The 144,179-nt window shown below is 40.7% G+C and overlaps 3 protein-coding genes across 4 annotated transcripts in view; 1 reads left to right on the plus strand and 2 right to left on the minus strand.

Moving 5' to 3' along the window:
- The window catches only part of USP53 (ubiquitin specific peptidase 53), a gene marked incomplete at both ends in the record, with an annotated part of 26,057 nt that extends 23,364 nt beyond the window's left edge, over positions 1–2,693 (plus strand). Inside the window, 2 exons of the mRNA XM_084263606.1 lie at positions 1,002–1,101; positions 1,709–2,693. Coding sequence (XP_084119732.1) covers positions 1,002–1,101; positions 1,709–2,693 — 1,085 coding nt within the window. The remainder of the gene's footprint in view (positions 1–1,001; positions 1,102–1,708) is intronic.
- Positions 2,694–11,988: 9,295 nt separating this feature from the next.
- Positions 11,989–14,585, minus strand: FABP2 (fatty acid binding protein 2; the record flags this gene model as incomplete). The annotated part of the gene is made up of 4 exons (XM_084263837.1): positions 11,989–12,039; positions 13,009–13,116; positions 13,706–13,878; positions 14,519–14,585. The coding sequence occupies 4 exons, from the start codon at positions 14,583–14,585 to the stop codon at positions 11,989–11,991; spliced, it is 399 nt and encodes a 132-aa protein (XP_084119963.1).
- A 12,031-nt stretch (positions 14,586–26,616) lies between these two features.
- PDE5A (phosphodiesterase 5A) lies at positions 26,617–89,743 on the minus strand (the record flags this gene model as incomplete). Of its 2 annotated transcripts, none has more annotated exons than XM_084263971.1 (21): positions 26,617–26,768; positions 30,131–30,214; positions 30,727–30,801; positions 31,376–31,439; positions 32,742–32,819; positions 32,914–33,014; positions 34,130–34,217; positions 37,718–37,812; positions 40,179–40,304; positions 42,132–42,278; positions 46,602–46,652; positions 48,095–48,270; positions 52,531–52,615; positions 55,770–55,878; positions 58,030–58,097; positions 60,063–60,200; positions 61,434–61,523; positions 62,770–62,841; positions 72,625–72,714; positions 74,127–74,709; positions 89,640–89,743. In XM_084263971.1, the coding sequence occupies 21 exons, from the start codon at positions 89,741–89,743 to the stop codon at positions 26,631–26,633; spliced, it is 2,562 nt and encodes an 853-aa protein (XP_084120097.1). In that variant the 3' UTR covers positions 26,617–26,630. The 2 variants fall into 2 exon arrangements, with proteins under 2 accessions (XP_084120097.1, XP_084120096.1); XM_084263970.1 differs by having other exon boundaries at positions 46,593–46,652.
- Between the last annotated feature and the right edge of the window lie 54,436 nt (positions 89,744–144,179).

Raw genomic sequence — 144,179 nt, forward strand, 5'->3', positions numbered from 1 at the left:
AATACTGTCTGCTGAGCATGAGATTATTCTAGTAGGAATCCGGCAATGTATGATCCCTTTTTTTAATTTACTTCCTCTTTTCCTTAAATGGACATAGTACTTACATGAATCTCGTCTTTACATCCCCAAAATAAGACTTTTTTTAAATGGCTTCAGAGCAGGTGACTGATTATAATCATGGCATTAGGAAGATCTATCTGTCTCTAAACAAATAGCCCAGTCTTTTCACTTGCCAAGAGAGTGCTTTATGTGGTGTTGATGTGGACACTTCAATGTGTCCTTTATTTACTGTTAACTAGGAGCTGTATTGTTCAGAAATTGTGTATTTTTAGAGAATGATTCTTTGCCTGTGAATGAAAGGAACTTCTGGAGTGTGATGGCCCAGGCACACTCTTGTGAGTTCGGGGCACATGACTGAGAGTGTTCTGTCTGCTCAACTTCTCTACAAACTGTATACTTTGCTCTTAAGTTTATCTGTTTCAAAGAAAGCATAATGCCTTTTTTTAATAAAAACCCCCACACCCCTCCCCAAAAAACCCTCTAACAAACCAAACACCCCATCCCTACAGTAATTTAATTATTCTTACATTATGTGAAATTTCAGAACTCAGTCCGTAATGTAAATCGCTCTGCATGTTTGAATAAACACTTTTGTAAAAAGCGGGCCTTTGAAAATGCTTTTAATTAGATGAAACATTAAGATGATCTTCAATATGTGCCTGTAGGGCTTGAAATTGTGGCAGTTACCTATTTACTGGTAACATTTAAAAAACCCAAAACCTAAAGAACGTATCCCTGAGATTATTTTGGATTAATATAAAATGCATCCTGTGACAAATTTCCTTCAAAATGGTTATTTTGATCAATGTTGAATCTTGAAAAGAATTAATTGTCCTGCTGTGTTGTTGTGTTTTGTGTGGTTTTTTAACCTCTGAGGAATTACAAAGAAGGAACTGCACTATATTTCTGCTAATTTCAAAACAATTTTTTTCTTCCTCCAGACCTGAGGAAAGACCAGATCAATTCAGAAGTTAACTACAGACCTCATATTAATTTCCCAACAGAATTACATCTGCAGGTACCCAGTCCTCCAGTAAAGAGGTAAATAACGCTACCATTAATCTACTATGTAATAGGTTGAGAAATACTGAATTCTGTTTGTGATGGTAATTGATACATGCAAAAGTTAAAGTATCGAATCTTTTTAACAGACGATTAACCAGTTAGTGGTTAGTGCACTGAGCCTGTAAAGTTTTGAAAAGTTTGGCTGGAAGGGGAGGAAGAAGTACCATCTGTTTAGAAGCTCCTGCTATTATATACCTGTTGTTTCTAATTTGAACTAGAAGTTCTCAGTGCCTCCTAATAATGAAGAATCTAAATACAAATTTAGTACCAGAAAAAGTGGATTTAGCAGGCGGAGTTACATTGAGAGCAGAGATCATGTTTGAACTAAACTCCTTCAACATTCGGGACTATCTTACCTTATAGGTACTAAATCTTTGCAGAGACTTTTGGGGCACTTAACATTTCAAATGAAACATTGGAGTAATGTAATATAACTTTTAACTGAATGGCTGTATGTTAAGCAAATCCCAATTCTCTAGTCGGTGTGAATACTTCAGCAGTGTTATTGAAGCTGTGTTTGAAAAAATCCTTGGGTGATTCTTGTTTTACGGATACTTATATCCTGTGTGGTTTTGCATCGTAGAGTTGAAATGCCTGAGACCAATAGGAAACTTACCCCATCATCGGCTCTGCAGCCAGTTCTTAAAGACATTGTTAAGTCAGAAAGCAGGACCAAGGCCAACGAACAGAATCCTTCAGAGTGGTTTAATCCAGACAAGCTTGAGAAGATGAATGCGTCAGTCTATTGTGCTGATGGCATATCTCACCCCCATCCAGAAAACGTCTGTGGAAGAAAGCTGATCAACAGCAACTTCCACTCCTCTTGCCAGCCACAGTTCCAGCACACAAGAACGGTTGGTCCCAAGGTAGGGCTGTCTCCTTGCGTGCCGCAGAACCTATCAGAAAGGCCCATGGTCCTTCCCCCTCCGGTTGAGCATGCTGGGCACCCACTCCGAAGGGTGGATGCTCTGTGGGTGCCTGAAGCAGTGTACCAGAATCTTCCCCCCCCTTTACCACCGAAGAAATATACTCTGAATACTTTGCCAGGATCAGAAAATAACTCAGCAGCTGATGTAAAATCAACAGAAGTATTGCAAAATAACCCATTAAGGCAGATGGGTACACCTTTAAAGCCTGCATCAGAAGCAAGCACATTCCCAAATGAACAACGGCTTAAAGAACCATTTCAAGGGAATGAACTGTTTGTGCATAAACCGGATTCGCCACCTCACTTACCAGTTAATGACTTTTGGACTGTGTCTGAAAACTTTTTAAAGAAAGGACCTCGTCATACAGGACCAGATGCTGGCTACGTGGATGGAAATGACAGCGTATCCCTAACGACTTACTTTTCAGTAGATGGTTGTATGACAGACACGTACAGGATGAAATACCATCAGAGACCCAAGCTGTATTTTACGGATAGCGGGAGCTTTCACAAAGAAAAGCACCCTCCATCAGGTGGAGTAGAACTGAATGCTACCTACCATGCTACTCTTGAGCCCAGGCATCTCACAGCTGAGCAAAGGTACAAGGCAAATGTAGAAAGCATACACTGCAGTAGGTAGATCCTTAAAAGAATACCTGGATCCGGCTCTTGCATTTCACATAGTCTGTAAATGGGAACAGCCCTTGAATCCGTGAGCGTGTGATAACTGGGTAACCAGTTGGTTGCACTTTCCTTTGTTACAACTGTCTAAATGAATATGCAAACAGATGAGAGGAGAAGAGGTGCTAAACTTCTGGTTCTTTGATTTGTTACTCCAGTTGCCTTAATGCTTACCTCTGTTACTCAGCTTGTCTTCTACAGTTTCTATTAAAAATGGTCCCGTTGGGTGTATGTGTCTTCAGCGGTGGAATCAATTAGATGTTACTAATTTTTTAAGTAGATTTCATTAGTTGCAGTTTAAAAAAGTGTTCCTTCAGACTGTGGTCACTACATACTAACAAAAGGGGTAAACAAATACATATATAATGCCATAAATGTAATTACTATAGAGCAGTATTTCTCTTGATAAGTAGCAGGAGGTGACATGTTTTTTTTTCAACTGACTTCTCTGAGAGTCTGTGCTTTCACAAACCTTCAAGTGTCTTTAATACAAGTTTACCCAGAGAATTTCTAACTTATTTGAAGAGCCTTAATAATAATAATTCTTTAAATCTGTTCTGGTTTTCAACTATTAAATAAGATTTTTCAAAGGGAATTCAAGTGAAGTGCAGTAACAGACTGTCCTATCCATATACCTGTTCTATCTTAGTGTACATTTTCATACACATTTATCAGATTTTTCACCCTATAAGCTATATACTATAAACTATTACACACATAAGCTACAAACCAATAGAGCAGAATAGGATGCTACTTTTAAAACACGGTTATCATGCAACTATGACAGAATAATTTTGTAAGGTTTTAGATATATTTACCACTTCTGTTCTGTTCTGGTTTATTCTACAATTGCATGCAGTCAGTGCTGCTATTTATTGAGCTTCCTATCTTTTCTCAGCTTGGTATTTTGAGCAATGTTTAATGGGGATCAGACATCTGATTTTTTACTGATGACTTTTTCCTTACTCAGTGCACCCCATGGATGCTAACGGTCTGCGTCAGCAGGCCAGGCTGACTCAGTCTGTAGCCATTCCGATTGCGGTGGCTGAAGGGGCGCAAAAAGCAGCGTTTCCTCTCTCTGTGCTCTACCACTCTGCCCTGCAGTTTGGGCAGCTCTGCCATTTGCTATGTCTTTTTTTTAACCTGACTTAATTATTTCAGTAACAAAGTGGAGGATTGATTTGGCTTTTATTTGGTTAGTTCTCTGCAGTGATTTATCTAGTGAGTCCCACAACACAGCGAGTGCTGGGGAGGAAAGCAGGATGAGCAGTATTCTGCCCTCCTGGCCGCCGAGTGTTTGAAAAGACGCACATCTTTGCAGTGTCAGAGGGGGGGGCTTAGAGTTCTGTTTTGGTCTTACCACAACATTGAGCAACGGATAATTAAGAATTAACATCACCAAAGCCTGACTCAATCAGAAAAGTTTAAATTTTGCCATTATCCATAGTAGTGTTAACTTGGGGCGCCGCTGAATGCATCTAGACAGCAGTACCTTTCAGTTATAAAAACAATACAAGAGAGTTAAATATGCATAATGAGCACTCCTGCTTTATACTTGCACTTAGAAGCTTTTCTATGTTTATAAAACTTAGGTGAGTTTTAGTGCTCCAACCAAATGTCGGTGATGGTTTAGCACAATTATTATTTAAACAGTAGCTTTGGTTATTCTGTGTCAAGGTCAGGATTTTTTTTTAAACTACATATAACTTATGGTAGAACTGAAACATGATATATGCAACAAACCCTGTATGTCAGATTAATCTTGTTTCTACCTTCTTGATTGAAATTTGTTGTAGCATTTGGGGGGAAAAAAAAAGAATTCTAGAATTTGTAGTGCAAATAATTATGCATGCTTAGGTAAGGTTGCTGGTAAACAGCAACTTTAAAAAAATCATCCTTTTGTAAGAAAATCAGTTGAACATAAAGAACCCAGAAAGTGTAAGAATTTGGGAATTGTAATATTTTTGAGAGGTTTCAAAAGCTGTAAATGAAACTTTTCTAGTTTGTCTAGCAATGTTACGTAATATACATAGCCATTTACCTAAAACTGTCTTCTAATACTTATGTAAAAAAAAACAGAATTTGTAAATATGTATAATTTGTAAAATGTTTTGCAAAAATCTTGTATTTGAAATGACAGTATTTTTATGTATGAATAGCACAGCAACAACTGTGAATTACGATAGAACACTTATTTTCAAATGTGCATAGCGATGTTCATACTCCTGTACAATGAGCAATACGAATGCCTGTTACTGATACCAATGAATTTGGATTCCAGTAAGCACAACTGGTAAACTTAAAGTAGCTACAGCAATTTAGATGTACTTCCGTCTCCTTGCTTTGCTTGAAACAATCTTACCAGACAACTTTCTATGTGACCCATGTTTACCAGGTATTTAATTAAATAGCTAATCGAGGCACCTTTTATATTTGACTCTGCACTCCATGTATGTATGTATGTACGTAATATTTGCTAACTAATATGTGATAACTTGTTTGAACTTACCTAGGGTGCCTATTTATTTTTTTATAAATGTTCCCTTCTGCCTATAGATTTGTATAAGAGCCTAGATAATTTTTGTAACAGTAAAGACATTAACAAGTCTTGTAATTATTCTATTTTTCAGTCCTTAGAATTATTTTCTTGCAAAGTTCTGCTTGTTCAAACTATCAGATAAAAATTTAAAATCCCTTTTGTCTTCTGTTCTTCTTGTGTTCCATATTCTTAAAATTCTCCCCCTTCCTCCTTACCACAATAGAAATGGAGCAAGGTTAGGGTGGTTCCCTGATAGGTTGTTCCCTTGAGATTTTCCTATTGCAGTTTGGGCTGGGGGGATGCAAACTGAAACAGCTGACCTAGTTCATAGATACCCGCAGTCAAGATCACAAACGCTAGTGGGTAAAAGCATCCTAGTTCTTAAAGCACAGTTCTGAACATGAAGAAAGAGCTGTCTAACAATGAAAGAAAAATAAAGGAAAAGAGCCTATGCCCACTTTTCCATCCCAAATCCTGTTTATCCTGATAATCAGCCTGTTTTCATGTAACGTGTTAGGAGACACTGAAGCACTCAACTTCAGTCTCTGAAGTCGCCATTTCATATTTATTCATAAAAAACCCCCAACCACTCTGACGTGGACCTCTCAGAATGAGACTAGTATTCACAAGGAAAAAAGTACTGACGAAAAGTGAACCCCCTTCACCCATAGTTGAAGACTGTCCTCTTCAAAACCTGATCAGTTAAAGAGCCTGCTCTCTGTGCTTTGCCTCCTTTTCTTTCTCCTGAGAACACAAGAGACTCTTTGATTTACCACTGTTTTGAAAGGCTCACAAGAGTGAGACAAATTTTGATGTGGCACATCAATGTTGAAACCTATTACTTGTTATTATCATCTACTTACAGTTCTCCAGGGGAGGTATATGGAAAAGAGTACTTTGTACGTAACCTGCCAGCTGCTCAAGAAGGCTCTTCTCCTAAGCTCACTCCTTGACTGTTTACAGCAAGGCAATGCAAACCTGTTTTATCAAGATGGGTTTTAAACACCAGCATGTTTCAGAAGGCGTAGTAACTGGTGAAGCTTGAATCTCAAGTACACTGTGGTATAAAGAAAGGTACAACAGAAAACCAAGCAACGTCAAACCCCTACTATTAACTTTTTAAAGTAAAAGTGTTAGCCAAGTTTCATCTACTGAGGAAAAAGATCAGTTACACAGACTGAAGTTGTAAAAGCTGGAATTTATTCTCAGCCACCTCCCAGTCCGTCCTTTCAGCTGATTTTATCCAGTCATTTCTGCTTAAGAAACCTTAATGATTACAAAACCACAGTCGAGCTGTCTTACATGACCTTTAAGGCACAGTGTAGAACACAGAGTATACAGGTAAAAACCTGAACAGTAATACCTGTGATACAGCCAGAGACAAGTTATGATCACAGGTATCTATTTGCCTCTTGCAGTCAGAAGCAAGTGGCTTCCAAATGTTTACACTGCATGGCTGGCCTTCTTCTTCAGCACTTGTTTTCATAAGGTGCATCCTGTGATCCGGCAGAGGCTCTGGAGAGAACACAGAGTCTGGTTACCTTTGCAGGGCTAGAGAGGCCTTCAGAAGACACAGCAAATGGCAAAGCCACCTCAAGCCTGTCTTCTGAGCCCGGAACTGCCACCGTGTTTGTGTTTTTTGTTAGACACACCCACACCCCCGGCTGCTGGCTGCCCGACGTCAGCTTTACGCGTTCCCCGAGGTATCTGTGCGTTCCAGGCCCCCCCCAGGCCGGGATGCCGAAGGGATGAGCGCGGGAAGCCAGAGCTGCTCCCGGGTGCCCGCACCCCTTCCGCCAGCACCGCCTCCCCTCAAGCCTGTCCCCGTGGGCGCCGCTGGACGCCCAGGCAGGGCCCAGGCCGCCCGGCTCCCGACAGTAGGCGTCCCCCTCCCGTCACCCCCAGGAACCCCGCCGCTCAACGGGTGGGTGGAAGCCCGGGCCCGCCCGCCCCCGGCCGCCAGCCCCGCCTCGGGCAGGTCCCCGGCCCCGCGCACCTGCTTCCCAGCGGCGGCAGCTGGCCTCGGCCCGGCGCTCTCAGGGTAGCAGGTAGATGACCACGAAGAGCGCCACGTCGAAGAGGATGAAGAGCCATAAGTCCAGCCAGTACGACTGCCCCGACAGCGCCAGCGCCCGGTCGCCATCCGCTGCCGCGCCCCGCGGCCGCTGCTCCCGCCCTGTCGCCGCCTCCATGTCCTCGGCCGTCGCGGCACGGCGGCAGCAGCCGCGCAGGCACCCTCTGCTCTTCCGGGTGGGGAGCCAATGAGAGCGGAGCGCACGTACCGCCGCCACGCCCTGCGGCCCGCGCGGGACTGCTCCGCCCGCGTCACCTCACGGCGTGCGGCGGAGGCGGCGGGAGGTTGGAGCGTGGCGCAGGGACCGTGCGAGTGGGGAGAGCTTCCTTCCCCCGCGGCGAGGGGAAGCGGTGCGTGTGGAGGCCCGCCCTGAGCTGGGGACTGACGTTTCCGCGGCGGTGCCGGTCGCTGCTCCCTGCCCGCTAGCCCTCAGGGCGCTGGGCCAGGTGAGAGAGGGAGTATCAGTCCCGTGAGCCGCGCTGGGGCTTGAGTGGCGATAAACGCTCGAAGCTCTCCCCGGTCGCGGTGCCTCGGAGAGCAGGTGGTGCCCTGGAAGAGAAAGTAAAAGACTTTCTGGGAAATTCTCTGGGGAGAAGCTCAGGAATACTGAGGTTGCTCTCAGATACACACTCCTGTGCTTGAGGGTGAGGTGGAACTTGCAGAGCCTAAACACACGCAGAGAAGCTCACGTAGGTAGCACATGTTGTCTGAGTGATGAAACGGCGCTGCACAGCCTGATGCCATGCTCCTAGCTGGGATGTGCCACCTACCCTGAGTCCAGCCCCTGCCCTCAGTTTTGAAAGGAGTGTGGTTGTTTCCATTGTGTCTAGAAGGGGGTGACAGAAAGCACCCTGTATTAAACAAAACCATTTCCGTATTGTAGCAATTAACCCATTTTAGCTTCATATGAACAGGTAATGCTTGCTGCAGACTGTGGAGCAGATATATCTGACCAGAGTTTAACTTCTCACCTGCACACACTTTGGAGTAGCTGTTTTCCATAATAATGTCTAAACAAGGATGAGCTTGAATTTTATGGCAAGTATTGGTTAACTGTATGTGTGTTGGGTGAGGTGTGTTAGAGATCCTGAAGGGGAACAATGACTGTTTCCTCTTAAAGCCTCATGGCCATCTGTATTGCCTCATTTGAGCAAAAGGAGGCGTGGATTGTAGGTTTCCTCAAAGCAAATTATTTCCTATTAGGTTACAAAGTAATATAATTCTGAAATTGCTGTCTAGGAAACGGGAATCTCCTAGTCAGATTTACTAGGATAAATCATTGTTGTAGTTCTGCGTGGCTGGGTTCTGGTGGAGAAGGGAGGCTGCAGAGGTGGCTTCTGCAAGAAGCAGCCAGAAGCTCTCTGCAGGCCCCACAGAGCAAACACCAGCCAGCTCAAGGCTGGAGTCATTGCTGACCAAGGCCGAGCCCATCAGCGACGAGCACAGCACCTCTGGGAATCACAGTTAGGAGAAAAAAACTGCAAGCAGCCACTTTTTGCCTCCAGAGAAGAGAGTGAGAAACTGCAGACACCAAGGCCAGGAATAAGGGGATGAGGCACTCCAGATGCCAGAGAGAGATTTTACCCTGCAGCCTGTGGAGAAGACCATGGTGGAGCAGGCTGTCCCCCTGCAGCCCATGGATGATGACAGGGAGCAGAGTCCACAACCTGTGAAGGACCCCACGCCAGAGCAGGTAGAGACACCTGAAGGATGCTGTGACCTGTGGGAAGCCAGTGTTGGAGCAATCTCCTGGCAGTGAAACCCACAGTCTGTGGAGAGACCAACCCACACTGGAGCAGGTTTGCTGGGGGACTTGTGACTCTGGGGGGACCAGGCTGGAGCAGTCTAGGCCTGAAGGTTGGCACCCCATAGCAGTGACCTACGCCAAGGCAGTTGGTGAGGAGCTGAAGCCCCAACAGAAAGGACTCACGTTGGAGAAGTTCATGGAGACTGTCTCCTGTAGGTGGCACCCTACGGTGCAGCAGGTGAAGGGTGTGAGGAATGCCCCCCCACTCTGGCCAAGAAGGAAAACAGCTTGTGAGGAACTGACCAAAACCCTCAGTCCCCGCCCCTCCCTGTACCGCAGTGCGGGGGAAGAAGGGAGTGAAATCACGGCTAAAGTGAAGTCTGTTGAGAAGGGAGGGGTGGGGGGAGGTGCTTTAAGATCTGGCTGCACTTCTCATTACCCGACTCTGGTGTCACTGGCTGTGCAGGGCAGGGTCATCACTTAGAGAGTTTCTTTCCTTTAGTCCATGCTGAGTCTGTTCTGCCCATGAGGCTGATTGCAGAATGATCTCTCCCTGGCCTTATCTCACTCCTCAGCCTCTCAATATCTATTTTCTCCCCTGCCCAGCTGAAAAGGGGAGTGACAGAGCGGCTTTGGTGGGCGTCTGGCCTCCAGCCAGGGTCAAACCACCACATTCATTCATTCACATGCTAGCATAATGATCTTGTTTGTTAGTTTATGAAGCTGTACCACTCTCTTCCATCCCTTTAATTGATGATCTTAGCTCAAGTATGGGAGACTGAGTTTTTTAAATTTCCTTATTTTTTAAATAGAGCAGCTGACCTCATCTCTCTGCAGTATTTGCAGTCATTTAATAATTTGGAGGTCGGGGGGGGGGGTTAATAAATAATTATTAGATTATTTTTCAGTTTGTGTGTAATCCAGAAGTAACTAAAATAATTTCACAAATACTTGATGAAAAAAAAAAAAAAAACCCACCCCACTGGTTATTGTAGCCAACTGGTCTAACAAATCTGGTAACCTAGATCAAAATAACCACAGATCAGGGTGTTCCTGGGCTGGCTGTGGTAGGGAGAAGTGCATTGATACCAGGCATGGGCTGGAGTTTGAACTAGAAATGTGCCAGGCTTAAAGAGTTGGCATACACTTGAGAGAACACGTCCAGAAATACAGCTTCCATTCCAGGCATTAAAGTTGCTAAAAGAACAACAACTGTATTCTCAATTTGCTGAAACCTTCGACATATAGTAGTTAAGATACTTTTATGCAGTTTAGAAGCAATAATGACATGCAGCTGATAATGAAGTAGCAATTTGGCTTCTGTCTCAGGGTTTGGTTGGCTTTTTTGGTTCACATTGCTTAATTGAAAGAATCTCTCCCATAGCTTATTGCGAGTCATTGTTCTCTCTCTTTTAAAGACTTTAGTATCTAAATAAAATAGCCTAGAGATAGACAGAATTTTGTAATAGTGTTGTTTCCACGTTTTAGGGTTAGTTTGGGTTTTGTTCCTCATGCTTTTGCTTGTCAGTTTTAAGTCTGAGAATCCATCGAGTCTTTAGATTAGTTTTCTTTTCACTGCAATGATGTGTGTCTATCTGCTGAATATATAAAGAACACCTAGGGTGGAAGTTGCGTGCAATCGATACCTGGGGAAGGAAATCCCAAGCTATTCATGAAGAAGAATGATCCGTCCCACTAAGACCAGCGCTCATTGCACCACCGGAGCATTTTGGCAGTAGAGGGAGCTATGAGACACTGAAGACCACAAAAATACAGGCTAAGAGAGGATTCAGTTGTAAAAATACCTGAAGGAAAGACGGTTTTCAGTTTTCTTCATTTATGGTGAGAGAAAGACAGGGAGAGACAAAAAACCAGGGGAGTAAATTTTGTGGGGTATTTTAAAAAACCTGTTAATATCAGAATGTAAATGTACCTGTTCAGAAATGACATTTGAAATTGGATCTGTAACAATATGAATAAGCACAGGGCAGAAGATGATTAGCTGTTAACCATCATCAGGGAATCCTGCGATGCAGTGCTGTGAGACTTGGCAGATATGCTGCCTTGAGGGGCAGTTTCACCGCAACCCTGAAGAAACCTGAAGAGTAGCTCGGGGGGTGGGGGGGGTGTGTGAAAGTAGCGTTTACAGTCTGGACAGCTTCAGCAGAATGTGGTGTATCTTTGTCACCCATCAGAAACAGTAGTGTTTGAAGTCAAAGTATTCTGCAATCTTTAGCTTATTAAAATTCCTTCTATATTTTTAACATGTCCTGAAAGAAACTCACTCAGACCCTGCTGTAATACTCCTTCTGGCACAGAATGATTTGAGCTCCTGATAATTTGGCATGACTCAGAATCTTCATGTTTTAGAAACAAATACTACAAGATTATTTTATGTGAGATATCTGTGCAGTATCAGTATGTACCATATATTATTCCTTGTGATAGCAAGGGATCAACGTAATATCATTGAAGTCCTCCCAGTGATCTGTGTTATCATGCCATACTTTATTCCATATTTATATTTACACAGAGCAGTCTCGGAGACTTGGGTGCTGTCAGGGTGTAAGGGGACTAAGTTGCCATTAGAGAACCAGTGCAAAAAACCTAAGTTCATCTTCTAGAAAATAGTTTCTGCAGCGCCTTTTTACAGTATGGCTGCACTCAGGTAGGACTTGGTACAAATGACAGTGTAGCCTTTATATCAAATTGTAACTGGAGTTTATTCAAGGCAAAACAGTAAACATCAGGAACTAGCCTTTGTTTTCACCAGACCTAAGTAATTGCACCTTAGGAGGGTCTGTAAGGGGACAGAAGGAGAGTAAAACCCCGGGATATGTAGAAGAATGGCCTTTTTTTCATTGGTGCTTGATTCTGGCAGTGTTCTGGGTGACTTAAGCCCTCTTGAAGAATCTCTTGGCTTCAACTCCTTCATATACATAGGTCTGTTAAGGAAGGGAGAAGAAAAATGAGTGGCTATTACAGAGTTTCATTTCAGAGATGTCACTGAGATACTGTCGATAGTGATTTAGCCGATGGTGGCTGGTGGTCGTGTGCAGGCTCTGAGGGCAGGAATGTCAGGAAGGCAGCCTGTGGTCAACAGGCATCCCCTGTTGACGTTTAAACCAACGTGGGGCGGTTCTTGTGGGCTTCAGGAAACCCCGGAGTGTTGAAGTGCCCGTATTGCCAGCAGCACCACGCAGCAGGTTTCATCTACATGAACGCTCTTGTTACAAGCCCCCTAAGTGTTTGTCACATCTCAGATCTCACCCCCCTCCATAAGGTGGCTGGTTTTAGCATTTCACAGAATTGTAGGGGTTGGGAGGGACCTCAAGAGATCATCGAGGCCAACCCCCAAATTCACTCTTTTAAAAAGCTTGTGACCCAGTACCAGAGAGGATCTTAAAGCATTACAGTTCAGTCTCTGGCTTTGCTGCAGACTGGTGAAACGTTTCCCTGTTGTTTCAGGCTTCACCCTCTGTGCCAGCATCATCTGCCTCTAACTCAAGCGTCGTTCTGAAAGGGCATTTATCAGCCACTGGCAGCATTGCCCTGTAGTAAGCCCCCGTGTTAAGGCTTTTACAGGGCAGACCCGTGGAAAAGGGCCTTCGTTTAGAATACATCAATATACTGTGTATACATCTAACTCTCTCTATAAATCTTCCCTATACAGCTTGTATTCACAGGCTCCAGAATGTATTGATAGGATACAGTTCACAGGGGTAGGAGAACGTAAAACAGATTGTGGGATTCATTTTAAATTTTTAAGTGTTGATAGATTACTCAGCTGGAGAATTTTAACTAAAGATGAATGAGGTTATCTGCCTTGAAAAAATATCTCCTACTTTCAGATCAGCTTTTAAAATTCTATCAGTTCATTATATTTTAAGGCTTTATGTGACTCCTTAACTCACCTGAACAAGTTCGTCACCTACGATTTCTCTGTACGCTGTGAGTACTTTTCCATTATCTTTTCTAGTAAATGTTCCTACAAGTTTATTTCCTTCAGTGTTCCAAGCACCCTGTAATAGGAAAAGAACAGATATTTTGCAATAGATATAGTACTAGTTGGATTTAAAGACTGCGGGAATGCTTGAAAGTGAGAAGAGATTAAAAAAAAGTGTATTAAAGGTTTTTTGGACATCGATGGAAAGACTGTAAAAATGAAATTTTAATGACTGCCAGTTTATTTTAATTATGTAATGGTCCAACTAGATTTTTATTACTTTTTTTTAGTGCCCAGTACACCTTATTTTAGTTTATTATATCAAGAGAAAAGTTTCTTACAAATACCCATTCTACACTCTAGGTGGTGCATTTGAGCATTTTAAGAAGTAAAATTGGAATCCCCTGGATTTCATCATGTGAAGACTGCTGCATAGTCTGGGGTTTGAGCACTCTGTGGAACCCTGAGCTTCACAGTACAGTGCTGAACCCTTAGCAGTTAAGACTAACTTGTGTTTTTGTATAGGAGCTGTATGTGTTCCTCAACAGTGCACTTTAAAAGTAAGGTTTAAGTTAAAAGCTGGGAAGACAAATCATTCCTCTTGAAACTGCTTCATACAGTTATAACCATTTAATCAGTATATAATTATATAAAAAGTCTCTTACAGTAAGTTCAGTCCCATCAGCCAGACTGTATTCAAAATTGGTTCCCAGGGTGAATTCAATATCGATGGTACGGAAGTTGCTTGATTCTTTGACAGTAAATTTGTTTCCATCCTGCTGAATGGTGATCTTCAGATTATCATGGGCTCCTAACTTCCTTTTCATCACATTAACACCTATAAAAATCAATTAACAGTGATCAGAGATAAAACAGTTGTAGAGCATTATAGTTGTCTCTCTTTAGTGACTTCTACATCAAGTGAGTTTATTTCAGCATTATAACCTATTTTTCTTTTATTCCCGAGTTTTTATTGAGGCCATATTTACCAGTGCAGGTATAATACAAACCACTATCCATGTAATACCTAGTAAGTATGAACTTAACATATCAGGATGCTGAAATTACTTGAATTGTGTTTCTATACAATGGAAGAACATGGATTTCCTCCCTATGCAATTTTCAAACTAGTTTCATGTTATCAAAATAATACTTCTGCTGTGGAATTCTGCTTCAAGTTCATAATTCAAACTCTCTGAGCCTTTACCACAAACATAGACCCGGAGATTCTTGAGGTGAAATAAATCTGCAGGAATTAGTGAAATTGCTTGAGATTAACACAATAAAATTAAAATCGGAGCATTTCTCAGTATCTTCCCCCTCCGCTCCCCGAATCTTTGAAAACAAATGCAGTACACTGTGCAAGGGCAGAGCAGCAAAGAGCACAAGGACCTGCTAACCAGAAGCTGTTAGCTCAAGTCTGTATTCATCCACAGAAGTAGTATTCTTGAAGAAGGCATTGGAAGAGTAGGACTTACCCATCGCCTCCATGAACTTTTCATAGTTTTCATTTCTTTCTACTTTCCAGGTACCGTTAAATGCCATGTTTCCGTCTGGAGAAGGACTGTTCTGAAGGAACAGTTCTTTGCAAAGGGAATTTATGTACTGGTTTATCTTGAAAGCAATTTACAGGATGATGTGGCTGACTAAAGCTCAACTGATTGTTTCAAGGAGAAGTTTACTGTAGTTTGATCAAATTCCCAACCATGACCACACTGCTTGCTGAATCTCTCCCTTATTGCCCCCAAATCTTGACAGTATCTTTATTGCTTGTTTTAATAAAGAATTGCTAATCCAATCCCCATATTTGAGTTGTAGTAAAATCAGCTGTCAAGTGAAAGCAATAATTAGAAAAGCAAATTTCTTGACATTTCCTATCTCAGTTTTATCTTCATGCTCGTGGGACAGCCTTATGCAACTGAAATCCCTACTTTGTCTATTAGAGTTTGGTAGAGATCTGTTCTGCTCAATGTAGTAAGCATGGGACAGAGGATTTACTGCATGTCTGCAGACTGTTGCAGAAACTATCCACTTGCTACTTCTCTAATACTGGGCAATGAAAGTTGGGATGATACTCTGTACTCATTGCTTACTCCATAGTTTAAATTCTGAACATTTCTGCAAATTTTGTTTCTTGTAACACCTTCTGTGAATGCCATGTGCATCTAACCCATTCCTACAACAGAAAAAAAGATGTGAAACTAAGTGAATTTACCTGATGTGGTGGATTTGCACAGGTCCCGGGTTTTGTCAGTTCAGGGGTAATGCAGAACAGGAGTCTTCCCTGACTTAGCTGTTTCTTCCCCCACTCCCCTTCCCCTCTAATTGGTGCTACTTGAAGCTCAGCAGAACTATCGACCCAGCTTTTGTCTTTATCAGGTTTAGAGTTATTCTGTTCACATGGTTGGCATCAGCTTTGCTCTGTTTAGCTTTGAAATATAACTGTAAATCAACGCCAAATTGCATTTTGTTTAGCACACAGGTGAGCAGTTGTGCTCTACTTACCAAATTTTAACAGGGTCTCATGTTATCATAGTCTTGTACATCCATGGATTGCAGCCTGGAACTAAAAATTTTACCGTGTGTAACTATAAATGTAGAACTTTGCTAGAGATACCAGAACAGTGTGGCTTTTCTCTCCAGTCAGCTTCCTTTTGAAGCCGGTAGTAATCTAACTAACAGACTGGAGAGGAAAAATAGATCAACAAGTACTTCTCACTTGGTGGAAAGAAAATAAGAAAGGATGTAGGTTCATATTATTGGAGGTGATGTAGGGAAAAATGCCATACCTGCAGCCAAACCAGGGTGCTAGAAGGTGACCATCACAGAATCACTGCGTTGTAGGGGTTGGAAGGGACCTTGAGAGATCATCAAGTCCAACCCCCAACCATGTATATGTTTCTTTCCCTTTGGTATTTTGAAAAATGGAAATTGATGCAAACTAGTCTGCTGTAGCTGTGAACACCTCATGTTCCAACTACAACTATTCCAATTCAAGAAGACTCTCCCAGCAGTAACTTGCAGAGGTTCTCTCAGATCTGCCAACAGAGCTCCTTCTAGGAGCGTTTCCTAATTAATTTCATTTGAAGTGAGCCACCTCCTCTTGCGTAGCAGATGTTTCAAACCTGTTCACCTTCCTCTAAACCACGGTGTTCCACCTTAGAAAGGCCTTTTTTTCGCTGTGGCTTGGAAGAAGCAGAGCCTGCCACTCTTCCTGCACTAGCTACCCATTCTTTCCTCTTCCTAACTCTTGTTTTCCTGTCTTGCAGGGTAAAGAAGGAAGGTGTTCAGTTTGTTATTCTTAATGTCAGTGTGGGAAGTACCTCACAATATCTATTTAACACCACCATTTCTATCTTATTATGTAGCTTTTATGTGCAGGTTTTTATCACTTTGATTACATAAAAGTTCTAAAATAAAATTTTCAAAGAAGTAGGCATAATTTTGTTAGGAAAAAATCCTGCCTCTATATAAATATTAGAATTCCAGAATCACGGTCTTTTGTGAAGGACAAAATGCATCTCACTGTGAACTGGAGCATTGTTAGGTACAGGAAGACATTTGACATAGGGAAATATGGCATTTGACATAGGGAAGTGTGTACCTGCTAGCTCCTGTAATTGGAACTGGGTAAAAATCAGCTGGCTGTAAAATCAGAGATGAGTAGTTGGGTTAGCATGGGGTCAAATCCAAACTCAGTGTGTCAAAGTGTCATAGCCCATGCCCAGTGCTGCGCTAATCATGGACGCCCATCTTCCTCTTCAGCCAGCTCAGAACATGGGCAAAATAAGTTTGTATTTGAGTCAGTTTATCTCTTTTTATTGCACTGGAGTGTATCTTGACCTTTGTAGTTATCGCTGTCAATCTTATTTATTTAGTATGTATGCATAAACAAAAATACCTCATGTCTGGTTATAGTACATCCAATTTACTGTTACTTAATATTAACTGTCTTTACAGTCTTGTCAGAAGGGTTCTTTCTGATGGTGCTGTAGTGCAACTTTTGAACCATTTCTGTTGTATCCAGTAGAAAATTGAGGCCTGAAATGATGGGAATCATTCACATGATTTCAAGTGTGTATGAAATCTAACAAATAGGAAGGGACCTTTTATTTTGAGCATTTCAACAGAGCTTTTCTACTTTTTTAGCTGAGTTCTGCATTCTCTCCAAAAACTCGCACATTTATTTAATTTAAGAAATGTTAAGGTATCTGAAGTAGCATTTATATATTTAAACAAAATTACAGATTATTCTCTTAATTTGAATCCAGTCCATCTTCTCAACCTCTGAAAAAATAACCAAGAGTCATGACATTCTGCACGTTAAGTATGAATTTCTACATCAAACTTACTTCAGCAGTTTTTCTGAACCTCACAAAGTGGGGAGGGTCTTCTGGAGCGAGTCCTCTGCCAACAGAAAGATCTCTCAGATGCGCTTTTCCAGTCAGTTGCCTCAGAACTTGCCTTTCCCCTCCTTGTGATCCTTTGGTCTCCCTCAGAAATCAGGCTACACAGGCCAGCTCCAAAACTTTTCACCACGGTAGCAGCAAGTAGCTGGGTCACGAATTTCAGATTGTTGGTCCATTTCTGTTGCCATTTTCCTTTCTTTAACATTTCTTTTCACTGGGCATGAATCCTTCAGATCAGCCCCGCAGATCTGTCTGTTAAGTAAGAATCTTCAGTGGTGGTCAATACATTGAATTTCATCATGTCTCTGCGTTGGTGTACCACTGACAGCATAAAGAACTGTTCTCTGAGGTCTGATGGGATGTCGGTGCTAACACAAGTAGCTGTCTTTACTTAGGACCGTTAACACACTAAAATCTGACTTCAGTTTTCTTACATGTACTAGAATTGTAGGATACACACTTTATTCAGAGTTCTTTTGTGTTCCTATAAACGCTGAGTTTCATTCTAAAACCATAGTTGGATTTTTTTTAAATGTTAGACTATTCCACCACCATTTTCCCCTCTTCTGTCTACCCCTTCCTTGTGTACTTTTCAAAATGACAATTTTTGCTTAGATAGTGCATTGAAAAAGACTTGCATGGTTGCTTGAAAGTCATGAAAGCTAAGGGTGTATATTCTTGGCTTCATGGCTTCCTTCAACGTGCCAGCTTCAGAACACTAAAAATAGACAAACTTTGAAGTTTGATCTTTACCCGAGGCGTATGGAAATAAATTATTAACTTATATGGTCATGCCAATCTCATCATGCCACTCTGTGATAGTCGCACCAAGCTGTATTATGATGGTTCCAAAGATCAGGGTGACAAAAATGCTTTTGCACTGGGTTATATTTGTCTTCTATTTATTTTTTGGTGTCTTCTCTTCAAGTTGCTTTGCCTAAAACTTAGCTTTCCCAGGTAGTATTAATGGCTTGGTGCCAGCATAAACATCATAAACATATCAATAACGTTATATATAACGTTGTATATACATATAGAGATTAATCCCTGTTAAAATCTGTACAGGTTAGCTGGTTTCTGTCACGTGGTTGTGAACTGATTTGTCAACGTTTATGCACATTTTCTACTGCATCAGTCTCCTATATGTCTCAGGACTTGAATCATTTAAGTGCCCTGGATCCCATATTGTGAGGTTTTAGTAAGCATTTAAACTACAATACTCAAAGGTACATTCATATGGTAAATAGGTAATTCTATGCCTGTAGAGCAAACAGATCTTGGATAAATAATTTCAAAGTAAGTATATCAATGGGATGTCACACCGCAGCAGGATTAGATCGTAGGTGAGCTAGATTTTGTCATGCCCCAGCTGCCTGTTTGCTAAGTTTCTGGTTTTATTCTCATTCAAGGAGAATCTTCTGGATGCTGCTATTATGCAATCTGTTCAACACGAAGATTCAGCATTCAGCATTCAGCATTTGGAGATGACTAAGAAATTTCCAGTGAGTATAGATCCATTTGTCCGATAACATAACCGTGGGTGATGGATTTTAAGTGTATATGCTCCTTTTTTATTTCTGTGCAATGGGTGTGATCCATAAAGTGCTGCGTGTTTTTGGGAACAGTTTATTGGAGGGAACCGAAGTGCATGAGCTAGTAAGTTCCATGTTAAAAAAATCTAGAAGCAAAATTCAGGATTCTCTCAAGGCAGTAACAACTGGTATTTTTTTCATCTGTTACTGAATGCTAAAAGCAATCTAGGATTACCTAGAATAGTAGAATGTAGCCTAGTGTCAAGAAAAGAGGGTGACCATGAACAATTGCATTAAAAATAAGTGTGCTTTTTCAGTAAAGGTTCTATGAATCTCTGAGTATTAGTGCTATTTTCTTTCTTCACAAAGAGACTGCTAAGTCAGTTATTTATAGGGCTTTGTGTCAGGCTTATCTAAAGTATTGAAATATTTATCTTAATACTCTTTTCCTATATTTTCCACGCACATGCTTAGTAGCAGGCAAGTTTAGGGAAGTAATTTCTTTTTGCACAGAGTGCAGATGTGATCAGATGGTGGGACTGAGTTTAGTCCAGTGAACTAACAATGTCCGTTGGAAGTCTGCATCAGTCTTTTCCATTTCTCCAAAATTTGAACTGGACTTCTAGTTCACGTCAACATAGCTATTTGCTGATCATACACTTCTGCTCTTGATTATGATATAGCTCCAAACTCCACCAAAGATTATTGTGATTATCTGGATTAGTGGCTTGAATCTAATCGTCTCATCTGTAAAATAGTGAGCTTAAGAGTTCTTTTGAGCTCAGCATATAATAGCAAGAGAGCACCCTATATGACTCAGACATTTAAATATTTGTATATCCAAAAGGAAAAGATGGCTTCGAGACAAAACCAATCTTTTCTCAATGTTTTGCATAAAAACAGAACAGACACCTAGATCCTGGTTCCATTTCCAGTTCAGAAATGGACTTTGCATGTAACCTTGACCAAATTAACCCTTCTACTTATCTGTAAAATGAACTTCCCTTCCTTTAAAAAGCTATATATAACATAAATTAATCTGCCAGTGACTTGATTAACTTCTACAAAAAAGGATTTTGGAGGCATGTCTATATGTGAATGTACCATTTGTAAAATAATGGTATGATTTAACCATGGATTTCACTCCTAGTTTTTGTTAAAGATCTTTTGTTAAACAAGAGAAACCTGTGTGAAGTATAAAAACAAATTTCCATGTTAAATAATAACGGGAGGAAAACACGCAGCCAGGTATTTCAAGAAATTCTGAGTTGTAAAAATCTCTGTGCTTATAACTTGTGATATTTTCCAATTAAAATTGAAGTTCTAAAGTTCTGTACATCCTAAGAAATGCTCCTCTCCTTTGAGGGCATGAAAGACTCAATGGCTGTGTGTTGCCATAAATTTGGATCTGGAAGCTTACTACTGTAGGAAGCACACACGGGGTGAGATTTCACAGGAACGTGATGGGTATGTCAGAGACAGCTGTCACCACCCTTGCTAAAAATAGGGCTGGAGGAAGGACCTGTTGTCTTTTCCAGTCGTTAAAATGTCATCACAGTTCTGCAAGACGTGAACTACTGAGTGGAATACTCTTTTTCACCTCTGCAGTAAAAATGCCCTCGTTCCTTTCTGGGCTGTGTAAGAAACGTATTCCAGCACTCGCGTTGAAAACCACGCCACTTCTGAGAAAGGAATTCAAGCGTGCAGGAGGACAGCTTAGTCTTCACTGAGCAGAAGCATGACTAGGTTGGTGAGTGGGCTGGAAAGATCATAGTCCCAGCAGCAAATGGTTACCTGATAAATGTAGATATACATGGCCAGTTGTTTGGTTGTACTCATAAATTGCAGCTGGTTCAAGCAAACAGTGCTTGTGCTTTGTGATGAACTAAATCTGGCCCTTCATAGCTCTTTCAATGAGGGTGTTGTTTGTCAGGGATGTACATACTTTTTGGTTTTTCCTAGAGCTAAAAAAAGTGGAGCCAGAAATGTTGCTGGGGAGAACCTAATAGGCAAAGAACAGAAATTGCCAACGAGCCCATTCAACTAGAATTACTTCTAGGAACAGCAGTTTAACTATGATGAGGCTTTTGTTGTCAGAAAGAATTTTTCCACCGTTTTGTTTCATGTCACTGGGTTGACTGTTTCCATTTCTCCCAGATGCTACCCCAGGAATCGATATTTGGGGGCAGAGTATAAGGATGGGTTTGTGTAACAGTTCTGTTTGCCGGTTCTACTTGTCCAAGAACTAAGCTGGTGCCTGACAGCTGCCAATGAATGTAGCTGCAGTGCTCTCTAGCGGTTCGTAGCAGTCTATTGGTTTTTTTCTGCTTTCATAGAGAAATACTTTAACCACTGGCTGGTCTCAGTAGCGTTTAAGTATCTTGATATTAATAGTGAGGTTTTTCTCTTCAGGGTTTCTAGGACCTAGAGAAGTTATTCTAAACTACAAATTTACAGAAGCAATTATTTGAATCAGGGAACAATGAAGTAAGTTAATTAACAAATAGTAAAATTTGGCAGTGCCCTTTTTTATTTTAAAAAGCATGAAAACAGTATGGAGAGAAGAATGAGGAAGTAAGTAATAAATAGAGATCCGACCATAGAAAATAAATTGACTCTATATGCTCTCTCAGCTGTAAGCAGGGCTAATGATTCTCTTAAGTAACATAACTAAGTTTACTAAGTAGTCACAGGACAGAAGCAAGCAAGGACACGTAACATTCAGAAGTCTTTAATACTGCTTAAAGGCAAAACATAATATACAGAGTAACCCTCTTAACCTAGTACAAAAATACTGTGCCCAGAAACTATATATTTGTTCAAATATTTTTAAAAGATAAAAGAATACAAATGGACAAACTCAGTGGCTAGTGACTGTGATTAAGATTTTTATTAAACTATAATACAAATGTATATTAAAACTATTTACAGTGCATTTCACACTACATTCTTTAAGACACACATGCAGGTGTCTGCCACGTAGAGGGCTCAAATTCTAACTTCGGTTACATCTATACAGCACCTCAGGCATCAGCAGGAATAGCTGAATACAGAACAGAGCAGGTGAGGCAGGTGTTACCAAGGGTAAGAGTTTGGTCCCTCTGTACAGCTAAAAAAGGTGGATTTGACCCATTCTTTCATTTTTCTATACAGCTCAATCCAACTCCTACTGAGGTAAATGGGAATCAAGGAATTGACTTCAGATGGGCATTTAAGCATGCCTCAGGCCCTGGCATGACAAGCTCATGCTGTGAAAGTTAGTGGAAATTAGCTATTACATAGCATTGTCACATAAATACACATTTACAATCAGTGGTACTTAGATATGAGTTTCTCTATGGAAACAAACTTCTTTATGTGGAAAATAAACTTTCCCATGCAATTTCCATTCATCTAGCAACAACAAAGACAAAATATCTTGCTGTCACAATTTGCTGTATTTAGCAAGTGTCACCAGGCCAGATTCTGTGATGTTTCTTGTTCCTGTGAAGGTCAAAACCAAAAAATCAAGCCTTCATTATTTAGCATACGCTGGCCAAACTAGAATTTTTATTCAAGCTCCAGTATTCAAGCTTATCTTTCAAATTAGTGCAAGTCCTTGAAGAAGTACAGCAGGGAGCTGTGAAATAAAGCTGAAACCTTGTGGAATGTAAACTGCATGTGATTTGACATGAAGAAGAAGAAACTACAGCATCACAGAGACAAGACTCCTAACTAAAGCTAATGTATAAATTGTCCTGAAATACTAGGTCTCCATAAAACCTTAAAAAATGGATGGATGAGTGAGGCATTTTTTCCATCAGAACTCTCTGCTGTCTTCTCATACATAACTGCAAGGGGCACCAGCCAGATCACTTGGGAAACATCACCTAATTTTAAGGAGCTTTCATAATCTTTCTGTATAATGGGTTGGAAACTCAGTTACAGAGTCATTCTGAAAAATCTTACATATGAATTAGAGAGTGTTCTGATTTTGTCAGTTCTTGCCACTGCCAGATAAAATGAATTGGAGTTAAGTTTATCTTCACATGCATGCAGCTGTCAGTGGGCAATGCATAAAACTCCTTCAGTCTCCTCTCCTTCAGAACCCTTCAGAATCCTCTTCTGAAGAGGATTCATAATCCCTTCAGAACCCTCTTATGAAGATAGTTCAGCTGGTCATCAATGGAATAGGTTGTTCACTTATTTACTAGCCCACTTGTTTTTTGTGAAGATATGAGAGTAATCTGTTAACTTTAAACTAATTAAAAAAATCAATGCCATCTCTAAAATTGACCTCATATTGTTTTCCCTTCTTTTATTGAATGAGATAATAGAAAATCTAGACATTCTACAGCTAATACTGGATATGTGACTAACTTGTTGGAAAAAAAAATTACTTACAGCTTAAGAACCTCACTGTTATTTTTAATTAGAAGAGACAGGGTTAATCAGTAATTTTGTGTTATGTTAATATGTATGACAATTCTTTTCAGAAGGGGAAACAAAACCAGAAAGAAAAGTGTACTTTAAGCCTTAAAATGTCTTGTGGAGTGACTTTAAAATATGTCCATGTCTGAGAACAAGCAGGATACATTTTAGATGGCTTCACTGAGACAAGTATTAAAAAGTAGCGTAACATATTCCATACCCAAAAACTTAAATATCAAAGCTCACAATGGCTTTAATGGACTTAAGACTAAAGTGGTAAATGCAAACTCGGTTTGTTTCTTGTATAACCCACGCTGATTGCTTATACCAGACAGTATAAGTCGGGGAGAATATGTTTGAGACCTGATTAAAATAATTAGATACACAACCCGTGATGAAATTAATGGCAGCTGCATGACTATAATCCACTGTCTGGGTGTGAAAATGTTGAATTCTGAAGGCGATGATTTTCAGGCAGAAAACAGCATGGCTTTTTTTCCTGTTGCCACTTATCTACATTATGAAAGGAATGAGCAATTTCCACAAACAGATCATAACAAGGCCATGGCAAAAAAACCATCACGCTGACTGTATAAACAATTTGATCACCCTCTGAAATTTCATGACGTACTTTTGAAGTTCTTAAGCCAGTAGTTTAAAAGGTTAGGTTTTGTAGGAATATATACAGATATAGGTGTATTATGACACTTAAATGGTTTATTTACTAGGAACTGTATTTCTATGTATGTTCCAATCTTCATAGTGGAAGAGGTTCTGTGGGATAACTGTGTACAGAGCTGTAATTAAATATATGCATGTAGTGTATAACTGTGCTCATTTTAAGTAAACCTTTGAGGAAATGCAATGTTGTGTTCTTTTTCCTCAAGTCAAAGGTATGAATCCAGCACTCCCTTGTAGGAGTTATAAATTTATGTCATCATAAAACTTTGCTGAACATACCGTATAGCAAAGAAATATTGGGATCTTAATAGGAATGGTATGTCACTACACTGTAATAGCACTACAGTTGATTTTCTGTGTTGTCACCATGAATTACTAGTCTCATACTAGCAAGAATACACCTTTATATACATATACTTTATTCATATTTATATTAAATATGTATCTCATCAGTTAACGTAATAATTATATTTCACTATCTCAAGCATTCAGGGAAAAGAATATACAAGGACTATGCAAATCCTGAAGCAAAACTTCCTATTTATCAAAATGTACCTCGACCTCCCCCCGCCCCCCCCCTTTTTCTTTTGAGGACTGTGTGGGTGGGGAGGCTGCTGTAATTTTTCTGTTTAGCTATGACATACTGGATACATATATTGTACTGTGTATGTACACAAATGCGCATTTGGAGCACTGTGGAACAGTAGCTCCAGAATTCTATTTGCTGTTGAATTCCATACTTTTTTTTGAAAATCTGGAAAAAAAAGAAGGAAAAATACTTTTGTAGGAAATGAGTTTTCAAATTCAGCTACAGTAACATGTTATTGGTAGTCAATAAGATAGTCAATTAGAGAACTTTGAGATAGGATTTAAACAGTGTAAAATAATTTAGGTTGGCAGAAATGCTGCAGATTATCAGACTACCTTATCCTACATTAAAAAAAAAAACGTAATTATGAAAGTCAGTATCATCAAACATTTTAAACATTTGCTTCATCTTTTGTTAGCTTCTGGGGTAGTTAATCTAAATGCAGAGACTCATAAGAAGAGGTGGTGGTCACTGTCTTTCCAACCAGCTTTTACAAGGAGGAATTGATAATCTCCAGGAAAGAATTTATTCCAGTTTCCAACTAGTTTTTGTGGAATACTATGATAGGAGTAAACTCCCACACTTCAAAGTACAATCCCAAATTTATTACTTTTGCTTAACATTATTGCTGATTTTAACTGAAAAATCATTACTACAGATAAAGAACACCTCAGTTTTCTGTGTCTCTGTGCAGCTGAAGTTACATCTACTGTTAGCAAATGTTAGATTGCTGGACATCTCCCAGTCCTGCCTACCCCAAGAATAGTAGTCTCTTTGTATTACAGTTTTGAGGTTTGTCTGGTGTGTATTTTCTTGAATTGGTTCCCAATTCAAAGCAATTTTTATTAGTTATTTCCATTTAGATAAAATTTCAGTTATCTTTTTTACTAGTGCAAGTGAATTGATTTCTAACCTTTCTGAGCATTAATGCCTCATATACAAATGTGAAATCCCTGTAGCATTCTCAGCTATTTTTGCTTTCAGTGTTCTTTTTTTCAGTGTCCTTTGGGTCATTGTGATTTGTCATCATTAACATTAACTAATGCTAAAAAATACTTTTAGAAGATGTTAACAAAAAACTTTCTTCAGAGTGGTCATAGCCATTTCATAATAGCACTGGCCTAAAGAATCAGTCATTGGTAGCCACCAGAAGTGTGCCATTCCTGCATCACTCAGTTCAGATTTTCATATCTTGCTCTTGCAGTCACATTCTCTTTTACTTTTCCTGCCCGTGATTCAGTTTGTTGATTATGATGATAATTTCCAAATGAAGTTAAAACCAGCATATAAAACCAATCCTCTTCAGTTTCCATTTCACTGTGTGCTTTTTGCAGCTTTCCATTAAAAAAAAAAAAATTCTCCAATTGTACTAAGACTTTCCTCTAAAACAAAAAAAACAAAAAAAAAAAACCCACTGAGTGCACAGATTCTGGGGCTTTTTCACTTTGAAGCCCAATTCTGTCTCCAGAAAAAGGTTAGCATAGTATATGCTGGATTAGGCTCCCCAGAGTTAGTCCCAAATTTTCTGAACCTCTGGGAAGAGAACAGGCAAGACTGCTCATTACTTTTATAACATAACACAGCAAGATTGGAAGAGGAAAAAAGGTGCGAAATGCAGTAGTCTTTAAGATACTGGCCACAACATGATCACTAAACAACTATATACATCTGTAAAGGAATATGCTCTCAGGGACAGCTGAGTAACTGCACTCGTACCTTCTTGTGGAGTAGGGTAGCAGAAACTACCCTTGCTGATCTTTTTCCATCTCAGTCAGATGTAGTGAGAGAAACAAACTATTGTTATATAGCCTTGGCATGTGCATGGTCATGCTAGATCTTAACATGTGGAAAAATAATACAGCAGTGGTAAATCATAAGCCAAATTCATACAGTGTTTAGCAAGATGCAGTACTCCCCTATTACTATGTCTTCTATGTGAAGTTAAGCATGTGGTTGTTAACTCAGTGTCTCAGTTCCGTTTGGCTTGATTGCTTTCTCCGTTAATCAGATTCTTCTCTTGCTGTTCAGCTAAGGATTGCCATTTCTGCCGGTTTTTTCTACAGCCATCCAGTAAAGGGTAGCAGGCCTCTGACACATGCGTTAGGGCCTGAAATAAATTAAGAACATGTAAGACAGATTACATTTATCAACAAAATTAGTGTTCTTTAAGATGACCATGAGAGAGATCACAATGACTGAAACATGAGGTCTATCTGTATTTAAAATCAAACGTGTATTCTGAACTTGAAGGAAGGCTTCCTTCCGTGTACCAGACGTGAACTGAATTACCTGGTGCTAGAGCAGATTGGAATGAGCAGCAGTGTCCATACAGCGTTTGGTACACGGGTGCAGAGGGAACCACGATAAGTTTGTTGTATTAGGCACAAGTGACCTGTGCAGTGTTCCTAGTGAGGTCTATGCATGGACTTTGAACGTACAGCAAGGTTAGTCATAAGGATGACCTTGGAATGACCGATAATCCAACAAAGAGCAGGGTAATTTGACCATATCCAGTGACAGTGTATCTGCTGATTCAGAGAATATCTCCCAGTAATTTTTGAAGTCAATACAGCACTTGATAGATAAATTACATTTGACAGTGCCCTTGAGGAGTAATTGAAGTGTGACTGAAGTCAGTCAAGTATACTTCATGATGTGGCTGTGTTACAGTATCAGAGGAATGTAAAACTGGATTCTGATATTTAAGTACAGCATTTTTCTGTTTTTCTTTCCTGATGGATGTGATGAAAACGTATCCTATGACAATCAGTCCCTACTTGCATTAAGGATTATCTTGGCTTTTGGAATGAGGTTACGCCACTGAGAAGTGTAAAGTGGGAGTTTAATAGTTCAGACTGTGGGGCAACAAGGTATGAGGAAAGAGCATTCGAGCCCACTTATGCTGTAGCATCAGTGACCGACTGCAGAGCACACAGAGAAGAATGCCAGCCCCTCTGCAGGTCACTATAAAATATGTCAGAACTTCACATGGAATTCAGGTCTCATTCAGATAATGTGAGGTAGCAATGTCTTGTTCTCCTGTATCTTTACATACTGGATTATCAGCTTGTATAAGTCTTATAGTTCCTTTTGTATTTATAGGCTTCTTCATTAGCTCTAGTAGACTAAATTGAATTATGCTTGATTTACACTACTATAAGAAGAATGGGGCTGTTAAATATATCTGGAGTTTTCCCAGTTTCTTTATCTGAATATATCTAAACAGTATTTAAAACTGCTAAATGGTACTTTTTTCCAGTGAAAAAATGAAGAAAATGAAACATATTTCTCTTATTTTTTTCAGGTTTCTCAGCTCAAAAGGAAGACCTGTAAGTCACTCAGTTTAACTGCACTGGTTACCTAACTAATACAGGCCACAAGACTTCACTGGAATCTGACTTACTCTGAATTACATGGTAAGTCACATACTTGCAAACAAACTTGCTGTACTGGGAACTCATCTCTGCACTGTGTGTCAAATTCCTGCTGCTGGATGAAAGCTAAGAAAACAGTGAAAAGGCTGTCATTAAACCCTGTTTATTGTTTGCTTCTATAGCATTAGAACGTTGGAGAGTCAACCGTGGGCTCGTTCATTTTTGAAGTAACATTGCAGTTGTTTATATGTTTTACCACTTGGTACTCACTGAAGAAACCCAAAATCTCCTTAAGCAGGTAATATCCCCTACTTGTACTCCAGTCAAAAAAAAAAACACTGGATCATCTCAAACTATAGCCCCATCCTTGGATTTTACCAGCACTGCTGTGGGTTTTGTTACTTCCCCATAGGCTCTTCATCCTCCTTGGTGCTCTCTGTCCCTGCAGGTAAGTCATACTCACTTTCTCTCAGGTTAGGGCACATGCTGGCATACTCTGAGCCTACACAGACCCTTGGACACTGTTAGCCTGCTACCAAGTCAGAATTTGAGACAAGATGTCACATTAGAGTGATGCACTTGCTGAAAGCTTTGAGATGAGTATGTTCAGAACATGCTGCTTAGACCTCCCTCCTGTGAACGCAGCATCTCCTTTCTTCCCCAGCTAAAGAGAAGGGAGAAGACTCCAAACGTTTGTGGGTGGTTTTGATTGCTAACCAGGAATTGCTTTGTGTTCACTGTGGCATAGGAAAGATGCAGTTAAAAAGTAGGGGCACAGTAGCTAGAAATTACTCTTGTCCCTCATTTGCTTGTGATAACTACAGGAGCTGGGTACAGTTTGGACCAGCATCACTTGGCTACTGCTAATAAGCAGCAGTGTGAATTTCAGACTAAGTAATAGAAAATGTTCTGGTCTTTTCATAAATGGAAAAGTAAAGCCCTCCCCCTAGAAGAAAATGTATAGAATGTATAGAAGAAAATGTATAGAAGTCAGAAAATATATAGAAGTCAGGCTCTGGAGCTGTGGGCATTCAGACCTGCCCAGGTGTACTGCTTGAATGTCTGTTTGTATAGTAAGTCCTTTTCCACAGATACTCAGTCTTCCTTCAGTGGCCTACCTACCTCCTGCTGGGTAGTTTTCTGAGGCTTCCCAGCAAAAGCTGCCTTATTTCCCTGACAAACAGTTTCTACAGCACAGAAACGAGTGAGTTTCAGGGGCAGCAGCTAGTAGCTCTCTCTCCTTCCTCTATCCTTTCCTTCCAACTGTGGATATGGATTCTTTTTACAAAGGTTTACTGTATAAGAGGGGAAAAAAGAGTAATCACCTTGTTCCTGCCACTGAAAGATTCTTTTAAGAGTTAGGCTATCTGTTCCTCAGCTTGCTTTTTCTCACCTCAGTTCCTGTAAAATAATTACTACAGTCCCAATGAGCAGGCTTTCACTCTAGTGATTTTGTGGTTTAAAAAAATGAGAAATTATGATGTTTTGTATGACACTCTATCTGTCTGAGTATCTGCATATACAGTTTGTGACCAGGATGAAAAACATTTCACTGAAATCTCTCATCACTGCTTGTGATGAAAGAAAAAAATGGGAAAGGAAAGAAAAAAATGGGATGGGAAACGTTAAACTTGGATAACTTTCCTATATGTAGTATATCACCTTTTGCATGAAGAATTCTGAATTCTTTAAAACCCCTGGTCCTTTTTATCAATGGACAACATGAACATGATTCTTTTCCTAGATAGGATAGCAAAGCGTTAAGTTTGTGACTTTCCCTGATGATCACAGCAGCCCACTGGAGCTGCTGGAATCCAGAATGTGACACCAAGTGCACTGAGCACAGCAATTAGCACTAGGTTTTAAAAGTTATAACAAAATACATTAATCAGACAAAAATACCGTCAATGATTAATACTAAAATAATAATTTCTTCAGTTGAATAATGAACCATATGCAATATATAACAAACAAAATCTTTTGTAACTAAGGGACTATTTAAAAAAAAAATTCTAATTTTACATCTGCATCTCTTAGAGGCTACAGCAAATACATCTGGGTCTAGGTATTTGCAATCCCTTCTTAGGCACCATACCTCATACAGCTGCAAACAAACAGCATCTATGAATCCAACCTGCATGCTGGGAATTTTATTCTTCTTCTCTCTGTTCATTAGATCCTGCAGATAAGAAGTAAACAAGCTTTGTGTTTAAATACATGAAATAAAAGACTCAATCAAAATCAGAGAGAAGGGCTGGAAGTAAAAAGCAGCACCTTAAAAAGGACGCTCAGCACAGCAGGGTATCTGTATATGGGTTACAGTGTAGATCATCTGCCTGCATGCCTTGCCTTTGAAGATTGGCTTTGGACTGACAGAGCCCAAATAGCTAGATGAATGCACAAGCTCACTGCTTTCGGATATACTGCAAATAGATACCAATTTAGGAATGTATTTCCTAGGCAATTTAGTAATACTGATTTAGGAGGAACAATGCTGCCTGTTCTAGCTCAGAGATAAGGACACACTTTTGGTGTTTGGGAACCATAGAAGAGAACTGACTACTAAGAAGGCAGGGAAGGAGTTGGTCCTATATTCTGGTCTGTGGGGGAAATTCGAGCTTTTGAAAAGACTGTGAAGTGTTTTTTGTAGAAGCCATTTTGAAAGAGGCAAGAGGTAATTCTGCCACTTACTGTTGGTTCTATGTTGAGTTCCTTCCGCTCTTTATCTCCTTGATCAAAGAACTCAGTAGCTACAAGCTCAGCAATCTGTAAGAGATTTCACATATTGAGAGCTCTAAAAGTCAAAACTGCTCCATGTGCTTCCCATCTCTCCTTAAGATATATCAATTTGGGATTCACCATAATGAGACTCTCCAGCTTAACAGCTGTTTTCTAGAATTCTCCATGTACATATCCGTACACAAACCAAACACCCACATATGCTGATCTTTACTCTGACAATGCAAAGGGAATAAAATGGCTTACAGGCCTCTTGCTAGTGATAACAGTTGGGATGATCAACGCATAGAAAGGGGTCATGCTAGTTTTTGATCAGTTGATCAGGTACTAGTGTGTTGTATTGACTTGGAGTAACACAGAAATGTTGGAAAGAACAAAGATTCCCAGTTTACCTTCAGAGTACTGCTAACATGGTGATTAGGCTAAATGCACAGGTCACAAAGACCTGTGAGAGTCTTCAGTCCACGTACAGCACTGTGAAGGACTGCTTCCTAAGTTCTGCATTCCTCCACTGCCTTTACAATAAGGATGGACTGGATGGAGGAAGCAGAAGCTGTCAGGTGGAATCTATATTTAGCAAATCTTAAAATTAAGTATATACCCGTTGCTGAACTGGCCATGGTTTGGTTATGGCTGATAAATCACAAGCAGTCATCAGCATTGCTCTGTAGAAAAAAGTAGAGAGACATCTATGCATTATTGTATTGTGAAATGCATGTAGCCACCAACTCAAGTGATGAGTAAAATCGAATATAAAATTTCAAGGAACATCAAAGTCAGAAACACAAGTGAAATTAAAGCAAAGTTATAAAGGATTCCAAGGCTGGATGATGGTGGCAGACTTCCACCTGTGAGAAACAAGCACACAGAAATGAGCAAATCTGGACTGGGTCATTTGGTGGATTCATGTCAAGATAACCATTTCACTCTGCTGTGGGGCAGGTAGCACGTTTATTTCTGACATCAGCACTGAGTGCCATCTTTACTGACAGTATGAGGGTCAAGGGCTGAAACAGGAATAGACATAGAACACGGCAAATTGGGCTGTTTTTTAAAAGCACTGAATTTGAAATATGCCCTTCTTCCTTTCTGCTTTTGTGGAGCTGTGCATTACAATATGTGTCTCATTATTTTTTTTCTTCACTGGCAGTAAGGAATCTGCTTCAAAACAAACTGCCTGTCCAGAATCTTTAGTTACTCATTTCAGCAAATCAATATTTAAGTATAAAGTATCAACAGCAAAAGAACATGGTACCTAGACAGGAACCCTACATGCTTTAGGAAGACCAGAAATGCTCATGGAACTCCATGTGCTACTTAACAAAGTTTCTTTTACAGGTTGCAGACTTAGTAATTCAGACCCAGGGAGTCATTTAGTGCCATTGCCAGTTTTTACAGGCCCAGAGAATCATAGACTCATAGAATGGTCTGGGTTGGAAGGGACCCCAAGGATCACAGAGTTCCAACCCGCGTTCCACAGGCAGGACCACCAGCCTCCAGGTCTGGATCTACACAAGGTTACCCAGGGCCCCATCCAACCTGGCCTTGAACACCCCCAGGGATGGGGCATTCACCACCTCTCTGGGCAGCCTGTTCCAGCCCCTCACCACTCTCTCTGTAAAGAACTTCCCCCCAATATCTAATCTAAACCTTCCCTCCTTTAGCTTGAATCCATTCCCCCTTGTCCTGCCAGTGTCTACCCTTTTAAAAAGCTGATTCCCCTCCTGTTGTCTGCTCCCTTCAGGTACTGGAAGGCTGCAATGATGTCCCCCTGCAGCCTTCTCTTCTCCAGGCTGAACAAGCCCAGCTCCCCCAGCCTCTCTTCGTAGGGGAGGTGCTCCCGCCCTCTAATCATCTTTGTGGTCTCCTCTGAAGCCTCTCCAACAGTTCCACATTACACAGATCTCCTGGATAATTGGGTGCCTACTAATATTAACGAACTTCTTAACCATTCTGCTTTTACTTACAAAAATAGCTCCTTCTGTGTAGGATCTTCCCAGTTAAATTGTTTCTTCCTTAGGAGTTCAAAAAACTCTCCTCTCCTCCTTTAAAAGAAGTTAAACAGAAAGATTTTGCAGGTTGCTGACACAATCCGAGCATCCAGGAATGACTACCCAGCCAAACTTGCCTATTACTTACTTTATGTACAGTGCTAGGTCTGTGGCAAGAATGGCTTGCTTTATCATTTTCAGCGTGGCCTTGTATTCTTCAATGGAAAGGCTGCTGAGAATCTGATTTCCCTTTACAACAAAACCAAACCAACGTTAGCAGTGAAATGGGCTAAAACGTCTCTTTGATACTAAGTCATGGTGAGCTGCTTGCTGTTATGTGATGTCATGCTTTGACCCCATTTCCTTTTGCAGATTCCCCAATTTAAAAATAAAAATTCCAGTCGCCTTGTGCAATGGCAAAATGCCACACAGCAACAGCGTCACAATCAACTATTACAAACTAAAACTGCAAGCAGAGCCCTGTCAAAGGCTTTTAATTCTATTTCATTCATCAACATTAAATTTGCCACTGGCCATATCATAGCATTTCTCTTCCTCCTCCCTCCCTCCCTGAAGCAGAGGAACTGTAATAGACTCGGTACCTGCCTACACACCTCACGTAAATGAAAACATTTTCCTTTTATCAAACAACATAAATAACAAGTTATTACATAGAAATACAATCTCAGCAGCCCGCTGTTAAACCAAAGCACTGTGAGGAGCTGGTGAAATGGCAACTTGTCTCCACTCTTCTTCTGTATTGTCCAGTCTGAGTAAGACTCATGAGAAGAATACAAAGGGCGCCGGAGACACGGTACTTGTGACAGGAGGTGAGCAGGGAAAATCCACTGCTTTGACATTAGCGTGCATGCTGAAGAACTGGTCTTCGAATTAGTTAATAATACTAAGAAGAATGCAGCTTTATTTGCATATTTACTTAACTTAGGTTTGGCTTCACTTTGGAATGTCAACATGAGCAGTGTTTGGTTTGGTCTCATCAGGACCGCTTTGTGTATGTGTAGGCCAGGATGTTTTTTTGAAATGAGAGCAAGGACTGGGGTTTGTTTGGTTGTTCAGAAGAGGTCATGAAAATGGCAACAAAGCCTTTTGTTTCCTTTGGTCAGAGGAAGCAGGTACTCAGAAGGATATTAGCAAGACTTCCCTTATCAGGCAGCACTTGGAAAGTTTTAGTGGCACTCGGCAATGGAACTGTGATTTCAAAACTGCTGCATTTGCTTTCTTTACCCAAAAAGGAATAAAGATCACTTTGGAATGTATAAGGATGGGAACGTATCCAAAAGCTAAAAATAAAAAGTAAATTAGGGAATAGTTTCTTTCAGCATACACAAAAATGTGGCACTCACTGGACTATTCAGGATCATAAGGCATTGATCAAAATGGTGATGCTCCATGATGGAGTGGCAGTACAGTTGAGCCAGTGGATGTTCACTTCTGAGGAGTAAAAAGACCCATCAATGGAGAAATCAAATTAAACATGCTACTAATCCAGAAATAACTCCCCTTTTAATATCCTCTTCTCGTTATCAGTTTACCCCCACTCACCCATGCTTGTTCTTAACCAGTTCAGTTCCTTTCCCCCTTCTGTGCAACAGGCCAAACAAAAGGAGTAAAAAGACAAATAATAAAAAAAAGACAGACAAAATAAAAAGACAGATAAAAAGACAATGCTGTTACTTTGCCAGAGCAATAACAACTCTGGTTTTCTGCCTTCTGTTACCTGTACAGACCATCTGCTCACAAAGAGAATACAACGTTTTATAGAGTGAAAGTTCTTGTAGGAAGAGGAAAGACAACAAGAAGGATTCATTCACAGGCCAGATTTAAGTGACGGTTTTGGTTTTTATAATGTTTTAAACACCTTCCTGGCATATTTAGTCAGCTCAGCTACCAAGCTTGTAAATAATTATGCAGGCCTAACTCGACACTCGCCGGTACCAATGGAAAAATTCCTGCTGAACTCTATGGACTCTGGTGCAGGGCCCAAAATGTTGCTCTAGTAATTTCTCAGCATTAGTAACTGTACTGGTACTTCATCAGCAGTCTCTTCATGACCAAACTACAGCAACATCAATACCTACACTTCACCCAGGGTAAAATCAAAAAGGGAAACAAGCTGTTGGTTGTACTACAGGAAGTGGAAAATCACAGAATCACAGAATTGTAGGGGTTGGAAGGGACCTCAAGAGATCATCGGGTCCAACCCCCCTGCCAAAGCAGCTCCCTAGGACATATCACTCAGATAGATAGGCATCCAGATGGGTCTTGAATATCTCCAGAGACAGAGACTCCCCCACCTCCCTGGCATGAAACGAGCTGTGCGGATGCAGAATTTAAAGTTATCTGAGTCTAGAAAATAGAATTCACTGTTTGAGTAGCTTTAGATAAAATACAGAAAGAACTCCTCTCTGAGGATTTCTAATTTCCCCTGTTCCTCCTTGCATAATGCAGCCCTTAGCTTGTGCTTCAGTATCTTCTTGGGCAGCCCCTGGTCCCACGTCGCTTATGTAATCTCTTCAACTAAACTGGGATTCTTTTGGGAGTCTGTTTTGCTGCTGATCCTGAGTCGGTTACTCTAATTATAATCTGACCTACAAATGTTTAGTCATGTAAGAAGTTCTTTTTTAGCACACAGTTGCATGAGACTTTTTGTATGGCTGGAGGAGATCATTCACATGAACTCCTGGTTGCAGAACTAGGTTCCTATGTAAGTAAATGCACACAGAGACTTAAATAAGAGTTGTAAGAGGAGACTATGGGGGTTTAAGCAGCACAAAAATGTGGAGAGAAAGATGGAAAGACAAACAAAAAAGCGGAAAGGGAGATTAAAGGATGCAAGCCCCCAAGGATTATGGGCTGGCTGCCCAGCACCTCCTCTGAGACCACTGCAGAAATTGTACAGAGCAAATATGCTTGCATGTTTCTGTGAGGAAACAGATTGTAGGAGGGTGCCAACACATGCTGGGTGAACTTCTCATTCAGTTAAGTGGGATGCATGCTGTGTCCCTTAAAGTTCATCCTGACTGAAGAGAGAAATATGTGAGAAACATCTTAGGTTATCTTCCCAAGTACTGCATGGAACTAGAGCTTACTTAGTACTTGCAGACCCTGGCTGTCTGGGAAGACACAAGTGCTAGAAATAAACTCAGGTTCTACTTCTGCAGTACACAGCACTTCTGTTAAACCACCACGCCAGGCAAAGGACACCATTGCTTTCTGAACACAGTGCTTTGGTTATGCAGTTTTCATACCCTGTGCTTGCCTACATTGCATGTGGATTTGGAAGAAAAAGAAAACGAAACCCCTGCCTATCTACCGAAAAACCTCAAAGCAGTTCATTTCTGGTAATTTCTACTACCAGGAACATTTCAGCTTTTGTAACCCTGTTGCTTGAGAAAACAATCATATGCTGAGTATCCACTCACTCTGCTTTCAAGGAAGAAAAAAACCACAAACCCTTCTCATTTAGATTAAAATTAGGGATTTAAAAACAAAATTCATGTCACTTTCTATTGAAAAGGAATTATTAAGCTGTAATGATCTTCGCTTTACAGCATGTGTGAATGTTAAATTTTGTTGTCTATGACACTTTCCCAGGACATTTTTGAGAAGAGATGACGCATCTCCAGATGTCTTCCAGGAAATTTATTTTTAAACAAATAAAGCAAAAAATAGCTAACTGGTTCCAATTGCTACAAGGCTCCAGTTACTGCTGGAATCCCCTAGTATGGAACTAGAAAAAGATCACTCCTTCAGTTTTGTGGGGATTTGGGTGGGTTGTTTTTGCTTTACACATCCGTCTTAGTATTATTTTGAACATATATCTGAAAGGCAGGGATTCCGCTTCAGCTTACTTATTTTCTACCTCACAATATTCTCTGCCTCAAACAAACTTTTCCTCCCCTAGTATCTTACTTTACACACAGGGAGAACAGCAGACCACTTCTTCCAAAGGTAGCTTCAAAACCACTCTCCAGCTCTGCCAGAAAAGGATACAAGTACACGTTTCTGGGTATCTTTTCCTCATCTCTGGTCAGATCAGGACACGTTGCCATATCACAGTAATCACATTATACCGTGTTTTAAGTCAAACTATTTATTTAATTAAAGAATCGTATACTGTTACTTGGAAGCAAATACTAAATTCACTGAGAAATAGTTTCAGGGCAGATCTGAAACTATTAATAAATACTTTAAAAAAACAAGGGTTTTTTTAGTTAAAAGTTAAAATATGGAGAAAATTTTAGAAGGGTTCAGATGCTTTGTTTGTATAACTTCGTAGTGAAATATTTTGCTTAGTTAAAATACTTTGTTTAAAGGTTTTAAAGCATATTTTGGGGTTTTGGGGTTTTTTTTTTTGCATTATGAAAGTTTTTCTGTAATTCCAGAATTTACCAAAGTTAAAGAGTACAGATAACCCCAAATCAAAGCAAAACAGTCATACATTTTTAATGTCATTTTAAATACATATCTCGTCCAAATCAACTTTGAATTCTGGAAAAACATGACCAAATAATGAGTAAAACAATCAGAGTTTGAAATGGTAGGGAGACACCTTTGTATCGAATGGCTGCAGATCTCTGCTCTGTGCTGGCCTGGGAAGAGCTGGTTGGGTAGGGAGCAGTCTGAAAAGCTGCACATAGAGAAGCTGGGACCTTTTGCTGTGTGGGTGGGACATCCAAACAGGAGCACGAAGATGCTCCCCCTGCACAGCCTACAAAGAGTTCACTTCATCTGCTATCCCAGTTAGTCAGCAGCTGAGGTTGTGCATCTGTGCTATGGACTCCTGAAGGTTTCTGGCTGTTCTCGCATGTACTGCTTTGTAAACATCTGCACCTTTGCACAGCCTCACATCATCAATACCATTAGCTGGTACAATATTTAGCGCTGATTTTGATGTTCCTTTGGTTTTATTTAACTTTTCTGAGACTTACCTTTGTATGTAAGAGTTGTTCACTCCCCTGTGATCCAAATCATGGCTTAGAGTTGCTATCAGCAAAGCCAGTGTTTCCAAGTCAGTCAGCTTGCTCTACATGTAAGAAGTAATACAAGAAATGAGATAGCTTTGTGATGGGCATTTATTTTGCACGACGTGCTTTGTATCTGTTGTCTTTCCCCACATAGCAGATACGGTTCTGGCCCAAGGAGGACAAGGACATAAAGTGGTATGCTGAGAATAGGGTTTATCTCTGAGAGAATCATTTTCCATAGGCCTCAATGCTGTTTTCAGAGGGAACATCATCTAGCCCTATATATACTGATTAGAAAGCTGGTATAGAAGGAGAGGAATTGACTTCCAGCCAAGAGACAGCAGGAGGAATTTTTTTAAAAATTCCAGCCCCGTGACTTTTAGTTCAGCTCCTCTGTTACCTCAAGGGAAATAGACTACATTCCCTACATAGATAGAAAATAAATTCATTATACAAATGTCCTTGGAATAATCAGAAGGGGAAAATGTCATGCTTTTCATTAATCACTGGGCAAATGCATTAAGAGAAGTTTAAAGCCCATGAAAAATGAAATTAACCAATATCCAATTAATTAATAAACTGTTTCCTTCGGAGCTCCAACAAGGATTAGTGGAGAAGTTCCAGTTTCTCTTTTGTGACTGTTTTGTATCTTTAAAATTGTTCAATAGTATTGTGTAAAAAATAATTTAAATCTGTCCAGTGAGAAACAGAGGCTGGACCAAGCTGCATTATTCATGCAGTACTTCATAACGGGACAAGAACAGGAGGACAAGAATGGGAGGAACTGCTGATGACAGCACTGCCCAAAGGGTCTGCACCCTCTGTACAACCACATCCAAATTTTATTTAAGCAGTTACAACTTCTGTAGATTTGCATCTGCTTTCTAGATAATGAAACCTGTCCTTAGTCTAAAGAAAAATCAGTTTAGTAATGACTGATTGTATCTTTCTCTTAGGAAGATGTGTCCCTTAATGCTTGCTTTTCCTCTCAAAATAGAGAGACAATTGAGAGACTTATGTTCAATGCTGTTCTGACTCCAGAATCTAAGACATGAATATCAGTGTGGTATGAATCCAGTGTAATTAGGAACAAAGCATTTTATGGAAATTGCAGTGAAGACTAACAGAATTCCAAAAATAGCAAGCAAGCAAGCAAGCCATCAGAATCACAGAATCACAAGGTTGGAAAAGGTCTTTGACATCATCGAGTCCAACTGTACCTGTCCTCTACTAACCCATATCCCTGAGCACCTCATCTACCTGTCATTTAAATACATCCAAGGTCAGTGACCCAACCACCTCCCTGGGCAGCCTGTTCCAATGCCCAGTAACCCTTTCAGTGAGGAACTTTTTCCTAACATCTAATCTGAACCTGCCCTGGCACAGCTTAAGGCCATTTCCCCTTGTCCTGTCTTCTGTCACCTGGCTGAAGAGACCATCACTCACTTTACATCTCTACAGCCTCCCTTCAGGTAGTTGTAGGTGGTGATAAGGTCTCCCCTCAGCTTCCTCTTCTCCAGGCTAAACATCCCCAGCTCCCTCAGCTGCTCCTCATATGATTTTCCCTCCAGCCCCTTCCCTAGCCTGGTTGCCCTTCTCTGGACTCGCTCAAGGACCTTGATGTCCTTCTTGTAGTGAGGAGCCCAGAACTGGACACAGCACTTGAGGTGCAGCCTCACCAATGCCCAGTACAGGGGCACAATCACTGGACCTACTGGCCACGCTGTTTCTGACACTGCTGGCTCATATTCAGCCTGCAGTCAACCAACACCCCTAGGTCCTTCTCTGCCAGGCAGCTTTCTAGCCACCCTTTACAAAGCCTGTAGCACTGCACAAGGTTGTTGTGTCCCATGTTCAGGACTCTGCACTTGGCCTTGAACCTCATCCCATTGGTCTCAGCCCATCAATCCAGCCTGTTCAGGTCCTTCTGAAGAACCTCCTTACCCAAGGGCAGAAAGGCACTTCCTCCCAGCATATCATCATCCGCAGACTTACTGAGGGAACATTCAGTCAGGATCATCAAAGATTGCTAGACTGCACACAGAGCAAAATACCATGTCTGCTTTTGTCTCTTCCAGTATCTTTTTTTCTTTTTTTTTTTTTTGTGAGACAAAGTTTGAAGAGGAAGGGAATGCCTCTTCATTATTGGTGTTGGGGTTTGGTCTACAAATAGGATTTATTTTTTCTCCTGGAAGCGCTTACTGTAAAATACTATAAATCAACTAATAACAATGTAACTGAAACTGGGCGCCAACACTTTCACAAACCAAGCCCTGAAAACCACAAGCCTCCAGTGAAAATATTTTGATTTCACTAGCAATACCATGGACCGACGAACATCTTACTGATAGGACAATCAGAACAATGCATCATTACAGAATTTGTTTAGCCAGAAGATTCTTAATGTACAAACAGCAAAATGTACCTGAATTTTGCCAGATTTTAAAGCAGCAAACATGCACTGTGCTGTATTAAAGGCATGTCTCCAATTGTGATAGGCAACATTTTTTCGATAGTTTTTCTTCACGCTTAAAATCCATCTGCAGAGAACCTTTAAGAAACAGCATCACACAGTTAGTTCTAACTGTATTAGAAATCTCTTCTTTTTATGAAAACAAACCTCTAATCCTGCTTGAAAACTTTTCTTCTCTTAAAGAAGAAAAAAAATCCTTTTAACTCAACTATATTCCAACATAACATGCTTGGAACTGTGAGCACAGGTAAGAATATGCTTACAGCCACTAGTTCCACCTCTCAGGCAGTACGTAGTACTTGTGGGTTTGGAGTTGTACAACTAATGGCTGAATGATAATGTCAGAAGCACTGCTGTTCATTCAGAAACTGAGTTATGCTAGGCTGAGAGAAAAAATCCTTTACAGTAAACTAGTTTTTTTAATTACGGACTTATCTTAATAGCTGCTTTGATAATCAACATGTGGCTTTCCCTTCATATCTACTCGTCAAAAGACAAGCTGAATTGAACTTTGGAAAGCAAGTACGTATGATAGAAAGACAGCAAGTACTACATTGCCAGGTAGCATTTTTTTATGCAGGAAGAAAGTATGTCCTGGCTATTTTACACAGCAGTATTACAAGATGCAGGTTGTACTTTATTTCTTAGAAAGTGAAAGGTATGAAGGTCAGATAGTAATTGGATGTGTACTATGAGAGGTCCCTTGCTTTAAATGGATAGAACCTAGTGCTCAATGTTAAATGCCAGCTGAGAACCTAGGACTTGGTTTGTTCCAGAACATTTTTAGTGCTTCTAGTAAAAGATGTTGTACAGGCAGAAATGAAAGCCCGGTATCATTCACTCACTCAAACAGTTCCGCACAGACAAAAGCAGACGCGTTCTCTGCCTTCCCACTACTGAACAGGAAGGGCTAGCCTACTGTCAGTTTTCTTTAGCGCTAGTATGGAAAGTTGAAAGCGCAGCTTCAAAGCTGTTGGTGCTCTCTTGCTTCTCTTGAGATGTGTAATCATGTGTCTGTTGCCATGGTGGTGTTTTGGTTTTGGAAATCCGTTACACTTGCTCCACCAGGAACTCGAAGCCCACCCATGACTGGGCTACCTGGCTCCCATTCTTCTACTGGGACATTTCCCTTAAGGAAGTACAGGTTCTTGGCCTTACAACAAAGCTGAAAATAAGTACTGGGATATTCAAGAGAGCTTTACAGCAGTCTTTATAACTGTCGCCTTTGTAACAGTCTTTCACCGACTGGAATGTTGCTATCATCTCCCACCTCAATATTCTATTTTCTGGAGAAAAACACTTTAATTCATTCAAACTGTGCTCAATCTCCTAAACTGTTGGGTTTTTTTAATTACTTTGTATCTCTGTGTGTTTCCTCAAATATGAGCTACGCTATAATTACTCCATGGACCTTAAATACCACTGTCAGTAAAGAATGAAATGTGTCCCTTTTGCTACTAGGGCACATTATAAATGGTTATGCAGTCTCTGATCCTAGTAGCTGTGAAATGTTTTTCTCTGTTAATGCTAGCTATTCTTCTGCTTGTCATTTTAAATTTAGGCATTTGACTGTTTTCATTAGCCTTTATATATTTATTCTTGCTGGTTTTGAAATACTGCTATACGTTTTCAAACTCATTGGAATTTTAACCAAGTCCTCTACCTCCATTCTACAAGTTTTCCAAGTGCACTTTATAGTCTATTAACCAAATAATTACTCATTCAGTAGAACCAAACTGATGACAAACCTCTGTATCGCTCCCTTTATGTGCCTTCCTAGTTTACTAAATACTCTTTAATATAGATTGCCAATCATATTTCCTGTAGGCTCATTTCACTATTCTCCTGATTTTCTAATAATCAACTTGTCTTTTTATGTGAGGCAGCATTTGAGAGCATTCATACCTCATGTTTCATTTGGAAATTTTGCACCAGGTTGAGGTCTGTGAACATTCGAATCGTACACAGTGTTGTTTCAAAATCTGACAGCTCAAAATCACTGAAGTTGAAGTCAGTTAGGTTGAGAGATTGTGCAGATGGCACTACAGCAGCCTAGAGAAGAGAAGAGAAAACAACTTAGCACTGGGAAAGAGAAAGTTTAACATGAATGTATGTATTTTCAGTGTTCTTATCTTAATGTTGCCTTATTTGCTTAAATTTGACACACACTTTTCCATAGCTCATGAGACTAAGGAAAGGTTTACCTAGTCAGTCTGTTAGCTAAACCACCTAAGGGAAATTGTAACCTAGAGTACATATTAAATTGTGAGATTAAGAAAATAAGGCAGTGGGATAACATGGGGTTTTTTTAAAGATGTACAGACATCAAGATCTGTAACTGTTGCACATTTTTCTTAAAATAGTGAGGGAAGAGATGTCAGCAGAACAGAATTCCTAACAGAATCCACATTCAGCACTATCCTAGTAGAATACATCCACAGGCAGAGCTTTCTTAGGGCTAGAGTGCTGAAAAATTAAGACTTAACCTGTGATCAATAATCTTTAAAACCTTTGGGTAATGTTTTTGATGTAATTTGATTACAGTCATAAACCTTCAATGTGAAATTTGTAATTATGAAGTAGACAAAACCCTACCAACTCTATACTTTTTAAAATATGTATCTTTTATTATCAGTAATACCTACATGTATTACATGTATTACAGCTTTTTATATCACAACTCTACTTTTTCTTGTTATAAAATTCAAGATATAGCCATTGGTTTCCTTTCAAAACACCAACGATAAAGGTAAATCTTGCACTACTGAACAAAAATTATTAGTATTTTTTTTTCAGTAAAAGAAATGGTGGAGTTCTCAGTGTTACCTCTTTACAGTTTTTTCACCTTCATGAGTGTGGTTTACAAGGAAGTCAAGAGAAACTGAAATGGTAAAAGAAATGAACCTATGTGTTTATCTCCCTCTTTGTAATTTGAGGGGGAAAACATTTCTCCAGCATGGGGAACTGTGCCCAAGAAGACTGAGACCCTGAAGGAAGCATGTTATCTATCATAAGCTACACTATTATGGCATGTTGCGTGGAAACAAGCTCTCCCCATAGTTACATCTACCATTCCCTGCTCCATGTAAGACTGCTGTTATCTTTTCTGTGTGTCAGAATCAGAAAGTCATGAGAGAATATGAAAAATAGTATTTACAGCCTTACACATTTCTTGTACTGGTGTTTTTGCAACCCTCAGTTTGTATTCATGTGGTATTTCACCTCTGAGCATGTGAGAGAACCACCAGGCCAGTACGTGCGGTCAAAAATAAGGCAGCCATTCAGGAACCCTAATGACGTCATTTTGAAAACCAACAAATGCAGTCTGGTATTTCACGAGGAAAGGGGCTGGATGGACACAGTAGGAGCTCAGCAGAATACCTCATGCCTGTGTTCTAACTTCATTGACAATTTATCTTTCCCTTCCTTGATTTCCTGCCTCTGACAGCCACAACAGTAAGTTTCATTTCAGCTGAGACTTAAAAACCTGCACCCTGTAGCTATTCATGTGTTATTTAACCGAATCCTCTGTTTCTTCTCTCACTGATGGAAACCAGCAGAGGTACCTGCCCCACATTCTACAGCATGAAAGTTCATCAGCTATTTTAATTTCAAGTTACCAAGCAGTGGTCAGCTTCTGTAAGCACTGACCAAGCTACACCCTCTTGCTCAATTTATCCACCTCAGAAATATTATAAAGAGCATGAAACTGTCGAGAATAGAAGAAAATGTACCAGTTATTTCACCTTTTTGCATAAATGCAGCTTTTTAATTACTATTGCTTACCACAGGCATTGTATTAATAGCAATTAGTAGTGAATAAATAAGTATTGACTCCATTTCATTACCTATTTAAGTCTAAACAATAATTTTAAAAAACTCATCTTCTATTTTGAATTAAAAACCTACAGGTAAAGTGTATAACTTCATTTGATACCCCAAGGTGTCAACCTTCAAGCAAATCCTCAAGCACAAGAATAGTCCATCCTGGCATGCAGGAAGGCAAGCGAGCATGGTACAAGGCCAGCATGGACAAACAGGGAGCTCCCAAGTGAAATCAAATGAAAAAAACAAGTACACAGAAAGAGGAAATGGGGATGGGCTACCTGGGAACCATACAGAGATATTACCAAGGGGTGCAGAGATGAAGATGGGAAAACCAAAGCTCATCTGGAGTTGGAACTAGTGAGGGATAGGAAGGACAATACAAATGGTTTCAATAAATACACTGACAACAAAGGAAGGCTAAGGAAAATGTGGGACCACTGTGGCAACTGAGTGGCAGCTATAAACAGTTGTGTTTGCTTCGTTTGCTTTGTATGATACCACACAGGTTGCAGACAGTATCTAGGCTCAAAGGAGGTGACTACATATGGTAGCAGATAGTGAAATCATTTAACACGAAGAGAATCCACAACTTGTACCATAATAGTAATAGCCTTTCCATAATGCTAAGCATGTTAAGATCTCAAATTACTTCACAGTCAGTAACAGAAAAAGAACAAGGATTTATGTTTTCTTTTGTATGAGATACTCCATAAATTTCATGTCAAAATCTAAGCTGCCCTCTGTTCTTGGGAAGAAAGAGAAGTAACAACTGTAAAGAAATTAAATCCCTGCAAAATCTATTTACAATTCCTAGAAATTTACAATCCCTACAAATCAATTTACAGAGAAAAACAAGCTGGAAAAAAAGCAGAAGTGAACTACTTTCATGAAAGACAATACTATTAGAAAGTCTATATGCCATAAGGAAGTTTTGAGTCATGAAAGTGGTGGAATGGGGCACTAAAGAAAGAAATGAAGCTTTCTAAAGAAAATAATGCAACTTTGGGAACGGCCACTGAAGTAGCTATCTTGTACATCAATTATCAGTCAGATTTGTACTGATACATAAAACAGGACAGGGATCATTCTCTAGCACGGAGATGAAATACCACAAACTGACTTGTCCATACTACATAGGGCTTGGTCAGTGGTTTGCTTTGGGATCTAGTGTGATGCCCTAAGTTCTAAAATACCATTATTTGTAATGCCTGTTCCCTTTTTTCAGCTTACATTATCTGAACAAAACTGGTATCTCTGACAAAGTTCAGAGCAATGGTGTCATAGCATGAAAATGAAGGTATTCATTGCATGAGGATATGTGGCATATCCAAGGGTGCAAACCCTGCTCAAAGAGCCCTCCAACGCTGTAGGCTAGAGGAAGCCAAATCTGGTGCACTCAGCCACACTGAATATGGGAGATGGCCTGTGCTATGTATGTCCTCTGCTATCACCCTAGGCAGCAGTGGTGGACATGGGCCAGGATTGTGCTAGGAAGCACATGGACAGTTAAGCAGTTGAGGTGGACATGGGTTCATCTGTAGGTTTACAGTGGTTCTGGTTTATTTAGCAGTAAAGATGCAACCACAGAGCTGAAGACACAACCCCCTTAGGAATACCATTGGAGATGGGTCACATGCCTGTCTTGTCAGTGCCTCTTTATCGATGAGCAACAGTGTGGTAGGACTGGGGTTCAAAATCTGTGTGAGCTAACCATTTGAGAACTTGGTGATCTTAAAGGTCTTTTCCAAACAAAACAATTCTGTGATTCAATCTTTAGACTTGGGCCTTGTTCTGCAGCACTTTGCTTGTCCAGTCTAGTCCTGTACTACCCAGACTGTGGTCCTCTGTGTCTACCTTCCTCTTCATACCTCCCACTTCTTTTCATACAGCAGGGGTGATTCTGTTTCCCCAGAATGTCTGGAGAAAAGAACTGGAGAGACTAAGCACAGGCTGTGCTTTGAATCACAGCTGTAGTTACTCCTTAAGCAGTGGGTTCTAAACACAGAATTAAACATGAGCAGAACAGGGCACTGCACAGAAAAGTAACCATAAAAGTAAAAAAAGATGTTGCATTAACAATTAAATACAGAATTTCTGTGTAAGGCCATAAAGCTGCACCCATACTTGGGATGCCTGAAATGTACCAAAGATATAAAATATACAAGAGTCAGGCGTAGCTGCAGAAGGAAGATTTCTCAGTATTTTGCTTCTCAAATACTTAATCATTGTGAGTTGATACTAACATTGCATCAGATGTTTCTGTCACTTAAACTCAGAGAAAGGCAGTTGATTCTTCTGTTTCTCCTGTAATTGCAGCTCTCTGGCCAACCTGTATCCCTCACTGTAGGCATTGTAACGTTTCCCTTTTATGTGATGGATTAATTCAGCTCAGGAACCGACCTGTTAAAGCTTCACTATAATTTTTTATTCCTGGAAGATGTGCTTCTGCGCGTATGGGGACCCCATCCATGTAAAGGACTGCCATTTGTTTTTCTACTAATGGAATTTTTCTATAGTAATAGTAAAAAATTCAATTACCGCTGTTACCTGCAGCTCCCTCGTTTCCTCCTCAGCAGCAGAAGCATGGTATGAGAGGACCTACACAACGAGAAAAGCAGCCTTTAGTACAAATGAAAGAGCAATGTGATGAAAAGGTATTTTTCCTAAAGTGGAGGTTTCACCCTGCTGCTTGTGTCCATGCAGGGCCTGCACTGGTTTTCAGGGAGCTCTCTGGAAGCATATGGGGAGCAATCCGTAGCATTCACAAATCTCCCACAGCACAGAATCTTCTCGAGATAATTAGGCCAAGAAAATGTAAATAGTTTCTATAAAAGAGCAAAGAACTCTGATTTTCTCTTTGGAAAGTTTTCATGCCCCACTTTCAAAGACAAATAATACACGAAACAGCTATAATTATGTGCCTGACATTGTTGCCATTACAATCTTCTTAGTTGATTCAGATATAAACCAAAGTTTTGCCCTATCTGAAACTTGGCAAAAAAGTCTGAAAGATAATATGTTTGTTTTAAATTAACAACAAAACCCCTCATAATTTTTAGCTGTTGAGAAGACAGGACATGAAAATGTTATGGTGGGGTTTTTTTTAGCAACTAGAGACTGATTTTTTTGTAAAGAAGCCATATTCTTATATATGAACCTGTAATCTGTCTGGATTCCCTATATTATATATAAATGTTACAGTATGAAACAGAATTGATGATTTTCCAGGTAAACAAACAGCTCTTTTTTTTGTTTGTTTGTTTAAAGCACTGAAATTGTTTTGACAATAATTTTACCACCTTTTTATTTAGTATGAGTTGGTACAGACTCATTTGCGAGTTGTAATATTTCTTTTAGAGGCTATGGAGTATATAATCCCCATTTTAGGAATTCTGCAAACACTCTGTTTACATAAGGAATGTTAGGAGATCCAAAGTCTACAAATTTTTCACTTTCAGCTTCAAGTTATCACCTCTGAGTAATTCAGCCTCTCAGCCTAAAGCCCTCTTCAGTTATTAAACCTAACAGTAACCAGTTTAAAGGCCAAGACCAGATGACGTTCATCTTGATACAGTTTGATGGAGTCTGAGGAAACTGCTATAAACCTACAATAATGCTGCTATTACTCCACAAACCGGTTTGTCTAAATGATTGAGCCAAAATCATCACAGAAGACCTCAGACAAGAAAAGGAAGACCCTAATCCCAAAAACCATTTCCTCTTCCTATACAACAGAGCAAGCCCGCTGTGTTGCCAGTGTGTAGCCTCATGTAGAGGAAAAGATGCGTTCAGCTCACTCCTAAATCTCATGCATGAAGTTAAAATACAATACAGAATAAACCAGTCTGCTGGCAGATACAGAAGTGAGAAAGAAAATCGCTGTGCAAACTCACCAGGGCAAATTATGTTCTCCCGGAGAAGAACAATTTCTGTTCAGTACCCATGTGAGTAGCTGCACTTAGGTGGAGAACGGTCAGGGTTTGGAGAAAATTTGAATCTGTTTGGGGGGTAATTAAGGATCACCTATATTTTGAGCTCACCTCTAATGTCACCATCTGTTTGGCCATGGCTCTTTCTACCGCTTCATACATCTGTGTATTCTGGATCCCCAAGCCGCAAAAGATGACAAATGCTTCCAGGAACTGTTCATCATTTCTGTTGAAAGCTTTGATTTTGCCTGAGTTTTCTTCCATCTTATTCACAAGCTGGCAAACCCCTATGCCGGGACACAGAAATTAAAATAATTAATACAGAGAACTGCCAAAATGTCACCTATTGTATAGGGCATCAGGAGAAAAATTAAGTCTAGGACAGTTAAACCACAGTGCAAACCACCAATATACCTAAAAGGGACACACAGGAGTGCTTGTAGGATCTTCCCTGAAGTTTTTTAGAGTCATTTTACTGCATTATAGAATAAATACTGAAACATTATACGTTGCTCTGTAGATTCAAAAGTATTTATTAGGATGTGTAAAAGAAAAATGTAGGGCTTTACAGACTTGATTATCTCATCATATTCTAGGGTAGTTTTCATCCTAACTTTTATTATTAATAGTATTCTAGATTGATTTAATCCCTAAAGACAATTTGTCCTTTGGAGGCTAATTAAATATTTGTAACCATGCCAAAAGAACATTTATGAAAGTCAGAACAGTGGTACACAGAGTTTTCACTGCCTTATTTGAGCCCGTACTGGATTTTTTTTTTAAATAATTGACCTAAACATAGAATACCCAAGCTGAGGCCTAACGCTTAAGTATACTCGCTGATGCTATGAGGAAGTAGTTAAATTATGGCCTGCTCCAAAGACTGCTGAAGTCATTGAAAACCATCCTACTGAACCCAGCCTGTTTGCTTCAAGCTCGTTAATAATTGCATCTACTTACTTTCTCTTAAGTTTCTGACTTCTCTGTGCATGTGCCATTGACAAGTCTGACAGATAACTTCTACCAAACCTTGCTGCAGCCTAAATCCCTGACACCACTTTGAGCAGAGGGAAATTCCCACATACATCTCACTTTAGTTTATACTAGTGGGTGGCAGTTTCTGCTACAAAATCATACTATTATTTGAAGCAGCTGCATTGTAAGTATACATTGTCCTTGGCCAACACTGCATTAGGGGTGATTATTGTCTTAAGTTTGAGTCCAAATGTTTTCTCACTCTCATGAGTATGAATACTAACAGCTTGGGAGCATAAAAGTTAGCCAACATTTTCCTGGCCAACTGCAAATAATTATCCCAGTGAAAATAACAGTTGCAAATTAAATGTTCTGAAAAAAAATGAAAAAGTTGTAATTTTCTATAAATTGCTGTTGCACACCAGTTTGTATACTTTGTGTATGCTGTGAAGAATATTTTGCAGCAGAAAGAGTAATGTACTAAATATGTAGTTAAGCAGCAAAGAGAAGATAAGTGTTTAGCATGGTGTTTCCAGAACATGGTTTAGCATAGGATGGGAATGGTTGGACTCGATGATCTTCAGAGGTCTCTTCCAACCTTGTGATTCTATGATTCTGTGATTCTGTAACTCTCTTAGCAATTTTTAGGTTTTCTTGCGTCAGCAGGGCTACTCCGAATTTACACGGGATCTATGAACAGAATCCAGATGCCTTATACTTCGCCACCACGAGGCCAGGGAGGCCAGATTTGTTCTGTGCTTATGGGTAGGGAGGAAATGATAGTGAATACTATTTTACGGCAGTACTAACAGTGAACATAGCAGCTACGGCAAGGTCTTGTCAGTGACAATAATTTTTATATAAAAGCCTTTCCAGCATTTTAGTAGTCCATATTTGGAGACTCAAAAAGCTTATTAAGGTTTTTAATTAAAAGGAAAAAAAGCTTGTGAGGGAGAAAGTGTACATCCTCCCTGTTACTGTATGTCGAAAAGCTAAGGAAAAGAATGTACTGCTCGTGTGTGAACTGTGTTTTTAGGGGAACATTGCCGTTGCATGTAGAAGTTTTAATGTCTGGTGAGAACGTAACACCATCCTGTTTTCAAATTAGGTTCTGTTTGGGATTTTAGTATCAGTCTCCTCTAAAGAGATCAGTAAGGATCACTGTAGCCCTGAACTGTTGTGGCAGGGGCTATGGTACTGGAATATGGCAAACAGGATTCTGAACTTTAATGGAATGAGATGACTGGATACTTACGATAGTACAAATACATAATCCCAGCAAATAAGGATTCATTAAAACCAAGATTAACTTTCCCTGGGAAAAAGAAGCTGACTTATAAAACTCTATAGGAAAATTTCATGGAACCTACTTTCAGATCTCTGTTTAGTACTGTTTATGACATTATAATTATTGCCATAGCAACAGTGGTGTAACAAACACAAGATTGAGATGCAACAGTGAATAAGGTACAAATGCAAACAAATTCTTAGAAGACACAGCTTTTGGATATACATAAATGTCTCTTAAAAAGATGAGAACTGCAGTAAATATATTTACTTTGTGGTACTTACGACTCTCTAACTGTAAACTTTTTCAAAAGCTTTCCTAAAGCACTGAGGGTTCCATAGTTACAATTAAAGGAACTAATTTGTTTTTTTTTACTGGGGCGTGCTTATAAAACCACAGAAAGGTTCTGTAAAGCTTCCACCACATACCTGAAAAATGCACAAGTTAGGAGAATAAAAAGGTTCTTGTCATCTTCCTTGCCATTAAGATTTGCTTGGTTTTGCTGTGGACAGTTTTTCCCACCCCAAGCCAATGTGCACATCCATTTCCCAAATTCTGGTCTGGGGTATACTAATCTTAAAAACATGAAAGTAGACTTACAGTAATAGTCCTACATAGTGTATAGAGTATGCTAAAGAAGCTTATTTGTCCCAAAGACAACTTCTTCGCCTTGCCCTGTTAAAGACCTGAACATTAGGCAGGCTGTGAAACATTAAAGGACTTCAAAGAACATTTTTCAGTGAGAATTACTCAGATTTGAAAAACCCAGCTAAATGGGGGCCCTGATGGAATCTTTCAGTTTGAGCTTCCAGAGAAAATAACAATGGAAGAAATCTTTATGAGATCAGATGCTACTGTTTTATCAGTAGCTACCAGCATAGTGAAATTTCTCTAATTAAAGCTCGAGTTGAGTTCAATCCTCATCTTGGTAGAATACTTAAAACAGAGTAATAAAAGAACTCATTAAACAAGCTGATATCAAAAGAAATTTCAGAAAACTCCATTAGGCAAAGATGATGCTTCTCTTTCTGCTTCAGGAGCTAACAGAAAGATCTGTCTTCATGGGGAAAAGACCTTGTATTTACTGCATACATTGTTTTTTTTAATAATTCTCAATGAAAATTCTGTGAAGACCATTAAATACATACAATTCTTGGCACTGAACGTATGCTTGCTCAATTTTGTAAAGCTGAGGAAGTTGGATTCATGCTGGTATCTAGGAATCAGTATATTTTATGTTCTCTGTTTGTGGAACTTATGGATACCAGAAAATCAGGCTGACACATTCTACTCTTCATAGTCCTGGTAATTTCCAAAAGCATCATCATCTCATTGTTTCAGGTGAATCTAAAACTCACTGAAAGACTTAAAGCTCATTAAGCTCGTTTCCTGACCAGATCTTCTAAACTATTTAGGGTTATACTCATCTCTGAGAACCAAGACCATGGCCCCCTAAGTATATTTAGGGAACTAGAGGTAACTAGGCTTCTCAGTTTCCACAAGCACTTAGACCTATGCGGGCCTAAGTGATGTCAAATTACCTCTGAAAATGTTACTCCAGGAAAGCAATGGTACTATGGCCACTCTTTAAAATAGAAGAAAAGCAAAGGAGATGCTGCAGAGATCTTTACACTGTGTAGCTTTAGACACTAAAACTAATATCGAGACGTGTGTAATCCATAGATAGAAGCAGGCATCTCCACAGGGCAATTCACAGAATCACAGAATGACTAGGTTGGAAGAAACCTTTAAGATCATCCAGTCCAACCGTACCTGTCCTCTGAAGCAGCACTGAAACTGCTCTAGCAGCCAGCCTTCTAATGTGTCAATCTTGCTATCAGTGTCTCTGCAGTTCAGCTGCCTTTCCACATGCCACTACTGTCACCTGAAAACCCAGCACTATCAACAGCTCAGGCCCAAAGAGCTTATTTACTGATTTACATCTTCTCGTCCTTTCACTGCCTTTTAAAAAATCGTCTCGAGGAAGAGTAGTAACTGACCCACTGAACAGAAAGTGTTACTTTATGGAAATAATTGTACTTACAGAAGATTTTGAAATGCAAAGAAGTTATAAAAATGGTGAGGTGTCACAAGAGTGTTGTGGATACTTGGTAACTTATTATGTAAGCAATTTACTATCAAGGTCACAGTGGAGTTACAGCTGAAAACACGATTATTATGGATATTTTACCCTGGGTTTATATTTCATGTTGCTTAGCTTTTACAGTGGAACACAGAAATATTTCTATGAATAATGTATAAAAAGTTTTTTAAAGGTACCTACCTATCACCTTATTCTTTTTCCCATTTTTTATTGGCGTACACAGCAAACTCTTTACACGTTGGCTTACATTTTCTGCATTGTCATTCTGTTAAACAAACAAAAATATACAGTTACATTTTTAAAGACAAACGTTCAAGTGGCTGAAGTGAAAAAGCTGTAGAGCTGGGGTCTACAACTATACCTGGTTTAGGTACTCCTTCAAATAGCAAGCACGTCTTCAAAGAGTTTACACATCTTTGGCCTGATGGTATAATAAACACTGTATCTGATATGGACTTTGATGAATAGTAATACAGTTAATGATGATAATCTTCATTGAGAGAGTGTTTACAGTGACTTGTGTTGAAAGTGTACTAATTTTATAATAGGTTCTTTCATTAGAAAGTACCACTTCTATGAAAATGACCAGTTTGCCCAAAGTGTTCCACTCGGTGCAGCTGAAAAGAGATCAGCTGGACTTTAGGACACTTTTTGCTTTTCTCTGGTGATGAGCTTCCCCCCCTCTTCCAGCATATCCCCTCCCTTGCAATACGGCAATGGAAGGAACAGAAGACAGAAACCAAGAGTAACTGCCTGGCGTTAAGCTAACTGCATATTTCATGGCACTAAAATTCTCCTAAACTCTTTGAGATGGCTTAATTAACCCAGCAATGCAATGAAAGGGGGCTCAGCTGGCATCAAATTATGGTCCAAAGAATGACAGGTAGAACAGCCACCAACGAGGTAAACATTCTGCAGTCTTCTAAAGACCTTTTATCTGCTGTGTTGGATATGTTTTGGTATTGGTTTGTCTCTTACTCCAAGAAAAGGAACAATTTTTTTTTGGGGGGGGTGAAAGGCTGGAGGTGTGGAACAAAATGAAAACACATTTCTTTCAACTATCTGGTGTGGAAAGGATATAGTACTGATATGACTGCCCCTGAAATAATGTGGCAGCTGCTGAGAAGTAAGTTTGGTCCAATCTCTAATTGTATGCAGCACAGAACAATGGGTAGACACTACTGTTTCAGACAAAAAGGTTATCTTGTGGGGTTTGAGGTATTTAAGCTATTGTTGCTCTGCGCTCTGGTGCTGCGTAAGGATTGTAGGCTGTTTCTTTGCAGGCAAATGCCCAAACAGTGTAATGCTTGTAAGTGGCAATAGGAAGTGTGATTCTTTAAAGAAAACAGGACAGGATTACAACATGCCAGATAATTGACTTGACTCCAGGAACTTAAGTGCTGCTACTTAACAGTAGCAAATTATCAGAAGGGCATATGGAATAACTCAAGAGTAGGCTTTGCTGGTTTCTGAACTGTGACATACCTGTGAGGTCAGCTGCAAGAAAGGATATGAGAATTAGCTTATCACCCTGGACCTCTCTGGCAAGAACAGCTGAAAAACACTAAGTCTGGTAGGAAAATAGGTTTATGGCTACCCTAAGAAGAACCCTCTGTGTCATAGTAACGTTCAGACCCATTGGAAGTCAAACTGGATTTTGTAGGAGATAGGACCACAGCGCACAGTGCTTAATAAAAATGCCTGGCCCAGTATTAATGAACAGAAAGGAGATAAAGCAAAAACAGGCTTAAATGGCTTTAAGGACTCTTGTAGATATTTAAACTTAGTCTCCATTGCACTGGCTGGTTCAGGGAAGAACATTTACACATGGATGCCTAAGCTTTGCATTTGGCTTCTGTACCATCCTTGTCAGTAGCCTGAACACGAGGCAGGCAACATCAGCACTCCTCCATGAACAAACCCAAGCTACTGTTCTGCCTCATGTCACCACCTAGGTAGTTGAGGCCACCAAAGCATTTAGAAAGCACAAAGTTGTTTTCATAAGGTGTGTGAGCACACTGTTGAACACCCTCCAAAGTAAGATGCACTAAGGCACCAGGTACCCCTGGGATTTCCTTCATGTCAGGGTTTGTCAGATTTCAAAATATCTTGCCTACAGCTCTGCCTTGAGACTGGTCCTATGCAGTCGTGGAGATGCAGCCAGCATGTTAAAAAGCATTATCCAAAATTCCTTCTAGCAGTACTATTATTATTATTAATCTCTTTTTATGAGTTTCTTTTACTTCCATAAGGTATAAATCATGTAGATGCCAAGGAAAAATGCAAAAGAAAGGCCCAGTTCAGACAAACAATTGTTTGGATGACTTTCAAGGTATTCCTTTTATTTTTAAATGTCTTCAAAGTTATAACTTCTTTCTTTATTAACCTAATACAGTATATCAGTCTGATCATGGTCTTCCATTCAGGCAGTAAAGACAGCTTTGAGCCTTGCAAATGTGAGCACTCAGTTTCTGTGTTGCTCAATCCTTCACAGAAACCCACTCCAGAACATCCGTGAAACCTTGCACGGAGAAAAAGTGAAGGAACACTTCCTGCCCCTTCTTTCTACTTACTGGAAGGATCACATTGAACACTGTATTTTCTGACCTTTTCCCTGTGCATCTCAGAACAAACAGTTTGGTAAAAACCTTCCTGATGATCATAATTCTTATTGCTCTCTTCCCTAAGACCCACTAGCCAGTAGGCTTAAATATAAGAGGAGCAGACATCTTTCTAATTTCTGCATTGACAGTAAAATACTGAATTACAGGTTTGCTTTTTGTTGATGATGCCTTTGAAGACAACCTGACTGCAGTCTGAGTCTTGCCAAGTGACCTTCCCTCCTAACTCTCCACTATTGGGTGTGTTCAGCTGTTTACCACATTAGAAGCTCACACTTCATGAAGTCTGAAGCTAAAGCTCCCAAAGAAAAGTGAAATTATTCCTTCTCAAAATAACAAAGAGCTTGCACCTATTACAATAATCTTTGCCAGAACAAGAGGGGAAAGAGGAGGATAAAAGGAAAGGAATTTTGGAGAGCCTCCCAACACTCACAGTAAACTTCAGAGGATTACTGTGAAACCCTCCAGCTGTTCTTCACTTAAACATTTTCTGTAGGACATACTGCAAGCTCTACACATCGTGTCTATTTACTGAGAAATGAATGTTAGCCTTTTTTAATAGTGGCTGTAGGGACAAATCCCTTCCCTGGCTACCTGGCTTGATGTGTGTGAGTATCATACCATTTTTTCACTGATAATGAACTTCTTCAAGCAAATGCGCCTGCTGTTGTGTTTGTGTCATTCTAACTGTGGCCAGTAAATCAATGGAGGTAATAAGGGGAAAACAAAAATGCATGAGAAGTAAACAGAAAAACGTTTTACATTTCTCAATTTTAAATCTAAGCTTATTTTACTTACTGTCCAGGGAAATCTTTTGTCTTTGCAGACGTCTGGGATGTTGAGAGGTTCCATTGTGTTCTTGACATACTGAGCATACATGTAATTGATTTTGTTTGCATCATTGTCCCTGAAGGATACGACATTATTGTTGATATTATGTGCTTAGTATGACAACAGGTCATTTCATTATGCAAAGCAGGTAATTGTAATATTAGGAAAGGAAAGGATATAACCAATAGAAGTGTAATGGAGTTGAGTTCAAATCCTGTATCCTAATCCAGTTGTCATCACAGAACTGCAGAGTGGATTAATTTATACGTCCCACCATTTCTTTAATATTCTACAACATTAACATGGAACACCAAGCTTAAGAAATAACTAAATCAGTGCAGTTTGTGCATCTGAAGGACAAAGAATGAACAGCAGAGCTTATATTGAAATAAACAGAACTTTCTGAAAACCAATTGCATGCACAAATCTGACACACTTGAAAAAGCAATGCTGGATGAAATCCAGATATCTTTTAAGCAGAGTTCAGCAGGTAGCATTTGCAAGTTTTCTGCTTCTAAGTTCATTTCAAATTTCTTCTAAAAGTAAAAGCACAATCAGTTGCATGGGGATTCTGTTACTGAAATAAAACTGTTTATTCCAAACCAGGACATAAAATATCTTTTCGGAATTAATAATCTCCTACTTTTTTAGCCACGATATATTTAATTCAGGCATTTAAATTCTCTTGGACCCTTTCCCTGTTTTGTAGGGGGACGTGTGTCTTAGTAATAGACCTAGTGCCATCAAGCTGTAGTTTCGTTATGATTTTAGTTATCTTTCTGGTGTAAAGAAGTTCACAGTGCTTGAGGAAGGGAATTATTCTTCTGTTGTTTCACAAACATGGTTATATATGGCAATGCCCCACAGTTCTGAATACCAGTCTGATTTGGGGTTTGAGTCAGGGTCCTTGGTTACATAATAAGCCTGAAATTCTATTATGTAAAGTCATACTTCCCATCTAACCCATGTCATTATATTTCTGCTATGGCCTGAACGCATGCCTTTCAGGCTCAACAGAAGTCCTAACTCCAACCATTGACATTGGTACAGTCCTTGGCATCTAATTGTGCTGTCTCATGAACAAGAGTCACAGATGCAATTAAGCCTCCGAGATTTTTTCCCTATCAGTTACGAGAATTAATTTACTGATGGCCCATGTGAACCATTAACTAGTAACCATGAAAGGGATAGTGAGTAGGAAGGGTAAAGTCTGTTTCCCATTCCCACAGTGTAGAAGAGGAAGTAAACAGGAACTTTTTCTTTCATCCTGTGCTATTACTAGCCCAATGTACCTCTGTACTTTCTGGTTGTATGCTGTCTGAAATCATAATATGGCTCAACAATCTTGAGATAGTCAAGCCACACACTTTGATGTAATTTTCTAATAGATGGAATTTAATATAGTGTTCACTGCAAAAAAAGATCAAAGGGATACAGAAATCTTCATTTTCTCTCTGCACACTGTAACTACAGTATTACATTTTATACACAAGTTTCTCACTCTTTTGATGTTATTTGAAACAAGTGGTTTTGATGTCTGAGAAAGGTAATGGAGACTAATTTTCAGACTTCAATACATAGGCTCATACTAAATTTGGAAACTATTTAATCTGGGTATTTTAATTCAACTATTTCTACATCTTTCCCTTCCTCCTAGTTGAACTTCTTCATGGTTTCTCAAAAATGACTGGAAGGTAGAATTTAGGTCTTTATTCTTGATTTATTCAGTCATGTTCTTTGAGTCAGCTTTCCTATCTATAAAGTAATAATAATGATTAAAATAATGTATTAAAATTATAAAGAGTGTTAGTATCTACTAATTTGGATATGCCTACTCTTCAATATAGTAATCTATGCAGTTTTCTTACAGGTCAGTTATAGAGCGACCCACCAATTTAAGATTGGTACTTCTCAAATTTTGTACATTCCCATAGCTTATCCTTGTGACACATCTATGTGCCTAGACCTGACGAAGTGAAGATATGGGGCCCTACTCTTCTATTCTGCTCAGTGTGACTCTTTTAAGGCAATGGAGTTTGGCTGTATCTTTCAGGGCAAAACCTGCTCTATAAAAACAGCAGTCAGACATGGTACGCCATGAGAATAAGGTCTGTTATTATGAAATATATATATATAATTTATATATATAAATATTATATATATATATAAAACATAGTTTCTTCAGCATTCTCTTGGTATGAACGAAAGTGTGAATTTGTTGTTTTACCTCTTCAAATTTTCAGCTGAGTCTCCTAGTTCCTCAGATTCCATATGAAACACACTAGAAAATGAATCCTGGAATAAGAAGAGGATATTTTAATATATAGGTGTATAATAAGGTGGTCATACGTTAGAATAGTTGTATTCATCAAAGTCTTGTTGCAGTTCTCAAAACCTATTCTGTAATAAAGATGAGTGTAAAATTATTTAACTTCATTTCACATCTAGCACCAAGCGTACAGGCTCCTACCACAAAAATATCTTCTGATACCCCTTTAAATATCATTGAAGTGCTTTGAATCTCTACTGATCACTCAGAGAAGAAATCCTAGTGTTCACAAGTTGCACCAAATTTATCTGTCAGCATAGAACTTCATAGTTTAACATTCATCCAATTCTAGACCCATTTTCCTAGGACCAGTGAGGATAGTGACTGATGTCTGTGCCATTTTTCATGCAGCTCCTTTTAACAGCCTAAATGTAGTGAGAAATTAGATTCTTTCAGTACTGAAGATTCAAACTACAGGCTGCAAACTAGATGCTGGAGCTTATCTAACTTGTAATGTACACCAATGCACTCGAGTGCTGTGTCTGGTTCTGGGCTCCTCACCATATGAAGGACAAAGAGGTCGTCAAGCGTGTGCCCAGATGGCCAAGTAGGCCAATGGCATCCTGGCTTGTATCAGGAATAGCATGGCCAGCAGGACCAGGGATGTTCATTCCTTTATACCCAACTCTGGTGAGGCCACACCTCGAATACTGTGTTCAGTTTTGGGCCCCTCACTACAAGAAAGACATCAAGGCCCTGGACTGTGTCCAGAGAAGGGCAACCAGGCTGGGGAAGGGGCTGGAGGGCAAATCCTATGAGAAGCGGCTGAGGGAGCTGGGGATGTTTAGCCTGGAGAAGAGGAAGCTGAGGGGAGACCTTACCACCGCCTACAACTACCTGACAGGAGGGTGTAGAGAAGTGGGCGATGGTCTCTTCAGCCAGGTGACAGGAGATAGGACAAGGGGAAATGGCACAAAGCTGTGCCAGGGCAGGGTCAGATTAGGTATTAGGAAAAAGTTCTTCACTGAAAGGGTTATTGAGCACTGGACCAGGCTGCCCAGGGAAGGGGGTGAGTCACCATCCCTGGATGTGTTTAAAAGACATGTAGATGAGGTACTTAGGGATATGTTTAGCATAGGACAGGAGTGGTTGGGCTTGATGATCTTAAAGGTCTTTTCCAACATTGTGATTCTGTAAGGACTGCAAATACACAAATACAAAAAGCATGTAGATTGTTTTGCATTCTTGTGTGCAAAGTGACTGTTGTAAATACAGGGAGGGATGGGATTGTGGCAGATTACTGCAAGTGCTCTGTGTTGTTTCTGTGCTACAGAACCTGGCAATACTTCCTCAGTTCCAGCTCTTTCTACACCCGTATCTATAAAGAGTAGTGCAGGTAAAACTAGCAATGTCATTACGACACTGAGATATGCAACATAATATCCCACCCTCATTCTGCAGCCTGTTTTCAATAGGGAGGAAACACGGGCAGGCAGATTGGAAACAAGTTGTGTTTTGCTTCAGTGAGCCGGACAGGCCATGATTCTGCTCAGATACCTTGGTTAGATTCTCCCTTCTTAGACATACTCAAGATACAAGAAGTGCCATCAGAACTGATTCTGCTCAGGAAGGAAAGGCTACAGTGGTTTTGTTCCACCCTTATCATTTTTACCATCCTACATCAGTAGCTGAGAAAATGTTATGGAAGTTATGAAAGAGTTCAACATTCACAAGCTGTGCCAAAGGAGAGAGCTTGGAGACATAGTTTACCAACAGGTAATGCAAAATGGCTGCATAAAACTGGCAGCCTGGCCTACACAAGGACCAAAGCCTCCCAAGTTACACCTAACCTGAGTAGATACCATAAAAGAAAGGCAGAGGATGAAAAGGCAATACCATAGGTTTGAAATGCTATTGAGTCAGAATGGAGGGAAGCCCGCCCTGCTCCCAGCAAATAAGCACTTCTGCCTTCAAACAAAAAACATACTCACTGTACAATCTTCATCCACTATGAAGATGGTACACCTCTGCACTTGCATGAAGGATATTATAGTGGCAGCTATCTTCTTCAGAATTACTTCCAAAGACTGCTGCTCTTCAAAAATCAGGCTGGCAAGATCAAGAAGCACCTAGGGAAAAGGGCATTTGTGAAATTTCAACTGTGATTTAAGCAATAATTAGCATTACTATTGTCTTTGAGTCTTCCCAGAATCAAGGGAGTCAACGTGTATGTCTGTGACATACATACTTAAAAACCAACTTCATGACAGACATGAAGTTTTGACTTTCACGCAGACTGCAAGGCAAGTGTAAATAAGTCAGTTTGGCACTTTCAGTTGAAGAAATGCACAGCCTGGTTAGCTGTATGATCTTTTCATTCAGAGATGGCATAGATTTCGGCAGTGACAGCTCATCAAAAAAACCTGAGAAGTACAGACAGCACACAGTAATTTCGCATTAGGAGACCAAATAATTTCCTATGGGTGATGTGTGCATTCTAACAACAGTGACATTTGCATTTCTTAAGACTTTTGAACACAATTATTATCTGTTGTAATTCTAATAGATCCTAATGAGCTCATTTGGTGAAAACATCATTTAGATACAGTCTGCTGTATTTCAAAGCTTCAACTGGAGGACTTAGCTGCTCAGATGTGCTCCTATTATATTCTTTCTTCCCTCACAAGCAGCATGGAGCCAATTTGAAATGATCCAAATTCATACCAATTTATAAACTTTGATAGTCACATGGAAACTCAGACATACCAGAAAATTTTGAAAACAACTGCTCCCTAATTCTTTCTCCAAAAACTTTTCATGCTGAATATGGTTGACATAGTCACCCATAAAGGCAATGGCATTAATAAGTCCTTAGTTATAAAGATGACTGCAAAACACAGTTGGATTAATCACAAAGAAATTCAGTTTTCCTTTTGATCATTACTGAAAATGTGGTTAGTGACTCTCTATAGTTGTAGTAGACTAAAAGAGCAATCTGTATAACCTCTAACATTCTGTAGGGGTACTTCTACCTGAAATTTCTGGATTGTGTACCCCTCTGGTTGTATAATATGTACAGCGAGCCACAGTAGAACTTCAAGCAGTGTTGAGCATATTGACATAGAATGAGTTTTCTGACATGTAGCTTCACCTTCTTCCCCTTCTCACAGCCCAAGGTGGAATGTGCCCAACTACATCTCAGTTCAGTTAGTTAGAGCTTCATCAGACATACACAGCATTCAATTAGAGTAATCAAAAATAGCCAAGGGGTAACTACCATGTGAAAAATACCAGGAGCAGGCACGGATTACTAGCTAGCAATGGTAATTCCTGTATTCTCAAGACATACTTGTTGACCATACCTGATTACGTCTGTTCTCAAGCAAAGATGTCTCATACAATTGAGCATTGTGAAGAACAATTCCACAAAATGCCAAATACGCAGCAAAATCCTGAAGACAAACAAACACCAACACATCATGAAGACCATGTCTCACAGCATCTTAACTCTATTCAACTACATCTGCTACATTTTTTTTGTTTCACTTTGAAGTATTAATTGATATTTTTAGCTTATGTTTGGTAACCACACATTTAGGTTTGGGATTTTTTTTCTCCATTACTCATCATTTGTTATTTCCTCATGAATCTCTTCTCTCCTTTTGAAACTGAGGAGAGTTAAGTCAGCTTCACCAGCCTGAGTGCAGCCTAGTTTTTGCTTTACCGATCTGAATGTGAAGTCCGTAAATGTTTGGAAAGCAACTTCAGCGTGAGAACTAGGAATCAAGGTGCTGCCTGCTCTACTGATTATCTCATATGTTGTTCAGAATGTATCAATTCCTAATTTAGCCTATAAATGAGAAGACCAAGAGGGGATTTCATCAAGTTATAAACACCTGAAGGGTGAGTGTCTAGAGGAAGTGGGCAACCTCTTCTCACTGGTGCCCAGTAACAGGAAGAGGGGCAACAGGCACAAGCTAGAACACTCGCAGGTCTATCTCCATATGAGAAAAACCTTCCTTACTGTGAGGTTGACCAAGCACTGGGACAGGTTGCACAGAGAAGTTGTGAAGTCTCCTTCTCTGGAGATACCCAAGACCCATCTGGATGCCATCCTATGCAATGTGCTCTAGGTGATCTTGCTCTAGCAGGGATCACCTAGATCTAGCAGGGAGGTTGGACTAGATGATCTCCAGAGGTCCCTTCCAACCCCTATGAATCTGTCAACCTGTGAATCTGTAAAAGCTTTTTCTCATTCTGTAATTGCTATGCTGAGAAAGTGATAAAGCATTTAAAAAAGAATCACTAAAGAGTCTTTAATATTCAAAATATGTATGTTGGGGATGCCAAGAGACTTAGAAATGATTAATTAAAAATATGTTTATTAAGTCATGGAGCATATTTACAATGCATTTCAGTAGTGTAAGCTTGTGTTTCAGAAATGTGTGAGATACCATGCTGATCCAGAAATTACACTATTTCACATCCCCCTTCCTCATGGCCTCGTCAAGAAAGAAATGTGCAGTATTACCAGGCAATTTTACTTTTTCAGAGGCATTTAATTTTTAATAACTTTAAAATTTCTGATTGGCACAAAAAGTAATAACACATCCGTTTCCCATTCCCCTATGGGAAGAGGAAGGAAAGGAAGAGGAAAGGGAAGAAAACAGAAGAGACACAAATGTCCAGCTTTTATACCTTTTCATCTTGTTCCGTGAAAGTGCCACCAATTCCAGATTTCTTATTAATTGCTTGAGCGACACCAACAACCTAGAGTATTAAAAATGGAGTAATTAGATAATTTTTAGGAGTCATTGGATTCTATTTCTGAACACATTTATAGAAGATAATAAATTATTGTTACAGCTATTCATTTAGTTGATCTTAGGATGACAGAAGATATTTAAGCACATTTTTTCCCTAATTTATTCCTATTACAAATAGCTGAGCATGAACCTGAAAGATCCCAAAAAGTAAGTGGCATGAGTCCTGGATGCTCTCATGAAGAGGGGTCAATATGATCCAAAAGTGTTTCCATAAATTGTAAGAATCATCTCCCAGAAGTACAACAACACTTAAACCTCTGCAGTCATAAGCCAGACCACGCAAAAGTTCTCTGCTAAAGTTCTGCTTGTGTGTGTGGAAACTACCCTTCTGCTAGCTCTGGGAGAATTCCAGAACACAGCTTCCTTACCAGACACAGAGTTTGGCTACAGTGATCTTTTTGCATTTTGTATCTCTCTGAATCTGTACGGATTCATTCTCATCTGCTGAAAAATCGTATACAAAGGTCGTGTTCCTGCCGGACTCAAGTTTGTTACTTAGACTTCATACAGAATCTATGTAACACTAAACCCAGCCAGAATACACATCTAGTCTTACTAACTTCTGTCTAAATTGTGTTAAATTTCAGATGATACTTTTTTAGTATAGAAATAATCTGTGGTAAAATTGAATTGCAAGTTTCTGGACATAATTCCATAATTGGGACATTAAAACACAATTTCTTACAAAATAGAAAACAGTCCCCTTTAAGGGCAGTCCATTTAAGTCCAAGCTACTGGTGCTTTTGTAACCATCTACATAGAGGATAGTTAGCCAATAAACATGATTTCTTCCTGCAGCATGTTGGTTTAGATGTTTAAAAAATGTAAAATGAATTTGAGAGAACACCACAGCCGTTGAAGCACGATGGGTTTGTTACTGACGGTCTTTGCGGAGTTCAATTCTGTGTGCTGGTGAGAGCCTCCCAGGATCCCAATCTGCCCTGCAAACAGCCAAACTCCTTATAAAAATGACAGTGGAATTCAGATCTTTGCTTAGTATTGACTCCAGCTTCTAACTCTTGACATCTGGAGAGAAATAAAATTGGGTGGTTGCTTTGGACTTACTCTTGATGCCTTCCCTGGTAACTTGGATCTGTTTTCAGAGTCCAAGGCAAACAAGAATTTAAACAGAGCTTCACACAAGTCAGTATGAAAAGAAAGTGAGCCTTTCTTTACAAAACAAATTTGCTGGGATAGTATTTCTGTAGATTCCCCACTGCAGCTACTCAAGCTCTGTACTGGCAGTGACCATTCTGTCCTGTAAATTAGTTTAAATTTCTTCTGGAGTCTGCGCTTATCATTGTACCTCTGTGCTTCTGCCCTCCGGACTCATAAATTAACCACATATTTTCACAGCACACTAAAACTGGAAGGCTTTCAGGGGAGACAGGTTAATTTCAGTTGAGATACTTCTGACTTTCCCTGTCAATCAGGTGAAAATGAGAGTTTTTCTAAATCAAATATTTTGTCATTCCATTAAAAAAGGTTATTTATTTTTATTCTTACACGTTATTAAACATAATGCACACTCTTGTTCTTTATTAGATCAAATTGTTACCGTCATAATTGTTTCTCTCTGATGCATAACTGTTTCCTAGATTATAGGATTTCAAGGTCTTAATCTTTCCGGCACATAATTCAGTATGTTTCCACTTTGCAAATTATTACTAGTCTGGCTTTAGGCTTACAATAATTGGAAGAAGAATTCCTTTAGCTGTGAAGTAAAAACCAGAATGTTCTGACTGTTGGTGAATAAGGACAGGTTTCTATAACTGATACCAAGAGTGAGAAGTATAAGGTGGTGAACCCAATGCTGTTTATCAGGATGCATGAGAGAGGCACCAAAATAGGTGACCTTCTGAGGAAGGTGCCAGCCAGAGGGTGAGGACAATTCCATCTTTTACTCTAGAGAAGAGGAGGCTGAGGGGAGACCTTATCACCGCCTACAATTACCTGAAGGGAGGGTGTAGAGAGGTGGGCTTTTCAGCCAGGTGACAGGTGATAGGACAAGGGGAAATGGCACAAAGCTGTGCCAGGGCAGATTAGATGTTAGGAAAAAGTTCTTCAGCAAAAGGGTAGTCAGGCATTGGAACAGGCTGCCCAGGGAGGGGTATGAGTCACCATCCCTGGATATGTTTAAAAGACGGGTAGATGAGGTACTTAGGGATATGGTTTAGCATAGGATGGGAACAGTTGGACTTGATGATCTTAAAGGTCTTTTCCAACCTTGTCATTCTGTGATTCCGTAATTCTGTGATTCTTTGAAAGAGCACATGGTAAGAAGCCATGAAGTATATGCAGAGCTTTTAAATCTCTTCAAACTGTCCGCATGCTTGCAACAAATGATTGACAAAGCCGCAAAGAACTTCCTTTGTTTGAGATCCAAGTAGTGTAAGACCAGAGCAAGGTGTTAATCATGGTATTTTTTCCCTCTTTTTCAGAAGAAAAACTGTGCGGTGTGCGTGTTTAAAAAGTTCTCCTTATCATTACATTTATAATTGCTAAACTGATGGAAGGCATATGGTTTTATTTTTGTAATGGAAACGAAGACAATTTCCTATCTGTCAGCCTAGCCCTTCTAAAATACTGATGTTACAAATAAGGTCATTGTTCGGCAACACAAATCCCTGCCAACTGTGGGCTCAGAAATGTCTGTCTGAAATAAAGTGTAGCTGTTAGCTCCATTCCATACAACCAGTTTTTCCCACAGTCAACCTCTCATTTACTTTGGGGAGGAATGTTTCTTATCCGTTAAACTTTCTTACTGTAACAACAATGTACAAGTAGCCTTATATACTTGCTGTCTCAGAACAGTAAGAATATCCCTGTGATATGCTTTTATGTTAAGCTACCTGTGTGGAGATTAATGGGGAGGCCTTTTCTCCTACCACTGTCTTCTGTGGGTGTTTATTTAAATTATTTCATTTTTTTCAGTTTCAAACCAGCATGAGCTAAGACAACTTTACCAAGGTCAGAAGCTTTTTAAGGGATCCAAAAGGTGAGTACTTTCATCTTGTGTTAACACATCCCCTCCGTGAAAGGAAGGTCTGTGGCACTTAAAAAAACACAAAGAAAACAGTAAAAGAGCTGTATGAATATAGCAAAATGACAATTTAGGCTCCTTTTATTAGCAGTGCAGGTTTCTAGTACGTTAACAAAGCAGAGTGTTCTAAGATCTTTGTTAAGGTCTTTCAGTAAGAGGTTTTATTTGAAGAGCACTGTGGAGAATAAATCTAAAAATTTATGGTTATCTTGATGATAATGATAAAAATTTCATGCAGATGCCAACCTTTGTTGTTGTTTCACTGTTAAAGACAGTTCTGGCGTATGTGCCATTTTTTTCATGCAAAAAAACCAGTTTTATAAATTAAACAGGCCCAAACCCTGGCCTCAATTGTATCAGTACAGATTCCTGTCAACTTCACTAAATTCTGTAGAATGTGGTATAGAGACAGTAATGAGAAAAACCTCACATGGATATTATATAGTCATTGGAGTCTTGCCAGCCACCAGGTAATTAGTAGAAGATGTAGGAAACTCGAGAGGATCTGTTTCTGTTACTAAAGTAATTATGTATTTAGGACACGGAGAACACATGACTGCAGTTTAGAGAATGTTAAGCACAGTATGAAACCCAAATCCTCATTTCTAAAACTTACTATAAACAAATCTGAAATAACAATAGGCCTGATCTGTGATCTCCAGCTGGCAGCTGTATTCGTACCGGCAGAAACATTGAGTCAACTGCTCTGAGCTCAGCTATACAGAAGATGTATTCAGATAACAAGCACATTAAAAGTATGAAATCTTTATGGCAATAAACAGGAAGTATCTGAGATAAAGGTAGTTCTCCGTGAAGCTTGGAGAATATCATACCAAAAAAATGACGGTCCACTTAAACACTTGCTCATGAAATCACCGTTCCAGTTTAACAAAAAGGTGGGGTTTCAGTTACTTAGGCACGATATTTTATGTGTCTTTAATTCTCTTAACAGGCATGAGCCAAGGCAACTTTTTAAAAAAGGTTTAGTCCTGCAGCAATAAAGCAAAAATATCTGTTTGATTTCTTGTCATTCTCCTACTTGCCTATAAGAATTATCCTGTGTAATTCTTGGTCACCCGGGACAAAACTAGTAGGACAGAAAGGGGTTAAAAACAGCTATGAAAGGGAATGACCATTAGAAAACCTTACAGGTGTTCTCTGGACTGAAAGAAAAGCGTTGCTGAGGGAGAGGATAGACTGAAGTAATTAGTATCTCCTATACTTTGATATCTCTGAGTTTATGGCCTAATCCCTAAAGTTACCAGTGAGCTGTTCAGATGCACTCTTTTCCATGAGCTATACCCCCAGTCTGACTAAGTAGGTGGGATTATAGAACAAAGGATATCTGTAGCAGTAATGCAGTTCCTAATGAGCCTTTATCCAGGTTTGCTGTACTGAACGCGCATAAGGGGCAGGCAGGAGGAAACAAGCTGTATGTAAAGGACCTTAGTGGTCCCACTTTCTTTAAAGCCAGTTCGAAAATTTCCCCATGGGTCACAAACCAAATACTTCTGTTATTTTCCATTCAGATCACATAAAATAGACATACACAGTGAAGACAAAAACCAGTTTTGATGATGGAATCATTTTCTTATTTCAGTGTCAAAAAAAAAGGGGGGGGAACCCTCCAACATTTACTGGGTCAATATCCACACCTGTTTTGCCACATCTGCACACAGATTTCTGAATTGTATTATTGCTGGCAACCCAGGTAATCTTCCAGTGCTGCTACTTTGCCTGTAACCTTTCTTCTCGGTCTGTACCAGTGATCCCATTTAATAAAGCCTGATCTACCTTACAAGGAGAGATTTCTTCTAATTATCAGGAAGAATTATTTTTGCTATCTTCTTGCAATAGTGGACTCCTGCCTCTAAAAGTAGCAGGCTACCTAGAGCATTTCTCAGCAGGTGATGACTGATTACTTCAGTGCTGATGACTCTGCTCTGAATTTTTTCTGGATTGTTCCATGCTGCAGTGTTTTGCACATTATGATTACAAGCCTAACTGTGAAAGCTGCTCCAGCTCTACAGGCAGGCAGTGCCCTTTTTAGTTGGTCTTACTTCAGGTGACTTAAGAATAACTGGTTTTTGCTTCCCGAGAAGATTAACTTGTTATTTTCTTTGCTGACACCTGAATAAAAATGACATTAAACCAAAGGATGGTCACAGGAAGAGGGGAAACTCAAATTTTGTCTCATTTTAAACATTGGAACCCATCCACTTGAGAAGACAAAGTGGTTTTAACCTTACTTTGCTCTCCTGGCCATGTAGAGTTTGATTCAGGCTTGTGAAATTACCCTGCGGGGCCAGAACTCTTTTTACAGGTTTTCATTTTTAATTGACAAAACTTTCCCATCCTATTCCAGTGCTCATGCCAGCAAGCAGCCTGCATGATTTCCAGCAGTCTAGCTGCCGTAGCACATGTCTTGGCATAAACTGAAAATCCACCCAAGAAGCAAATTACTGATCTCCATAATCCCGCAGCAAGACTGCTACTGGAACTTGAGTTAGTTTGTTTAAAGTTAGCTCGGCTAGATCTGCACTAGACTGCAGTGACTGTGATGTATTATACATAAAGTGTTCACTGTGGGAAAAAATAACCGTAGCTGGGTAACGGTAATATGCCTGCTCACATCTTGCACAGTAAAATTCTACAGGCCATTTTCAAAGGCTGTTGAAAACAGAGTAGCACCCCTGGTTTCTTGGGAAGAGCTTCCCCGTAACAGGACATGGGGCAAAATAAACAAGAAACTAAACAATTGGAGTGAGCAATGCCAGAATAAAACATTTCCCTAGGCAATTAGTAGGAAGTTCAGTCCTACCAACTCAGAGCCTGGGGAATAGGCCTCAATTAAATTCAGCTGAAAGTTCCTGTATGTGAAAATCCTGCAGCTTTTAGTAGAAATCAAACTGAAAAGGAATTTTATGGAAATTATTCTGCAGAAACAACAGAAAACTATGTCATTTCTGTTGATGTTCTATGGCAGCTGTGGTGACTCCACGCATCAGAGACCATCTGTTCCAGAGATGCTCCAAACCAATTAGAAAGTTGTACTGAGTATCAGTTCTGGGTAACTCCCCAAGTTGGTTTACACTAAGGACTTCCATTCCTGACTCAGTTCTGTCAGATTTTGTGAAAATCACTGTTTGTTTACAAATGTCTATAAAACCAGATGGAGAATTTCAAGGTGATAATTATTTGCAACGACTTCTATCGTCCTTTCTCTGGGTCTCTGAAGCCAAGACCAAACAAAATGAGAAGAAAGTGCCACTGCATTTACTGACTTTATTACAGGAGTCCTAGAAGGCAAACCAGTAGCATTTGAAGCTTCTGAAAAAGTAAAGGTTTAAGGATACACCAGGAATGAAAAGCTGCTTTTTGAGATGAACAATGCTGAACTGCCTCAGCCTTAGGTCTTCTGCCAGTAGTGGTACAACCCTGCTTTCTGTACAAGCACAGAAATGGTTAGCATTAATAGCTACAGCTAAAGCCTGTGACCAGCGATAACAGTTTCTTCTTGCAAAAGAAATAACTATGGTAATTCTGTGGTAGAAGATGGTAATACTAACTTTTCATTGAGGATAAAAATGCAGTGTTTTGAAGGCTTTGATATGTTCTCTGACAGACATCAATAATCCGAGTAGCGAGGCTTACATACTGATGTCTAGATAGCTGTATACAGTCATCTGCTCTTAAAGAAGAATCACCAGAGGAAATCTTTCAGGATCAAAATGGAACCTTTGCTGTGGCTTCACATTCACCTTATAACCAATTTAAATACAGGAATAGATAATTAAATTATCTGACTTAGAACCATCTTGGTTTTCTTTCTAAGTAAGAATACAATCCAGGTTGCCCAAAGCCTTCCTCCTTGTTTCAGATAACCAGCAAATGATAGAGCTTTGCATGCCAGAAAGCAGCACATGGCAATACTTTTGTCATATGATGGGACAGAAAGCATTTCTGTTTGGTTATTTGAACTTGTGCAGCAGGGGTTACAGATATCAGCAATTTGTTCAAAGCCCCTGAAGTCAGATGCAACGCACAGCCTAATTTTTCAGGGGAAAACGAGACCTCTTCATAAAGCTATCACCATACAAGCCTCTGTGATCTGATCTTAAAGGACATCGTCAGCAGGATTTTCTGCATCTGAAACACAATGTTCCTATGGCATTTCAGTCAGCAAAAATAGGCTGAGTAGATGATTGAGAGAAGTTTTTACTATTAAGTGAACAGAATCCATACAGAACTCAAGTCCTCTTATTACGCTGCTCTTTTCTCATTGTTAGTAGTCCCCGGGTCCTTTTTATGAGCTCTTCTGTGAATTAAACTGCTTTCCTCCTTTCATCTATGGAATTTCTTACTAGCTGTTATTTTTAAGTGAGACTTGGGTTTCTCACATGCCTCATGGAAATATAGGCGAATGTTAAAAACATCTACTGGAAAAATCTCCGTACTTCAGCAGGCCCAGAGGATTTAATAATCAGCATGAGATTTTCTTCCTCTCAATTACTGACTCTTCTCTTTTTAAAAAAGAGTCCTAAAACTAAACAAACAAACAGAAACCCCCACTTGCTTCTCTTTCTCAGTGTTTATTTTTGGATGTCTTCTAGAATCATCTTTTGACTGTGATTGCTGACATCCTGGTCTAAGGCAGCATTTACTGTCCTCAATATTGTTAGAGGGACTTTAGAGATTTTTTAAGTTTTTGTTGTTGGTTTTTTTTTTAATGGGGAGGAGACAGTATTCTGATCTCACTCTTTGGTTGTTGGGGTTTTTTTTTAAACAAAAAGCCCAGCAGAATGCAAATGGCAAATTAAGGACTGATTCACTGACTCTGATAGCTGCCCAGAAACGTGTCAGCCACATATTATGGTGAGAGGAAGAAAAGCCTTCCAGCAGAGATTTTAAAATCAGAAAAAAATTAAAAAGTGCCATCTTTTCCTGTAAGAAATCTTGTAGTTCAGTCCCTTCGAATTACTGCATGGGAGTAGAGTGTAACACTGTCCTCCAACTTCAAGTTGGCTGAACGTTTCAAAATAAACAAATTTCTGCTTCATTTCCACTGGGCGATGCACTTAGGAGTGGAAAGCTAGCTGAAGATACAGCCAATTGCAGGTTTATTCAGCCTGTAAGTCATGGTGTGTAGGACCAACAGACTACAGCTCTTACTCCTTCCCTCACCTGCCATCAGGACCCGTTGACAAGGAAGCACTTTAATGCTCCTTGGCCAGCAAGACTTTGTAATTCATTCTTGACCCCAATTACATAGAGCATAGCAGGTTTTTTTCCATTCAACAAAAAGAAAATGGGGGAGCTTGGAAGAAATTTAAAGGGTTGCACCAGCTTGACATGGACTACTGGTCCCTGGCAGCTCTTCACACAACATCTGCTTTGCTCATCAGCTGGCCCAGCACCAGCAGTGGCTGCTGCCTGTTAGAAAGGGGAAGACTTTTAAGTGTGAGTAGAAGAACAAGTATTGTTCTTGGAAGAACTGAGAAAAAAAATATAACCAAACTTAGAAGTAGGTGAAGAAAGAAAATCCTCACTGATCATCTGGGTCAGCTACAGCACGATTCAACAAGTTAAATCAAGAATTTAATCAATTTCTTTAATGACAAAAAGGTCCAGTGCAGTAAAAGTCAAGGTGACACATTCCATAAGAGGAGTAAAAGATGGAAAAGCACAAAAAAGACAGTATGATGTTTTCAAATCAATCTTGGCCACATTTCTTTTTGGAGTTTGCTTTCTGGAAGCAAACTATAAACACTCTGAAAAACAAAGACATTGTAGGAGAGAAAATCTCCATCTTAAAGCTCCAACTCACTCTATAGAAAGCCTTAACCTTCATGAGTATTCTAAGAACTGGTGGTGTGGCTGAAGGCCACTATCTTCAGGATCGAAACCCCAAGCTTACTTTACTTACTCCCTAAGTAGAAGAGCGGACCTCACTTTTTCCCCTTTCATTGGCTTTCACTGGTTTTACTGAATTCAGTCTTCTACTACTTGGTGCAAGAAGACACAGTTAGTCCATAGTAAGAATCCTCTGCACTGCGATAGTGTCAAACAGGACGAGAGATCTGTGAGAAGTAGCATGGATGGGAAATAGATACAAGAGTTCAATGAGCAGCTTCACGATGATTTAAATGAAGAGGGATTTAAGTTACATGACTCGTGGGTGACTTTCCTGCATCATGTCGACACCATGTGTTCTTCAGTGCCTGCTGTTAAGCACGTGATAGGTTTTTCACTGTATTACTTGCGAGCTGAGCTAACAGAATGTAAAATACAACCTTTCAGACAGTGATAAAACTCGGTTTGTGTCCTCTGAAGAAAATAATGTACATACAAGCTAAGCTGAATTTTAATTGCAATCTGAGCACACACTGAGACAGACCAGTACGTCTGCAGAGAATTTTAATGCTGACAGATGCTTAGTACAGGAACTGGGAACAGCACTTCTGGAGTTAAATACATATATTTTCCTTCTACATCTGGGTTTAAACTCTTCTTGACAATTCCCTTTGGCTTACATTACTGAACTAGATGAGAGAACATTAAAGTCTTTATTTAAAAAGACATGATTTTATACTGTAAGGTAATGATTGCCAGCTAATAAAAGCATAAAACATTGGCATAGCTGGAAACAGTATTACATGAAGTGATCCCAGTACTGCAACTTACCTCTTCCCTATGATTCTTTATTGGCATACAGAGAATGCTCTGAGTCTTATACCCTGTGATCTGGTCAACTTCTGCATTGAATCTTGGATCCTGGCACAAGACAAAAAAAACAAAACCAAAGTTATTTGACCAATTGTATGAAGAGCAGTTCTTTCTCTTCCCTAGTTTAAATGTTAAGAAAAGTACAATATTTCACTTAACTGTTACCCAGAATAACAAAGGTTTTATTACTAGTTAATACTTAAGTAAAGTTGTTAAAACAACAACAAAAAAGCATTTCTGTGGAACACAAGTGCCTGTGGATAAGTACAACTGCCAGAAAGAACAAAACGAACCCCAAACTGTAGGAGAAGCCTTCCTTGAGCCTAGACCATCATTAAAACAAATGTTTAGGTATCCTATTGCTGTTACCAGAGATTCCTTCTTTCATTTTTTCAGGTGAATTGTTGTAAAACTGATTTTTTTAACTCTTACTAAAATAATCAGGCTACTTTGAAGGGCCACTGTTCTTTCCCTACTAATGGAGTTCAAGTTGAGCACTATGGACCTAATTCACAAAGGAACTTTTAAACTGCAAGGATGGGTGATGTCCCACTGGAAACCTGTACTTAAAAAATGTTTGGACAATTTCTAAGGCAACAAACAAGTGTTTGTTGAAAATGAAACCACATGAAATCATGCAGCTCTTTTTTTTTTATTTTTTCTTCTGAAAAAAATCTCCTCAGAGTAATGTCACCTGATTCTGTAAACATACTCAGATCAACTGAAAGGTGACCAGTCAGAACTGGTAACGCCTTTGTTAATTAATCAATTCATTAAAATTATCATGCTCCCTAAATCCAAAGCACAAAATCAGCATATCCAAAGAGACTGGAATGATGAGATGTGAAGCTGAGATGTAACAGATGTCCTCTCCCAGTGCCGGATTCTCTCTGTTCATCTGCCCTTGTATTAAATAACTTGAATGGCGAGTATCACTTAATTTGGGAGAGCTCTACACAGCTGAAACCTTCAAACCCTCATCCTGTTCTTGTTCATTCAGCTCTTACTCTTTGTGCCTCAGGTACGATAAAGTAGACTGAAGTACTTCTGGTCACAGGCCCCCTGTTCTCAGACAGTTACACTCACAATTTCATTCCCTTTGGTGCAGAAGTACCTTATGCATAAATGTGAACATTCCCGTATCCAAAGCTAGAAATGCAAATACTGGTGTGCACACAGCTGGGTGGTGCACCTGGGGATGATGTCTGACAGCTGATGTCAAACTTAGATAATTTATTTTTAATTGATTTTCATGTTAGCATTCCTCTAGCATTACTCACAGCTACATGGATTTGCATACGCATGTATCTGTAACGCACGTGTTATAACCAAAGCCATGGTGCTAGGTTTGCATCTTGGCTGGTTTAAGTCAATACAGCTCCAAATACATATGCCAAAATAGCCATATTACAATAGCTGCTCATATGCCCTTTTCTTTTGTCAACAATTGTTCAGTTTACCTCATACGCGTTCTTGATATTCAGAGGCTGCCCTATGGCAGCTACATGGCCCACGATGCCCTTGTTCCACTCGAGGCGAATGCAGTTATTGGAAGCCTCTTCCAGTGTGGAGCCTTCTGCCACATCAAACAGCCTGCTTACCAGAAACTTCTCATTAGAGCTATCCTCACAGACCAAGAACAAGGAATAGCGATCGGCTGCTATAAGCTCATGGATGTGTAGGAAGATTTTATGGCAAAGCGCTGTGACATCTAAGTGACTAGAAATATCTTTCACAAGTTCTAATAGTCTTGAGCACTGATCCCCTGCACTGGTCTCAATCCTTGGAGGTTGCAGAGGCATCTGTTCCTTCTTTTCAGAGCCGGAGAGGAAGCTCACTGCTCCTACTGAGTCCTTGACAAAAATAGGCCTTAAGGGTCTGTCAAATTCAGAAGCAGAGATTTTCCTTGCCGGTGTCCCAGAGTTGGTGGTCTCAGCACAGGCAGGCTGGTGACAAGCACAGGATTCACTCTGGGACTTGCTCCCCTCCTTGCAAACTGGGATGGTGTGAACTCTCTCAGCAAACCATGCATTAACCATTTCTCTGCAAAATGAAAACAAAAATAAAGTCAGTGATGGAACTTAAAAATCCTCAGGAAATAATACAAACTTGAAGAGGACACTGCAAAGAGGGTAACTTTAAACGTTTTCATGCAGTGGACATGAGCGCACCTTTAGTGCTCATCTCCATCAGCGTTCTTCAGTTTTATGCAGCGCTTTGGCCTAGATTAAGTAGTAATGGTTTAAGCCCCATTAAAAGGAAGCTATTTCTGCCCAAAGGAAATACCTGAATAGGGCAGAGGAAGACTGCTTACACTGTGGCTTGCAGAATATTTCAGATCAGAAGTTCACACCGTAATTTTGTGCTTGAAAAGTTGTGGCCCTTCCCATTCCTGAGTTTTTGGATATATACAAGATGTATATATCTATATATATGCACATATATATATTCATACAAAGAAAAAACTTTCTGGTTTTAGAGACTATTTCTAACTTTTAAAAAGTTCATTTTGAACTTTAATTCTGTCAAATCACCTGCAGCCTGCTCCTGTTTTTATGTCACCTATACATTATTTTTAAGCTCCCCTGTTCTCTCAGTTGATGAAAAATGCTGTTCTGACTCAAAGCACAAAAGTTTTCCTTAAAAAGCTGTCAGAAACATTAACATTTCCAATGCAGCCCCCTTCAAAATAATGGAAAGATATTCTTTTCATACATTTATTTTCTTTTGTTGCATGTGAAACTCATTGCCTAACTCAACCCAAAATGCTGAATACCCCCAAAATTATATTTTTAAGAGTTTACCATTGATTATCATGCACTTCTAAGCTTTAACTGTTTCTTAAATTAACTTAGCACTAGAATACCAACCCTAATAACATCTTCACTAAATACAGCATATCTTGAATTATCTGTAAGCACACACATCAGAAGCACACACTTTTTTCTTATTGCTGCAATATTTTCCTGTCCAAAATCTGTTGCATTTTGATTTGTTGTTTGGTGGTGGTGGTTTTTAAATATAGGGCTTTCTATTTCATTTACTCAGTGTCCAGGATTCCTCACAGCACATGATCTATTCTCAGAAGAAATGGTGTTTTCTGAATTACATAATGTATAGGCCTATGAACAGCAAAAATCCTATTTAAAAGCCTGATCTTTTGGAAACCTTTCATGGTGGTCATGTTTTAAATTTGGGATATTTTTTATTTGCTCAGCAGACCGCAGGAATTTCTAGAGTGAAGCTGAATGAAACCATGGAAATTAGTCAGGTTAGTCAGCTGCTGGTCGGTTACATGCATCGGTATATGTTAAATAGGAAAAGCACTGTACATGGACTTTTTTCCTTATAGAACAGCTTCATCTGTGTTGTAGAATGCAATACTGCAAGTGTAGTTAGTCCTTAATTCAAAGTAAAATAATCGATTAAAACCTAAAGTCCACCAATATTATTTTTATTAGCAAGGAATCCTCCACGGAGATTTATTTGCCTTCTGTTAGGAAGGTCTGAAAGAGTTTTTCAGATTTTGCAATCACATACCACTTGGAGACCTCAACTGAAGGCAAACATGCTATAAAAAATTGAACTGATTTAGGAAATAGTGTGAATGTTAAGGGAGCACCTGGGCAAAGCAAAGTAATTTTGTCACTGCGCCCATTCCACTTCAGTGAGAGCTACCAGATCATCTTTTCCCCTCAAAAAACGATGTCTGACTGAGGTAAGTATCACTCAATGCAGCACTGTAAAACCAAATTATCTTAGTGACACCAGTGCAATTCCAAGTCAGTGGATGATAGACTGTTCTTTATTTTGGTATCTGTCTGTGTACTGTGCTCCTGATCATGCAAGACCTTAGGTGAGCCGTTAGTATCATTTATAGCCCCAGTGATCTTCATTCAAGGCCAGTCAGTGTGGTCACATAGGACATTTGTGACTCTTCTGACAATAAGAGGCCGAAACCAGTGAATGAAAAGTTGGACACAGTTAAGGTAATTGGAGTTTTATCTCTGAGTTCCACTAAGCTAGCATTTCATTTCATGTTTTCACACTTTCCATGAAGCTCCTGAAACAGTGCTTGCTGTAGCAATAATACACCTCCATCAGCATCTCTCATCAATTTCCCAGCAATCTAAAACTAGGCCAATTACTAGAAACATGGTGCCAGAGAACACAGCGAAATTTCATTGTTATTCTGAAAGAGTTGCAGTTCATTGTTCAGTTACTTATTTTTAAAGGAAGTAAACTCTGGTTTTTAAGTGTATTAAATAAAAAACTACCAGTCATCCTTCTTCATTACAGCAGTGACGCTTTTTTTTTTAGTGGAATTACCTCATCCAAATGTTTCGTGCAGCAAGAAGCATAAGGAACACCTAATACAATACATTATTAGAACTTTGACTTTAGCAAGATTACCTAATTACTTAATTACACTTAAACAGGATAAATATTAAATAAGAGATTCCTTGTTTATTACTGAAATATACCATAAAATTTGCATAGAGCAATATCACCTCAACAGAAGCTGTTTCAATGAGAGTCAAAATAAGAAGCTAGCATTTGGTAACATTTGGAATTACCACTTATTATGCTGAATGAGAAAACAAAAAATGTGTGGTGAAAATGACCAAAAGCATCCTTAAGAACAATAAAAAGCTTAAAATCTAAAAAAGCCCCTAAGTAAACACAATTACAACCTCTAAAACCTGTGCTGATAACTCCTGTCATTGTATGTGTTACATGTGGGTTCGTTTTGTTTTACTCTAATCTTCTCGAGAAAAGAAATTACCTGGGAATTTTAGCTTTTTCTAAGCAAAACTTAGCATCTAGCACTAAGACTGCAGAAAATGCAAGTTAAGACCCAAGAAGGCAGATACAGAACAATCAGTATCTTAAAAGAAGCCATTGTGGCTGAGTTTCACAATTGTGTTTGCTGACTTGATTTTTGAATGTCGAGGACTGGCATTAATGTCAAATAGAATTAAGAGTAACTCTAATAACTTAGTGTGAGACAGAGAGTGTTTTTAAGTTAGCAAGTGGTTAGGATGAGGAAGCCGTGTACTTGCTCTAGGCTTGTTTGAAAATGCCCAGGTGGGAACCAGTACTATTGCTGAGTAATGGCAATTTGTAGAGCAACCTGATTCACGGCCTATAAAACACCATAATTGTGCTGAGCTCTGTGTTACATATGTGGATACGTTGATGTCAGATACAAGGCAGAGAAAGAATCAGGTACCCGTGGTAGGCAAAGCTAAAGCTAAAAGCAGAACTTTGGTTTCTCAGTTGAAACCTGACATTTTATTTATTCTGGAGTGTTGTGTCATTATGTCTCCTGGCGTTACCGGTGTGGTGATGATAATCGGTAAGAACAACGTGTTCTGAATTCTAACACCAGCTCTCAAACTGCAGTAATGAGATAATTTAGTTTGTACTTCTTGCCTTTTTGCTATGTAAAATAAGCATTCCATTCTCTGTCTTACGGAAGTTCCTACGTAACTGTAGAACCTTTCGTGAGTAATTGTATTTCCTTCATACGAACCGACTACGGGTTAGGTATCTGCACTATTTATGAAGCGCTTTGATGCTGAACAGAACTATAAGTAGAGCTGCAGAATTATAAGTACCATGCTTCTGTCCCCTTCAATGTCTCTTAAGATGGTGGTCCAATAACTTGACAACTTAGTGTGCAATTCTCAAAAAGCTCTGTAGGGTAAGAACAATCAACAAATCCCTCACTATACCCTTTAAAGCATGGGTTTCAACTTCAAACCATTCAAGCATTTTTATTTGGGCAACAGGAAAGCCGTTCAAATTCAGCTGGAATAAGAACAGTGTTCACTGACCTTTACTGAATGCCTCTTCTAACGAGGAAACTAGCTCCTTTTACTCACGCAGCCACGCGCACGGGCAGAAGGGGCACTTCGCATTAACTGACGTATTCTAATTCTATTTAAAATCTGTCAAAGCCTCGACGTGCATTTGCTTGCTGACACTTGATCCTATTTAACAATGCACAAGAAGGGTACGAACACTAACACAGCTACTTTCTTCGCACAGAATCAGCTCAGCAGACAGCTGGCACCAGACACAGACTGAACCGCACTGAGGTTACTAGGAATTAGTAACAAGTGCTATGCATGATTAATATGTCATTTTGAAAGGACTCTGCTAAGAAACAAACACTTGTCACCTCTCATATGACTAATCTTGAGTAAGCACTGGGATTGTCAAAAGCTTGATTGTAACCCTTACTGCAGAAAAGTTTAGTGGTTGCAGCTGTGTATTAAACAGGAGCAGACACGGATGTGTAGTGATCTACGCAGACTGAAAAAACCAGCACAATGTCTCCATTCCAGCACAGCAGTGACCGTGTGTTGAGGCGATACAGGCATCAGCATCCATCCCTCAGGAGCTGTGTGCATCCTTTACCGCACTGCAATCCTTTACTGCAGCATAAGCCTCCACTCAAGAAAGTTGTGATTTATCCCAGATTTCATACAGAAGAATAGCTGAATATGAAGTAACCATTTTCAGTCACTTCTATCAGCCAAATCCAGCCTTAACTTTATAAAACACAATTTCAAAGGAGCATGACAACAGTGCCTGCTGAATTTGACTGACCTCATCAACAGGTGACAAACTTTGAGAGGAATTTTAAAGAGATAGGGATGAGAAGGGGATTAAAATACAATGGCAAGTGAAACATTGTAGACAAAAAAAAAAGATTGTGTGATCATCCCCCCTACAATCACTTGTATACCAGTACACAGTGTTTCCACTGTGGGAGAACTCAGGAACTTCAGAGGAATAAGGACTGCTTGGCCCTGATTTGTTAAGCAGAAAGTACACCTGTCCCTAAAGCAAGACATTTTAAGCATGAGTAGGCAACAAAATTGCTGGGTGAAAAAAGACAAGCAAGCAACATGCCTTGAGCCAAATCATGCAGAAGGGCACAAGCAGACATGAAGACAACCTCAGGTGTAAGATCTGAAGGGAACCTTGCTTTATTTCTTTTGTCATATGTGTCAAACCACGATGACTCGGTACTAATTACTATTCTACTCATACTCGGGGAATAATAAACTCATTGTATGCATCTTTGCATACAAAATACACATCACACTTCTCAGAAAGAAAAGCATACTGACAACAAAACCAAAACCAACCAAACAACAACCCCACGAAACCCAATCAACTACATAAACCACAATGAAGGCATTTCAAGAGTAACAGCTATATTGTAACTGTTTTGCTCACACATGTAACCATCTAAGACTGTATCAATGTGACCATGCAGCAAGTGGACAAAATGTGCAAGACCAGTCCACAAAAGTAAGGCAACAATGATAGTATACTGCATCTTACTTACCTCACACAAAGAATATATCATAATTACCCCAGAAGGACAGAAAGATGAGTAGCTTTCAGTGAAACAACAAATAATTCCCCATTTTCTCTGTTGCTCATAAATCTTTCATGTATGTGGTGTGCAGTGTTTCAGTAGCTGCATGGACTGTTTTGCTAATTTCTTGATTCAAACCAGCAGTAAATGATAACACACTTCAGGAGTGGGATTCAATCCAACCTTGCCTGCTAGAGAATGACAGCTTTCAAGTACCTGAATTTCTATGGCCTACTCCTCCTGGTGTTGAAATCAACAAGATTTCAAAAATATTTTCACAGAATCACAGATTCCCAGAACCGTAGGGGTTGGAAGGGACCTCCAGAGACCATTGAGTCCAACCCCCTGCCAAAGCAGGTTCCCTAGAACAAGTCACATAGGGAGGCATCCAGACCGGGCTTGGATATCTCCAGAGAAGGAGACTCCACACTCCCCTGGACAACCTATATATTTTCTCAAATGTTTTCCTTAAAAAAACACCCTCTCCAGATGTCATCAAATTTCTTCCCTGCATCTTGATGTAATTTAGACACAGAAATAATTTAAAATATTAGTAAAGTCAGAGTCACTTGGATATTGTATTTGCCTTCCCATTTTCTTTCCATTACTTCCTGTTTCACAATAATGCTCTAAGTGGTTTTGTCTCCTTTCTGCATGTGAAAAGGTTTAAATAAACTGTATTTATCCTCATTAGATGGAAACAGTAAACTGACTGTAAAGAAGTGTTTTCAAACTCACTAAAAGAGTACATTGACAAAGACAATAGTTATTTTTCCTTAAACACTTTCCAGTTATAGTTACTAGAGATGCTATTTCTAACAGTGGTACACAAACAGTTTCTGAAGACTAAGTATGACTTAAAGCTGGTGCCAATTTTTTGGCAGAACTCAGTCAAATATATAAGCATACATATAACTTTAAACATGTTAAGTGGCCTGACTGACTTCTGTTTGAATACAGATCTAAATTAAGAATTCTAATTCTTGATTCAAGCCATGCTAATGGAAGAGTGAAATAGCAAGTTTTTAAAACTAGAACATAAATCTTGCCTGAATGTTGTTTTTAAAATAGCAGGCTGATGTTGCTTTATTATTTGAATGGAGGACTAACACTTAGCAGGCTATTCTTGGCTATTTTCAAGTTTTCTTGAACAAAACTGTGAACTTAACTTTTTACAGGAAAGCTTTCCTCCAATGAAGGGACCTTCTGATCACACTCTAAAGAAAGACGGGATAAATCCACAGGGATTGAAGGTCAAATTCTAAAACACGATCTTTATTTCTCAGCCAAAAGTTTACTTCTTGTTCCAAGCTCAACCCCCCCACCCCACCCCCCCCAAAAAAAAACCCACAACTATGTATCTAATGACTTTGTTCTGGAAAGCCAGTGACTTTTGTAGAAAGATGAATTAAAAGTTAAATTCACGCCTGCCTGGCAACCTCCTAAGTGTTAGGCAGCACTTCAGTTCCACTTAAATTCCTAAAATAGGGGCTAAGGAGGACTTAAGTGGTGCAAAGTCTTTGGGGTGGCTCTGTGTGCTGAGCTGAGCTCACCATAATGCACAAATAAATGGGAAAATACACGTCTTTTGCTAAGCAAATATATTTTGTGGCTATATTTTCAGTGCCAGGCCTAATGTGAAGTTACAGCCATTGAGTTACTCACAAGGGCTTTTTTTCTGGCACTTCATAAATAGCTCCTTTTGTATCTAACATCTTTTTTCTTTTCTTCAAGTAAATCAAATAAATGAGAAAGCATTCCTTGTAAATTCATATATGTTTCTTTGCCAGAAAGGAAGAGAAAGACTTGTATTCTGTGGTTTTATTAATTATATTTATTCATGACAAAAGGAAAATGCTTCCTCTTTAGTGTTTAAAGTGAAAACAGGTGGTAGCATATTACTTCAAGTCAAGATTGTATTGTCTAAAATTGCTTTAGTTGTAATTCTTCATCTAAGTGATATATTCTCACACAATTCAGCTTTAATCTAGTATTCAAATAAGCATGAGCATAGGCTGTGATGTACTTTATTTGATCTGAAGACATCATAGGTGGTGCATTATGAATTTTATCCTTCTACAGGGAGCTAGCACAATGTCTGCACACTGGAAGTCTCACTTCAGCTTCAAATTACTGATTGGTATTTTTATTTTCTACATGTAGTCTTTGTCCTAATCTTGCATAAAGATAGGAACTTCCTCCTCACATGATGATTCTGGTCATAACAACCCCAGGCAACGCTACAGGCTTGCGGCAGGGTGGCTGGAAAGTTGTACAGGGGAGAAGGACCTGAGGGTGTTGGTTGACTGCAGACTGAACATGAGCCAGCAGTGTGCCCAGATGGCCAAGTAGGCCAATGGCATCCTGGCTTGTATCAGGAATAGCGTGGCCAGCAGGACCAGGGATGTTCATTCCTCTGTACCCAGCTCTGGTGAGGCCACACCTAGAATACTGTGTTCAGTTTTGGGCCCCTCACTACAAGAAAGACATCAAGGCCCTGGACTGTGTCCAGAGAAGGGCAACCAGGCTGGTGAAGGGGCTGGAACATAAGTCTTATGAGGAGTGGCTTAAAGAACTGGAGCTGTTTAGCCTGGTGAATAGAGGAGACTCCAGGGAGACTTCATTGCTCTCTACAACTACCCGAAAGGAGATTGTGGTGAGCTGGGGATCAGCCTCTTCTCACAGATAAGTAGTGACAGGACAAGAGGGGATGGCTGCAAGTTGTGCCAGGGGAAGTTCAGATTAGAAATCTGGAGAAATTTCTTCTCAGAGTGGTTGGGCATTGGAACAGGTTGCCCAAGGAGGTGGTGGAATCACCGTCCCTCAGGGTGTTCAAGAAAAGATTGGAGGAGGTACCTGGGACATGGTTTAGTTTAGTTATATAGGTGGTAGGGGGACGGTTGGACTGGATGATCTCACAGGTCTTTTCCAACCGTAATGATTCTGTGGTTCTTCAACAGATGCTCAACACATAAACTTCTGCAATTCAAAAATTAAAGAATCTAAGATTCTTGTCTCCCACAGAGGCATTGTATGCCTGAGCTCTGCTTTTCTCCCCAGTTGCCAGAAATCTGACCTTGTTCTCTAAAGCGTCCCCAGTAAGAGCAAAAAGAAAAATTAAAATGGGATTTTAAATGCCTGTTGGCATTATCAAAAATACTGTAATAAAAGTTACCCTGAAACAAAAGGCAAAAAGAGGTGTTAACTGTTAAAGTAGTTCACCCCATCTTATTTCCTACTTGTCCTTGAAGGTTTACCAGTGGTATTTTAATTACTGGATTGTGCAGGCCCGTTTGTTTCTTTATTTCCTAGGGCAACCAGTATGTGGTAAAAGCACGTTCTCCTTGTAGCTGCTCCGTACTATCTGCTGACCAGTTTATCGGCATGCCAAAGATTCTGTGTAGGAGTTCATGTTACAGCTTTTTGGGATGTTGCTAGTAAGATAGAAGTTGCTAGTAAGTGACTTACTGTTTCTCAAAGGAGAGTTTCTTCAGCCTACGGTAAATGCTGGTTTAGACATTGTTTCCGAAATACCCAGCACACACCTAGCTTTATGTCCCTGAATAAATGACAGAAATCATCACATTTACAACTTCATCAACGTGGGTAACATTCCTTACCTTCCCGAGTGCTGTTTGACTCAGGAGGTTAAAATATTCTGGGATGCTTTTAATCCTTTGCAGTTTTGAAGAAAGGCATAAGTATACAGCTACACAATTTATAAGCACCACAATCATGGAGATCACTGGACCAAGAAGAAAACTTCCTGAGATATCACAGACATCGATTTCTTTTCTGTGTTTCATTCCCACAAAAGCTCTGTAAACACTGAATAAAACCAAGTAAGTGGGGGTAAATATTCTGATCCCTCCTTTAACACCACTGCTTCCTGTGGTTTTCGAGCCATGTAAAAGCTTCATATAGGGCCACTTGGAAAAGCAAGTCCCCTCTCAGCATCCTCAGGCAATTTGCACAGAATTCTGTGCCTCCACTGGTAAGCTGTTAGGGATCCTTCAGGCGTAGGAATTTAAAACCCACTAAGACCATGTTAGGGATGAATATGGCTCATGCCTCTATGTTTTTAGGATTTTTTTTGTGTGTATGTCAGTACTATCTGTTTAGGAAGAAAGACAGGCCAAAGCACATTTCTGTGCAGAAAACCTTCAATAGCTCTATCTTGAAAAATCGGGATTTTCATGCGCTTGCTCCAAAAGTTAATTTCCTTTCAATTAGGAAAAATAAAGCACACATATATTACCAAGCAAAACAAGAAAATAATGCTGACGCCATGTAATATTTATGAGATTAATCATCAAATAGCCTGCTCAAAATGAAAGACCTTTTTAAAAGCCCTCTAGGCACAGAGATTAGAAAGCAAATGCCCTAACCAATGTAGTACTGCAGGCAGCACATTACAAACTGATTCTGCACCAGCCATCAAGAAGGAAAAAAACCCAAACCACCATACTTGAATCTTTTCAAAGTAATACATGCAATTGATATATTCAAGTTGTACCATCTCTGACTTCCAGCGAAGTACAGTTGCCCAGTAAACATCACTTCAGGAAGCCTCGGTGAAGTGCTATGAACTATCATGCTGTTAAGGACATTTGTTTTTCCAAATACCACCCCACCCTAATTCATTTGTAAATATTTCCCAACCGTGCCAATAAGACAAGATGTATTTATAACAAAATAATCTTATTTCCAGTGAAAGGCATACAAGACTTGGGTTAATAACTTGTATCTAGCATGCCATACTTTTAGGAAACCAGAGGAAAACGGCCTGGAACAAAGCAGTTGCCTCTAAATGAGAGGAGAATTTTTACTTGGGCTGTTTTTGGCCGTCTGCTGCTTCTGATAGCAAAGAGCACCAAGAGGGAGTCACTCCCGTATTTTTAAGAGTAAGGACAAACAGGAAGTCAGAAATACAGAAGTATTTCGTAGGGGGTTAAAATAAGTATGATGTTGGAACATGACAATGCATGGATTTATTTTTTTAAGGAACATAAAAAGATAACATTTCAGGAAGACAAGAAAGGGTAATGAATCCTTTAACAAGGCTGCAGATTATGACTTTATAAAGCCTAGTTGGAGCAATTATAACTCACAGCGGCAGCTATAAAGAGCCTTTAACAACGGTACGGGTACAGACACAATCTAAAAGAAGAATCATTTTACTTCAAAATGTTTCTGCTTTCTGGGAAGCCAGAGTATGATAGATGATTCTGAAACTCTGAAAGGGGAAAATTGACTAGAGGAGCTGAAAGGAAGGAATAAAAGAAAAAGCTGAAATGTAGTAGGAGCTGGGCATTGTGCAGTAACAAACTCTCCAGCCAGAAGGTTTTTCAACCAGCACACTGTATCACTCAGTGAACCAAGTTCATCTCGTCGCCAAGTGTGCCAGTGACACAATTCCCTTTTGCTGTTCTGCACTTTGATCATCCCCTAACACTTGAGGGATAATGGCTATTTATATTATCTCTGCATACCACTGGTCTCCCTGGTACAAAATAAAGTCATAACTGGTTCTGTAGCTTCCTATTCATGGGAGTAAGTTAGAGCTATCCCCCTGTATTACATACTTGCAGGATTGCACCCTTGTGCTGTACAGGTGGGAGTCAGTCAGTGTAGCTTTAGTGCGGAACATGTTGGTCCACCTGGCCGCCAGAGACTTGAGGAAGGCAGTGCTGCCTGCCTGGGGGCACTATAAACCTCCAGGCATTGCAGGATGAAAACACAAAGTGTGAACCATCTGTATGTACTTATATTCTGCAATGCATTTTAGGGGAGAGGGGGAAGGCACCTGTAGATTTGTAAGTAGACGACCTGCAGCCCTTCTCCCCAAGGATCCAGAACATGGGTTGGGTAGCCTAGCAACTCCAACAGCTGTCATGTTATTAACGTGAAAGAAATAATAATAATAATAATAATAATAATAATAATAATAATAATAATAATAATAATAATAATAATAATAATAATAATAATAATAATAATAATAATAGCTATTATTGCTATTACTATTATTACTATTATTATTGCTATTATTATTACTATTATTAGTAGTATTATTAGTAGTATTACTACTACTAATTGGGAATAAAAAGAAAAGTTTTAAAGTGCCACCTTTCCAGAAAATACAGTTTTTATTTAAACCATAAAATCAGAAACTAATATCAAACCGACCTATGCAAAACAGAGGTAACTGTTCAATGACTACATGAGATGATGAGACTCCCATACTTTAAAAAAAACCCAACAAATCTGGAGGTGTAAGACCACCCAAAGCACTTATTTCATAAGTATTACTTAGACGACTAATTAAAACATTTGTTATGGGAATTACCAAAAGAACTCCTTTATAAACCACTATGGCAATTAATTAATTGCAGAGAAAAAAAATACATAAAATGTTTAATACCTTTCATAAATGTACTAAAGTAAGTTCTAACTCAAAGTTCGTGAGTATCAGCGGAAAGAGCTTGTATTACTCTGCAATAAATGGTTGAGCTGGTGATCTCCTATCCCTGTATATAAATACTTAAGAAACAGATACAGAAACTATTTTTATCCATTAGCAACTGTGCCTTGCAACATGAAGTACATCTCTGCTCTGCAAGATACCCAATTAACTAACTTCTTGGTCTGTCGGACCTCTGAGAACTTGAAGCAAAACAAAAAATGAGAAGCAGTAAAGTAAGATTAGAAAAGAGTTGAAACTGGTTCAAGGAGCACTGCTTTACCTGACAGTAAATATAATCCCAAGTAACAAATCCCTGACAGCATCATCTTTGTTCAATCTATTGTTCTTGTACAAAGATTCAATAAAACAAAGTATGGCATTAAATGTTAGAGGTTTTCTCTTTTCAAGCTCTAAATCACACTACAGCGTAGAACAACAGAGAACATCATTAAATCTTCTGACAAACTACATCAGTTCTTTCAAACTGTTCAGCTCTAAAGGATAACATTTTAGTGACTAAAATTTGAACCAACACACAGTCAAGTAACTTGTAATTTCTTTTTAGACCCAAGCTTACATATAAAATAATTGTTCCTTCTTATATAGCTATAGTTTTCTATTGATGCAGTGAGGACAAAAAGCCTCCCCAACATTCCATGCAAGACAGCGAAGAGAGTTAGGAGAGAAATGCAATGTTCCCAGCACTTCACAAACAACATACAAGTGTTGCCAAGCAAGAATTCAAAGTCAACGGGATTTTCTGCAGTATCCTCTCTAAATGCAGAGGCATCACCACCACGGAGACATGACTGAATTGTATTCTGTGAAGTACTGCCTGGTTTCAGACCCACACAAACACAAAACTGTGTCTCAGCATTAATAGAAAAAGAAAAAAAGGCCAAAAAATGCACGACTAACCAAACTTCTCCACGGGGAAAACAAATCTGACAGAGCGGTTACTATTAATTAGCATTCCTATTTGTTCAATACTACTTCCAGTTTCCAAAGGAAGCGTGACAGGCTGAACTAATAAAATGCTACTTCTCAGAGCTGCTAACACCCTATTTCCTGGGAAAACAAGCTACCCTTCAGTTACATACCATGCACTAGTGTTCCAGAGAATATCAAGGTTTAACTGCTTCCATCTATCCTATACCTAGGCACAGCCTTTTTTTTAAAAAAATCAACATTTAAAAGACATTTTTAAAGGCATTTTTATTAATTTTCTATTTAATGAGCCCAAGAAAGAAGCAGCAGAAGAAAGGAGACTGCATGACAGATGGTCACAAGAAAGCAGGTGACCCCTGAAGCTTTCTAGCTTTGCTGCGAGTCAATTATTAATGGGGATTTCTCTTCTTACCGCCCCATCCCATGCAGAGAGGAGCAGCGGCAGAGCCTCTTTCAGAATGCATCCATCCCTGCTAAGAGAGTTGGGGAAGAAGTAGATCGGCAGCGGTGAGCAGATGGTGCAAGCGGCCCGGGAGCAGGAGAGAGCGGAGGGGAGAGAAGCGAGAGCCCCGTGGAGATGGCGCGTCCGAAGAACAAACCACAGGACTTACTAACCCGAGCTCTCCGCTAAGATATACCGTGGGAGTTGCAGATCGCCTGTGCTCTGCATCCCCAACTGCTTTGTTTATCGGAAAATATTCAAAATGGAAACCTGACTCCGCTTCTAAAAATAGCCGAATTTACTCGATTTCAACTTGCGGTCCCACTGCTCAAGTGCGGCAACGGTGAGCAAATACCTCGTCTTATCTCCAAAAGGCAGCATGGCAAGCCCGGGAAAGGAATTTTTAAAAGAAAAAAAGAAGGGAAGAGCAGCGCGGAAGGGCTCTTCAGGTCTTTGCCCGAGGCTCTGCGCAGAGCCACGCCACGGAAAGCCCAGCGCAGCGCGGAGAAGCCGCCCCCAAACCGCGGTGCGGGGCGCTCCGCCAGCGCTGCCGGCCCCGCGCTGCCCCCTGCCGGGGAGGCTGCGTGTCCCCCCCCTTCCCTCGGAGGCTGTGTGTCCCCCCACTTCCCGGGGAGGGGGGGGGTGTGTGTGTGTCCCCTTCCTGGGGAGGCTGCGTCCCCACCCTTCCCGCGGAGGCTGCGTGTCCCCTTCCCGCGGAGGCTGTGTGTGTCCCCCTTCCCGGGGAGACTATGCGTCGTATCCCCCCTACCCCCTTCCTGGGGACGCTGTGTCCCCTTCCCGGGGAGGCTGCTCCCCGCGGAAGCCCCGCGCTGTACGTCCGTCCGTCCCCACCCGCCGCCGGGCTTTCTGCCCCCGCCCGCGCCTCCAAAGGCAGCGATCCCCTGCTCGCTGCCTTGCCCCCGCGGCAGTAGCTCCCTCCAGCCCGGGCTCCAGCGCGGCGTCCCCAGCTGCAGGAGCCCGCTCGCTCCCCTCAGCATCTGCGCTCCGGGTGCTCGCCGGACAGTTCGCCGCACCCCCCACCCCCGGCCCGTGCTCTCGAATGCACCGCGTACAGGCTCAGCGGCCGCGCACGGCTCGCCGGCCCCCTTGCCGCTTTAACCCATCGCCCTCTCTGTCCGGTTACCGCCGAGATGCCAGAAAGGTGACAAGCCCACGGGGCGACTGAGCTCTTCAAGAGCAGCGCTTTGTTTTGCGATTAGTGAGTAATGACATAACCCGCCCTCCCGAAGAGATGTTCTCCAAGGTTTAGACATTATTCCCATCTAGTTCGCAGGGCAGGGGAGGGAAAAGCCATTGCTTGTTGCCCGCGGGAAGTTCGCCGCGCCGGTTTTACAGGGAGGAGAGAGCACAACTAACTACATAGAAGCAGGGCAGGGAGCCCCGGGGCGGGGACCGGTCATAGGTCTGCGTTGCAGGGCTGACGCGTCCCTCAGCACAGCGGAGCGGCCCGGGCGGAGGGACGCGAAAGCCCGCGGTGCTTCGCGGGGCAGCGCCCGCGTGTGCGCTCGGGTAGCGGCCGAAGGGAGCTGCCGCTTGTTGCTTTCGCTTTTTTTGTTCTTTGGAGCACGGGGGCGGAATCGCTTTTTGTTTTCCTTTTGTTTTCTTTGGAGCCGTCAGCAAAGGGGAACGGGAGGAGAGCGACCTTTAGCTGGGAAGAGAGGATGATCCGCCTCTAGCTGCCGCGGCTCCGGTCTTACCTTGTAGCTTTCCTAACAAAGTAAGAGCGGGTGAAGTCGCCGTGATCGTCCAGCCACGCTTCCACCGCTTCCTGCTCCGGCGAGGGGGGGCAGCTGCGCTCCATGCTCCGCGCTGCTGCTCTGCCTCCTCCTGCTGCGGCTGCCGTTCGTTTCCCCCGCCCTGCTCCCGGCCCTCCTCCTGCCGCCGATGCCCCCGGCCCGGCGGTGGGGACCAGCTCCTACCCCCTGCCCTCGCCTCGCTGCCAGGTGCGCAGGCAGCAGGAAGCCCGGTGTCCGGCCCCAGCGCCGCGCCAGCGACACCTCACCGCATCTCCGGCCCGGCCGCCCGTCCCGCAGCGGCCAGGCGGCTCCACCTCCGCCACCGCCCCGCAGCGCCCCGGGGGGCTGCCGCGCCCCAGCCCCGCCCCGCCGCGCCCGGCCCGCTCCGGACTCTCCGCGGGGGCACCGGCGGGAGACCCCGGCCCCGGCGATGCGCAGCGCGGCGGTGCGGGAGGGCAGGCGGCAGGCGTTTGTGTGCGCGGCCCGCGGCTGGCGGCTCTTCTGCGCCGAGGCTGACCTGGAGCCTTGGCCCAGGTAGTTCCCGGGGGCCAGGGAAAAAAAAGAAAAGCCATGAAAAAGCGAATTGTTCCTCCGGAGACCGGTAAAGGGAGGGGGTTTTCTCCCCCGCCCCCACTTCACGGTGGATTTTCTCTTCAAAGCGTGGCCTGTTTCAGCCTGCTTAAAAAACGTGAAAAATCGTGTGTCCCTTTGGAGTATTTCACTGTTGGGTGTAAATATGTGATCTTTGCTAGACCTCAGCTCGGATATGGGTGCTAAAGCCCTGGCTTTTTGATCCTTAATGCCTACAGAGAAGTTTGTTAGATCCGTTTTAGACATTTAATAAGCACAGCCTAGCTTTGAAGATGCTCCAGACTCACAACTCCTGCTTTCTCTAATATTAGGCGGGTAAGATTGAAATTTTGAGTAATGCTGAGCATCTCTTGCATGTATGGTAGTTCCATTCTGATACACACAGGCATCTATAATAACATGTAACCCACATTCACAAAAGATCTTGCACAAAGTAGGATGCGTATGTACGGCTTCCTGTGTCATCACGTGCACTATCTTCCAAGGTGAGATACTAATAACAGATAGCAGTATGTTTCCGGGGAAAGGAATATATAGCGCCTTGAGATGTAGCATAGAAAATGTCTTCTGCTACCCTTAAACCCCTTTTTGTGTGTGCAAGCCAGCATGATTCCGGTAGAACAGACATCCCTGCACACCTCAGCAATTTTTTGCTGTGCTTATTAAGTCCCAACTTACAGAGAGGTGGAATTCTGCAGTCTGAGAAGGGGCACCAGAAGGAACTTCACAGCAGAGATTATGAACCTGTCTATGAGCTCGAGGAAGAGATTTTGGAGTCTTTGTGTCACATCTGCACCTGATACGCACTTGAACACATATGGCTTTTAGCTGGAAGAGTTTGTGTGCGATATGAAGCACACAGAGAGGGAAGGTTTACATGAACATTGCTCTCTTATAAAAGGAATCTTGGGAGAAATGTACATGGTGACCAAGGAGCAAATGCAAAGATAAAATATAAACCAGTTAAGACATGCTCCAGGAGTCAAGCCACTCTTCAAGGCGAAGGGGAATCTTTCAGCAGGGCAATGCAGAATTACGATACAAACAGGCAACATGGCAACAGATGAAGTGTCAAAACCTGGAAAGTGTGGTATGTTGGCAAAAAAAGAGAATAAACCTGTCATTTAACTCATAGGTTTCTAAATTAACCATTCCATTTCAAGAGAAGGGGTTTGAGGCTACAGTAGACATGGCAATAAAAGCTTCTAAGCTAGGCAAAGCTTTTCACAAATAACACTGTGCCAGACTGCTTATGTATAACAGAAATATAAATCATACAAATATAAAATGCAGATTTTTATAAATGGATGAAATGCCATTCCCTGGATGGTCTCATATGGAATATTGGTCAGAGTACTGCTCATCCCGCTTCAAAAAGCAACTGCAGAATTACCAGAGGTGATCTAAACAGGAAAACCAGGAATGACCAAACACATGGAAAGATCTTTTCTGTAAAGAGGCAGAAAAAATTTGTTTACAAAAGGATGGATACAGATGTATAATTTAATTACTGGTATTTAAAAAGTAAGATAGGATTTTCTCTCTGTCTCATAGGAGAATAACAAGGTAATGGCCAATGAAATTATGTCAGCTGCAATACATAGCGTCTCATTTCATGTAATTAGGAGTAGCACTAATAGAAATAAGCATTTATACTGTAGTAACATCCAGTAAGCCCCAGTCAAGAATAGATACTGTACTGAGCCCTGTAAACATGTAATATTAAGTACAAGGCTAGCGGAGAAGCAAACAACATCCCCGTGCTACAAGGTACTGGGATCCTTGGGTGAAGCTGCTTCTGCTGTAGACAGCCACCCAGGCTGGGCCAGAATATGCACAGCGGTGTACCTGAGGAGGGGGAAGTTGGCCAGTGCAGCAGCACCCTGTGCTTTGCTCCTGGTTGACAGCAGCGCCATTATTTAGCCTGCAGATAAGAATCAGTGCAGCCAAATGCAAATTATTATCTTCCTGTAAATTCAACGGTGAAGCAGCAGTTCAGAAGAGTGCTAGGGAAGCAAAGAACAGTACGGTCTTTCCCAAAAGAAATAAAAATGTAACAGTGGGGGGAAAGAAGGGATACTTTCCCCATATCTGATGAATTTCCATGAATAATAATGAACATGCTGTTTTCATTTTTAAGGTGACAGGCGGGGATGAAGGCCAAGCATAACAAAGAACTGAATGGTAAAAGTGGAAAAAGTCTTCCATAATTTTGGCTTCCAAAGTGCTCTGAAAAAGCTCCATGGATCTTAGCTCACACCCAGCTTTCCAGTTTGTTTCCAGACGTCCTAACAGAACTGATGTGCAGTAGCCTGAAAGGGATTTGTAGTAATGATACAGAAATAAATATGTCCGGTTCGAGTTTAAAAGCTACTTGTGGTGAAGTAGTATGTGAGCTCAGTATAGAAGCCAGGATACTTTTCCAGCAGCAGGCCATCCTAGAGCAGGGCTGCTTGATGGAAAAGCTTTTTAGGTGAAGTCTTGCAAATACCATCATGTAAGGAGGTAAAGAAAGGTGGCGGGGGTAGGGGGTTACTATGTCCAGGGCACATAAATTAGAAATGCTGCTAAATTGTGATAAATATTAAGAACAAATATGGAGGTATGTAATCAGAGAAGAATTTATGTGACATTTTATCCTCAAAGAACTCTGTATTTATTTAAACTAATTTGAAAGTAATTTATTTCTATATAATTTCCCTTTAAAAGAGGAGAAAATAAAGTTTCAAATGTCACCATAGTTGACTTATTTGTCTGACTTACTCATTAGATGAATTGGAGCCGCATTTAGCTTTGCTAAGAAGTGGGAATTGGCTGTCTTTTTACCATCCCTTAAATCTGGAAAACAGTTGGTCCATTTTGGCTCCTAAAACAACCTTAGGGCAGTGCTATATTGCCAGTGAGGCTAGAATATGATAAGGTAGAGGAAACTATTCTGCTGCTTTATTAGCCAGGACTTCCACACACACACATGCGAACACACACGCAGTGGAAGAATCCTAATAATAGCAAAGCAAGTTTCCATTTCCCCTCCATTATTTAAGTCGCATAAAGAGAGCGAAATAGCAACCGAAATCCAATTAATTTAAAATCTAATTGTTACTTTAGTGATGAAAATACTAATTTGCAAGAATGTCTTATCGGTTTATTCTCTCAGCCCTTTCCATATAATTACGGGAAATGCTTCCTAAATAAACACAGCTATGCTGAGCTGCTGGCTCATTGCATAACCTGCTTTCTCCTCAGGGGTAGTGCTGCATACATCCTACAGGAAGCCATGGAAAATAGTAGCTTCCTCCTATTTTGATTTGAATGCAATCGAGCACTTGCGTCAATCAAAGCATGAAAAATTACTGTTAACCTCAGGAAAGCACTGGCCTCTCAAAGTTGCTTGCAATGCACAAATACTTGTCTGGAAAGTTCTCTGTAGTTTATCTCCTGGAAAATTTGGAATGTAACATGCTAGCATTTAATATGCTAGCATATTAAATATATAATATTTATATATAATATAGCATACAGCTGACCTGTATGCTCAGTTTTTAACCTTTTCTACTTTCATTGGCAGCCTCAGGATAAATTTGAAGACAGTTACAAAGTCTCTCTCTTTCTTAGCCTTCTCTCCTTTAAGCTAAGGAGCACCACGTCTTTCAATTCTTCCTTGAACGTCATGTTTTCCAGGCCTTGGATCATGCGTTTCTACTCTGGATGTTTCCCAGGTTGTATCTGCCATTCCTGCAGCGTCTCCCCAAGCTGGAATCAAGTGATGCGGTTGAACGTCGATCAGTGCTAAATGGAATGTGAGGGATAGTTTGCGTACTAAATTCCTGCTAATAGAGTTGCCCTTGGAGCTGCCTGCTTGGCCACAGCCTGGTATCGTTGACTTATGGTGACCGACTGTTACGTCCGTTCCCTTTTTATGTGTGCCATGTAGTCAGGTGTGGCCTGTGCACCTTCTTGCTCCAGCCTACCTGTATTCTCTTCCTCTTGAACCTTTTTAATTCTATCCCGTGCTTGCAATCCATTTCTCCAATTTTTCAGGGTTCTTTTGAATTCTGTGCCTGTCCTAAAATGTGTACTTGTCCTCACCATGCTCAATGCAGATTTGCTGAAGGGCGCAGGTCTGGGAAATGGCTGGGTGTGGTGCACACAGGTGAAACTGCAGGCAGAGAAGGACCTGGGGGTGTTGGGTGACTGCCGGCTGAATATGAGCCAGCAGTGTGCCCAGGTGGCCAGGAAGGCCAATGGCATCCTGGCTTGTATCAGGAATAGCGTGGCCAGCAGGACCAGGGCAGTTATTGTGCCCTTGTGCTTTGCACTGGTGAGGCTACACCTTGAGTGCTGTGTCCGGTTCTGAGCTCCTCACCATAAGAAGGACATTGAGGTCCTGGAGCGTGTCCAGAGAAGGGCAACCAGGCTGGGGAAGGGGCTGGAAGGCAAATCATATGAGGAGCAGGTGAGGGAGCTCAGGGTGTTTAGTCTGGAGAAGAGGAGGCTGAGGGGAGACCTTATCACTGTCTACAACCAGCTGAAGGGAGGTTTGAGAGAGGTGGGCGATGATCTCTTCAGCCAGGTGACAGGAGATAGGACAAGGGCACAAAGCGTCACCAGGACAGGGTCAGATTAGATGTTAGGAAAGATTCTTCACTGAAAGAGTTGTTGGGATGTGGAACAGGCTGCCCAGGGAGGGGGTTGAGTCACCACCCCTGAATGTGTTTAAAAAAAGGGTAGATGAGGTACTTAGGGATACTGTTTAGCACAGGACTGGAACAGTTGGACTTGATGATCTTAAAGGTCTTTTCCAACCTTTTGATCCTGTGATTCTGTGTGTGTTTCCTCAACATTATTACTGGCTTAGCTAGTAGAGCTTCTGATGCCTGCTTGCTGGAAGCACATCTTCAATGAATATGCAGGGATCTAAGCAGGGAGATTAAACCATGGTTGTATTGTGTGGGGTAATAAAAAATGCAGTGCATCGACTGGCTCAGATGGGCTACATTCCCCAGTAACTGCATCCACATAAGTCCATTTCCAATGGCATTCAGCAGACCCTTCTGGGCTTCTGACATGCTGAAAACTGAAGCTATGATCAACCTGTTCTTTCTTTAAATGTATACACAGAGTTTGGCAGAGTTGAAATAGGAGGTGGTAGGTAAGTAGGAAGCTTGTAAAGGCCTGATTTCGTTACAGGTCCTTGTCAAATCCATAACAAATCCTTGCTTTATTTATGTGATACGTAGCTTATTTTTAACAAGCTTTTACTGGCCAATTTGTAATTTTTCAATTAGCTGGTGCTTTTATTAGTACTTTTACTATTTATTGTGATCTTCAATTGAAGTATTGGTTTTGTTTGTAGATTTACTGATAATTATGAAGTCAAATCACAAGGGCCTTTTTTCCTAGTTGGGAGTTGTTGGGAGAAGGAGACAGTGATGAACTATATAAATAAAAGCCTAGTCTGGTGCTTTACCAAGTAAATATCCTTGCACTTTGGACCACACTGTTTAGGATTGTATGGGCTACTTAAGCACGTCTGAGGAGGAGAACCCTGTGACTCCACTGGAGTAGTACAATACCTTTCACCCATGTCAATGGATCCAGAATCTGATCCAATTCACAGCTTCAATCTCTTTCTGCATTCTCTGACAGTTATAAAGAGTTACTGCAGTGTCCAGCAGCTAAAGGCGTCTTTCCCACCGCCATGCAGCTCTATGCTAGTCTTCTCTGTGGTTCATGTTTCATAAATACAGTGCTGCTTCACCGGAGGCTGTGCAGCAGATAAATCCTGCATCTGCAGAAGACAGCAGGGTACATATCAAAATCTGTCGAGGCTTGAACCAGCATTGGCACAGTGGGCAGCAGAACATACAGCTTAATGTTCTCTGCCATGAGTATTTGCGTAAGGTACCGTGCCAGAAGTGAAACATGCGGGGAGTGCTCCCAGGGGCAAAACAAGAAGTCAATCCGCAGCAGTTTCAAACACACCAGTGTTACAATGAGCTGCTTATGTTTTCCTAATAAAAGGCCATGGAACCTCACCCAGAAATTCGGCATTGATGCAGGGTTTTAGAAAGACTGTTGTTTTTATATAGGGATTTGGACCCAACATATCCTTGGTATGTTGTTCACAGTTTTCCTTGCTGCTGAATGTGCTGCTAGTTCTCCTTTGCATTTATCTGTCTTCAGCAGCATGTATGGAGCCCATCATGTTTTTTTCCAATAGATTAGAAAGCCATATACTCTTCCATTTCCATCTTCATAACTGTAATTCTCCATTAAACGTCTCACATATTAACCCAAACAACTGAAGCTTCTAAAGGTTCACAATCTTCTCAGCTTACTAAGTGTCATTTGTCTTGGTAAAGTCCTTGGTTTTCTGGAGGTGGTAGTTTCAGGACACCTTCCCAGTAGTGATGGCTCTGAAACCAGAGGGAGGAGTAACAGCACTAACAACCCCTCCCAGCAGTGCCCCTTTGTGTACAGTAAGAATGACACCTTTGAGGATGTGTGTCTGCTTGGGTCTGCTATTGCTGCTTCTTTCTTTTCAGAGCCACTGCTTTTCACAAAATCATTTTCCACCTTGGACATGAGACCCATTCTCTTTGTTCTTTTAAACAGCTTTGTCTCCTCTGTGTTAAAATACAGTCCAGGCCTTCCTAAGCAATCTTGGCTGGTCTCCATTGAGACCCTGTTATTATTCGTAATTTGCACCTTTTCTCAGGGATAATGTTATATTTTTGTTCAAATCATTTGGCACAGTGTGGGCCCATTGTAGGGGCTGAACTGATGTTATACATTGCTGGGGGTTTCGCAAAGAATGCTGTCAAGTTGTGAGCCAAAGCCCTATAGAAATCTTCGGGAAGTTTCCTGTATCAAACTAATTCATTATCTCATGGGGAAATAAGAAAGTTTCAGAGGGTTTTTTTTGATGAAACTAATTTTCTGTGTTGACTGGCGTTAATTGTACTATCATCCTTTAATTATACACTGATTGCTTCCTGTACCAGCCTTTCCATCAGTTTTCCTGACATTGATGTCAGGCAAAATGATTTGCAATTTCCTTATTAGATAATGGAACAATGCTCGCTTCTCCTCTGTTTTCAGGACCTCGTGTGGGATTTCAAGGCATCCTTTTCTTAGTTTGGTCCTTTTTAATGTTATCTCACTGAGGTTTAGTGTCAATACCTATTAAACAGGTATTATTTCACTTCCCGATGTTTTGGAATCTTTGTAGTGAACGTATGGATTTCTGCTTCAATAGATCACATGAGGAATACTTTAGCGACAGAGAGCTGGTTAATCTTTCTGATACTGGTTGATAATATCTCTATGAAAGCTTCATAGCCTGGGATATAACATTCACAAAAGAGTATATGCAGTTAATTTTGTTGCATTCTGTCTTACCGTAATGAGTAAACCTGCTGTTTAGTCATTGCCCTGGAAACTGTGGTGCATCTGTCTGAGGTGCCCAGACAACGTGTATCACTACATAGTCACTACATACAGAGAAAAGCAATAAATCTGGAAAGGTGCCAAAGCATTTGATCAGTCTAAAATTATACTCTCTTACTGTTTGCTTAGAATACTAGAAAACTTGACCTGTTCCAAACCCCAAATTAATTAAATTGTTGAACATTTCTTCTTATTCTACGTGGAAGACATTTTGGAAAGGTGAGGTGTTCCTTTGACCCAGCTTGCACTTTACTTATGTCGTGGTTTTACCCCGGCTGAGAGCCGAGATCCACGCAGCTGCCTGCTCTTTAAAGGAAAAGAGCAGGGGGAGAAGAGGGGAGGGGGTGGGTGTGAGGCAAGGGAAGGGAAAAGGAAGGGGCAAATAACAACCCCAAAACCAAGAAACCAAAAACCCATGGGTTGGGATAAGGATAGTTTACTAGAATAGCAGAAAGATAAAATATAACAATGCTAACAGGACTTAAGAGCAAAAAATATATGAAGCTGTTGATACACAATGCAGTTTCTCACCAAACCACAGAACTCAGGCCGTGCCACCCAGAGCAGTCCCGGAACCTGACTGTCCCCCAAAAACCGTGTGTCCTGGAGCCGCCCCTGCTCTTCCTCCCATCAGCCCCCCTTTATACTGAGCAGGACGGAATTGGCTTGGAATACTCTCTTTGGCCTGTTTGGGTCACCTGTCCTGGCTTCATCCCTCCTTTCTCATGAATAGAGAAATATGAAGAACTGAAAAAGTCCTTGACTGTCCGACAGCAACTAAAAACATCAGGGTGTTATCAGCACTGCTCCCATTTTAACACCCAAACACAGCATTCCATCCGCTGCTACAAAAGAAGTTAACTCCATCCTGACCAAAACCAGGACAACTTAACTGAATAAATTAACTGGTTTTGACCCGTTAGGAAGAAACATACTTTAGTAAGGCTGGGATATGATTTGGTCATGAAAACAAACATCATTTGTATTCTATATACATCACTGGGTCTGGGAAAATAATTATGAATGAAATCCATTGCTACACTTTCTAAAGACCACAACTGGAGTCAGGACTTTTTTGTCCTGGAAGCTGTTACCACAAATACATCTCTTGCTTGGGTGGGTACCTCATCAAGCATTCATGTGTTTTTTTAATTGAAGGAAGTGCATGGGGAAACAGAGGTATTCACCCAGTCCAGTGCAGAGCCTACAAGTAAATACAGAATGTATCACTGCAGTATTACGCAGTGGGTATAATAACTGGTTTCAGGGCATTTTAGGAATGTCTGTGGGGACAGGACAAGGGGCAATGGCCTCAGGTTGGAGCACAGGAAGTTCTGCACCAATATGTGGAAGAACTTTTTCCCAGTGAGTGTGACAGAGCCCTGGAACAGGCTGCCCAGGGGGCTGTGGAGTCTCCTTCTCTGGAGATATTCAAGACCTATCTGGATGCCTCCCTGTGTGACCTGTCCTAGGGAACCTGCTTTGGCAGGAGGTTGGACTTGATGGCCTCTGGAGGTCCCTTCCAACCCCTACAAATCTGTGACTCTGTGATTCTGGTAACACGCATAAGTAAAGTGTTAATCTGTGATTATGAAAGATCAACAAAAAATGAGCAGTAAATCAGGTGAACAGATTGGCTACTTCTGTATAACATATATCAATGTTCTATCATATCAGATAACCTAGAGGTACAACCACAACACCCTTACTGCTCTGTACAAGCCAGGGAAATTTGTAAGAGATGAGTGTTTAAGTCAGGCAAACTGCAGTGCTGCGGAATGATATCTGGGCTTGTACAGCATTTTAATTATACTCAAGAACAAAATGTATGAGAACAGTCAGATTGAGAAGAGGTTGATGTACACGAGTGTGTGTCTATTTCTGGATCCCATTTGATGTTTTTTCGGAGGGGCATGGTATACTCAGGATCCTTCCCTTTTCTCCTTCAGTTTTCATGCCTGTCCCTCGAGACATCTGTGGTGTAGACATTTGTTCATCCAAGGGAGTCTGAATGACTGTATTCACAGCGAACTATTACTGATCCTAAATCAGCTGCAATCTGATGGAGAGACTGTTCCTCACAGGGGCTGTTCCTGCTGCCTTGTCTTGTGTTTTTAAGCTTTGGCTGACCTGAGGACCTGGAGTCTTCGAAACCTTTTGACACTAGGTAACTAGTTTCTGTCCGGTAAATAAAATAAGAAAACCATTATAGCATATCAGTGAAATGGATCTTTAGACTCGTCCATCAAATAGCCTGGGGACAGCACCACGCTGCATTCCTGAAGAAACTGAAGCTGTATTTCTCAGGTAAATAGTAAATGATCTGAGAGCTACCATGTCAGACTGTCACGGCTACATCTCTCTTCTCACTTGGTGCTCCATTTCTGAAATTGCTACTTACATTTCATGACTGGCAGGTTGCACGCTGTTAGGTTTTGAGGCAGGGGCTCTCCATGGCCATGTAATTCTGCACCATTTAGCATAGCTGGTAATTCATATGCTGCTGTAAGACCAATAGAAATGACAAAGGAAAACAATTTTTGTTGGGGCTCAAATACCATTTTCATGCCTTAAAAGCTTTTCTATTAATTAGTGGCCCCCCATTAGATCAGTGAGGACAGCAATACCTGTCACTAGTCCTATCACAAAATCATAGGGGTTGGAAGGGACCTCCAGAGATCATCAGGTCCAACCCCCCTGCCACAGCAGGGTCCCTAGGACAGGTCACACAGGGAGGTGTCCAGATGGGTCTTGAATATCTTCAGAGACGGAGACTCCACATGCACCTGGGCAGCCTGTCCCAGGGCTCTGTCACCCTCACTGGGAAAAATTTCTTCTGCATATTGGTGTGGAACTTCCTGTGCTCCCAACTTGAGGCCACTGCCCCTTGCCCTGTCCCCACAGACCACTGAGAAGAGGCTGGCCATTTCCCCCTGTGTCCCACACACTTGAGATATTTATAAACATTGATCAGATCCCCTCTCAGTGATCATCATACTACAGATGACTCTAACAAAGTAGAAGGATTATGTGATTGGACTTAGGCTATAGAAGAAGTTTCTGTCGTAGCTAAAATCGCATCAGATGGGTCACTTGGTTTGTGTATTGCATTTAGACTTTTAAAACTCTGGGGAGCTCATTTTTTAGTCTGTGTGCTTTCTATAACCATGGGGGTTACACAGCTGCTCTGGCATCTTGTACCAGGTCCTAGGAGAGAGAGAAAGAGTTAAGTCAACAGCACAGTGCAGGCTGCAAGCGACAATGCCTGATTCTCAAGTGTGGCTGAACTGCTTTGGTGTCTTTGCTGCCAAATGGGTAATGTGAGCATCTGAAAACAACACATACCTCACTGGGCTCAGGGGGAAGGAGAGACTTGGCTCCTCAGCCCTGAAAACTGGTGGCTGGCTCACCGTGAGTGGGGCCAAGTTCGTTGGGGTACTCTGAGGGAGCATGGCAATAGGCAGTTCTGGAGTATAGCAGGGATTTCGTGCCTCAGTGAGACACCAGTATGGATGTAGGTGACTCTGTTCATGTCTTTAAGTGGTCAGTTATATCCCTTGGGATTTAAAATGCAGCAGCAGTGCCATATGTAAGTACAGAAACGAGCACATAATTTTGCTAAATATTCTAGTTCAGAACAACAATATTAAGGAGCCTCTTGATGGGCCTGAAACTCCTTTGAGCTACCAGCTGCACCTAGCATTCCTGCCTTCCGGCTGCAAAGTCTGGTCTCTTTTTTAGAAATCTGGAGGAAAAAAAAAACACATTTAATTTTTATTTGAGTTTATTGAATTCATTTTAATTTTATTTATTTCTCAACTAAAACAGTTATGTGGAAACTGAAGTTTGTGTGGTGTTCTCACAGCTCAAATAATAGTAATGATGGTAATAATAATAACATGAGCACCCTTGGGGAAATGAAACATGACACAGCATGGGCCAGCCTGCCAGGGCAGCTGGGTGCTTGCAGCCCACGGTCTGGCTTCCTAATCCTTCCAGTGCTGAGCACGTACAGGTCCCCTGCTATTTTCCCCCTTTCCATGCCAGTCTGCCTGACGGAGGTCCAAAATGCAGGGGGTTTGCATGGTACATGGTCTTTGTCATTTTGTTTTCCTTTTCCCTTTGTTAGCGCTCTAGAAGAGGGACTTTCTGTTTTGTATCAGAATTTTGTGGTACCTGGAGCGCACAGCAAACACTGCCAGTGCAGTGATGCTAACAGATAAATGCATATGCAGGGGTGTATCTTGGTACTGGACTTCAATACATTTATACAGACTTCTGCTTCATTCATCCTACGTGGTCTGAGCTTGCAGTGCATACGTTTTGATTATGGCTGCCAAAATCTATTTTATCTTTGACAGATGACTTTGTGGATGTTGTGAGGATGGCTAAATTTGTATCAGCGGGGTTGGATTCTGTATTTCCAGGAAAACGGCTACTGCAGCCCCCCCTGAATCATGTCTCTTCCCCCTTAATGTCCTGAAAACCTGGGATAAGTCAGGAAACTTTTACCAGTTCATGTTCCTTCAATGTAAAGGAAACCTGAAGTGTTACATATAATTGACAAGAATAGTTCCTTTGATAAATTGTTGTCTTCTGTCAATCTGCTGTTCAGGTGTCTTGCGGACATGGATTGATTCATCCTTCCAGCATTGCTCTCTTAGGCTAATTATTTTTGTTAGTTAACAGCAGATAAATCACAGCTGTTCCCTTTAGTGGCTTCGTGGCTGACTTAGTTTGCTGATCTCTCTCTGTGAATAAAAACACGACCTTGTTTTGCTCTTTAGAAGTAGTTTGGGCAGATAAGAGAGTAGAGTTGTATGGAAGGAAAACTTGCAAAAAGGAATAACACCCCCCCCCCCCCATCAATCATCTCTGTGGATTTGAATTTTAGCAAGCTCAAAAAATGTTCATTTTCTACAAGCTGATAGTCAGTTTAACTGATGCCTGGAGCTTGATATTAGTACTAGGAAAAACAAATGTTCCCAGAACTGTGTTCTTGTAATTCTATTCCTTGCTATGCTATGAGATATTTAGAGTGGAAAATGTGTGACAAATAGGAAGTATGTATGTGTGTGTATATGTATCTCTCATATGTATAATGTTTATAGCTACTAATAAGGGAAGACAATGAAGAAATGTAAATTGTTCTTAAACTAGTCAGTAAAGTTGAAACGAATGTTGCAAGTTCTCCCAAGTGCTTTCCAACCACAAAGGCTTGTAGGATGTAGATTTTAACAAAGATACAACCCCGCTGAGCATTGAGCTGAGACACGCATAGTACAATTGTTTTCATTTGCTGACAGTCTCGACTCACTGCAGTGGTCCCTGAGGATTCAGGCTTTATTTCATTGAGAGTGGCTCAAAGCATTAGGACAGTTTGGTCATGTTACATCTCAGGAGGAAAGCTTCAGGTTGAAACAACCTTCCTCATTCAAAAACTAAGCTTCTATCTTCCCCCCCTCTCCTCCTCCAAGGAATCTTAGTGTTTCTGAAGAGCTATGCTCATGAATAGTAACACAATGTAATTTCTGAAGCTCTTACTACAAGTTAATAATAACAGAGTGAAACATCTTTCAGTTTATGTGGTTATTTGTGTCTTTTGCATATGTGTCATTTCTTTTAACTCCAGGATCCTTCAGATCCACTAGCCAACATCAAGCAAAACTGGTGAAAAAAATAAAGATAACAAAATAGGATGAACAGCTCAACAAGAAGTGCCCTAATGAGAAGAGACACAGTTTTTACAGCCTCTTTGAGAGTCATGATGTCACTGAACATCTAAGGAGAGGATAGTGCCTGCACAGCAGAGAGCTTCACAGCCTGCCAGCACTGGAGCTTCAGCTGTGACTCTGTACGGTCCAGAGTAGTTGTCAGAGTGACATCTCTCCTGTGCAGGTTCTTTGCTGTCTGCAGCGTTCGGATAATTCAATCAAAAATCTGTCAGTCACAAAGACAAATAGAAAAAGCTCAGCTGGATTTATTCTGATGCTCCCAGAACAAAGGTCTCTCCTCTTTCAGGCTGGAATATAGCTGCTGTCTTGCTTCTTTCCCTCTGCTAAGGTTGAGCTTGAACGTCTTTTACCCACTACTTCAAAAACCAGTGTGAAGATAGCTTAAATTTAATTTGCATCTCTATTTTCCGGAGGAATTTGAGAAATACCACTCTGCATGTTGCCCATCACCCTCAAAAATGAAAACTTCTAAGTCAAGACCAAAGTTCTTTTCTAGTGCTCTTGCCACATTTCACCGTATTCATTTGTGTTCCTACCACCACCAGTGCTTGAAAATACATTGCACTCTAGTGCAGAAGCACAATGTCCTCTCCTATTCAAATCTCCCTCAGAAAACTCTCCTTTTGTAGCATTTATGGTTGGACTCCAGAACCTTAAAGGTCTTTTCCAACCTAGTCATTCTGTGATTTAGAAACACGAGTTGATAGCAACAGAGAGCCATCATTATCTGCCCATGGATGCTGGAGGTCCTGGTTTATCACTGTCCTTTTTGTCTCACTATTCAGCTCACAGGTATGTGCTGCTCAGGAAGGGTCTTTGGGACACAGACCAGGCCTTTCTGTTTTGTACATAGCGTTGTTTCTGTTCTCTGGCTGAATGTCTCGACCTTTAAAAAGCAACTCTCAGCCTGCCAAAATGTGTTTGATTTTATCAAGAATCTAATTCAGAGAGAGCAAATCTCTGTAACAGGCCTGATGCTCTCGCTGTGTACTGCTCGTGCCAACCCAACTTTGCCCACACGAATGCTCATGAAGCTCAAACAAAAAGAGGTGTAAGCACACAAGAAAAGGCTTTCAAAGGGATGAGCAAAACCTTTATCAGTATTTCCTTTCATTCTTGTTGACAAAGCAGGCAATTTAGCTTCAGATTAATCTGGTTTTATTCCAAAAATGAAAAAAATCTAACAGATATTTTATTCCTCATCAGAGCAGATTAGTCAATGAGCTGAGCACAACACAATGACATGAAACCATTTAACGAAAACCATTAAAGGTGAAAACAGTTGTCTAATCAACAACAGTGTTGTCTCCAGTAAAGGGCATCACAAGAAAGCTAGTGGTGCCGCAGGCTGTGTCGATCTTCACTGACTACGAAGCAGGATAGAGACTTTCTACATGGATCCTTGGGTGCTAATGCAGATAGGTGGCTGTGTTACCAGAGCTGCCTGATCCTGGCAAAGCAGCAGACTGTAAAACTGCTGCCTAAATATCTGCCCCCTCCTGTGGGGATTGGCGATGGGCAACACGCAATTCAATATGAATTAAGGTGAAGCTGTTTATTGAGTGAAATCACAGATTATATACACTTGTTACTGCAAACATGGCAAGCTAAAAAACTGCTAATTGCTAACACACACTGTTCACATGAAACTGGCTGGTTAGTAATTATGAAGAGTTCTGACAACATATCTTATAGCTAAACATTGTTAGTTTACCTTTGATGTCTAAAAGCATCAGTACACCTGCTGTATTGACCATTTATTATGGATGGTTCTTGATATGTTCACTTACTCACAAATACCTTCCCACAACTCCTTCTTGGTTTAGAGCAGTCTGTACCCCTGTCTTCAAGGTGGCCGTGTTTTTGAGAATGTGATTACCAAAAACCTCTCAGCATGAGTAACTTTCCCGTCTCACTGGAACTCAAGGATATTGGCAAGGCCTATGTCTTCTGTGAAGAGAGTCAGGCTGCTGGCAGGCCTAATGCCTTCCCCAACGCCCTCCCAAAACAAGGGGAAAATAATCAGTGCCAGGATTAGAACTTGCTGTTTTATTAATGTTTATCAGACTAAAGAAGTGAAATAACCAAAGCAATACAATCAGTGCAGAAAAGCAGGGAAGTGAAAGGCAAAAATACGTTAGAAGTGTGCCACGGCCTCTCTCAGAGAGCCTCTCCTCCATCTTGCTTCTAACTCACCCCATCAAACAGCCTGCACGGTGTGTGCTCTACAGGCGGGAGAGCAGCTCCATGTGTACAGCTGTGCTGTCTGGAGCACAGGTGCCCTCATCTGCACTTGTTAGTTCCCAGCCAGCTCCCAGCATTTGGGCAGAATCATTCATAGATGTTTGACACACAGAAAGGAGACAAATCCATTGAATTTGAAATTCAACTTCATATCTCTACATGAAGATAATATATAGACTGGTTTTACTGTCGTCTTTATCAGACTGGAGAAAATCCATCTCTGTGCATCTGGTAGGATGCTATAGGCACATTGCATTAAATTTCCTTCTTGAAAGTAATACATCCTAGAAATTATGGAAAGAAGCCCTTTCTGCTTTATTTGTGCATGTGAGTTTTGATGTGCTTGTGAAAGGCACTGATCTGTCGCTGCTAGGGCCGAGGTCCTTATCCACAGAGCAGGTGCATGGCTTGCTCTACAAAGAGCCTTTTAATTTGCCTCATCCTTGTCCTGGATGAGTCTCTGCCTGTTCCCATCCCTTGGCTCCTTTAGATCACTGAAGTTTTGCTGATAGTGAGAGCAGGAAGTGACTGGATAAAAGAACCTCACTTCTCACACACTGCCAAACAGCCTCCAGACGGGTCCTGGGTTTAGTTCCTGCTAACTAGCAGATTTCATTGCAGGAAGAAAGCTTGAGGCAGCACATACATGCTGTTTACTTCAGTGTGTGCTCACCCACCAGCTGTGGTTTAACTCATTCATTACGCCTGGCTGCTCTGCAACCTGATTCTTGCTGGTTGCTGCTGCTGGGCGTCAGGCTGTAGTAATGTCCTTCTCAGTCCTGCTGTGGTTGACTGAATGTCAAGAGCTTTTACCCCCAGGGCAGTTCACAGAACGTGGCCATCCCATCGCCCCAGTCCTCCTCAGCATCACCAACAGAGCAATAGGAAAGCTGCCTTGGACTAACACCACTACGTGAGAGCACAGAATTTAGACCAAAGTCCTTTCTTCTTGTTTCTAGGGACTAAACATGTCCCTGTAGAAGTCAGTGGAAACCGAGGTTGCCCTAAGGGGGCATTTATAGGAAAAGAGGAAAACAAGCTTGTGACAGACAAGTATTTTAACAAGAGGATCTAATTTGTCCTTTTCTACCACATGTTATGCAGTGTACAGTGAGGGCTGTATTTGCTGGCAAAGGAGGGAAGTCTGGGGAATCTATTCATTTTCCTCCCCATTTAAACAAACACTTTCTCATAACCATGACCAAGAAAGGAAGCAAAAGTACTTAGCAAACTTATATTAAGTGTTCTAACTCCATGTTTATATTTTGTTCCTGGAAAATATACCGACTGTATTGATAGCATGGTAGTGCTCAGCTCATGCTGTCTGATGTGGGAGAGGGCTCAGGGAATATTTTTAACCTTGTATGGAAACTTAATTTTGTTCTCAAAATACCTGCAGCTTGTAACAGTCCGAGCCATTCTGAAGCAAAAATCAAGGCCTTCAAAGAAAGTTCAGATGACTCCTACTAGGTAATCAGGTCTGGGAGAAAAAAGCTGGTAGTGTCCAGAGAGTCTATCCCTTCCTCTAACTTTCTAGTATCTTGGTAATGTGATTTCTTAAGATAGAAGTTTTATGAACTCCAAGGGTATTCCTGTAGGAATATTATTTCTTTCAACCAGATAGCTCTTTCAGATGAATTCCAAATCACTATGTAACATTGCTACTAGCTAAGGTTTTATAGATTTGCATTTGCTGGCTAAACCTGTGATTTTACTTACTAATCTGGAAGCTTCTGAAGATAAACAACAATATTATTAAAAACATACTCTATTCTTGTAAATCTATATTTTCAAGTATTGCACCAGTTGTTCTTATTTTGGGAAATTTAAATCATATTTTAAGGGTGTGATTGAAAAGATAATTTGGTCTTGAGAAGCAAAAATATTTAAATTTTGTTTACTTTTTGTTCTCATCTCATTAATTTTGAACATTTCATGCTACAGTTCCCTTGCCTGTAAGTAACCTTTTACAAGATAAGGATGAGCTGCAACTTCCAGATGCAATCTCAAAAGAGAAAGGAAAAAAAAATGAAGAACTATTGCTACATTTTGAGAATACATCTCAAGGACTTTGATAAACTATTTTGATTTCTTTCCAAGGCTTATCATCCTGGTTAAACTATTTTGATTTCTTTCCAAGGCTTATCATCCTGGTTATCAAAGTCCCTCCTGCCACGGATGGGATAAGTCATAAACTGCACTGCACGGCAGATCTTGCATTTTTAATGACCAGTGTTGTCATTGTGTGTCTTGGTTTTCCTCAGGAAAGCCTCCACATTTTGTAGAGTTGAAAGAAAGTGCTTTGGTTTCACTTGTTAACTGCTTTGAAATAAATGAAATTAATTCTAATGATGAAAAAAAGGAGGAAATTTGAAGGTATCTCAGGGCAAGGAGTGGCTCATTGTTTCATGTTTCTTTGATAATGACAGGTTATGGATATGACCCCGTGCAGCACTTGGGGCAGAGTGGCTAGAAGCTGCAGGCAGAGAAGGACCTGGGAGTGTTGGGTGGCTGCAGGCTGAATATGAGCCAGCAGTGTGCCCAGGTAGCCAGGAATGCCAATGGCATCCTGGCTTGTGTCAGAAACAGCGTGGCCAGTAGATCTAGAGAGGTAATTGTGTCCCTGTACTCAGCATTGGTGAGGCCGCACCTCAAGTGCTGTGTCCAGTTCTGGGCTCCTCACCATAAGAAGGACATTGAGGTCCTGGAGCGAGTCCAGAAAAGGGCAACCAGGCTGGTGAAGGGGCTGCAGGGCAAATCATATGAGGAGCAGCTGAGGGAGCTGGGGGTGTTTAGCCTGGAGAAGAGGAAGCTGAGGGGAGACCTTATCACTGCCTACAACTACCTGAAGGGAGGTTGTAGAGAGGTGGGTGATGGTCTGTTCAGCCAGGTGACAAGAGATAGGACAAGGAGAAATGGCACAAAGCGTCACCAGGACAGGGTCAGATTAGATGTTAGGAAAAAATTCTTCACTGAAAGGTTTATTGGGCATTGGAACAGGCTGCCCATGGAGGGGGTTGAGTCACCGACCCTGGATGTGTTTAAAAGATGGGTAGATGAGGTGCTCAGAGATATGGGTTAGTAAAGAACAGGTACGGTTGGACTGCACGATCTCAAAGGTCTTTTCCAACCTAGTGACTGTGATTTTGTGATTCATGCCCATCATTAACCTTGCCAAATGCAGTAAGGCAATAGAAACATCACAGACTTAGGATGAGAATTGGCTGCAGCGATACCTAGCTTCATCTTTGCTGTTCACTTCACTGTCATATTCGCATCGCTACCACAAAACAAAATAAATTTGAGAAGCACAGTCATTCTTTGTGCAGTGCATCAGCGTTGTCTCTTTACCTTGTCCTGTACTTTTTGAGTGACTCATTTCACTAGCATTTGTCTAGATTGATGCCAATGTAGTGAAAAGTAGAAGTATATTCAGTCCTCTGTGGGAGATGTGCACTTGAAGTGGGATTTCTATCAGAACTGTAAGGAAGCATCAAATCTGGGTGATGGCAATGTGTTTGTTTCACCTTGGTGGTTTTGTTTTAAAAGCTGTTACTATTTTTCCTTTACACTTTGCCAGACTCAGCTTTTTCTGAAATAACACTTATACTGCCTTCGTGCCACAGTAGTTCACAGAAATCACAGAATCCCAGATGTGGAAATGCCTGATCACCTCTCATGGCCTGGGAAGGGCCTGGGGCAGGACTCGCCGGCAGTGCACCGCTTCTTGCTCGCTATCTGCAATAGGAGGAAATCACAGAATCGTCAGGGTTGGAAGGGACCTCCAGAGATTATCAGGTCCAACCCCCTTGCCCAAGGAGGGTTCCCTAGGACATGTCACACAGGGAGGCATCCAGACGGGGCTTGAATATCTCCAGAGAAGGAGACTCCACAACCCCTGGGCAGCCTGTCCCAGGGCTCTGTCACCCTCACTGGGAAAAAGTTCTTCCCCATATTGGCGCAGAACTTCCTGTGCTCCAACTTGAGGCCATTGCCCCTTGCCCTGTCTCCACAGACCATCCCTGTAAACAGTGTTTTCATGTGAATGTTTAGTGTTGTCCCTCAGTCTGACTAGTACAGATCTGGATGAGCCTGATCAGCCCTATGGACTTTGCTATTACATGGGAAGTACAGCAACGTTGAGTAAGAGCTCACTGGAGATATAGGTTATCTGTATGATCAAATTAAGTGAATATAGATAGCCGCTAGACTCAAGGGTGTTTGTTCTGATGCTTTAAGGACCTTATTATCCATAAGTCGGTGAGCTAATCTCAGATTCGCACTGGTGAGGAGAGGAGATTCAGGTAATTTTTTGCTCAGAATTGACTGGTACAAATAGGAAAACAACAAAGAGGCTCGACGATGATTTCTTGGCAATCACAGCTTCCCGTTAGAAGCAAACACACGGGCTTTTTTCAAGATGACGCAGATGTCTCCATCCGTCCATGGCTTGGGAAGACACAGATGGACTCATGTTTTGAGAAAAAACAACCGGCAGTCAGTTTGGAGAGGAAAAACAGCCTTTGATATTTTGTGGCTGTTACCCTTTGATAGAGGCGTGTGCATGCAGCCAGCCTGGCCGTAACAGGGGCAGAGCTGGGCATCTCCACACAAGTGCTTCACCCTGAATCTCCACAGTTGCCCGTGCCAGTCTCAGAGCCATAGAGTGTGCTCTGCTGTGCACGTGTGGGACGGAGGGAGGGCGCAGAGGGCGCAGGCAGCCTGTGCCGAGACTCTGCTCTTTCCCCACAGTTGTGCTGCGGGGATAGTGGGAGGCGATGTTCAGGCATAGCCGGAGGTATGCGACGTGGAGGGCTTAGCACGGGCCGGGAGCACGGCAGTCTCAGCCTGCTCTTCTGTTTAAATTGGCTTCTTTGTGGAAAAGAATTTCCATCTCACAAATTTATCTATTGCTGCGGTGCAGAGAGTGGCAATAAAATCCCTCTGGAAAGATAGATGGGAAGCTGGAGCTATGAACCAGAGAAAGACACTCAGCGGCTTAAGTTCTGCTTCATGAGTGGGCTTCCAGCAGTATGATCATTTCCCATATACAAGCAGGGGTTTAGTTATGCTTTCTTCTGATTTCTGCCATTTTTAGCAGGTTGATATGGCAAGGGATCAGAATTCCTTATCTCCATTTCTGCCACTGTCACAATCTAGGATTCTATTTGTTCTGTTTGTTATAATAATCATTAATTTATTTATAGACATAGATTAAAAAATGGCCCCTGACCAAAGCACTTCATAATTTCACATGAGATTTCACCTTCATTATTTAGTCATCTTTCTCTCGGATCACTTCAGCTGCAAGCCAGGTATAAAATGCTTATTTTAATTTACAAAGGCATCGCAAACTTTGCTTCCTTTGCACTTACAAAATGTTTACAGAAATCAAAGTTACTATATATCACATCAAAGTATTACTGAGGAGAGTAGAAAGATGTGGTCAATTCACAGTAAATATTCATAATCCCATATGAACGCTGAGCGTAGTCTTGAAACACCAGCCTGCTGTTGCCATCTAACTGAATTTGGCCAGCAGGTACTCTGTGAATATGTGGGACCTACTTTGTTGAGGGTTACATTTTGCTTGCCTTCCTCACTGGAACATTGATTTCTGACTTTGAATCATAATTTTTCCACATAACAAGTCATTGTATGTGTGTAAATAAGTTAATGGCTGCATGTGGAGAAAGTTGCCTTTCTCACCTCGGAATTAACAAACTGCCAAAGAAGGGTTTATTCCTGTTGCTGAAGTCAGAAGGATGGCACTGCCTGCTGTGACATTTCCAGCCAGGACAATTAAAAGTCTGCCATCCACTGACAGCTTCTACAGGAAAGAATTTTCTCTCCTGAAGTTTCCTGTATAGTAGGTGACACTGGCAATGTGCTGGCTTAACTGGTGTAAAAGAGTACAAGGGAGATCAGGGAAAGAGAGAAAGGGTTGCTTGGTATGTACCAGCTGTACGCAGCAGGTGAAGAGAGGCTGTCATTTCATCGCTGGAGTCCCTACCAGTGAGCGGATACCATTGTGTGTGATCCCTGAAAGACTCCTTAAGCCTTTTATCCCAGCAGACTGGAAAAACACAGGTATATGTAACCAAAAGTTTTCACACACTGCCATAAAGTGCTCGGTTATTAGGGAAACTCGGAATTCCTCTTACCACCGTAAGAATGAAATTATCACCTTGGAACTTGTCCGCAATTGAAAGGAAAAAAAACAAAACCCCAACCTAGAATTCTTTCCAGAAAACATTTTCAGGGAAAAAAAAATCTTTTTAGGAGAAAATACCCCCTTAAAAGCTCCACATGGCACAGTGGAGGGTGCTGGTCGGTACTCACGTTGTGTGGCAAGGTGGAGCAGGAAGCGTTTAGCTTTGGTGACAGCAGCTTTAGCCAATAAAGTAATTGCCATTACTTAATAATTTTAACCTGCATTAATCTTAATCTTTGATTAAGATTATAGGGATTTGCTGGGAAATAGCTACAGTGGTCAGGCATTTTGCCAGATGATGGTCTCTTCGGACAAGTTGTGGCCACCTTGTATGTCATCTATGATTTTACCCTTTAGAAGAGGAGATGGCAAACTGCTAATAACTTATCAGGGAGGGAAATGGATCAGAGTACCTTAGTATTCCTTCCTTCAGTGTCCTAAGGGCAGAATCATATTCCTAGTGGCAAAGAAGGCTTGTTAAGCCTTTGCTTGTCACAAAGCTTTCATTGTCCTCAGCAGTCACTTTACAGTCAAATGATTTCCCCTGAAAAATGGGTGGGTAAATCACGGCAGAAAGTGGTGGGCTGAACCAAAGCATTCCATGCTGATGAAATGGTTAATAATCTGAAATTATTTAGGGGAATATGCCTTGTTACATGCACTGTTGTAGAGTACACTTTCCTGACTTGTATCACGTCCCAGATGCAGAATTTGTTTCTGTCAGCCAGTCCTTTAGTGAGGCTGCTGAGCTGAGTCCTGCTCAGGTTAATGCCCCCCAGTGCAGATACATTAGCTTCTCATCAAGAGTTGCCCTTCCTCCAGCAGAGGTTACTGATCCCGGAAAGCTGATGTCACAAATATTCATGAAATTTCTGCTAAACAACAGTCCTTTAGAAAGAAAAATCAAATAAAAGGCACCTCAAACTACTCTTAGTAATATTTAAACTATCCTGGATTATTTTGAAATACCTGCTTTAAGGATTTAGCTACTCATGAATTATGTCAACAGATCTTAATCTTTAAAAATTCTTAATTTTTAAAATCTAAAAAGGAGATGGTAATCTATAAGCCTGAACATGACAGAAACCTTTTCATCCAGTTGATCAGCAGCCAAAATTAGAGTGGCTTTTCCCTATATCTTCTTTTCCGAGTCCTTATGGTGCCCTTTGTTTGAGAAGTAAGGCTTCCCTGAAACCAAAGATAGCCAGAAAAAGAAGAACAATTTAATTTACAATATAATTTACAATTTAATTTACTGCTGAGAAGGCATTCTGAGGAGCATGGTAGTAATATAGCTGAAGGAGAGTGAGATAAATAAGCTTGCGCTAATGTCAGCACTAATAAGGATCCTGTTTTCAGCAGCTGAGGTGGTGTGGTCAGAACTAGCTCAATTATGTCAGTGCTGTAGTACAGCATGCACTGCAGATAAACCCAGAAAAACATTGCAGCATCTGTGGTGGAAGGCTAGCCCTTGGGGCAGCAAAATATTTGAGACTATTCCAGATGCGCTCATGGGGAATTTTCACAAATTCTTATTCTCAGCTTGCAAGGAGATACAAAGCTTTCTTTTAGTGACTCCAAAGAGAGTTTTAAAGAATGACAGGACATGTGAGTGTCATTTCAAAGGCTGCTACAGTTCTCATGATCATTTAAACGTCAGCATCTTCCGTTGCAGAATGCACTGAATTGTAAGTCAGTAGAGCTGGTTCCTAACATTTCACCTCTCTTGGAGCTTGTTTCTCCTCCTACACCAGTCTCTCTGGAGCTAGCAATCTAAATCGACAGGACAGCCTTGGACTGCAGATATTGCCCAGTTCTCAGTGCAGCGGGAACACGTCGTTCAGGTTCTCAATTGCTACTGTAAGACATATAATGAATAATATTAAACGTTAACTCAAGAGTCGTTTCTGCATTTTACAGCGAGAACAGAGTTGCCAGTGTGGCATTCAGCTGTGTGGGTGAAGGCTTTGGGGGCTTGAGAGATGCTCACAGTTTTAAAGCTGTGACTTCACCTCGGAGCTTGCAGGCATTTCAAGTAAAAGCTTTATTCTTAGAAGGTGTGTGTGTGTGTGTGTGTGTGCACGGATATAATTGGCCAGGTATGTACAAACCCCACTTGCAGAACTTGACCCTGCACTTTCTTCAGGAAACAGAGATGTTGTTTCTAAATTATAATCAAATGTACAAATTGTGTAGAAAATGACAAATACTGTAAAATGTTTACTGAGAAGTTCAACCAAGCACTAGATACAAATTGACTTAGAATTATAAGATTCCAAATAAACATATTTTTGCCTCTCTAGATTTATATGAGCTGTTCTAGTTCCCCACTGATTTCCTCTTAGTTCTCAGAGCTGTGTTTATATTTGGTTCATTTGGCCTACTTGAGCATCCTTTTCTACCGCTAGTCTTTAAGCTGAGTACTCTTCTGGGGCACTGAGCACATAAATTACTTGAGGGCTACATTTGGAAAGCATAGCATCAATTGTTATGATTAACTGCCTTTCGAATACATTGTAGTAGTGAGTTATATGATGGATTTCCCAAAGCTTCCTTAAAAAAACATTTCCCGCTTTAGACCGGGGCACTCTTCTATCTGTTTAATCAAGTGACAGAAGGAACAGCCATATTCAAAAGCCTGGAGAGGAACAAGTACCTCATCAGATAATTTGAACTTCTTTAAAAATTGATTCCACAGCCAGTAAAGTATAATTTTACTTTCCTCCAGACATCAAAAATATTAAGTCACTATGAATGATGAAGAGCACAAAGTGTTCAAACCAACTCAACTGCAAATTTCTTTTGGCAGAGTTCCAGGGATCTAGTTTAGTCTGACAGAAGAGATTTTTGGCCTGATACCATGGAGCTTTTGCAGTTCCTTTGTTTTAGTACCAGCAAAGAGAAGCAGAAGCCTGGACCAGCTATTCTTCTTCAGGGCTGGAGCTGAAAAGATCAAGACCTCTTGATATTATCTTCAAAAAAGAAATAGGCTACTGGCTAAGGTCAGGAGCAATGGAAGGTAAGTTATATCATAACTAGTTTGGAGATCTTCCACAAATTGGTCAGAGAGAAATTACATAATTCTGAAATGATCACAAAGAAAGCACAAATAGCAAATTATTCCAGCGGAAGCTTTTGTAGGCAAAGCCTTTCATTATAACTGTTCAAAATGTGCAAAAGGGCAAAGTAACAAGTCTAAAGACATTTTGTTTCTTCTTTGAAACAATGCCCAGTGTCACTTGAGCTTCATTTGTTCAAGTAGGAATATAGTGATACAAAAGCAGATGGTGTTTACTGTTATCGGATGACAGATGTTGCCTGATCCTTGAGCTTATGTGGTTAAGTGTAATGAATTTATAGCTGGGTTATGCAAAATACTGAGCATCTTCAGATCCCATTAACTGCCAGGGCAGCTGGAGGGTCTCAGGACCTCCCAGGAGGTGCATAGCACTTAGGAGTCTGGGATCTCATTAGCTGAGCTCTGCACCTAAACACTTGCTTTTGAGATGTCCTGATCATCACTTCTAATGAAATCGGTGTTCAGCATCTTTGGGATCATTCTCTGGTGACCTTCTTTCAGCATGAAATCAAAGACCTCTGCTCTTTTCAGGAGGTGGACCAAGTGCCAAAAAACCTTGTGTAGAATTCATTGTTGCAATTATGTGAATGTAGTAATCCTACTGGATGATAACCTTCTTTAAACACACATATAAATTGTGCAGAGGTATTAAAGAAGAGATAACATTATCTTAATAGTAGAAAACGCTCAGTAAAAACTAAAGAGCTACACATGCTGGAAAACCTCCCCTCAAACTTAATTCTGATGCAGTATGAAAGTGTTGGGTGAGCCCTCCAGCCAGCCTGGATCCTAAGGGCATCCTGAACACAGACACCCTAGGCCTACCAAAGAGATTAATTTTCTTCTTCTTCAAGGGAGATTTCTTTTGTAATGGCAAACAGCATTTTTTAATTTATTGATGTGACCCCAAGATGAGGCTGGCTAATGTGCAGAAGTTACAGTCAGACTTAAAGAGCCACCGTACAGGTTTAAAAAGGGATTTGCAAACACTGCGCGTGCATTTGGATATGTTCTTTATGGGCCGTGCACAAATAAACACACCTTGCAAAGCCGGGCTCTGGCAGTCTGCATTTACTAATCACAGACATGGATTTTGTGGTCTCAGTTTGAGATGAATGGCTTTTTATTTTCAGAAATGGTGGAGCTCTACACCTTCTTCTGACAACACTTAGAGCTTGCCAATCTGGCTGTTAATCATTCTCAAGTTAGACACTCCAAGGGGAGGCACACAATTTTAGTGAATGCTTCTGTAATTGCTGGTTCTTTTGTATTAAGGCACAAAGGCACATTCCAGAGACATGGAATAATCCACTGTTAGGGGTTTTTGGTTTGGTTTGGTTTGGTTTTTTAAATTGGCAAGAAAGACAATCTGGTGAGCCTAAGTATCGGTTTGGCCCAATGTGTATAAAATGTTTTGGAGGCAATCTAGGAGCAAGTGAATCTAAAATTAATTTGTGATAAATGGAGTGAAATAATAGTTGCAAATGAAGTAGCAACCTTCCAGAATCATTCATATGGTGGATTCTAGTAACTTAATTAGGTTGCTCAGGTCTAAAGAGAATGTGAAGGAATGTCAGAGACACCTAAGAACACTCAGTAAGTAGGTAGTGCAACTGAAAGTTACATTGATTTGTTGGTTAGTGCAAATAATTTATGTTAAAAGGTGACTTAGAGAATTGGGTAAGTCCAGACTGGCTTCTGACTAATTTGATGACACAAAGAATCATAGAATCATTAAGGTTGGAAACGACTTCGAAGATTTTCTTGTCCAACCTGCCACCTATATTCAGTACACATGTAGGTATATGTCATCTTAAAGCCAGAAAATGCTGTGTCTGGGTTACCTGTTTCACACTGCCACTTCCAGGCACCATTACTCTGTAGCGCATGACTTTTGCCACAAAGACCTGATACTTCTACTGATCATCCTTATTGCAAAGTCTCCTCCCCTGCCATTCATCTTACAGACCCTGGGACCAGGGGCAGGTTGCTGTTCTGAAGTGTCAACAGAGCTGTGACACATGAAGTGATGCTTAGGTGCCTTCGCCCACTGCTAATGCCCATACAATTTGGCAGCTAGCACTGAGTACTGATCCCCACTGCCACAGCATCCAAGCATCTAAGCTCCCTGTAAGAGATTCAGTGCTAAAGGTCATCATTCAGCAGTTTAAAGTCAGTGAGAAACTAACCTCTGTGTTATTTCAGGGCTGGTCCTGCAGTCCAAGTACCCATTCTTAACTTCTGGATATTACCACCTACTCTCCATGGATATAGTTACAGAGCAACTCTAACATAATTTAAGAAAACATGCCTGGGGCTTCATTCATTCTTGCCTTAAAAGTTTCTAGATTCCTGTGGAACCTCAGCTTTGACATTCCCTGAACAGAAACAGGAGATAGTGACTTCAAAGTTAACACATTTCCTGGGGCATGGAGTATGCTACCAAGTTTATATTAGCACGTTAAAACAATTTTTTTCAACAATTAATTCCAACATTCCATTTTCTAGTTTAGTGCTACAAATAAGAGGATTCCTTGGCATAAAACTGTAAATTTGATTTAACTTGATGGCTCTCTGCATCTTGAAAAGCAGATGTTTCTTTGTAGCCTCTGAAATACCGTCTTTTGGGAAAAAAAAAATCTCCTAGGAATTCCCGCTTTTAAAAAAAGTGGGTATCTTATACCAGCTCCCTCTAAACTTTTCTTTTTTAAACAATGCTGTATTTTTATGTAAGCAATACGCATGCTGGACACTTGCATGAAAAATGCAGTGTGTATAGTGCACTTCATTTATTTCTTGACATAACACTATAAGTTGTAAAAACACAGCGGTTTGTAGGAATTAAGTTATGACATAAACCAGACTATTTATGTCAAGAGAAGGAGACAATTTGGAATTAAAACCAGAGAGACAAGGACTGGCTACACAGGTCATACAAATGTTTTGTGGGTTGTATAAAAGCATGAGCGTGACTTGCTGGATCCATGTGACAAAGCGCAGAGCGGTGTCATTCACAGAATCACGGAATCACAAGGTTGGAAAAGGCCTGTAAGATGATCAAGTCCAACTGTTCCTGTCCCATGCTAAACTATATCCCTAAGTACCTCATCTACCCATCTTTTAAACACATCCAGGGTCGGTGACTCAACCCCCTCCCTGGGAAGCCTGTTCCAGGCCCTGACAACTCTTAAAGTGAAGAGTCTTTCCTAACATCTAATCTGACCCTACCCTGGTGCAGCATTGTGACATTTCCCCTTGTCCTATCTCCTGTCACCTGGCTGAAGAGACCATCTCCCACCTCTCTACAACTTCCCTTCAGGTAGTTGCAGGCAGTGATAAGGTGTCCCCTCAGCCTCCTCTTCTCCAGGCTGAACACCCCAGCTCCCTCAGCCACTCCTCATATATTTGCCCTCCAACCCCCTCACCAGCCTGGTTGCCCTTCTCTGGACTCGTTCAAGGACCTCAGTGTCCTTCTTATGGTGAGGAGCCCAGAACTGGACACAGCACTCGAGGTACGCCCTCACCAATGCTGATTACAGAGACACAATTACCTCCCTAGACCTACTGGCCACGCTGTTTCTGACACAAGCCAGGATGCCATTGGCCTTCTTGACTGCCTGGGCACACTGCTGGCTCATATTCAGCCTGCAGCCACCCAACACTCCCAGGTCCTTCTCTGCCTGACAGCTCTCCAGCCAGTCTCCCCCAAGCCTGTAGCACTGAGCATGTAACAACTGCATGGGGTTGTTATGTCCCATGTGCAGCACTCTACAATTGGCCATGTTAAACTTCATCCCATTGGTCTCAGCCCATCGGTCCGGTCTGTTCAGATCACTCTGACGAGCCTCCCTACCCTCAGGCAGATCAACACTTCCTCCCAGTTTAGTGTCATCTGCAAACTTACTGAGGGAACATTCAATCCCTTTATTGAAGCCATTGATAAAGATGTTGAACAAAGCTGGACCCAGGACTGAGCCCTGGGGGATGCCACTCGTGACCGGCCTCCAGCTGGATTTGGTTCCATTCACCACCACCCTTTGGGCCCGTCCATCCATCCAGTTTTTAACCCAGCTGAGGGTCCACCTATGCAGGCCAGTGGCAGCCAGTTTCTCAGTCAGAATGCTGTGAGAAACCGTGTCAAAGGCTTTACTGAAGTCCAAGTAGACCACATCCACAGCCTTCCCCTAGTCCATTAAGTGGGTCACCTTGTCATAGAAGGCGATCAGGTTAGTTTGACAGGATCTACCTTTTATAAACCCATGTTGACTAGGCCTGATCCCCCGGCCATCACACATGTGCTGCATGATAGCTCCCAAGAGCTCCAGGGAAGATCACACTAGCAGCGAGGAGTACCTCAATACTAAATCTAGGAAGCCTACAAACCCCATTGCTTATGAATAGTCCCAGATGTGGAAATGCCTGATCACCTCTCATGACCTGGGAAGGGCCCGGGGCAGGACTCGCTGGCAGTGCACCGCTTCTTGCTCACTATCTGCAATAGGAGGAAATCACAGAATCGTCAGGGTTGGAAGGGACCAAAGGAGGGTCCCTAGGTCATGTCGCACAGGGAGGCATCCAGACGGGGCTTGAATATCTCCAGAGAAGGAGACTCCACACCTCCCTGGGCAGCCTATCCCAGGGCTCTGTCACCCTCATTGGGAAAAAGTTCTTTTGCATATTGGTGCAGAACTTCCTGTGCTCCCACTTGAGACCATTGCCCCTTGTCCTGTCCCCACAGACCACTGAGAAGAAACTGGCCATTTATTCCTGTGTGTCACAATTCAGATATTTATAACCACTGATCAGATCCCCTCTCAGTCTTCTTTTCTCCAGGCTGAAGAGCCCCAGGTCACTCAGCCTTTCCTCATAGGTGAGATGCTCCAGACCCTTAATCATCTTCGTAGCCCTGTTCTGGACTCTCTCCAGGAGATCCCTGTCTTTTTTATACCAGGGAGCCCAGAACTGGACACAATACTCCAGGTGTTGCTTTCAGGACTTCAGCAGGCACTGGTAGGAGTCACAGCGGCACGTTAAAGAAATACATATTGTTTGCCTGAAATTACAATATAATCAACAGGAGGAGGAGGCCGGCGCGAAATAAATCTTGGAGGTTCAGTCCACTTCAGGCAATTTGCCTAAAATAATAGAGGGTGGTTCAAAATTATATTTGGTTTCCAAATACCCATCCAAGTGCATTCCATTTGGCAGCTTGACAGAATAGTCCCATTTTTACAATTTTATGCCATTAAAAATCAGAGGTCACATAAAGTGTAACTATTCAAACATTAGACTAATTATTACTACCCCATGTCTGTAAAGGGCTTTGTTCCCTGTCAAGGCGCCTTGACATTTTAGCATAAATACTGGAATTCTCCTCCCCTACCATCCCTCTCTTCCTCCAGCCCAACCCACACACAAAGTGGCATTTAAATAAGACTCTTCACACTATGTTATAAATATTAATGACATGAAACTCAGAGGTTGGCATTTTTCATTAATGGCCCTCTTCATCACTGTTTCACACCTGGACTGCAGCCAGTCCCTGTGTAACCGCCTGACATTTTTTCTTTTAAACAATGTTAATACTGGAGTGAAACAAAATACCGAGATAATTTTTCACAAATTAAAATTGTTGGCAAACCCTCTTTCCACATTGTGTGCTGGGGATGTCATTGAGCGTGATTTCTTGAACAATGCCTGTGTTGGCTTGGCGAGGTTTGACATTGTAATTACAGCTTATGCCTTTCACCAACTCCCTACAATACTTGTAAATGAGCTGTGGATGGAAATTTGATATAACACTTGGGCTGGTTTTGAAAAAACGAGTATATTTTTCCCTACACTCCAACTTTTCTAATCCTCTTCACCAGAATGATTAATGCCATTGTTGGTTATATAAAAAAATGTCTTTCTTAAGTTCTGTGGCCATGTGCATAATTCCTGACCTTTTGGTGTGAGTTGTGCCAATAGTTTGAAGCTGTAAATTAAACCACAAACAATGTTTCGGATATATGACAGCATTCAATATGTAACTTTCTGGTTTCTATCTGCCTGGATGAAATACATACAGCTCAGTCTCCTGAATAGCATTGATGGCTCAATCCTACAAAACAAAGAGCCTTCTGAACACAGTTCCTCAAACAGCAGAGATGCGTTTGGCTCTTCTTGCCCTTCATTGCTTATTCTCAATAAGGACCACAGTGTTCATGTCTTGTAGGCTTGAGCCTTGATGTTTCTGGATTGTCACTAAGAAGCTGGTGTCTCAGTAAAACAATTGGTTTGGATGAGCACAATAATTATCTGTCTCTTGCCTTCAGTAGAAAGTGAAAGTAGAAGGTAGAGAAGCAAAACCACGTGCTGGACTCATTCAAGTAAAATGTATTCACAGTGTGGCGCATGGCATGACCTTTAGAGCTTTGAATTAAAACAGGTTGAAGAGCAAACAGAAACTACAGGATCATTAAGAAGGAAGGAACATGCCATCAGCTAATCCAATGCAAAGCCAACAACATTTGAGTCCTTCACGGCAGGCACTTGTCAACCATAGAATCATAGAATGCATTAGGTTGGAAGGGACCTTTAAAGGTCAGCCAGTCCAATCCCTGCAGTAAGCATGGGAACCTTTAACTAGGTCAGGTTGCTCAGAGCTTCCTCAAGCCTGACCTTGAACTTCCCCAGGGATGGGGCCTCTACCATGTCTCAGGGCAACCTGTTCCAGTGTCTCACCACCCTCATAGTAAAGAACTTCTTCCTAATGTCTCATCTAAACCTGCCGTGCTCTAGTTTAAAACCTCATTCTATCACTACATGTCCTTGCAAACAGACACCCTTGTCATCCTGCCTTGAAATCTTCAATAGGCATACACAAAACAGCAGTCAAACTCTGCTGCTGTTTATGGCCCTTTCATTTAAAAAAGTTTCTGAAGACATAATCTGAATCTTCTTGCTTGAATTTTAGCCGATTACTTCTGTAAACACATAAAAAACCCTTCTACATGTCTGAAAGACTGTCACCAAGTCTTCTCTTGGTCTTTTAGGTTAAAAATCCCACTTTTCCAATATTTTATCATAAGTCATATTTTATAGACTGCTTTTCATTTTTATTGCTGTCTTTTGGACTGTCGGATTGGTTCATAAATTTCTTGAAACATGGTCCTGACCTAGGCACAATAATCCGGTTAAAGCCTTGTCAGTGCTGAGTAGAGCAAAAGGGTTACTCTGCAAACTTGAATGCTATCTGCATTCCAGAGTAACATTTCTGCCTTAGCAGCACCATGCCATTGTTAACTCGCGTCCGGCCAGTGGTCAGCTAGAACTTCTATACCATGTTCTATCTGAATCTCTTCCTTCTCAGGTATTCCCCACTCCGTCTCTGTGCAGGTTGTTATTCCAGAGTGTGGTGATTGTGCCTGTACAAGTTGAATATATGAAGTTTTCTGTTCACATTTACAGTTTGTCACAACCATATTGAATCCTAATCTTGCCCTCCAAGGTACATACTATGCTAGCCTTCATTTGTCTTGAAATCTAACGAGCCTATCCTGTGATCTGCCATTTGGGTCAGTAGTGAGTGAACAGCACTGGACCCAGGAGAGACCCCAGTGGAAAATCCAGTTGATGCATCATTCCATTGTGATAAGGAACCTGACTCTTCAGCTTTGCACTCACATTCAAGTGCAAAAAAAGCACACTTGTGCTTTTCTCCTAACTGGCTTATGATGAGCGATGTAGTCACAGGCATAACACTAATGAATGCTAAATATTTAAGATCCATGCTTTTATTTTCCTCTTCTCAGGGATAAAGAAAGTCTTCTGCAAAGCGTTTAAATCTGTTCTGACTTCTTTTTCAGGACTTTTTCCACCAAACACTAGCATCATTACAAGCTGTGAATCTCCTCAAGAGCTTTATTTCTCAGCAGTATAATTCTGAAAATTTTGGCTTGACATGCAGTTAGCAGAGTAACCTTTGAAAGCACACATAAAAATGAGATATTTCATACTGCTTTGTTTCTTCTTCCACATATAAAATGAAAATATCAAGAAATACTCTTTCGATCTGAATGCTCTTGATGCACTTACTGTAAGCCTGCACATTTAAAAGTTTGCATAATTTAATGGCTGGGTACCAAATCCAACATAAATTATTTTTACTGCACAAAGAGAAACTTGGGACATACTTCAAAATCAGATTAGTATTTGACTTTTAGAGACACTGAGCATTTGGTGACTGGATATCATCCACTCTGAAGTCTCCAGCTATTCATTAAACTCGGAATCAGTGTGAGAATGCTTGGATCCAGGATACAAGTTTTGTTAAGATCTCAAACTTCTGAAAATTTACAGGTGTTTGCATTTGGTGTTTTGGTTTTCCCCATGTTACTTACATCTTTGTTTCAATATGCGAAGTGCTGTTATGCAGGGAAGTTTATCAGATGTATGCCCGGCTGTATATAAAATGTTAACGGGCTGGTCCCAAGCTGTTTGTGGAATGGGCTGTGATGTTCTGGTGGTGTTCTAGGGCTTGATGTATTTTATAAATGCTTACTTTTATAATTTATACTTGTACTCAGAAATATGGAATGCTTTGATTCTTAATTTAGAACATTCATAGCATATTTTGTCTCCAGAAAACAAAGGCAGATCACCTAGGAGTTTACGACTCAGAAAGGCTGTTTCCTTTCATTGCTGTCACCGTCAGTATTTTCTATACAACAGTAGCTGAAGTGTGAAGTGTAAAACTCAGAGTGCCCTGTAGTTTGCAAGCAGAACTATTACTGTACTCATTATTTTTTTCTAAGCAGAGGGTGTGGAGAACTGTCTCGCTGAAATAAAAAAAAACACAAGGAAAGAACTACGGTATCTGGGTTTAGGATTTTATGAAATAGCAGTGAAACAAAGTTTGACTTGTAAGGGAATTGCAACTTTTGGATGATAAAAGTAACTGTTCTCTGGAAATGGTAAGTAAATGCAAGTGGAGAGGATAAGACGTTTATAAGGATCCATGACTCTGAAGAGGTGCTAAGGAACAGGCTAAAAGCCGAAGTACTCGTTTATTTGCCAAATGCAAATACTCCACTATAAGGGGTCACAGCGCCCTTCATTTCCATGGCTTAGTTGCCTGAAGCCCTAAACTTTTTCTGTGTTGGCTCTGTAGTGCTCCCTTTAGGGAAAAAGAGTATTTTCAACACTTTCACAGATGTTGAAGCTTTGTCTCTGGAGGATTAAGTCGTTTACCCCGATTCAAAGTAGAAGCACAGATTTGAGCTCTAGGTCGTTCTTATATGAATATCAGGTTTAATCCTACAAGCTGACAAGGGTTTAGCATGGCCAAGGAGTGAAGGGGTCCCTTTATACAAGTAATATTTGTAGCCCTTTTGCAATACTTGTCTTTCTGTCCCACAGAGAGATCCTGAAGATCCTGAACTGTATACTCATTGAAATCTGTGTAGAACTGTCTTCCCAAGGTGTTTTCCTGGTGCTCCCTTAGGAAAATCATTATGAAAATATGTGGATTGATAGTGCTGTTCATATGACATGGGTCTCAGAAGCTGAACCGGAGAGTTTGCACTTCAAGCAGAAGTAAGCTCTGTATGTTAACATCCTTCTTTTGATGCCCTTGCAAGGAAGAATTCTTTTAATCTGCTTTTTTTCCCCCAAATAACTTCAAAACCATTCTGGTGTGGAAAGGTGGACTGTCAGCGTGGAGTCCTAGTACCTTCCCTGTGAGTGTCTGGAGGGCTAGGCCATTCCAGTGGAATTCAGACCTGAAGCCCATAAGACTTATTTCTGTCAGCTTTCAACTAACTGCAGTTTTCTTAGAACGAGCTGAAATCTGTAGGCTTCCAGTGTGGCTGGAGTCCACTTAGGTCTTGATAAGCTTAAGTGGAGCTTTGATGTTTGGGGTGGGTTCTAGTGATTGCTTTTAAAGCCCAGGAGCCTTACACACAGCTGAATGCCTAAAATTACTGCCATGAGGTCCACATCATTCTGGTTTCAGAGAAAGGTGTATGTCTAAGGAGCTATGGCTTGGCATCATGCCAAATTTACCTTCACAAGAGGAAACTAAATAGAGATCTTCTTGTGTGGCTAGAAAAAAAAAATTCTCCTTTCGTGCAACTGAGGCCATATGCAAAGTCTTAAGTCTCAAATCTTCACCAGGAAACTGTTTCTAAATAAATAGATATCTATTGGTCAACTGTTTATTATTTTTTTTACTGCTAGTATATTTTACGGAAGGCTGTATGATAGGGGCAGTGCAACAAAAACTACCAGAAAATACTGTTTCTTCAGCAAATGCTTGCACTCAGTTTTATTTGCCTGTTGTGATACTATGTTTGCATAAAGTGAATGTTGGCCTTTAAATTGAGATTAATTTAATGATGAAGTTTTGTTTCAAACAAATTTAGTCAGGAGGAGGAAACAGTATCAAGCAACCAAGTTGAGCAAACAGCTCAGATGCTGAACTGTGAGTACTAAGCACTCTGAAAAATGCTGCGTGGGTTGACATTGGTTATCTTGTTGAAACGTTTAGTGAGGAACTTTTTGAATGAAAAGGGCTGGGTGGTCTCTTGACCAACATAGGAAATTGAGCTGAGTCAACCGCCTCTCTGTTCTGTTCTTCTCCCTCCTGTTGCTAGTCTTACACTTCACAGAGTATTCCATTAAAACTAATTGTGTTTATGAAACAAATTACTACCTAGCTAAGAAAAGAACAAAGAACTTGGTTTTGACACTAATTTCATTCTTCATTGTCTATGTCTATCCCTTAACTAACTGTAGAAGTATCCTACTTTTCTCATTTTTATGCAAATGAAACTCAAGTAAGCAATGCTCATGTGGCATATTCTCTTGGTCTATCTTGCAAAAATCATTAGGGCCTGACTTTTCCAGAAAAAGGAATGCAGAATGCTGTCTGCTTGTAAGTTTGTGATTCATGTCTCCTGTCAAGGCTACCAAACCAGTAAAAACACTGGAATGTAAAAAAAATAAGCATGATTATGTATTTCAGGAAAACAATTTTCTCAAGAATGTTTCTGGAACAAATCTTCAGTGTTTAGCTATTTCTAGTTGATATTTCGGAGATGGAATGCCTACTGGCACCAATTTGTACTACGGAATTGTCCCACAGGACAATGCTTTGCTTTAGTGTGTTTAAGGTGTCTTTTTTCGGATTCTTGTAGCAGCAAATCCTTTAGCAGCTCATTACTTAATGGAAACTAAACAAAGCTTCTTCCAGGAAAAAAATGTTGATCTCTATCACCCCACGGTGAACTTATTTTCTTAAATACATAACACATGCTTTTGGAAAATATCTTCAGTTTAATCTGGACACTGTAAACTCCAAAGACAAGACTCCGTCCTCGTTCATCCATCTTGCATAGCTCAAAATTCAACATGTTCTGGGGAAAATAAAAGGAAATGCAAAAGATACATTTTGCGTATAGGAATCTACTCGTGATATGACCAGACTTTTGTCGGTCATTCCGATTAAAAATAACAACCGACAGAACTATGAACTCAAGGGTAGGATCTGATACAGAGGTCTTCTAAAGGCACTGACCGACCTGTTTTGCTCTCTGCTAACAGATATTTCTTTAGGTGTTTTTCCTTCTTCGTATGGAAACTCATTCTGCTTTTTTCTTGTCCAGAAAGCTCGCTGCTAGCTGGTTCCTCCATACATCCTGACCTTATCGCTATGTCTCTTTCTGCCTGAGGAGCTTTTTCACAGCTTTTCCTTTCCACCAAGACACAAGTACTGACTGTGCAAAGAGTAGTGTCCTGTGTAATTCGGATGCTGGTAACTTGATCCTAGGTTTTGAAAAATATATGCTAATGATACTCATCTTTCACCATGAATACCTTACACTTCATATACAATCTTAATTCTTTCACAGCATTGCTGGAAATGTATCAGATTTTACCACTGCTGTCATTTGCAAAGACGCAGTGCACTGTTCTGGTGGATCCATGATGGGGTTCTGCTTCCACATCGGGTTTTGCTTATGCTCTTGCAAGAAACTTTACTGTTCCTTCTTGCAGGAACTGCATGGAATCGAGCAACCGTAAAACATAATGCCCCGAGTCTCATGGAAGCAGTGAATGAAAGCAAACTGACAAGCTATTTTGCAGATGTATTTTGGAAATATGCTTTTAAAATGTTTGTCCGAAGCATTAAATTTTATGTCTCATTTTATATCTGTTCTGACTTTATGCTGTAGGATGACATCTTGCTGCATTTGTCCTCATTGTATCAGTGAGCTGTTCCCACTGGAGAAATCTCTGTATGTGGAAAAGAAACGGTTGCTGAAAACAGGGAGCTCTACTTTAAACTGCCAAGGCAAGTTCCTCCTGTTTCTCTTCCCACTTAACCCATAATTCCTGAAAGTATACAGTTCCCAGATATGAATGCAGAAACCCTAAAATTAAAAGCAGATCACTTGCCTTTGCTTTTGAGGACTGTGACATTGCATACTTTGTGTTTATAGAATAGCTATCTGAATGTAGAACACAGAGCAAAATACTGCTTAGTCCTCATGCCAGGTTTATATTTGCGACTTTTTCACTTTCAAGCAACCACGTGTGATTTATAGCAATGTTATAATAAAATAGGACACAATATTTTCTACTGCAAAGAATCTATGCTATGAAATTAGTGAATAAATCAAGTAGCGAGCTGATGCACAAGATCAGCTGTCCTAAGTGCAGCACATTTGATTCTGAAGTTCTGTACCGGTCTTTGGATTCTGTTCAGGTAACTGGAGGACAATTTCCTCAGTACCTCTGGCAACTGTGGGATGCAGTTTTGAGGAGAGTTTTCTTTTTAAACAGTACCATCATATAAGCCTAGGTTTCTCTAGAGGTTATGTAAATAATCAATGCTATTTTTGATTACACAACTTTCACAGGTTTAACATCGATAGTTTTAGGGTTTTTAAATGTAAATATAACATCTAAATTCAAGCTATGATTTTTTTGTAACTTGTCAGACGTACAGAAAGTAAATTAGTGTTCATTATACTACCTATAGAATCATAAGATTTCATGACAGTCATAGTGACATGAAAAGGATGACAAGCACTTAACACACACAAAATCACAAAATATCCCCTCAAACTCAGAGGATCTGATCTCCTTTCCATATTTCATCTGAAACTTCATTCATGAAGGTCTTATTACTGCTTATGCTATGTAATCATTGAAAACTCCTATGGGGAAAGGGCCTTCTAGCTGAGTAGCTCTACTTTATAATTCATGCACGGTTGCTTTCTTTTTAATTCATGTTCCTTCCTTATTTTCTCCCCTGGCTTTCTCATCCCTCACATTGCTACCTTGGTTCTTACTATACCAAAACAAGTATCTATGTGTAAGGTCTCCGCTAGCAGGAATATGTATGGTGCACTGTAGCAAGATTATTTTTCCTGCTGCTTTTTTTTAACAGAAAAGTCTTCCACAGGGCATACTGGCACCAAACAGCAAAGGCCTGTTCAGTCTAGCTGGAAATACCTAGTAATAAAGAATATGGAGCAGAAAACTCTAGGTCGTCCATGAATGTCAAGGTTAGAGCCATCTGCTAAGAGTATGAGAACTGAGTGTCCAGTTTGCATATCTAATCTACTCGAATATAATTTAATAGTAACTGATTGCTTTTTTAATAACTTTCAGTAATAGAAGATGTTGAAAACTACACTAAATTGTGTGCCTTTCACATAGATTTCCTGTCTGGTCTTGACCACTGACAAAGCCTAGCTTCATTATTTCATACTCACTCTTATGGTCTTGGGCACAGATTTAATCTCATGTGAAATAACGAGGCATACAAACATACAAATATGAGAAAGTACTGTGAAAAATTAACCAAATGGTCCATAAGATAAATTCTGGTTTGTATTCTTTATATTCTATGTACCTGGCTTGGCAGAAATCTTAGAATGATTCCATAATTTATGATATAGGATTGTCAGGTTGGGGTTATTGACTTTTTAGTATTAAGGTGAACTATTTTGTATTTGTTTCAAAAGAGACTTTGAATGCTGGTCAGGCATGGGTTCTGTCACTTAATCTTACCTTAGTCTTATGAATTTCAGAATGATTCCACAGAGTTCAAGGACATGCCTTGAATACAGAGGTCTTTCAAAAAGAAACAGACAGATATAGCCCTGGCAGAATAACTCCTCAAAGCATCCAAAAAGAAAGACATTCTTCATGGATATTTCAATAATTTTTCTAGATCTCTGTATTGCCATCATACAACTTCTCATATTTTCTTTTTAAAAAGCAATACTAGTAATCAAACTCCAGGACAATATTAGATGCAAATAAAACAAGAGCATAGGCTTTTCTTTCACTGTCACAAATAGTGGTTTGTGATTATAAAGTCATCTCCCTGATAGCTGGTGATGAAGGATAAACTGACAGGAATGTGTGCTTAGAGCTCTCTCATCAAATCTAGGCTTAATTATTTAGCTGGTGTCCTAAAATATAAAGAAAAATTATTAAAGCCAAAAGAACAAAAACAGATAGTAATTCAAAAAGAATTAAAAATGGGTATTACTACAGAATGAAGTTCCTGTCTGTGCTTCAACATCTTCGATTCAAACCCATTCTTGTAAAAAAGGCACCAAACTGCTCATATTTCAGTGCTTCATCATCCCTGTAAAAATTCCAGATGCTGTTGTTTCTTAAAACACATGACCTATTTGTTGTATAGCATCTGCCCTGTTCTGCAGCACTCACAAGTTTGCTTGTCATGCTTACAGTGTGTGACCACCCCGTTACTAAACTTTGGGAAATCTCTCACTAACTCTACAAGAGTTCCCCGTGGGCCAGGGAATAGCACAGATGGATCAAGAAATAAATACCTAAAGAATTATTACTCTCCTGTTGAGGATGAATGCGTTTTGGTTTTCCCCATACAGTCCTTCCACAATTGGGCTTTTTTTCGGAGTACCCTTAAGGTGGGTACGGAAACAATGCCATTCAGACGCCATTAGAGAGTAAAGCAGAGTCACAGAATCACAGAACTGCAGGGGTTGGAAGGGACCTCCAGAGATCATCAGGTCCAACCCCCCTGCCAAAGCAGGGTCCCTAGGACAAGGTCACACAGGGAGGCATCCAGACAGGGCTTGAATATCTCCAGAGAAGGAGACTCCATACCCCCCTGGGCAGCCTGTCCCAGGGCTCTGTCATCCTCACCGGGAAAAAGTTCTTCTGCATGTTGGTGCGGAACTTCCTGTGCTCCAACTTGAGGCCATTGCCCCTTGTCCTGTCTCCACAGACCACTGAGAAGAGGCTGGCCGTTTCCTCCTGTGTCCCACACTTGAGATATTTATAAGCATTGATCAGATCCCCTCTCAGTCTTCTTTTCTCCAGGCTAAACAGCCCCAGGTCACTCAGCCTTTCCTCGTAGGGGAAAAGCTCCAGGCCTTTAATCATCTTCATAGCCCTCCTCTGGACTTGGTCTCCAGGAGATCTCTGTCTTTTCTATACCAGGGAGCTCAGAACTGGATACAATACTCCAGTGAGGGCCTGACCAAGGCAGAGTAGAGCAGCTGTAATGCTTCTTAGAGCTGGTTTCTAAATGTTCTGACTACCCAATGGGCATCACGTTAAAAAAAAGTCAGGCTAGTCCAAGGAAAATAATATAAGGAGAATACAGTAATCATTCTGTTCCATAGGGGTGAAGATGCACTACGGCCTTTTTTATATTCTCTGGCTCTCTGAAGGACTTCACAGCATGTCCTACCCTGGTGCTGTAACATATTGCTGTGCCTCAGGTCAGGCAGAAACTCAAGTGATCCCTCTCTGTTACATCACACTTCCTGGCAACAGCCAACATTGGAGAAGTTTAATTAAATCTCTGAAATTTCAGGTGAACGTTCATAAAAATCACACAGCAGGCTAGTATTACATTTATTTACCTTTCTCAGGTCTTTGCCAGATCTGAAACTTGGTGATTGCTCAGACCCATCAGTAGGGAAGACAGAGAAGCTACATTAAGGGTAGGAAGAATAAGGTTTTCTCAGGAAAACCAGGACAATTGGTGCCAAACAATTTTGCTTTCCCACATGCTCATAGAATCACTAAGGGGGCACCAGTCACCTGGCCTCGGGACCAGTCTCACTTTTTGAAAACTGCAATAAATACAGAATTTAATACTCTAAGCCCCAGCTAACCCATTTTCTCTTCTCATATCCTGATAAAATGGAGGAAGCAAGCAGAAAAGGTAAGAAAAAGCAGGAGGAACACTGGGGGAGTTAGAGGGGAGAAAAGACTAATGCATAAGCTATTTCTCTTTAAGAAGCTGGTTAGCTAAAGCCTTGGTCCCAGAAGTATCTTTGACAACCTTGACCATAAAAAGCCTGGTGTGGTTAGTGGTGAGTGTTTCTATTCTCACATTTCCCAATTTTCAGGGTTTATGATTTCTTAAGGGCATTGTATTCTATCAAAGTTCATCTCTCTGTAAATAGTTCATGCATGTGGTCAGCTGGCTGTGGCTATGTTTGGGTTTGTAGAAAAGCAGGGAAGAAACCTAAGATGCTAGGTCACTTGTCTCACCATATTTAGCCATGTCACTTCAATAATAAATACTTTCAGGGCAAGTGTCCTGAAATGGGCACTACGACATCAGCAGAAAAAAGTTGATTCCAAGAATTTGCAGTTTTCTGTGAAAAAAATAAAAGCCTTCTTCAGTGGATAATCACTAATCCTTTACTCAAATTTAATTTTATCAAAGAGCTCTGTAGGTTTGTACTAGTTTAAATATTAAATTTCTACCTCAACGGCTTCTTCACGCAGGCTGGGCCAGATGTGCATCTGGTATAAATTAGCATTGCTCAGTGGATGCTATGAGAGACAGGAAGATTTCTATCAAGTGATGGTCAGTTCCTATGTGATTAAACATTTATTATGTCATGCATTTGGGTATAAACTGCTTTTGAATCAGGATTGCTTTACAACCACTCTCCACTTCATTTGCCCTGTATGTAGTGATGGGTTATAGAAAGGGTAAAGCACTAAGCAGTCAGGCCAGTATGACCTTAGTCTTACATACTGTGGTGGTTTAACCCTGGCTGGAGGCAAAACTATGACAAGTACTCAGCTGGAATGAGAAAAAAAAGAGGGTGGCTGTGTCACAGGGCACTCCAGAGGCATCTCAACAGGTAGGGGACATTAGACAATTAGGTGGCTAAGAAACTGAGGCACCAGTTATTTTCTGTTTGTGACAAGAATGAGCAAGGATTCAATGAAAACACCAAACAGAAGCAGCTTTCACAGCTTTCACAGAATCACAAGGTTGGAAAAGACCTTTGAAGATCATCAAGTCCAACCATTCCCATCCTAAGCTAAACCATATCCTTAAGTAACTCATCAACCCTTTTTTTGAACACATCCAGGGAGGGTGACTCAACCACATCACTGGGCAGACTGTTCCAGGCACTGACAACAACAGCTGGTTAAAAATCTATAAAAAGGAGTTGTGGGGATCATTGCCACTGCTTTTTGTGGAAGTCAAAACTGGAAAGGGGCTCATAAAGCATCAACAAATGTCATGACGGTAGGACTGTCAGTGGGCATAAAGTATGATGAGCTGGATGCAAACTGTGCCTCGAGAGGTCCTTGCTCCCCATAAAGCTGGAACCCTGCAAGAGAAAGCTCCTCTCCTAAATACCTGTGGCTGGCCACAGTTGGAGATCATAGAATCATAGAATCATAGAATGGTCTGGGTTGGAAGAGACCCTGAGGATCAGAGTTCCAAACCCCTGCCACAGGTAGGGCCACCATCCTCCAGGCCTGGATCTACACAAGGTTGCCCTGTTCAGCTGTCCCTTCTCAGGCTATGCTTCTAATGCCATTCATGATATGTCCTGTAGTGGTAGCGGTATGTACACAGATGCAACTGCATCAGAACATGACCCGGCAGAACAGATCATTGGCTGCTGTTAGTGTAATTGTGCTGGTTTCCACAGAGCTGTGCTGGCATGCTGGGGAACTGGATCATGGCAAGCTCCTTGGTTCCAGGGCTCAGCCACCAGTGTGCTGGTTAGTTACATGTTGGTGTATTTCTGTTAAAGTTAATGCAATTATAGTTATGTAATACTGGAACAATACCATAATGAATGCCAATCTTTATGGATTATATACTCTGTTCTTTACAGTAAGCTCGACTAAAATATGCCTTACTTCACTTTTAAATAGTCTATAACTAATGCTATTGAAGCATCTAAAAGCAAACTGAAACCAAGCAGTTTATTTGAAAGAGAGGGAAATTTGAGATTCAGGCTAATTCCTACCTGGAACAAGTCACAAATAATGAGAGATAAACAATGTTGTTTTCTTCCCTCTTCTATAATACTTTTAAAGCAAGTGTCTAGCACATGTCTTATGTAGTTGAATGATGCATTGAGTTACACGAGTGAACTCAATGAGTTAAAGTCACCGCCTTGCATACGATAAATTATTATAAGTTAATTCCTGTGTATTAATGCAAGCATGCTACTCTCAAGAGAGACAATCGATCATAAAGTTTGTGCAACTAATTAATATTATTGTCTTAAGTAGTCTTTCCAGTGTTATTTTTTCCCTTTTTTATTATTTTTAGTTCCCAATGTAGGCCTTTTAATATGTTACTGGCAACATCTATAATATTCTAAACCTTCAGCAGAAGAATTTGATGTGGTGAATGCGGTAATTTATCTATGAGATCGGAGGTCTGTGCATAGAAATGTTACCCTGGAATTAGGAATGATAATTTGTATTTTCACATTTTATGGGTTCTATGTGCGATCCAACTGTAGATGTTTGGCTTAGAGAGTATAACAATTGTCACAACTTTGTTAGTGCTTCAGGGTCGGATTCCTTGACAATTAAGTAGACAGTGTAGAGAAACACATCCAAATCATCAAGTACTTTTATAGACACTTCACATGCTTTCAGACTTTACAGTTAACAGTGCATAGTTTCAGTAATGGCTTTGTGAATTCATAAGCAATAGCCTATCTACAAATAATTTTCCTGCTGTATCAGCTTCCCCTGCATTTTCTTTTCAGAACTAAACAGCAATATGTATTAAATCAGTATCTTTTACCTATCAATGAAGCTTTTCCCAGAAATACTGCCAGGAATATCCCAATGCATGTTTACTGACCATATTTATTAAAAAAGAACTTGTCAGAAAGGAATTCCAATATTAAAAAGAAAATCCAGCAGCAAGCTATTAATATCTCATTAGCTCTTCCTTTCCCTTCAGACTGTGAAAACGATTAATGGTTTCAGACCAATTTCACTTTTCATTCCGATCTAGAGCAGTGGTATCAATCCACAGCAGGCAGCCAGAGGTTTTCATTATACCCTGAGAACAGACAAGATTACTGTAATCTATGCACAACTGTGCATAGAAGAACAACAGATTTGTTGAGATCTGATTTATAACAGATCTGAAGTGAAGAAAGTTTCTCCTGATTTCTGGATTTGTAAGAAAATGCTGTGGAAGGGCTACAGTCTGAACCTTTGCGCTCATTTCACACCGGGCTTCTGAGGTCCCTTCAGAGTCCCTTCAGTCCTTTTCATTAAGCAATCTCTGGCAATAGTTTGGGTCTAAACTCTTCCTCTGAAATAACTAAATATTAATTCCAATAATTTATTGAATTTTCTCAATTAAATAATTTCAATAAATAAATAGTACAAATAAACATTAGAGCACTCTTTTAAAATGCTCTTTTAGAAGTTGTGCCTCTCTCTCTTTTTACGCATACTGGTCTTCTAGACCTTGATTTAATCTCTTCATGTTCTTCATTAAACAATGCCTACTTCTGCTTCGTTGCTTGCGTTTCAAACTGTGGCTGATGCCATAGCACATCACGGGTTCCCCTAGCAACACAAACACACACTTTCCCTTGGAGCGGCATCTCTGCAGTCTGAAGCACTTAAAGCATGACCTTTTAGCTACAGCTCGTTCTGAGATTAATTAGGCGCATTTAAAAATAATAATGGGAAAGTTTAGCACATTCTTTGATCTGCAGAAAACCGAGCAAAACGCTCGGGTTTACACTTGGGTACAGGGACCGGACCCTGAGCTTTCTACGCCCAGATCAGTGATGAAATATTTGCACCCCAGGTTTGTATAATATACATTAAAATGGAATTAGATCCTTGTTTTGGAATTTACATTCAGTTTTGTTAACTCCTGTCTTTACTGAGGTTACTACAGTAACAGTTTTAGCTAAGGACTACCGATTGCAATGAAACCTGTTTATACAGTTTTGTATTTGCTCTCTGTCACAACACATCAGCTCTTCCAGAGTCGTTACACTCTCCATAAACAGAAGGATGTGTGTGCACACGCTTCAATTTGCTGACATTTACCCAAGCCTAACGGACACAAAACATAACAAAGAAAAAGAGTTGACATTCAAGATCTGTTTAGCTCACTACTAACCCTTTCCAACAGCAGGGCTTGAATGCCTGTGCTAAATCCTTTTTGGGACATTGGACTCTCTCTCCTTTAGGGGAAAATGCATCTTAAGAAAAAGATTTGATCTGAATCATTTTACCTCAAAATGTTAAAACCACAATGAGAGACTGCAAAGAGAGAAACGTAGTTTTTCTTCATGATGATAACTTCCTGAAAAGTAGCTTCTCAAAACATTTTCAGAACAAAATTAAAAGTTCCCAGCTTTGCTTCTTGCAGCTTCACCTGAGTCGGTAACAGGAGAACTTCAATGTGCCTGTGACAATCTGTAATGGGACTCCCTAAATCCCAGTAGAATACTTCTCTTTCATTACTTCCCTTCATCATTCTTCCTGACATATCATACTATTTATTTACAATAACCTATGCAAAACCTACCCTTTCATTTGCTTTGTACCATTGAAATTTAGGTAGCAGATTTGCCAAACTTCTTCAAACCAAATTTCAAACCACTGATTTCAGAATGAGGCTTCAAAACCATGAAGTAATAAGCAACAGTTGTTTGTAAAACTTTCCCAGGCAGTGAAAAGCCACTGCCTATCAGATAGGTATGGACTGCACTCTCCTCTTTTTTTGCCTCCTTAGCCTTGTCCTGTGTTACTAGGCAGTAAATATTCAAAGATTTTTATATATACAGTCTTTGATTTACTCGTGTAGTGGTGGGCAAATGTAGCCAAAATGATAAGTTTTCTCACACAAAAAATATAAAACATCCCGATATAGTTAAGTTTTATCTTTGGTCTCTTCCTGCAGGTAAACCCGGTTCATTCGAGGCCACCTGACAAAAAAGGATCCTAATCTTACAAATCTGGGAGAGCTACATGTGTCTGAGTGCTGACACACACAGCTCCGGCTGTAGAAAAGCACTCTTGTGAACTTTGGGTGATCCAGGTTTTTTATTTACAAGCTCGTGTGTTGGAAGCAAAAGAACTCGGGGTTCCTGGTGGAAGGGATGTGCGGGGAGGATGTCTGCAAAAGCCAACTGTCGGCTGCGCTTGAAGTGCTGTTTTACTTACACCACAGATTGAACAGACGTAGGAGCTGCTGCTGAAGGATTTGTGACCAGCTTATGGAAATCCTTTCTGTAAGAAAGCTCAGTCCATTCAGCTGGAAAAGAGACAGGCTATATAAGTAAGAAACAGCAGGAAAAATTACAAAATTAAGTCCTATGAGGAAATATTAAAAGATTGTCAATTAGAAAATATATAAAGACCCACACACAGGCCACTGAAAGTTATAGGTGATAATTAGATTTTATCTTTCTGGCAGTATTTAGCTTGTAAATAGCCTTCGTGTTTCTGCTGTATATGATTTAATTTTGGAATAATCAATTTTAGAGGACTTTGTCTTTTAAAAACCAGATAACATTTGGTTTTGTTTAACATTTCTGTAACAGTTTTTGCTGCTTTTGTATTTTTTTAAACACACCTGACTGAATTTTGAGAAAATTGATTCCTTTTGGAATAAATCTTTTTGAGAAATCTCTTTGGAACTTAGATGTAAGATTAGAGGAGTCAGTAGAGATAACTGAACATATCTCCTCATCTTTGATAAACATGACAAATGTTATTGTGTTACTATTAAACCCTGTATTTATTTCCGCTGAGCATTCTTTATGCTCCCCAGTGAATGTTTTTGTGATATTCCATTGCAGTTTTGTTAAAAGAAAAAAAGGACGAGTGACTACATTCTGAGTAACTTCAGAAAGAGTAAAGTAAGCTTTTTATTGTACTTAAAAGTAAATAGGCAACAAGTTACCATGTTATGGAGACAGAAAAAATTAAGTGAAGGTTTCTAATATTAATTTCCCATTTCTGTTCAACAGGCAAAGGGAGTTTCCAGATTCAATTTGTTATGGATATGGAGTGTTTTTTTTTCTTTACAATGCAGGGTGCTTCAAATATTAGAAGAGCAATAAGAAGCAGTAAAAAGCATGAGTGATCCCATCCACTCATGGTGAAAGCAGTTCAATAAATTTCTGAGGGGGAGAGTAACTAAATCTTGACATTTGTAGCTGGTGCTAGTACATTGTAATCTATAGACTTTATCCAAGTTTGACCTAAGTCAGGGAAAGTTCTTCACTGGATCGGATTTGTGATACAGTTCCTATCATGAATTTTTCTGTTGTTTGGACTCCTTTCAGCTGGTTGGTGCATAGTGCCATTTTTGCGTGGTGAAATGGGATTTCCTGCATTTTCTTTGGATATTGGTCCTATTCTTTGTGGGAAAGCACAGTTCTGGCCCCATGTCTGCCAACTGCCTGCTAATTCCCTTCCAAAACACTGCCAGGGCTGCAAGTGTGCAAAGCAACCTGTGCATAGGATCACCTGCCTATTCATGGCATGAATTGAATTCAGCTCCCACCCATGGTGTGTGACTTCTCAACCCCATGAGTATTGGGTTTATATATGGATTCTGTGAATATGATTCTTTTCTTCATCCCAACTCATCTGAGCAGTGAGTGATGGGTCATTGGCTCTAAAATTTGCTCTACTTTTGCTCTTCTACACTTTAAGGCTTTCACGATGCCTGAATCTGAGGATGCTTTAAAATGTTATGCAAGTACCAAAGCAGGCCATTTCACCTCTGGAAGAATAAACTGAGGCAGGAGTCAAGAAAGTTTCCAGGAGAGGAAGCAAAAAACTGGCTGTTTATTCATCACCAGATGTACTTGTCTCTGTCTGTTTGCATTAGTCCTGGCTCAGCTTTCTCCTTGTTTGTGGTTTGCAAGTATGAATGAATATTATGACATGCTGTCTCCCAGTGGTTCCATGTAAATAATTATGAGGAAAAGAGAGGCACATGGAGTTATACATACCCTTTTTGCACTTTAGCAGATATTCTGAAATTTCATACCCAGCTGGAACGTGGCATACAGCTTAATATGTGTCACTGCCTTCATCCATCCTGCTAAATGTCTGGTGTGTGTAATGGGATTGTGGTAAGTGGTTCCCAGCTGTAAAGGAGGGATTATATCCTGATTGTCAGTGTGAATGAATGATTTAGAGAAAACAGATAGGATTCCAGTTGCTCAGTGCAAAAAAAGGAATGAAAAGGTACGACGACCAAGAAGAGACTGAGTTTTGCAGAAGTTCATAGCTAGACAATAAATATTTTAATGAATTACTAGAGAATGACAGTCTTTCAATTAGGAGCTCTGAAAGGCACTTGAGAGAGAAAAGGCCAGGCAGCACTGAACTGTAAACGCCAACAGGCTCTTTACCTTCCCAGAATGTTCTGGAGTAGATTCTACACAAGGTTGCCCAGGGCCCCATCGAACCTGGCCTTGAACACCTCCAGGGATAGGGCATCCACCACCTCTATGGGCAGCCTTCCAGCCCCTCACCACTCTCTCTCTAAAAACTTCCCCCAATATCCAATTTAAACTTTCCTTCCTTTAGCTTTAGTCCATTCCCCCTTGTCCTGCCATTGTCTACCCTTTTAAAAAGTTGATTCCCTTCCTGTTTGTATGTTCCTTTCAGGTACTGAAAGGCTGCAATGAGGTCCTCCCGCAGCCTTCTCTTCTCTAGGCTGAACAAGCCCAGCTCCCTCAGCCTCTCTTCATAGGGGAAGTGCTCCAGCCGTCTAATCATCTTCGTGGCCTTCTCTGAACCCTCTCCAACAGTTCCACATCTTTCTTGTATTGGGAGCCCCAGATCTGGACACAGGACTCCAGATGGGGCCTCACGAGGGCAGAGTAGAGAGGGACAATCACCTCCCTGGTCATTCTGTAATGTACAGAAATACCATTTTGTGGATGAGAAATGTTAGCACAGAAAGTTCACAGCCCGGTCTTCAAAGTTAGTGGAAGAGTCCAGCCTAATCTGGAGAGAGTAAGGCCCATGAATATTCAGGAACATTGCAAATGGAGAGCCTGAGAGCAAGGAGTAGTCCTCACCTCCCAGGCTGGCCTGGGAGCTGGATGTTGCTGTTTTAATATGCGGTGTTTTAATCACAAAACATTCCACTTAAACAAAATGAGACCCAGGGAGCAAGCAGGAAAAAAGGCTGGCTCCTTTGTTCAGAAGATTTCAAAACTGATTATTTTTAGGCTTCACTGAATTATTTATCCACCTCTGGAGACTCAGGAAAGACAGAAGAAGTGGCTATCAGTAGATAGCGTGACTGAATGGATTCAGCGAGCTTTTCATTGAACTCAGGAACATTTGGGTCACATTCCCACAATCTGTTTTTCTCCAAAGCTGCTTCCTGTGCCTAATGTCCCCAAAACTGAAATCGCTGAATGACAGGATGATGAGCTACAACCTCTTAGCAGCTCTTGGAATTTCACGCAGCAGTACTGTCAGGGACAGGACTGGCTGCAAAGGAAGGATGAGTTGGAGTCAGGGTAAGGAATACGTTTTGCCTTTGCAGAAGTCAGTTTCACTGTGAAACTTCAAAACTGCAGAGGCCTGTAGTGACATCGAGGTGGTGTTTACTGTACCCTGAGGAGGTGGAAACTCTGGTCAAGTGGTACTGAGGTTTGGCTGCAGTGCTGAATTTAAGCAACTGCACATCAAGTGTCTATAAATGCGAACACCATCTGGCTTCGATTACAGAAACTTCATGGTTTTGAATATTGGGACAAAAACTCTGACAACTAGCTAGATATCAGACAAGAGTGCCCAGAGCCTTCAAAGAACAAGTAGGAGCTATGGTCCCCTGTCTATTAAGAGCTGTCCTACTGAAATGAGGTGGAAGACCCCTCTAATTAGCACAGCAGGTAATGAGATCAACTGCTCTTCCTGACCCTACTCCCTTGGATGCCGTGTCTTCAGCTGATGTAAATGACTGAAGGAATGATATTAGAAGAGTCTTGGCTGATTTCACAAGGTAACAAAATAGTCAGCAATTGCTTAAAAAGTCTTCTTATTGTTTGACACAAGAACTGTGTTCTTTACAGGTTAGTGCTTCACATCTGACAAAATGTAAGATATTTTTCCTCAGGAGAATCAGCTCAATTTTATACATTTGTAATGGTAACAATGAAAAAAATACCACACAGTGCTTGCATTGCACGAAAAATATATTACAGGGAGCAGTTGTGTATGTTATTACGAGAATTTTTCAGTTTCAGCAGAGGGTAGCTGAAGTATTAGAGTAGAATGTTATAGTTATCTGGTAACCAATTCATCAGGTAAAATGAAAAAAAAAATAGTATTTTTCAAAGCTTGCTTGTAGGAACTCAAGTATATTTGAATAACTCAAAGCTAAAATATCTCTGTACACAAAAGGAACAAAAATATCCCTAGAGCATTCCCAGACTTTGTTTACCGTGCCTCCAAACAAAACTCTTCCTCTGTGCAAAGCTATGTAGCTGCACATATTCGTGTTAATAGTGTCATTAATCTTCCCTGCATAAGCTCTACCTCTCAGCTTTTACACATTCAGCACCTGGGTCAAATTTGACCTGACAAGTTTGTCCTTGAATACTATTATTTACAAAGCCCGTGTTAAAAAAAGCCCGTGTATTATCAGAACTGCTGTATTTTATCAAATAACTGCCACCAGCTCTTGCCTGAAATAGTTCATTTGCAAAGCTCTTGCCACTGAACTGTGGAAATCAACCATCATTCAAAGGCTTGTTTTGCTCTTTTATTTCTTTTTCTTTCTTTTTTTTTTAGAGTGATAGCAAATGAACTGCAGATGGAGCACTGTTTATACTTTCCCATCATCTCTGGAGTGCCTGGAACTGTTGCTGTGATGTCATTACATTTGGGCAGGATATAGGGAAAGCAGCAATGCTGGAAATATTTGTTTACTGGGTTAGGGCCAGTTTCACTTGTACTGTAAGAAAGAACATTAAGGTGTTTGAAGTGTAAGGCTACATGACCTCACTTTACACATTACTGTGGAAACACCATATGGAAAAAACCAAGTTTGATATGTCTACTGAATAAACAGAAAATAGGAAAAGCTTGTTCTTAGATTCTATGTAGCTTCATGTCAGAAAAAACTTTGGGGTGTATATCTGAAATCTCTCTCACTGAAGTATTGGCCTTTATGGCTGTGGAAGATTAATTCTGTCAGATTAAGGCCTATGTTCCCAGTCTCAAGCATGTACCCCATTTTTCTGTAGAAACCACATTGCAGGAGTTGCAGAAACAAATGTTTGCAGTTAAATTTGCAATACTGTGAGTTGCAGAAGCTGCAGGACTGATGTGTTCACCATGGGGCAATTGCTGCTGGCAAAGAGGTGAGTGGGCTGCTGAGTAGTAATGCTGTAAAACATTATAGCTAAATTTATCACTGCCTGTCTGTCACAGACAGATATGGAGATAGCAGATGTAGAATCAAGCATTCTGTTATTATTACAATGTATTACTGGAGTGCAAACGTCCCACAAACAACTGTGACTGACCTGTACAGGGGAGCAGGCAGCGAGATAAAGCAGAACTAAACATGCTGGTGCAGCAAATCAGCAACCAGCCAGAACCGTGTAGCAACAGTTCTCACCAGCACAGCATCTCTGTTGGCCTCTAGGCAGGCATGAACTTCAGGCAGACATTTACAGGAAGACAGTACAATGGCTTTGGCTTTTGATGGATTGTTTCTTAGTATTGATTGATAAAATGTTACCAGCTTTATGCCTTGTAATAAAGTTTGATCCTAGATACTGCACATATAGCAAGAGCTTTATATTCTGTGGGATGCTTCAGCACCTCTATCACCTTGTTTGCTCTCCAGCACTGTACAGAGCATTGCTAACTTACTCTTATTTGAACCACGGAATTGCATATATGAACGGTGATCTTTGCTTGATAGACAATATTGTGATAGACTCACATGGTTTATTTGCGACTTTTACAATTAGTAGTACAAAACATTCGCTAGACAATGAGGAAGTAATATTGTAAAGAAGCCTTGTTTTCTAGCTGAGCAAAGTACCTTTTGTGATACCATAACCTTACTTTGTTTTCTTTATCATCGCCTGTGTGCTTTCCAAGCCTCTGTTATCAGGCTTTCGCAATGGCTGTCTCAGTCACTGATGCAACTTAGAGCGTTTAGGCTGCAACTACAGATTAGTGGATAAAGCCCGGTATAGAAAGCAAGCAAGCCTATGATTAATTTCCTGAACTAATGCCACTTTGCTTTATGCACAACAAACACCAGCTGGCTGAAATAACTACTTCCAAATTCTCCAAAGAGGAAAGAGCACCCTCACACTGTTAGTAGATCCAGGATGATTAGTATCATTTTGCAGTCCAGGCCTAAAGTGCTCCTACTCAGCCTTAGGCCAGGTGCTAATAGATGGCTTACTGGGAAGATACCTAGCAGGTGTCTGTAGTTGATGTCAGCTGTAGAGCTGATCTCTCCACTGTCCTGAGGTTAGCATGCCTGTAGAGACACAGCTGGGTTAGCTGGCCTGATGGGAGGCCATGGCTGTTTTGCCTGTGAACTACTGCAGACAGGCCTATGTGGTAGAGCTGTGGCCTCTGGCAAGAGGAAGGAGGGTGGAAAGGTCTAGTCCTAGGTAAGAAGTTAAAGCTGGTCCAGTATGAACTGGTAAAATAGTGAAAATTTTGGTACACTTCTTTCCCTTTTCTGCAGCAATTTTCCTAGAGTTTCATATGTAATTCTGCTTTCTTCAGCTCCATTAAGCCTGTCTTACAGTAGAAATGTGGGAATGAGCCCTTCATAGGGTAGCCTGTGTATGGTGGAAAAATGTCCTTTGTTTTTGTGATGAAATTTCAAGGCATCTGTGCTAAATTATTTTGTTCTGGTGGCAGGTAGTGCTCAGCACACAATTTCACTGCTCTCTGTGTGAAGGTGTGTTATTATGTGTTTAATAGTCACTTAGGACTCACTTAAAGGTTTTATTACCATGTACTTATTTCTAATAGTGCATACCTTATTTCTGGAGAGGTTCTGTTCCTCTATTTGTGTTTAAGTGATTTTTTAAAATTTATTTTATTTTTTAAAGTTGAAATTCTAAGGTGTTGGTAGTCTTCCTGAATATTTCTGTTGGAAGGGATTTCAGGAAGTCATTGAGTTCCATTCCTCTGCTCCACGCAGGGCTAATGTCGGCATTAGACCAGGATGCTCGGGGCTTTTAGCAGTTGTGTTCTTTGTGCTTGAGACTGGAGGCTTCACAGCCTGTTCTGTCCCTCCCAGTAGGAGCCACAGTGAAATTTACTCAGTGCAGCCTGAGTTCAGCTCCCAGGTGGCTTTGTAAAAAGCTTGCTAGAGATCCTAATGCTGTGACTAGTGATTGTGGATCTGCCAGCCTGTTTCTGAGAACTTTTTTCAGCTTATTTGGCTCTCCTGTATTGAACTTGTGCTTTAAGGCAGAGGAAAGTAAACGTTCAGTGTGGCTCCACAGGGAGGAAGAGCAGCATGGGGTATAATTTACTAAAGGTCAGGAGAGGGAGATATGGAAAGATATTTTGGCAGCTGAATCCAATCATGAACTTGCTTTCTATTCACTTGGTCTGGTTTCTTCTGCTCCTACTCCATCATCACCCTTTCTGTCACTAATGTAGTATCTCTTTCCCCAAATAGTTTGACTGACTTAGTCCCTCTGGCCTGGCCCCTGGTTTAAAGAGCCCAAAAATGTATACAACTTTTATTTTATTCTCTCATATTTTTTTACTTCAGGGCCACCCATTGACTTTTCAGACTCAGAGAAAATGTAGGCTATACCATCCAGGGGGTTTCTGTAATCCTGCCTAGTTGTGGAAGGGTGCAATTAGAAGAGAATGCAGCTAAATGAGATCAT

Source organism: Gallinula chloropus (genome assembly GCF_964237585.1).
Source record: "Gallinula chloropus genome assembly, chromosome: 4".
Taxonomy (NCBI): Eukaryota; Metazoa; Chordata; class Aves; order Gruiformes; family Rallidae; genus Gallinula; species Gallinula chloropus.